The 144179-nt window shown below is 41.3% G+C and overlaps 1 protein-coding gene and 2 long non-coding RNA genes across 7 annotated transcripts; 1 reads left to right on the forward strand and 2 right to left on the reverse strand.

The window, feature by feature from the left end:
* Positions 1-4210: 4210 nt before the first annotated feature.
* Positions 4211-86947, reverse strand: dpp9 (dipeptidyl-peptidase 9). Of its 5 annotated transcripts, none has more exons than XM_052037918.1 (24): positions 86743-86946; positions 68138-68246; positions 66362-66448; positions 65430-65658; positions 57992-58188; positions 56485-56729; positions 55346-55458; positions 48650-48823; positions 46532-46700; positions 44383-44493; positions 42232-42360; positions 39296-39357; positions 36989-37089; positions 36132-36309; positions 34849-35008; positions 32907-32986; positions 29581-29733; positions 26539-26674; positions 20349-20494; positions 15950-16096; positions 13485-13637; positions 10795-10937; positions 8249-8360; positions 4211-5016 (listed from the first exon to the last, which is right to left on the reverse strand). In XM_052037918.1, the coding sequence occupies exons 6-24, from the start codon at positions 56705-56707 to the stop codon at positions 4924-4926; spliced, it is 2583 nt and encodes an 860-aa protein (XP_051893878.1). In that variant the 5' UTR covers positions 56708-56729; positions 57992-58188; positions 65430-65658; positions 66362-66448; positions 68138-68246; positions 86743-86946; the 3' UTR covers positions 4211-4923. The 5 variants fall into 5 exon arrangements, with proteins under 5 accessions (XP_051893878.1, XP_051893877.1, XP_051893876.1 ...); XM_052037917.1 differs by having other exon boundaries at positions 65383-65658; XM_052037916.1 differs by lacking the exon at positions 65430-65658.
* LOC127582562 (uncharacterized) lies at positions 86117-92245 on the forward strand. The gene is made up of 3 exons (XR_007958129.1): positions 86117-86182; positions 90284-90436; positions 91692-92245. It is a non-coding gene; the product is annotated as an uncharacterized LOC127582562 (long non-coding RNA).
* Positions 92246-98929: 6684 nt separating this feature from the next.
* On the reverse strand, positions 98930-108001 carry LOC127582664 (uncharacterized). Its single transcript, XR_007958148.1, has 4 exons — positions 107732-108001; positions 106903-107010; positions 102280-102613; positions 98930-99047 (listed from the first exon to the last, which is right to left on the reverse strand). It is a non-coding gene; the product is annotated as an uncharacterized LOC127582664 (long non-coding RNA).
* Positions 108002-144179: the final 36178 nt, after the last annotated feature.

Genomic DNA, 144179 nt, shown 5'->3' on the forward strand with positions numbered 1-144179 from the left:
AGGCCCTGTTCTTACTTTTCCAGTTCAGCCTAAAATGTTAACTCTGGTTCTGTTTATACAGAGGCTGCCTGACCTTTGTTCCCAGCAATTTCTGTTCCCATTTCAGATTTCTAGCATTTTGATTTTTATTGTTATATTATTTGCTTGTGTCAAGGGACACAATTTTTATATCCAAGGACAGAAGGAAAATATTTTCAGTACCATTGTCATTGCTTCTCTTTCAGTCTCCATGCAATCAGCACCTAATGACTTAACCATCTTGAGTAGCATGTTTTTTCAAAACTTTACTATACAATGCTGCAATAATGATCAAATATCCCCCTCTAGTGATTATCTCCATTTTTACTTTCTTCTTTCCCAATTAGATACTGCTGAGTTGAAATATCCTCTTAATTTGCTTCCACCATCCCCTTTGCGCCCCCCACCCAAATTATCAGACTTGCCCATTGTTACAAAGGTCAGCATTTATTGCTCATTCTAAGTGTGATGACAGATAATCATTCTAGTTAATTTGATGAATAAACTCCTACAGTGCTGTTGAGGAATTCCAGTATGATGAATGAATTTACATAGATTTTAAGCTGGGGGTGATGTTGGACAGCAACTTGTAGATAGCCATCTGCCCATAATTTTCCTCCTTCCTGGTTGTGTAAATCGCAGTTTTCTTAAATAAAATCATGTCCACACTGTCTTTGGGTCACTGTGTTGTTTTGCAACTATTTGTAGAACAAATTTACTAGTAGATGTACCATTCCTTCATTCACCGTTTAAGTGGTATCATCCTTTAATATTTATTGAAAGTATTTACTATATACTGTCTAGTGGCTGCCTTCTCTTGTAATAGAGTTGCTCTTTTCCCCACTTGATAGCCAATTGCTCCAAAGTACCACATTTTCTCCCCTTGTCCCTCTATACTTGGAGGTGCTAAAACTATCAATCTAATAGGACAATTACAGGGTTTTTATCACTTTGCTTCCTCCTCACAGTTCAGGTTTCAGCAGGGACCACCCCGTCTGAGGACCAAAGAACCTAATTCAGAGCTGAAGTCCTGGCGAGAGTGATTGCCTTGATATAAAGATAGCATTTGATTGAGCGAGGCATCAAAAGAAAAACAATCCAGTGGTTAGAGTCTTGCCTCTCACAAGGGGAAGTGGTCATGTTTGCTGGAGATTGATCAACCCAGTCCCAGGCAAAACTGCAGGAATTCCTCAGAGCAGTATCCTGGGCTCACCATCTTTAACAGCTTCATCATTTGATCTTCTTTCCTTCATGAAGTCAAAAGTGGGGGATGTTTACTGATGATTACACAATGTTCAATTACACTTTCAACTACTCAGGAAATGAAGCAGCAGTAATACCTGGACAACATTCAGCTTTGGCTGATAAGTGCCAACTAATATTTGTGCCATCAAAGTCCAGGCAATAATCATCTCCCAACACGAGAGCGTAACCACATACCCTTTATGTTCAATGGCATTACCATTACTTTGCTCCCTCCACCAGTATCCAGGGGCGCAGTAGTGGTAATGCCGTGGTAAAACCATCTTGTTGGAGATGATTTTGATGGGAAATTCAACTGGACCAGTCACATAAATAGTGGCTGCAAGACTAGATCAGGCTGGATATCTTGCAACAAATCACTCACTCCCTGACACACATAAGAATTTTCACCACCTGCCTGGATGATTGTGGTGCCAACAAATCTCAAGAAGTACAATAATATCCACACAGAGCAAACTGCTTTATTGGCACCCCATCAACCACCTTATTCATTGCCTCCACAGCCACACAGTAAAAGCACCTGCCTAATCAATGACCTCTACCATCAAGAAGGGTAAGGGCAGCGGGTGCACGGAAGCTGCAGATTCTCCTCCAAATCGTTATCCATCCTGAGCAGGGGAAATATATTATCTTTTCTTCATTGTTGTTGGGTCCAAATACTGGAATTCCCTACTCAACAGCACTATTGAGCTGAAAAGTGCACAAGGGCTGCCTTGCCATCAATGCCCAGATTCTGAAAATTAACACAAAATTTTCAGTGGAATGTCTATCCCCCGGAAAATTCTGCTCCTCTACCTTTCCGCACTTTTTGCCTGACCCCCACTCCCACTGAAAGTCATAGCATGCATCTGTCTTGTCTGTGTAAGAAAGGTTGAACTTCACATGCATCTACTCTTGGACACTGTACCATGTCAGAATAAAAAAAAGATTAATCTGTCACAAGACCAGTGAGAATCTTCATTAAGTGTCCCGCTCTGATAATTAATTAGTTTCAGCCTAAAATCAGCTGCCTTGCAGATTGAGGTCTTTGCTTTCTTTGCCTAAACTACTTTGAGGCAATCTCATTTCCTACTTATTGTGAAAACACAGTCGGGGTGAACCTGTTGCAAATTAAAAACTGGTGATAAGACTTGAGGCTTTTAAATTTTAACTCAGGCTCACAATCTAAACTGCCTGCGTATATTTTGGAACTTAATGTAGGAAGCAGTTACCCTCCTTTCCATCTTTCCTTCTGCTCTATAACTTGAGACTATAAAGCAAAAGCAATTTATTCTAACCTCTGATCTCTAGCATGTCTGTATTTGAATCTTGGGCATTCTGCTTTAAAAGGGAAATTACATTTTAGTGGCTTCAGGGAAGATTGGGAAAGAAAACTTAAAGTGCAAGTACAGCAAGGGGGCACTTAAATAAAAAAATTAGTCATGATCTTTAATAATTGGTGGAGTAGGTACTAAAGACAGAATTAGGGCTAAATTTCTTTTCAAAAAGACAGATTTAAACAGCTTTTGAAAAGTAAAAGTTTAAAGCTGAAATATCAGAATCTCTAAGGTGATTCATATTATAACACAATAAAATCAACTAACTGTTGAAAAGCTAGCATTTGAATTACACGTGTCACTGCCAACCCAAAATCTGATAGTGACAACACAGACCAATCAGAAATAAATTAAATAGCAAAAAAAGTTGGTGTAAGTATGTATTCTTATCGGATAAGAAATTTAGTTTAAAAATAAATTATGACAATCCTGTCTGTTCAGTGTAAAAATGTTTATCCCAAATGAATTATTAACACTTGAACTAATTTTAATAAAATGCATTGTGGGACTTTAAATATCAAGACTTAGTTGAAACAGGGTTGCTCAATGCTTTTTCATTTTAACTATACACATTTTAATCCAGCTGACTGGGTCTGTTCTGTTTTAGTTAATCTGGTCATAGCCAGGTAATCTCTACTGTCAAACCCTGCAAATGTGTTGTATGTTTCAGTGAAATCATCACTAAATCTTCTAAACTTCAGAGAGTATAGACCCAATCTGTTTTAATCTTTCTTCATCTCATCCCACCTTGATCTCAGGAATCAATCTGGTGAACCCTTATGGCACCTCATATAAAGTGTAGGGAAACTAGACCTCTCCACAATATTTTGGGTGCAGTCTTGCCATTTATTTTTCTATGTGATTTCCCACCCCACCCCCCCAAATTACATCCGTGGTGTTTGCGCAACCTGGAAGTACCAGTAAATTAAACCTGTAATTGGAAACAAGTAAAAGGATTTTATGCAAGCATAACTTGGACCATTCACATTATTTCTTGGGGACTCCCGTTGGTTTCCACTATAAGGAGTTCATAGATGATCAGTGAATGGACTTTCTGGGTTTATGTCTCAAAATTAAAAGTTTCTTTTTAAAGTTGTGCACTTTTTTTAAAACTCACTATGACTGACCTTATGTTTCATGGTTGGTTCAACTTAACACATAAGCCAGGGATTTTCACCAGACTACATCTTCAGTCTCCAGTTACCATACTATAAGACTTCATGCTTAAAATTTCCTTTATCCTTTCCAATCTTGCTCTCTACAGTTCTCTGTGGAACCCACCCAAACCCATCGTCTTGAACACACTTAAGATCATGGTGTAATTTTCCTGTTTGCCTTAGCATCCATTTTCCCCCTGCATGACAATGAAATTGCACATTTTAACATGTTAATCCCATCATTAAAATGAAAGTTACTGCTACTGGATAAGAACAGGATTGAGCATTTGTATGTTGCCTCCTAGCTTCTGCCACATTGAACATTTGGGACACTGAATGTGATTTTTTTAGGAACTACCAATTTTGTGAGGAACCCAAGGAGATCCAGAATGAATGAAACTGGACAAACAGGACTGGTTAAAGCCAGCAAAGAATTTAAAATCAATTCAGATTGAATTAAGCGATACAATTATTTAATGAGTTACAATGCCATACACTCATTATAAAAGAATAAGAATTCATAAAAATATTTTCTTTTAATACACATTTTGAATACTCAGCAAAGTTGTAGTTGGTTCCTGCCCTGAAATACACTCCCTGGGTGGTGCAGCTTGCAGAGGTTAAAACAAGTCTTTCACTGAACGGCAGTGTGAGACCAAGTTCCTATGGGAATGAATTTCAGAAATGTGGCTGCTAACCTGAAGAGCCAAAGTCTTTTTTAAAATGACAAGGTACATCAAATTTCCAATAGAAGGTTTGGACATGTCTTTTGAAGTTGAAAGAATGAGCACTCAGATCCTTTTGCTCATTCCCAATCATCATGAAGTTTAAGGCTTGTAAAAAAAAATGAAATCAATGCCAATATACAGTTTAGGTGAATCAACTCCAACTCCACACTGTATCATTAACATTTATGTAAATTTAACCAAAATAAGTATTTTTAGGCTAGCAAGTTATATCAAATCACAGTTTAAAACCAAATTCAGTGTTTCCCCTTACTCAGAAATGAAGTCATAAAGAGAATGTTAAACTGGTTAGGACTGAAGATTTCTGGTGAGGTGGTGTAGTTGGCAAATATGTTGTTTGACATAAGCAAGTCACCAGGGACTGAATATCAGCAACGGCCTAAAATCATTTCTTGTGTTTCTTAATTGTTGATTTTTGTTCTTTCAGAGGTATTCCTGTAGGAAGTGTAGCAGCATTATCTCATAGTGCTCTCCAGACTCAGGGCAGCGAATACTGTGTCTTTCATTGGGGTAAATCTGTGGCAATAGAGAATATCTGGTTATTCACAAAGCAAAGCCAAAAGCAAAATACTGCAGATGCAAAAAATCTGAAATAAAATGGTGATAAAAATACTCAGCAGGTCAGCTAGTGTCTATGTCAAGGGGAAGGAAGCTAATATTTCTAAGTTAAAGATCTGATGATAGGTATAGACCCCAGCACTGAGATTGCCAACACTTGGAAGGCAAAATTATAGGCTCAGCCAATTAAAATTAGTTCTCTGGTTTTCCAGATGGCCTTATGGTTGCAGTCAAGGCCAAATAAGCAGCACAGCTGCTGCTTCACAGCTCTGGCGACTGAGGTTCAATTCTAGCCTTCAGTGCTATCTCTGGAGTTTGCATGCTTTCCCAGTGACCTAGGGTTTCCTCCCACATGCCTCTACACATAGAGGCTAATTGACCACTAAATTGCCCCGAGTGTGTAGATGAGTGTAGAAGCTAGGGGGGTGGAGTGTTGTTGGGAATGTGAGAAGAATAAAGTAGGTTAGAGTATGATTAGTGTAAAAAAAATGGGCTCCTGATGATTGGTACAGATTTGGTAAGCCAAAGTACGTTTCTGTGCAGTATCTCTATACGACTATCTAAACCCCAGGTCTGGTTCCCAACCTGCCCTTAATCACTGCAGGAACTGGGTTTGTAAGACAAGCTTTTCACTGTACCTCGGTACAAGTGACAATAATAAACCAATATCAATTTCAATGTTCCTTATCCACCACGTGGATTAGGAAGGGAAAAAATAATCATATCATCCAAGAATTACCATTAGAAGATGCAAGTGGACAGCAGATAAAGATGGGATCAGGCTTTTCCCACTCCTTTCCATAAATAAAAACTTCAAATGCAGTTTGCACTGGTACAATCTATAGATGTAACCCCCCACCAAAAATATGCACTGTCAATCCAAACTGTCATTGCTTTTGTTAGACTGGATATAAAGGCTTCTGAAAATAGTGAGATGTTTCGAATCTAGCAACAAGGTGTCCTTTGAAAAATTTACAATTATCTCTATGTAAAAAATGTAAAGGAGAAATCAATAGTGATATTTCACACATCTCTGAAAATACACTGAAAGGAGCTGACATATTTTCCATTTGTCTGTTTACAGAATGTGACATTCTGGGGCTTGCCTTTATTGTCCATTCCTAATTGCCCTTGTAAAAGTGGCAGAGAGTCACTTTCTTGATTTGCAGCAGTTCTTCTGCTAGAAATACTCCCAATGCTTTTAGGTAGGAAATTCCAGGATTTAGATTCAACAACAATGAAGAAATGGTGATATATTTCCAAATTAGGATGGTGCATTAAAGAGTGCGATTTACAGGCACCTTATTCATTTCTCATCTCGGCTGCAGAAGTGTTGTCTGGGTAGCCCAAGGAAATAAGGAGTAAATGGTATCTGGTGCAGTCATGGTGCACCAATGGCAGAGGGAACTGAACTTTGGAGTGGTGACTGGGATGCTATTCAAGCAGGATGCTATTCATGCAGGCTGCTTTGTCATGGATGATATTGGGCTTCTTGTTGAAGGTTACTGCAGCTGCACTTAGCCAGACAAGTTTAGGATATACCTTCACACTTTTTCTTTGTACATAGTGGGTTCATTTTGGATGTCAGGTGATGAGCAATTCACTGCAATATACCCACCCTTTAATCTGCTTCTGCAGCCACAGTTTTTACACTGTTGCAGCAGCTAAATCTGCCGTCAGCATTGAATCCTAAGACATTAATGGCAAGGGACTTGGCAATGGTAACGTAGGGGACAGGTGATTAAATTCTTTGCTGGAGATGGTAATTACCTGACATTGTTTGGTGCAAATATAATTCGCAATTTACCAGCCAATACCTGACTGTGGTTTAGGCCTTGCTGTGTGCAAGCAAGGGCTGCTTCGTTGGCTAAGGAATTGGCACAGAATTGATTATAAAATCAACAAACATACACATTTCTGAAGGAATAAATTTCAGTGATGAAGTACCTGAAAATATGTGGGTCTCAGACACCAACCCTTTACGTCAAACTGGGAAGAAAACCACATTTTGGCTTCTGACAATATTTCATGTGGCTCAAGGAATGAGTCATACCAAGGTTTCAAATTTGAACACACTATGTTAATGAGCTAAGATGAACTTTTCTGCACCACTAGGATTAATACGCTTGTATTTCTAACTAGCAACAGAAAGGTGCACTGCTGAAGGGAGTGGTGGAGGCAGGTATTCCCACAACATGAGAAGTAGCTAGACGAAATGCCAAGGTATTGAAAAGCTGTGGACCAAGTGCTGGTAAATTGGGATTATAGTTGGGTAGTTGATGTTCTGTATGGACACAGTGGGCCAAAGTGCCTATTTCTGTACTGCATGACTGCCAGAAACATCAATAATGCCAGAAAGACCAAGTTATCAAATGGCTGATACTTGTCTGTGGACAACTTTGTGGAAAATTTCCACCACCCATGGAATTATAAAATGGGGAGAAGGCAATGTTTTATGGCAGGTGGGATATTTAAGGGAGGGAGTTGAGGAATAGATATTCCACAGCATAATATCTTATAACTTACTTGGATTAAAATTTTACTTGTGTTTAGCTTTCATTGGAATGAAACATTCTTTGAGCTGCCATGCACAAACAGAGATAAGAACAAACCCAGAATATAATAAACAGCATAGAAAAGCTGGGGCGAGTATTGTATTCTATCTTTTCACTTTTCAGGAATACAGGGCGATGACTTTTGTTCCACCTTAGTTATTAGAGTATTTCAATCGGCATTTTAATATTCACATTCCACAGATTCTGGGCTGAATTCCTTTGATACTTTGAAAACCTTTACTGGAGAAACAAATATTAAAAGTTTGATTATGAAAATGGATTAGTCATTTTTTTTAAGGCATGAAGAAGTTGGAGTGGTGAAAAAAATGAACTGTTAGCATGTTATAATTGAACTGCATGTTTAACTAGACAAATCAATCACAATGTTCATAGAGCCATTGAGAGAGATACTGCGGAAACAGGTCCATTAGCCTGTATAGTCCAATTGACAATTAACCACTCATTTACAGTATTCCTACATTAATACGGTTCCTTTTTAAAATAAAAAATAGAAAATACTTTAAAAACTCATCAGGTCAAGCAGCATCTTGGAAATACAGAGTTAACATTTCAGGTCAAAGATCCTTCATTAGAACTGGGGTAAATAAAAGTATCTGCAGTGAATGTTGTCTTACCTGAAGCTGATATGGCTTTCCAGCTCTGATTAATTGTGAGACTAGGAAATTTGTGTGGAAAAAGTGCACATTTTCATCTAAAAATCCATGCAGAATCAGCAAACGGTTGGGCCTAGATGAATAAAGTACAAATTGTTACAATAAACACAAGGAAAATCAAAAACAAGGTGCCCTCTCCTGGTTCTGGCTCTCCTTCCTTCCTGTGGACACTGTCCACCGAAGTACTTTACAAGGAAAGGTGGCTCAGGCCAAAGGATTTTTCACAACCAATTATTCATACAATTTTGAAGGTGACTAATAGAGCAGGTATAGCATGATTATCTTTTCAACCGCTTCATGAAGACAAATACATGTTCAATGTTAAGCAACCTGAGGCCGAAGCCAAGGTTGGTTACTGACTAACCAATTCTCCCTTAATACATTTTGACTTTAATTAACCACAAAGATTATTCAAAAAGACTTAGTAATAATTATAAATAACAGAACTTTCTCAAATTAAAACAGTCCATACTACACTGCAAGTTGCAAAGATTCACCTACTCTTTACATAATGGAAATATTCTCTGTAGTTGTGATCAAATATACAAATATCATTGTAAATTGCATTAGCCTGGGGGAAAATGAAATTAATTAATGAACTTTCAACTTTTGGGAAGATAACACCAATGATTATATGAATCTTATATAGTTTTATGCACTAGACCAAAGAGTTCCACCACCCACTATCTTTAAATAATGGCTTGAGTTTTGGGGGGAAAACATCAATGACTCTAGTTGAGATCAACTAGTGAGGGCAGGTGACTGATTGCTATCCAGAAACTCCTCTTATCAGCCACCTTATGGTCTAAATGATTTCAAATTTCAGTTATTTTCAGATTTGAAGGAAAACAGTTAAAAGAACACAAACTTGAAACTAAGGTACCCACCCTTGCATTTCATATCAGCTGCTTATTGTGAAAATGTTGTAGCCAGGGTGGAAATAATCAGGTAATCCCCGTGTGTCAAGTTTGATGACCAGTCTGCTTATAAGTGACTGGTTTTTATATGCAATTATCCTTCATCCACTGGATTTTTCTGGAGAAATTACCATTTTCAGTGGGAGAAGTTGCTGCAGTTTCTGTTTTGTTCTAAAATTGAAACTGTTTTCTGAACAAATTGACAAACCTTGCTCTACAACGGACTGTTTGCTGGGATTTAGATACCCCACCCTACCTCCAACTCAATGGCTGACATGCTACTGTCAATAAATGCTGTTACATACAGCCTCATTTCAGAAGATACTCAATCTCCACAAATGAGTTGAGTTCTGCTGGTAGCACTGAAGTACGTGTGCACTGTGGAAAGCTGAGCATGCTGAAGTATTCGTGATCCATCAACTGCCACTCTCCTTCCCCCCAGTGCCCATGCACAAAAAATACATTCCTCAAGAGAAGAATTTATATTCAACTGTTACTTAAACATCTCAAATATATGGAGCAAAAAGCAAACTGCTGAAAGAATATAGCAGGTCAAGCAGAATCTGAGGCGAGAAAGGAAGTGTCTGTTTCGCATCAAGACTCTGCACCAGCATCTCGACCTGAAACGTTGACAATTCCTTTCTCGATCCGCTGAGTTCCTCCAGCAGTTTGTTTTTTGCTCCAGATTACAGCATTTGCAGTCTTGTGTGTCTCTACCTCAAATATATGCATTTGTTGTGACAATGAATCCAATGACCACTGGGCTCTGTGATGCCATGGAGGCATGAAATTGTGGGGATGTCGAGAATCTGAGAATTATCTCAAATTTATTAAATTCAGTACTGCTACTGGCATCAAGAGAACGTAGGCAGTAAGCAGATAATAACTATTTAATTCTACATGTTTCTTCCATGTTGGGGCTATTTTTATTTATCTATAATACAGGCAGTTGCAAAAACCCCTTTTGTAAATGATCCAGTACTTTTTACCTACAGCTCAAAGCTCAGAGTTTAATCTTCTAACAGAAGTATTTGTATGTTTGCTGCACCAGTTTTTTTTCCCATTGTTTTAGCCAAACTCCCAGATTTTGTTTAATCCCACTTACCGAAAGGATTGCCATTCAAACCTCATCTTCTCCAGGTGCTGCCATGCCTCCAACATTTTGCTTTTGTAACACATTTCATAAATTTGCATTTTTCTTTCATCTCATCTAAACCCCTGTACAAATAGATCTTGTTTGAATGTAGAGAAGATGACTTTGGATATTTCAGACCCAAATCCAAATAATTTATTGTAAACTACAAATCAAAATTACCTGAATGATAATATGTATTTATTCTTCATAATAGAAATGATACCTGCCATAAATGTCGAACTGAACGAGTCACTTTGTCATGAAGAACAACTTGTATGCAAGGGGAATTTGGATAAACACAATAGGGGAAAAAATATTTTGCGGATTGAGGAAAACACTGGAATAGACGGAGGGCGAAGAGTGGGGGTAGGAGAAGTCTCACATGAAGTATAAACATTGATAAGGGCTATTGGGATGAAATGTGGCTGTCTGGCTTGAAAAAACAAATTACTTACTCATTTGGTAGTTTATCAACATGTAGCGCTACTGAACCAGCTTCGTAACCCTGTTGATTATTTTCTGGGATATCCATATAACGCTCCGTGTAACCAGTGTCGTAGGCCATCCAGACTGTAACTGGGGCACCAGCTATGGCAACCTAGAAAGTATTAAGATACACTCTGACATTTGGGTAATAGAGTACAGTATCCATGAAGTCAATCACTTCCATTAAAAATCTTCTGCCTTTTTTTGTGCTTCAGGTCACATCTGGTTCTTTTGCTCATTACTTGACATCTTCTTGTTATTGACTTTCAGCTGTTGGAAATCGTTTTTCATTTACTCCCTGAAAAAATTCATGCTTTGATACACCTATCACATCCCTTTCCAATTTTGCTCCAAAGAAGAGTGCTCCACTTTCTTAGTTTGATCTTTATTATGGTAATCTTTCATACCTAGAACTGTTCCAGTAAATCTTGTACAGAATTATTACAAAACCCTCGTGTCCTTCCTAAAGTGAGGTTTGTAGATCTGGATAAAAATCCAGTTATGATAAAACTATTATTTAAAAATTGATTTTTGCTTTAATATTCTGGCTTTTGTACTCTATTTACAAAATCTAGTATCCTGTATGCTTCATCAACTGATTTGTTAATCTTGCCACCTTCCAAGTTAAATGCAAAAGTTATGTCCAGTCTCTTTCCCGTTGCACCACTTTTAAATATGTACCATTCACCATGTGTTACTCGTATATCTCACTACATTGTGCTTTTGTTGAATTCCACCTATCTGTACACCTTTCAGGAAGGGAGTTCTAGATGGTAAGGCTAAAGTAATTGATAGAATGCAGGAAGAAGGGAATGACAAAAACTCAGAAGTAGAGTGCTAAAATGCATAAGTGAACTTGAAGCTAAAGAATTTTCAGGTGTACAGTTGTATTAAGTCTTGAAGTAATTTTAAGATCAAGACAGAAATAAGAAAATTAATACATTTTGGGAATGAGAGCAAGTTAGAGGTAAGCAGGTTTGACCATGATGAGCTTATTTGGCCTCTTGTCATTAGCATAGCCTGACCTACTTAGTATTGCCTGCAATTTTCAGGTTTTGCCTGAACTGTTTTCTATCTGCACCTGCTCTCATCTCACAACATTTTTTTTATTTCAGACTTCTGGCATCTGCAGTTTTTTTGATTTTCATCTGACAGTGATACAAGCTGATGTCTCTATGCTGGACATAAGAAGATCCTTTGGTTCAGGTGGATGAAAAGAATGGTAGGGAATGGAAGGCAACAAAACCATGGACAAAATGTTTGGAGCATGGCCAGGTAGGGATGAAGTGGCAGATGCAGTGTACAACCCACGATCAGAATTAGCAGGACACATAATGGAGACACGAGAGATTCTGCAGATCCTGGAGCATCTGGAACAATACACAATGCTGGAGGAACTCAGCAAACAAACAGTTGATGTTTCGGGTCGAGACCTTTCATCGGGACTCCATGAAGGAGTGTCCTGATGAAGAGTCTCGATCCAAAATGTAGGTTACTTCCCTCCATAGATGCTGCCTGACCTGCTGAGTTCCTCCAGCATTCTGTGCGTGTTGTTGTAACAGGACACATGGCCAGGTTGAATCTGAAAGCAGCCATGGAGGGAGAAGAATCGACTGAAATTAATATCAAACATTGGCTCTGATCTCTCTCTGATATTCCATTGAAGAAAATTTTGACTCCACAATGATGACAAATATTACAAAAGTGGCCATTTTGCAAATTAGGCAGTGCTAGGTATCAGTAGCCTGTAAACAGAAATTAACTTTATGTTACCCAATGCAGTCATCAGATGGTGTTAGGTAGCCAAGGAAGAGAAAAAAGATAGCTACAGGGGACTGAATGGGAAGAGAAACCATTGTTGTTACATGAGACTACAGGAGAGATAATGGAAGGAAGGAAATGAAGCAGCCTGGTACATCAAATGCTACATACATCAAAGATGATAAGGAAGGTTAATATACCATTGCAAGTGTTACAGAAGAGTTTGACAAGAATGAATTTGAATGTTGGTGCAGCCTGGGCATGGAGTGCAGAAAAAACTACTACTCTACAGTGCAGAGCTTGCTGCTTCAATACTGTCACCACCTGCTGGCAGGAAATCATGTCATCAATACATAGTGTTGGTACTTCTCAATGCAGCGATTACATGAATACACTGTTGCTGCCCTTGACATATCGACTTAAATGTGCTTGTTTCATATCTCACAGCCCACAGCAACATCCTGCACTGCAGACAGGAGGTATAATATTTTCCCTGCATTCCAATTTCAACTGCTTTTAGTCTAGCCGATACCATGTTCACATTATCAAATTCATTCTGGCTGAAATCCACAACACTTCCCATTGGCTCAGACCAGTGTAGAAGTGTGGCTTTCTCCTATTTGTACTCTTATTACAGGACAAAAGAGTGTCACAACTTTTCAAACAGTTAAATTACTGAGGGGTTTAAATTAGCATCTACTAATTCATACACGTGCATTTTGAAAAGCGATACAAAAGAATTTCACCTAGAATTCTGTTACATAGATCAGAGACACACATCTGCAAACATAATGCACTTTGCAATTGGTATTGGAGCTGTGATGTTATGCTGTCTTTACATAAAAAGAAACTATACATTTGAATATGAATGACTCAGTTAAACTGGTGCTTTCATTACCTTGAAGACTTTAGGCTTGTGTATCAAACCCATGAGGGAGAGAAAACCTCCATATGACCAGCCATGGATGGCAACTCGGTTTAGATCAATGAAGCCATACTTCTCTGCAACCCATTGTAATCCCTCCACCTGATCTTCAATCTCTACCTGGCCCTATGGAAGAGTAGAGTAAATGGTAATGAAATGGTTGCAAAGTTAGGTGCACAGCAACTAAAAATAAAAGCAAAAACATTATCACTGCTACAGATGACCTTGCTCGTTGGTGAAAATGGATTAGAGGCTAGTGGGGATATTAAGAAGCAGCATATCATTTAAGGTCCAATGGCATGGGAGTACTGAAATGGGTTGTAGTTTGTTTAATTTAACAAGATTCACCTACTCTTCAAATATTTATTTTGCAGATTTATTTCAACTTGTAGTGCAATAGTAGAGGTCACAGGAATTGAAAATACAAGATTCCAGAATTACGTCAGGCATGTGGACTCACAGTAATAAACTATACAAGTGAAAGGTTAATTGAAAGCGGACCTCAATGTCTGGGGAGAAAAATCATTAACTAAGGAATTATTTCCTTTCACAGAGATTACAAAAATAAAGATGAGAGGAAAAGACAAGACTTCTTTTCCCCACCTGAATTGTGATGGGGGTTCACTAACTGAAAGCATGGTAGAGGTAGAAGTCTTCAAAACATTTAAAAGGTATTTGGATGTGTACGTGAAGAACTGTTACTTGCAGAGCTGAAGACCTAATGCTGCAAGGTGGGATAAGACTAGGATCTCTTTTTGAGCAAATGGAGGCCAAATGACTTCCTCTGTGGTAATTTTTTAATGATTTTCTGATAATCATTTTGCCATTATAGGGAAGATTGTGCTAGATAGGCCAGTTGGCCCCCTCAAATATTTTTCTTTGCAATTAGTCAATTTCAAAATGTTCATTGGATTCATTTTGAACTTGATGTTCATTGACTGGTGAGTTTGATTGCAGGATAAAATACCACTGTCTCTTCTAGTATGAGGGACATAAAATGAGTGGTCACTTTCAGAATTAAGTGTCCCATTAGCACAGAATGTTAAACTAAAAGTAATTCATTTTTAGGGTACACTTTTTAATATTTGGCACAGCAAGGCCAGCATACAAATTGCTAGGCAACAAGATTAATTTGTGATGTGGGCAGTTGTCATAATTATGCAAAAGTACTTGCCAGCAGGGGTGGATAGATCTTGATGAATGTTCACAAAGAAGCTGTGGCATCAGAGGAGATCATATCCCCATTAGATTGGGTACACTGATTTATTAAATAAAAAATAAACTGGACACAGTTTAAATCCACTGTAATCTGAGGAGATAAAAATCACCTGAGTCCCGGCTACAAGTTACATGTGCAATGTTAGGATTGTGTCAGCCCAATTCTTGTAGTACTATAAATGTTGATCCAATTGTCAAACACAGTGAATTGTGGGAATGGATCATGTGAAAATGTAAAACTGTCACATTGATGTACAGTCTGAGGCTAAAGCCCCTGCATATTGTAGGGACCAAATAGATGTCGTATTTTGTAATCAGTCATCCTGGATTCACTAAGTGTGTTTGAGCCTGACACCAGCTGCCTCTGCCTGCTATGAAAATATTTCAATTTCCCCAGAGCTGACACCAGCTTCTAAAAGCAGCACATCTGTAAATCAAAACAATGTGGGTGGGAGATGATATGATAAATTTACAGACTGTGCAGCAGAGAACACATTTAGTTCTGTTAAACAAGACTATCATTAATCATTAAAAGGAAATTGGCTTCAAGAACTGTGGATGAACAATCTGATACAAGGCATTGAGCGTGTTCAGATTTCAGCTAAAATATCAAATTGGGAGAGAAATTCATCCCTTGATAAAGAGAAACCCTGATACAAATAATAGCTTAGAAGGTTAACATAGTGGTCAGATTAATGCCACATTTTGGAATAAACATTCATTTCGTGTGGAGGTTTGCTATAGTGGGCCTGTGACTGCTGTTCAATAAAACTTTTATATACCCACTTTTGCAAGTCTATCAAATAAAAGATAAGTGTGTCCTATGGCAACAGGAGCTATAACCAGCAGCTTTGCACTGTTGAGAAACTTTCTGACCAGAAAAATGCAGGTCATATCTTAAAAATTAGCTGAAGGTACCAGAATAAATTTTAAGCAGTGAAGCAGATTATTACACAGTTGAACAAGCAGCAGGGTTCTTTTTAAGGCTGGGATATGTCTGAGCATATTATTTTTAAAGTCAAATTAGTGTCCCATTTTCAGGATAAGGGAGCCTACCAGCAGGAGTAAGAAGTGTCTGGAGAACCTTAACTCCAGTAAAAATATCAGTCTTCCTAAGAGTGACAGCTTTAAAATAAAACGCTCAAGTTATAACAACATGGCAAGTTTAGGCATGCCTAATTAGATGCCACTTTAAAAACCAGTGGTTAAAAGTACAATACCATTTTGTTTTTGAGGGAACCTTCAAACAAAAGACCACGCTGACAAGATCCCCTGCCATCGATCACTACCACTGCATAGCCAAGTGATGCCAGTGTATTCAGCCTCAAGTACTTTATTCCCTTGAATGAGTTGTTCACCAGCTGGACCTATGCAAACAAGGAAAAAAATTCCAAAGTCAATATTTTAAGTTACCAGGTGAGCGAGGATGTTGAAAGAAACTAAAAGATCTCCACTAACAGTTCCATTGTTGAGTGCATAATACACACTAACAATACTGGCTGCTTTATAGAACCCAATTTAGAATAGGTACATGGGGATTAAGGCTGGCTGCGAGTTCCGCTTTTTTTTAAAAAAGCAGCTTCTGCACATGCTCCTTGAAGACCATAAGCAATCCTGCACCTGTGCACAAATTTGATTGAATTACTTCAGAAATGGAAAATGTTGCCTGGATGAGATATTTGATCCTGTAGAACAAATGGCTAGCATAGAAATAATGCAATGCAGAGATGAAAATATTTCACTGGGTGAGATCACACTTTTAGCCAATTTAACAAACTAAATGCAAACATTTTATTGTTGCAACTATGCATCTTTTATGCCAAAAATTATTAAGCTCCCATTGAAATGATTGGATAAACCTCCATTATAAATCTCAGATCTTTCTAAAACCTCAATATGATAAATGCATTTGCCATTTTAGGGAAGGAACGTTGGGGGAAGGGTGTGTAAGAAAATAGGAATGATCACATTGGCCAAGCTATTATAATGGCATTTTTTGCAGTCATGAAGGATTTCATTAGCCCTTTGCACCATTCAACACATTTTGATTAAATTCCTATGTGGATTATTTTAATATTAATAGCAGAAGAAATTAATTTTGTGTGTGCTTTCACCAACAACATCCAAAAGGATGAAAGGTGGACTAGAAATTCGATCTAAAGCATCACTGATTGAAAAAATTCATCCCCCAACAGGTAGCCTCACGCTTGTAAATATAAAACTTTAGCTTCAACACTCAAAGGGCCAGTGAACAGATACTCTGTTTAATTTCGTTTCATACTAAGTTACAACTTCTTAAAGTTATTTGGAATTTTTTAAAAAACTTGCATTTGAGTACAAATTCCACTGCTCCTGATACCAGCCGAATGGCCTACTGTAAAATGCATATTCCCAGATTATGGCTTCTTGCTCATTAGTTTTAATGGACAAAACTGCAGTGATTTTCTTTGTGTTCCAGGACCAGGTTGTTATGCAAATGCACATTAAAGTGTGTGTACACCACAAAGCTGGTGAGATACATGAGCTGTCAAGTTTATGCCACATTCTTTACACCTATGCACTTGACCTCAACCAGGTATTATGTGCAAAGGGTGTGAGGAGGAGGAGGAGGGTTGGGTGGTGAAGCACAGTTAAGGTGGAAAAGACAACAAGAAAACGTCACTGAGATAGGATGGAGGTTGCCCTGGAGCAGTTGGCCAACTTTTCTCAACATCATCCATCTGGCCAGAAAGCTTAATGAACATGAATAATGCAAATACATTAATGTAAGACAGGGGGGGGCTACCTCAAAAGTTGTGGAAATCCCAAAGGCACCATGAGAGCAGTTGATCATTTATGGAAGGATGTGTCACAGCTCAGATCATTGGTCTTTGACATTATATAGTCATAGCCAAACCATCATTGCAGATGAAAAACACTATGAAGTTGGAGGAACTCAGCAGGCCAGGCAGCATCCGTGGAGAAAAAAAGGCGGTCAACGTTTCAGGTCAGGACCCTTCTTCAGGGCTGAAGATAGGAAAAGTTACTTAAAGTGGGAGAATTCAATGTTCATGCCGTTAGGCTTCCAGGTTCCAAGATGGAAAATGAGGTGCTATTCCTCCAGTTCGTGCTTGGAATTCTCCTGGCAGTGGAGGAGGCAGAGGACTGACATATCTGTGATAGTGTGGGAGGGGGAGTTGAAGTGACTGGCAACGTGGAGATGCAGATCGCGGTTACAGACAGAGCACAGGTTACAGACAGTTCTGCGAAACGATCACCTAGTCTGCGTTTGGTCTCAGCAATTTAGAGAAGGCCACACTTGGAGCACCGAATACAGTAGATGATGTTAAGAGAGGTGCAGGTGAATCTCTGTATCACTTGAAAGGGCTATTTGGGTGTCTGGATGAAGGTGGTGTGGGAGCAGGTGTTGCAGCTATGGCAGGAGCAGTGGAAAGTTCCCGGGGTGGGAGCTGGATGGATAGGGGGAGGAGTGAACTAGGGCATCGTGAAGAGAGCAGTCCCTGTGAAGGGCAGAAAGAGGTGGGGAGGGGAAGGTATGCTTGGTAGTGGGGTCTCATTGGAGATGGCAGAAGTGGCGGTGAAGGATGTGTTGGATACGTAGGCTGGTGGGATGAAACGTGAGGACAAGGGGCACCCTATCCCTGTTGGGTCTGGGAGGGGTGGGGATGAGAATGGAGGTGCGGGAAATGACAGAGATCAGGTGCGAGCTCTCTCGACCACAGCCAGGGGGAAGCCCCGGTTAGAAAAGAAGTTGGACATCTCGAACGTCCTGGAGTGGAAAGCCTCATCATGGGAGCAGATGCGGCGGAGGCGGAGAAATTGAGAAAAGGGTATAGCGTCCTTGCAAGAGACAGGGTGGGAGGAGCTGTAATCGAGGTAGCTGTGGGCGTCAGTGGGTTTGTAGAAGATGTCGGTGGATAAGGAATCTCCTGGGATGGAGATGGAAAGATCGAGGAAGGAGAGAGAGGTGTCAGAGATAGTCCAAGTGCATTGGAGAGCAGGGTTAAAATTGGTGGCGAAATTTCTGAAACTGTCGAGTTCTGTACGAGTACAAGAGGTGGCACCAATGCCGTCGTTGATATAGCTGAGAAAGAGTTGAGGAATGGGGCTGGAGTAGGGTTGGAACAAAGACTATTCAACGTGGCCAACGAAGAGGCAGGCATAGCTGGGGCTCTTCAATTCACTTGGACTATTCTCTGACAGCATGAACATTGAATTCTCCCACTTTAAGTAATCCCCCCCACCATGCTTCTTCTCTTCTTCCCATTCCTGGGCTCTCTCTTTTTTTCTACCTTTTTTTCCCCCCCTTTCTCTCCTTACCTTTGACCCATCCCCCAGTGGATCTGCTCCAGCATCTACCTATCACCACCTTGTGCCCACCACACCTCCCCTCTTTTGTCCACCTATCACTGCTTTGCTTTTCCCTCCTATATATTGGGCATCCCCTTTTTCCTATCTTCAGTCCTGAAGAAGGGTCCTGACCCAAAACGTTGAATGCCTGCTTTTCTCCACGGATGCTGCCTGACCTCCTGAGTTCCTCCAGCATCATAGTGTTTTTCATCCAGATTCCAGCATCTGCAGTCCTTTGTTTCTCCATCACTGCAGATGCTGAAATTGACCCCTAGGACCAAAGAGGTCACTTGATGATTGGTCTTGGCTGTGGTATTCCCACAGACAAATAAAAATAATGCCATTAGAACAAGTGAGTTAGAGCGCAAACTTGGCAAGGACTCATTATAGAAAAGTAGAATGCATGATGAGTCCAAACTAATCTAGGGCTGCAAGTAGTACATCACAGGTAAAACCAAACATAAAATCAGAGAATGACACAGCACAGAAGGCCATTCAGCACATTCTTTGAAAAACTTATTAAATTTGTCCTATTCCCTTTTTACCCTTGGTTCAGCAGAGCTAATTCTTAGAATCTCATGTGCACACAGAATTGCTGTTGAGATTACTAGGCTTAATACAAACAGTAGAAAATGCGAGCTACTTGTCCAGAAGATACTGCCATTTCTACTAAAATCATGGGTTGCAGGTGAATGATAATTATTTTGCTGATCCAAACTGGACAATCAACTGCAGTGGCACCCACCGTCCTTGCTTAGTCTATCAGACTAGCTGGTACTTCAGAGGGTTAGCTTGGCAGTGAACTTCTCTGCCTGGTATGATCTTGGAACTGTCTCAATTCTGAGGACATCTACCTGCTTTCATCCCCAAGGAACTTGGTCACTACACCTTAATACATAATAAATGTAAGAAACCATTCCTAATCGGTAGTGATTCAAAAATGAATTCACACATCTATCCAACTTGTTTCATCATCACCTTCAAAATCCTGGAAAATCCTACCTAACAACATGGGAGTACATTCACTGGACAGTCTGACAGATTCAAGAGCATAAGCCAACATCACCTTCAAGAACAATGAGGAATGAATAATAAATACCAACTGTGGCAGCAAAGAGAATTAAAAAAATATTGATTTCAACAAAATCTTTGTTTAATTTTCTTTAAAGTTTTCACTTGCATTTATTTAAAAAAACATTTGAAGTTTTCTAGTTAATTAAAAAAAAAGCTATTTTAATTACAACTAACAAAGTCTAGTAACTGCCTTACCTGTGGCCCTCCGTAAACAAAAAGGACCGTGGGGTGCTTGTGGGCTGGCTGCAGGTTGTGAGGTTTATAGAGCATGCCATATAGCTCAAATCCAGATTTACTATGGAAGCTGAAAATTTCAGGTGGCACATAATCAGGGGGGCAACCTTTACGAAATAAGAGAGAAAAGTTAAAACAAGTAACAGGATTATCAGTTAGTTTATCAAAGTTTTACTCCATTTTAGAGACCAACATCACTGGTATCAGCATTGTTCATTGCTTAATCAAAACTCCTCCAGCCAACCATTAGATTTGCAATCAATGTTGCACTAAGGGACTCCTGGACACCATTCCAAACCTCAGTCTCTGCTGAATCATCAGATCTTAGGTAGGGAAAAATTTGGGCTTCTAATCTGATAAATAACAGCTAGATTTTCTACTTTTAGTCATTAGTCAGTGATCGATCTCAGAAATGCATATTGTGGATGTCACAAAAAAACAAGGTTTTTACATAGATTTAGCTTTGCAGGATCCAGAACTTATTCTGGGGTGGGACGCCACCTAGCATCTGGATAAGTGAAAGAAGGAGCCCACATCACCCCTTAAGCCTCCTTTAACATTCAACAAGATTTTGGCCAAACTTAAATCTCAATTCCACTTTTTGGTCCAATTTCCATTGACTTCTTCAGATTCCAAGTATCTTTCAATTCCAGCTTTAAATATACTCAGTCACTCCATATTGAGAATTCTTTGAAGAAATGCCTCCTAAAACTAGTCCTAGAATAGCCTCAGGGTAATAATATCACCATTGTTTCCCTTGGTAAGAACCATCTCTAAGCATCCACACTGTCAAACACCTTTGTAATATCATGTTTCAATGAGACTACCTCTCATTACTCTGAACTCGAAAATATAGACCCATTCCACTCAATATTCCTTCACGTTCAATTTAGAAATAAGTCACATGAATTTTCACTGCATCACCTCCGAGTAATCCTTCCTGAGATAGAGATCAAAACAATACACAGTACTTGACAACATTCTTATTCCTGTATGACAACCCCCTTACCATATGCACAGTATATCTTCCTAAATGAACACCTGCTTATTAACTTTGATTTATTTATAACACCAAATGTCTCTGAACAACAATATTTAATGGCTGTGCCCAATTTAAAAAACTTAAAAATGCTTCTATTCTTCCAGCCTAGTTGAATAACCTCATAACCTCACCACAAATGTTAAATTTCAACAGAAAAAGAATTTTTTTTGTTATCTGTACTAAATTTGTACAGGGGTAAGCCACAGTGACCAGGTCTCTGGCACTGAGCCTGGTTGTGTGGCGCAGAAGGGAAGGGGGGAGAAGAGGAGAATGGTAGTGATAGGGGATTCAATAGTAAGGGGGGCAGACAGAAGATTCTGTGGACGTGAAAGAGACTACCAGATGGCATGTTGCCTCCAGGGTGCCAGGGTCAGGGATGTCTCTGATTGTGTCAACAGCATTTTGTAGGGGGAGGGTGAACAGCCAGAGGTCGTGGTACCTATTGGTACCAATGATGTAGGGAGGAAAAGAGATGAGGTCTTGAAGAGGGAATAATGGGAGCTAGGTAGGATGTTGAAAAGCAGGACCTCAAGGGTAGTAATCTCTGGATTGCTGCTTGTGCCACACACCAGCGAGGGTAAGAATAGGTTGATTTGGCAGATGAATGCGTGGCTGAGGAGTTGATGAATGGGGCAGGGTTTCAGATTTGTTGATCATTGGGATCTCTTCTAGGGAAGGTACGACCTGTACAAAAGGGACGGGTTACACCTGAACTGAAGGAGGACCTATATTCTTGCGGCCAGGTCTGCTGGAGCTGTTGGGGAGGGTTTGAACTAGTTCAGCAGGAGGATGGCAACCCAATTGATAGGTCAGAAGTTTGTGCATTTATTGTACAAGTAGATGCAGCGTGTAGAAAGACTGAGGAACGATAGGCAGTTGAAAGGGCAAAATTGCAGTCAGTTGGATGGGCTGAAGTGTGTCTAATGTGAGAAGTATCAGGAACAAGGGTGATGAAATTAGAGCATGGGTAAGTACATGTAACTATGACATGGTGGCAATTACAGAGACTTGACTGCCACGAAGGCAGGAATGGCTGCTGGATATTCCGGGGTTTAGGTGTTTCAACAGGGACAGGGATGGAGGTAAAAGAGGTGGGGGAGTGGCTTTGCTGATCAGGGACAGTGTCACAGCTGTAGAAAGAGAGGACGTCCTGGAGGGATCGTCTACAGAGTCAGTGTGGGTGGAAGTCAGAAACAGGAAGGAGGCGATCACTCTATTGGGAGTATTCTACAAACTTCCCAATACAAGTAGAGACACTGAGGAGCAGATCAGGAGGCAGATTTTGGAGAGGTGCAAAAAGACAGGATTGTTGTCATTGGTGATTTCAACTTCCCTAATATTGATTGGCACCTCCTTAGTGTAAAGGCGATAGATGGGGCAGAATTTGTTAGGTGTGTCCAGGAAGGATTCCTGACAGAGTATGTGGACAGGCCGACTAGAGGAGAGGCCATACTGGACCTGGTACTAGCAATGAGCCTGATCAGCTTCAGATCTCTCGGTGGAAGAGCATTTTAGAGACATTGATCATAACTCCTTGACCTTTACCATAGCTTTGGAAAGGGATAGGAGCAGACGAAATGGGAAAGTATTTAATTGGGGAGGGGGAATTATGATGCTATTAGGCAGGAACTTGGGAGCATAAATTGAGAACAGTTGTTCCTGGGGAAGTGCACAACAGAAATGTGAAGGTTCTTTCTGGAGTACTTGCATGGGCTTCTGGATAGGTTTGTCCCATTAAGGCAGGGTAAGGATGGTAGAGTGAAGGAACCATGGTCGACAAGAAATGTAGAATATCTTGTCAAAAAGAAGAAAGAAGCTTACCTGAGGTTTAGAAAGCATGGATCAGACAGGCCTCTGGAGAGTTACAAGGTAGCCAGGAAGGAGCTTAAGAATGGATTTAGGAGAGCCAGAAGGGGGCATGAGAAGTCCTTGGCGAGTAGGATCAAGGAAAACCCCAAGGCGTTCTACACATATGTGAAGAATAAGAGGATGACTAGAGTGAGGGTAGGACTGATCAGGGATAAAAGAGGAAACGTGCTGAGTCAGAAGAGGTAGGGAAGGTCTTTCATGAATACTTTGCTTCAAAATTCACCAGTGAGAGACCTTGACGTTTGTGAGGATGACGTACAACATTCTGATACGCTTGTCAACGTGAGGAAAGAGGATGCGCTGGAACTTTTGAAAAACATTAGGATAGATAAGTCACCGAGGCCAGAAGGGATATATCCAAGGTTATTATGGGAAGCGAGGGAAGAGATTGCTGTGCCTTTGGTGATGACCTTTGCGTCCTCATCGGCCACAGGAGTAGTGCCAGATGATTGGTGGATGGTGAATGTTTTTCTTTTGTTTAAGAAAGGGAGTAGGGATAACCCTGGAAATTACAGAAAAGTGAGTCTTACTTTGGTGGTGCGCAAATTACTGAAGATTCTCAGAGGCAGGATTTATGGCCATTTGGAGAAGCATGGGCTGATTAGGAAAAGTCAGCATGGCTTTGTGAGGGGCAGGTTGTGCCTCACGAGCCTGATTAAATTCTTTGAGGATGTGACAAAGCACATTGATGAAGGTAGAGCAGTGGATGTGGTGCACCTGGATTTTAGTCAGGCGTTTGAGAAGGTTCCTCATGGAAGGCTCATTCAGAAAGTCAGGAGGCATGGAATCCAGGGAAACATGGCTCTGTAAATTCAGAATTGGCTTGCCCATAGAACACAGAGGGTGGTGGTAGATGGAGCCTATTCTGCCTGGAGGTCGGTGACCAGTGGTGGTCTGCAGGGATCTGTTCTTAACCCCTGCTCTTTGTGATTTTTATAAATGACTTGGATGAGGATGTGGAAGGGTGGGTTAGTAAGTTTGCTGATGACACGAAAAGGTGTTGTGGATATTGTAGAAGGTTGCTGTAGGTTACAAAAGGACATTGATAGGATGCAGAGCTGGACTGAGAAGTGGCAGATGGGAGTTCAACCCAGAAAAGTATGAAGTGATACACTTTGGAAGATTGAATTTGAAGGCAGAATACAAGGTTAATGGCAGGACTCTTAGCAGTGTGGAGGAACAAGGATCTTGGGGTCCAGGTCCAGAGAACCCTCAAGGTTGCCGCACAGGTTGATAGGGTTGTTAAGAAGGTGTATTGCGTGTTGGCCTTTGTTAGTAGGGGTAATGAGTTCAAGTAATGTTGCAGCTCTATAGAACGCTGGTTAGACCACACTTGGAGTATCGTGTTCAGTTCTGGTTGTCTCATTATAGGAGGGATGTGGAAACTTTAGAGAGGGTGCTGCCTAGATTGGAGAGCATGTCTTATGAGGATAGGTTGAGTGAACTCAGGCTTTTCTCTTTGAAGAGGAGGAGGATGAGAGGTGACTTGCTAGAGTGTACAAGAATGATAAGAGGCATAGATCGAGTGGACAGTCAGAGACTTTTTCCCAGGGCGAAAATGGCTAACACGAGGGGGCATAATTTTAAGGTGACTGGAGGAAGGTATAGGGGGGATGACAGAGTTAAGTGTTTTTTTTAAACACAGTGGTGGGTGCATGGAACCCACTGCTGGCAGAGGTTGTGGAGGCAGATACTTTCGGGACATTTAAGAGACTCTTGGATAGCCACATGAATGATAGAAAAATACAGGGCTATGTGGGAGGGAAGGGTTAGACAGATCTTAGAGCAGGATAAAATGTTGGCACAAGAGCCAAGAGGCCTGTACTGTTCTATGTTTTATGTCCTTACTGTGGCAAATTTCAGATTATTCAGCTTAAACCGTGAGTGTGTACTTTCATTTAACTTCAAACTGAAATGCACAAATCTAGCAGTAAAAATAGACAAAAATGACCAGGACCTTTAAGGAAGCCAACTCATCCCAGGTATCAAAGTTAAGAAACATTGCCCAATTCTAACTTCAAGCGACACTCACACATCTTAAGTACAAAGAGCAAACTTGTTAATTTGCAAGATATCCTAGTGACTTCCTTCGCTCTGAGAACCCAGGATTGCATTAGCCTCAACTCACTGACTTTTCCAACTGTTCACCAACTGAAATTGTTGAGATTTTGCAGAATCTCAGTCACAGTTTCGAAGATCTGTTGTCACGGCAGCTGTCTATGCACTTTGGATCTGATAATACGCTATGGGAAAAAGTGCTAGTTTTCACATTAACCATTAATCTATGAATTTTTGAAATGATTTGACAGAGATCTAATTGTGCGTTTCCATTTACATCTCTTAGGAAGTTATTCTCTTCACTAGCATCGATCCATTCGACAGAAGACTTCTCAGTGCTCGTATCACAAAATGAAGATGTTACATTATAATTACTACAGGACAACTTGTCTTCACCGTAACCAAGGCTAAATAGTGAAATTAGTGAATAATGTTTTCTTCTCATTAAAGAAGTACCTAATTCAAGGTTTCCCGCCAGTGGCCACATAGTCCGCACTTAAGAACTTTGTTTTGCAGGATAAGCTATTCTGCATAAATAATTATAAACAGCTACACCATTCATTTTTTTACCAATGGAGGAAGAAGGGAAAGATATGTATATAGGTTAGCTGTGTCTTCTTTACATCAGCAAGAACAAGGACCTGGTTTAAAACCTTCTACTTTAACAAATTTTGAAGACTGAAAACATAAAAATAAGCTCCACATAGTACAATAGATTCCAAGAAAATTATGAGGAAAAGTCTCTTTTTTTTAAGTTGTTGATTTCCTGCATTGATTTCTTGCTGGAGTGAAGAAGTGAAGATCCACAGGCAGCAGACCATCTCCAGAACTTCCTTGACATGATAATTCTTCATGTATGATCCTGTGACAGCCACCATGGCCATCCCAGTCCTGTCTTTAATGGGCAGATTCAATGGCCAACAGGAAACCTGAGCTCCTTCCCTCCATCCTCTCCACCGAACTTTACTTAGCCCAGCAGCAAGCAAATAAGTTGGAGCACTCAGCCTGTGACCTTAGTGAAGATTAGGCCTGCATAAACTTTGCAATAAGCCTGGGATTGTACGATCTCTCTTTTTATCAACTACGTCACTGTGTAACTACTAGTTACATAGTGACCAATGGTATTAAAAAGCCGACAATATATACTCTGTGATGCAAAGACATTTCCTTCTGGACACTCACCTGCAGCTTCCATCATACTAGCACAGAATTCTGGCTCTTTGTGCAGGTGGTCTTCTTCTGGACCTGTCAGTTTGTACACGTGGACACAGGGAGGAGTGCTGACATTACTGTAATGGCTGATGAACATGTCAAAGTTCTGAGGAAAATTTAAGAGACATTTTCAGGACCAGGGTGATATTGTTTATAAATCATCAAATTTCCTACTGTTTTAGTGATTAGTTACAGATCCATGATTACAATATTAGAGATGTACTGATACAGGCAGAGAGTTAAACTGCTAAACACAGCAGTTTTGGAAAAGTATACATGTCATCTATTCAGCATAAGAAGCCAGTTTACTGCTTCTGTCCGTCACTGACAGATACCCAGAAGCTTACTGAGGATGAGCCAGTAGCAATCTTTATGGCATTTTTACTTATAGCTTGTAGTAACCCTTAGACTGAATCAAAATCACCTTAATCAATCTTCTAAAATATCTATAGCACAAATAAACCTGGAATATGCATGTCACTGTTACTGATATCCATGGGAAAAATAAAAATAAGTCAAGCAGAGGTAACATTACGTTCAAGTTTAGTCACAGGATGGTGAAAGAAAAATTACAGACAACTCGCAGGAATCCTCTGCTTTCTGCCTCAGAGGAAGTGAGGAAATGATGCATTTTTCATGACTCATGGAACTATCCCTTCCCCTCTTATACCCCTCCCCTTCCCACAACTCTCAATTCAGAAATAATCTTCTGGATTAAAAAACAGTAACTATCACTTCATCACTTAAGGGAACAATGAACAATTATATGCCAAATGGTCTGACATTAATCATGGAGAGGCTATGAGACTCCATCATTAGGAACAGATTAACCAAATAATGGGGTAAGTATAAGCTGGTCGGACAGCCAGCATATACTTGTAAAGGCAAGTCATGTCTAATAAGCATGTTTTGGTTTTGAAGAGGCAGATAAAGTATTACCTCGAAACCTATACAAATAAGGTGGAAGGCATACGGCAAAGTTGCACACAGAAACAACAAAAATAAGCATGTACTGAATTGAAAGCAACTACTGGCCTAGGCATGGAATTAGGAAGCAGGAGACAAAGAATGGAGATAAATGAATAGCAAGTCAAATAGACAGGATGCAACTGGTGTCGTTCCCAGGTTCTCATTTATTTAAATAAAATGTTATTTCAAAGGATTTGGATGAAATTATAGTGCCAATGACCCGGGTTCAATTCCGGCCACTGTCTGTAAGGAGTTTGTACAATCTCCCTATGTCTGCGTGGGTTTCCTCCGGTTTCCTCCCACATTCCAAAGACGTACGAGTTAGGAAGTTGTGGGCGTGCTATGTTGGCACCGGAAGCTTGGCGATACTTGTGGGCTGTCCCCAGAACACTCTACACAATGATGCATTTCACTGTGTGTTTTGATGTACATGTGACTAATAAAGGCATCTTACCTTATATCCAGGCTTTTTTATGACACAAGATACGGGAAGTAGGAAATTATAAATGGGAGATGAAAGCTGCAAAGATACACTGATGAATGACTTAAATGGACAAAACCAAGGCAGTTATGAGAAAGTGAGAAGCCCTTCACTTTTAACCCAGGAAAGGTAGGTGAATGTATCAGAATGATTTTTTAAGTGATGAGAAATTTCTAATTACGGAAAGGCAGAACAAATTAGAGGTACAATTACTGAAATCAATAGAAGTCACTGCAATATTAGGCATTAACGCAAGGAGCAATAATATAAAATAGTGGAAATATTACAATTATACAAAGCTCTGATTAGGCCTTAGCTGCAATACTGGATTCAATTATGGGCTCTGCATCTTATAAAAATTAAAATGGCTCTGATGGGGGTGCAGTGTAAATTCAGCAGAATGATACTGGGATAACAGTCCAACCATAAGGACACATTGCATTGATTATTCTTGAACTCCCTGAAGCAAAGATGAATGTGGAATGATCTAATTCTGGTGTTTATGAAAAAGTGACAGTAACCATTTTTCCACGTGAGGATCCAGTTGGAGATAGGCCACTCAGGGTGATTTTGGAAAGACTTCACACATAACATCAGAAAATGTTCCACCAGAGAACTTTAATGCTGGAGGTTAGTTGGGGTGGGGTGGTTATATTTGAAGTTGTGATAGATTTTTGTTAGGATTACAGGACCAAGGCAAATAGATCAAGTTAACATTAACATCAGCCAACATCCATGATCTGTATTGCAAAAAAATGGCTTGAGGGGATAATCAGCCTACAAAAAAATCATGGGAAACTTCAGAGGAAAAAACTGGAGAGTCCAGTACAAAACTAAAGAAGTTTTCTTCAAACAATTGAATTATGGACATTTTCTTTCAAAATAAAAGGCAGGAATCATTTAAACCACATCTTGTGCAAGTGAACACTGCCAATCTGACCAGAGTTGAGAAGATGCCTATGCCTTCTTATAACAGTACAAATGATCTAAGAAACATAGTAGATTCACTGAAATTTGAACCTAGGCCCTCATCATTCTTTGACACCAGGTTGCTGAACAAAAATATTGCACAGACCAGTAATGGAGGAATGCTAAGTATAAAACAGACCACCAATTGATCTTCTCTACTTGAGAAACCTAGGTGAGGACACACTGCAAAAGGCATCACTAATGCTGAAAAGAGGAGACATCAGAAAATGGTAGATTAATGAAGCTCTAGGAAAGCAATGAATTACAGCAATACAAGCACAAGTTTACAATTACACTGCAATACTTTCATTTGAATGCTTAATGTATTCGTATTAATTTTTTTATATAAGCAAGGTGTTTAAGTTGTTAATGACTGTTAAATGTTAAAAGGCACATTAAGCTTTCAGAGCTAGTGGATAGTATCATTACAAGCCCTAGGGTGTTTCCAAATCAGTAATCCTTTCCTGTTCAGCCCTTGCTTTTTTATGAGTTGAAACTGATCACATTCTCTTTTTGCTATTTGTTAAATAAGAACCTAATTATTTTAAACTTTCTTTACCACTTCCCAAGTATCCAGAGGTGAAAACACGCACCTGGCTCACCGAGCAGCTATGCGAGAAGCCAGCTTTTGTTAGCTGAACTATTTCCCCTGGAGATTCATAATTTACCACATAGAGATGATGTTCTAATGGAGTGTCCTTTGTAGCTTGGAAATAAACCAACTTTGTGGCTTCATTCACCCAAATCTGGAAAATGCAACAGGCACAAGTAGTATCAAGGATTGAAACATTCTAAGGTCGTGAACAGAGTTTTAAACCAGCAGTGTGTTTATCATTGGGAAAAATCCCACAATATTTCTAATGTTGTTTTACTATTTTGTAATTCCTCGTTCAAGACCTTATTTCTTCTTACATAACACATCTGTAATGATTTGTACTTTACCCATCTATTGCACAGCTCAAGGCAATCTCTCTGGACATAACCAACGTTTGGAGAAGGTGGCTATTAAGAGTTTTTAGACAATTCAAGAAAATACCGCGTAAACTTTCTTAGGTCCTTCACTGCGTTCCTATGATCACAAGACTGCTCGTATAAAAGAACCATGAAGCTCGAATGCAACGATTTCTTTGATTTACTTGTCTTTAGCCACTAACTATCAAGGCTCAGACAGGAATAATGCTCAGTTCAGTGAGGGTGAGAAACTACCCTGGGCTTCAATTCTGGGTCACTACCCAGCAATACTTGTTGAGAGCAATGATGTGTGATAGGTTCAAGATCACTCAGGAGGAATGATTCTGTGGAAGAGCACTGCAAACAGTTACCACCGACTCTCACATCATCAAGCTATTTAAGTAAATAACCAATCCTTTCAAATGAGAAGAAAAATCTTGAAAGTTTAAAAAAAAGTAGAAAGCAGGAAGTAAAAAGTATTCATGTACAAGGAGGATGGATATTTTTATGTAAGCAGGCAGTTCTTTAAAGTCCCAGCTTGAGCTTTCAATTGTAATGTATTGTTTGATAAACCTACAAGGAGCAAACACAGATGCGAATGAGGCTGAAAGCAATTTATAAGTCATGCAACCATGAGGATCCCAGTTGATATCCCAGTCTGAAATATGACTGTTTATATGAAGTACTCAGAGAACATTTTAGTGAACTGATCAAGCTCTATACAAAGCTATTTACATTCTCTGTTGGTGGTTTGTGCAGTTAGTTGACCTCAGCTGGGGTGAGAACAAGGTCAGTACAATTACCTTAACTGCATTTCTCCTTAGAATTATATCCTTTCTAGAAATCTGTTGATACATTTACACTGTCCTTTATGTCTCCTATAATGTGGTGCTGAACAGCACAGAGAATAAAATGTAATTCTCAGTTTTTAATGATGTTTTCTACCTGAAAATGGCATTTTCAAAGAATCATCTTTTCAAAGCTCACTGCCTATGTGTAAACCTTCAAAGGGTGGCTTTTCACTGGGATTAGACTCCCAGTCCCTTATTTTTCTCCATTAATGTATTATCTCCTACTTGCATCATAGGTGTACAAGTGGATTGCGTGGAGGTGGGGGGGGGGGGGGGGGGGGGGGGGCAGTTACAGGAAGATATGCATTATTGGCCAATTCCTGTCCTGTACGGTTACAAATGAATACTTTGTGTCAGTCTTCATAACAGGGTGTTTAATACAGGCATTGTAGTTAAAGAGGAAGATTAGAAAATATTGGATATAATAAATAAAGAGGAAATGTTCAGCGGTTTAGCATCTTTAAAAATTGTTTAATCTATCAAGCCTGGATAAAATGCATCCTTGGCTCTGAGAGCTGCTAGCAATACCCCTTTGTTTGAAAAGGGTCAAAGAGATGGAATAAACAAAGGCCAGTCAGCCAAACACAAGACGCTAGATTATTTATTGGAAAAAAGGAGGGGCAGTTTAAAATCATTGTTTAGAGGCACAGATTAATTCGAGGCCAGTCAGTATGGATTTGGTAAGGTAAGTTGACAAGAGGAGCACATTTAATGCAGTCCATGTGGATTTTTAAACAAGGTGTACAACAAGATCCTGTAAAACAGATTAGAAAAGTCCCTGGAATCCAAGGAAAACTGGCAACTTGAATCCAAAACTGGGTCGGCAGTAAACAGCAAAGGATAATGATTAGGTTTTAATGACTGGAAAGCCTTCTTCAGTGGGGTATAACAGTGTTCAGTGCTTGTTGTGGTATACATCAATAATTTGGATATGTAGGAAGGCATGATTAAGAAGCTTTAAATGTATAACAATTGGCTATGTGTTTGATAATGGGGGAGACAGCTGTTGACTGTCGGAAAGCATCACTGGACAAATTAAGTGGGTAGAAGAGTGGGAAATGGAATTCAATCTGCAAGGTGGTATACTTGGGAAATGTATACAGGGCAAGTCTAGAGGAACAAATAGACAGAGTACATGTCCACAGATCCTTGAAGTCTGTAGGGAAGGTAGATTCGGAAGCATATGGAATCTTGCCTTTATTGGCCAAGAGATAATACATGAGACAGCAAAGGTTATGCTTGAACCGAATAAAACAGCAAGTAGCCTTGGCTTGATTATGGATATATTGTTATAGGCAGAAAGATAAGAGGAGCTGTTTATAACCAATTTACTGTTTGCAAAGTTGATGACGAGGCAGAACCTATCATAGTATTTAAGTATCACTGCAAAAGCACTTGATGAGGCATAACCCACAATGCTATAAACCAAGAGTTAGGAATGAGACTAATTTTTTTCCAACTAGGATGGACACGATGGGTGAACGGATTTCATCTGTGTGATATGTTGCTATGATTAAATGAACAATGAACACCTGAAATAATTACCCGATGATCAATCTGTGCCATGCAACATTACTTCAGCAAAGCCAAAAGCTTCAACATGTGTAAAAGGTAACTGGAAATGTAAGGGTTACTGGTGTGCAGCTGTTATTGCTTCAACCATGGCATGACTATAGTTATGACTGCAAGATGTGCAGGTGCTTGTGTGAAACAAAGAAGTGCTTAAGGCATATCTTGTTTTGCTGAAGTTTGCTGTAAGCAACTGCCCAAGTACGTGCAACTCCACACGTAGGCATCTTTAGATTAAGTATAAAAGGAGGGAGACAGACATGTAAATCTTTGAGTGGGGATCAGTACAGAGCTCGGGTTACACTGTTTACTTTCTCTGTATCCCTCGCTCCTGCTAGCATTAAATAATAAAGCACTAATTGTATGCTCCTTGGTTCTGCAGTCATCTATTATAGCGCGGACTGACTTCCACACATGGAGAAAAATATTTCAGGGTTAAAGTCTAATTACAATGCAGTTCAGTTTATAACTATAATTAATTCACTGCCTTGCTATCACTCCCATTAGCAAAGTCACTGGGTTTCACAACACATCCAGTGCAGGCTTACCCTTGAGCCATGTCTTGCGAGCACCTCCCACTCACCACTAGTTAGTGCAACCTCCTCTTTGATTAGGCATTTAAAATCATCTGAAAATAATGAGGGAATAATTAGTTGAAGGCACTGGCACAATAAATAAACTTACACAAAGTAGCCAACAGAGAGAAAAAAATTAAGATGTAACTACAAGTGATCTGCCCAAGAAAGAAATTGAAAAACAAGACACAAAAAGCATAGAAATCTTGGAAAACTACAAAAATCAGATTTTAATTGCCCTCTTTCCAGAAAGCATGAGACTAATACAAAACGGACAATCCACAAGATATTTAAAAATCTCTGAATACATGGAATCTGGTCCTTTACTGACATCCTGTTGCCCTTATAGTAGGATACTCAGACAGAACAAAATTATTTCATTTGCTACATTAGTAATTGACATCTGGTCTAATTCCCAGCCCAGCACTCAAAGGACTTTCTTTTATTAGGAATAAGAATATTTTCCAATTTCTGGTGCCCTACCCTTTCGATTTCTGTTATTCCAATGAGTGTAAACTCACATAGCTCAAACATACTCAAGAGAAACTAATGTAGAAAGTAATGTAGAATGTGGCAAATTTAAGAAGCTGAGCTGGTAGGTTTGAATGATTTTAATGGAGTTACCCAATGTATAATTTATGGGTCTGATATTTAAATTGCATCTGGCTATAAATTTCAGAGACCAATGCCATACTTCCAGGGAGACCTCTGCTCTAGATGCAAGCATGAAAATGGATTTGAAGCACCGAGTGGCTGTCTCCTGCTTCATTTTTATGTTCTGAGACAACAATCCCTTTCTGATCACAGGTCATTTACCTAAACTGTTAACATTTTCTCTCCATAGATATTACCTAAATCAATCTGGCATATTCTGTTTTTAATTTTGGATGTCCAGCATCTAATATGTTGCTTTGTGTAGTATTTTAAGCTCTTCTTAAAAGCCGGAAAAAGTACTACTTATCTTATAGAATCATACAAATGCACAGGGGGGTGGGGGAGAAGGGAAGTGTTGAGAGCAGAGGTATGAGAAATAGATGAGTTACCATTTGAGGGCACTGTTGACTATGGTAAAAAGGAAACCACCATTAAAGGAAAAAGGAAGACATCTCTGAGATACTTGTGTGCAAAATCTCTTCATTAGAGCAAATATAACAGAGACAGGGAATGTGGGAGCAGGAGGTACAGCTGAGATAGCTGCAGGCTTGTAATGGATGTTTGTCACTAATCTATCTCCCAAGATAGACACCGAGATCTAGATTGGGAATAGTCAGAAATGGACCATGTGAAGGTGAGAGCAATGTAAAAATCAGCAGCAAAAGTGATGAAATATTTCAGTTCATCAATGTACTGGAAAAAGAATTGAGGGAATGGACCAGAGTTGGACTGAAATAAGGACCATTCTATGAAAAGCTAGGCATAGTTTTGGTTTGTGTAAATTCCCACAGCTACACCATTGATCTGGAGAATGCAAGTGGAGTTAAGAAGTTGTTCAACGCAAGAGCAATTGAACATTTTTCCTCCTCCTTTGAGACCTACATGAGTTTGAATTAAAAACAAATGAGAATACCACCACACTCTCAGTCAGTTGCTGAGATCTAATGTGAGATATCACTGACCACTTCTAATCAAGTTTCTCATGGTCATAGCCCAACAGTAAAAAACTAATCAGAGATGTTATGAGGATGTTTGCTGAGCAAAGCAGAACAAGCATACTAATGCAGACCAGCATAAGATATACTATTAGAGAACTTTACTCAGTACCTGGCTATCCCACTTTAACCTAAAGACACCAGATACAGAACTAAATATCCCTTATTGTTTCCTTAATGTGCCTGCCTTAATAAGTAGTAACCATATGACTTCATTACGGTCCTCCCACAAGATAAATAGTTAAAAGGAAAGAGCAGCAACTCACCTGCACTTGGATTGAATTGCTTTGCCCACTGGTAGCAGCCTCGTTTTAAAATTGATGTCATTCTATATAAATGGCAAAACCCGGTCTGTGATTCATTTGCCCAGATAAAAGTTACTTCATCATCTCTAGTTTGTACAAAGGGATAAAATATGTCATGGACCTTGGAGAAAGTAGGAAATGACAATTAATTAGCTTAGCAGCCACCTGGTAACAATTAAAAAAAAGAACAAAATCACATAAGATCATTTATCCACACCCAAAGTAAATCACAAAAGATCATTTACCCCACACCCAAAGTAAATGGAATCTCTCACTGCCGATTCCACTTAACTATTCAGTCCACTGAAGATTCTGCATAAATGCTTCCTGATCCTCAAATGTAATCAACTTTCCAAAAGTTTCATCATTCACCCTCACATTGCCACTATTTGATACTAGACTACTGCTTTCAAAAGGGCAACACCTCATTAACTAGACTGCTCTGAAAACTTTAGCCAAATATCTCTTGACGTATCCAGAGTGAGTAAACGTGAACACAGATAATATGTATGCATCTACTTTATAATTACCTTTGTGGCCAAGTGATTCTTAAATGTGATGTCCTTCATTCTGCCTCTCAGGCTGGGTTAAGTATTTACTGCCTCATTATACAGACCAAGGTCACGATCATTCTCAATCTTGCAAGTTCAACTCTTCGAAATCCCTTCTCAAACGTCTATTCCAAATGGCATTAATGGCATGACCAATAAAGAAAGATTGTTTCAAATGGTCAAAAGTTACCTCGAGCTGACTGCTGGTATTTATTGACATTATTGGTAACTGACTAACACTGACTGAAGACTGGAGAAATTTCAGTTATCAAACCCAAACTTTTTTTTTACATCCTCATGAATGAAAACCTTTTCAACATTTGTTTTCCCATTTCTAAAATATATTTAGCAGATTCAGAAATTGCCCATTCCTAGGATTGTTTACTTAATTAGTTCAGGTTTCTCTGTTCTTGTTATTAGCCACACATTGTTCATTTGACAAATTTTGTAACTACACAAATCATTCTTCAAACTATAGCATCCATACATCCAGTAGCTGGGTTCCATATAAAATTAATGTCAGTCTATTTTCCATTCTTAGTTGGCATGGATCAGAAGAAAATATGAATGCTCAATGATTCAGTGCTGGAAGACTTTTTAAAAAAAAGCATCCCATACACCAACACTAATATACCATGTACTGAGAAATGCAATTATATTCTTGCATATTCCTCAGGGACTTTATGGACTTACATTTATCCAAATATCAGTTATTTCTTCATAAATAATGTGTGGATGAACATTTTCTGGCACAGCCTCTACAAATTTAATCCGTTCATTTTCATCCTTGGTTACCGGAATAAATAATAATGTTGGGATCAGTACTAAATGGAGTCTTTGTTGAGGTCGATCTAGTAATACTGCCCAGGCACTGTGACAAAGAGAAGAGAGAAGAGTTATTCACGACTGCAATTTGGGCTGTCTAATGAGTGAGGGTCTCATTGGAATAAACATTAAGTGTCAAGTTAGAGGCAGCAGATTCAAGATAAAAGGGCACTTCTACTCTGTTGAGAGTTACACATTCTGTGTCCTCCAGATGGAAATCTATGTAGGCTCCAAAGGAGACTCCATTGTTTAAGAATGCAAATATTGGACTACATGGGCCTCAGGCCATGTTTGTCTGCCTTCAAGAGGTCTTAATGTGAAAGCAGATTCAAATTCCCTATTTTCAGAAATATACATTGCCATTATTTCTGCCAAGTTAGGTCAATTTATTTTGCAGGGAGAAAGCACAGCTCTGGTAGATAGAATCTATGTTAAATCTCTTTTTAACTGCACTCTTAAAATGAGATGCGTATGTAGTACCAGATGAAGTCAAAACTGGGGGATTTAGATACGAATCAACAGGTCTAAGGCCAGCTGAAGTGATAAAAGCAATTGAGCTGTATGCAAGACAAAATACTACAGCATTTTGAGAGTTCAAATAAATTATACTGATCTCTTCATGTTCTTTACTGCTTGGACAATCTTACTCTTTATTCATTATTATTACTTCATGGCTACATTTTCTTTAAAAGTCAATTTAGTAACCCACAAGGAAGGAAACATACAAACTTCCATCTTTTGTCCATCCAGCCCGTGCTATATACTCAATGCCAGGAAAAAGAATTTCAAATGGCTGAACCAGCTCTTTGTCTTGTGTACTCAGGATCTACCAAAGGAGGAAAACAATGTATTAGGATTAAAGTTGTGCTCTATTGCAAACAGACTACAGTGAATAAAACATACATCAACTGGATTCCTTCCCCAAGTGTCGCTAGACTGAGTGTAATGCACCCAAGTATGCAGATGATACAAAGACAGGTGAGAAAGTAAGTCGTGAAAAGGAACCAAAGATTATGCAAAAGGATACAGACTGACTGGGCATAAATACATGGGAGTGTGAGACTTTTTAACTTTGATAGGAAAAACAGAAAAGCAGAATATTACTTAAGTGGGAGGACCCCTGTCTGGTTGACCCTGCACAAGAAACAAAGTTAGCATGGAAGTAATCAGGAAAAAAAAATAGATTATTGGCCATTTTGCAAGCGGGATGTAGTACTAAAGCAGGAAAGCCATGTTGTAGCTGCAGAGGGATTTGGTGAAACAAAACCTGAAGGCCCCTCATTTAAGGGAGGACATACTTGGCTAGGAGGACGTCAAGCTTCACTAGTTTGATTCCTATGATGAGGGAGACGTTTTAGAAAGAGCAATTGAATGGGATGGCCTTATTCTCTGGAATTTAGTAGAATGCTATGCAGTTTCACCAAAACACACCAGACTGAGGGGCTTAACTGGCTAGAATCAGATGTTGGAAATCTGAAATAAAAACACTCAGTCCTGGAAAAACTCAGCAGGTTAGGCAGCATCTGTGGGAAACGCAACAGAACCAATTCCTTTATCAGAACAGACTGGGTAGGTGTTGTGACAATGTTTCCCCTGGTGAGGGCGTCAAGAACAAGGGGATGGAAAGTTTAAAAATAAGGAATCAGCCACTTAAGACTGAGATGAGAAGAAATTTCTCTCTGGGTTATGAGTCTTTGGAATTCTCCTCCTGCTCCATTTCTTATCTTTATGTCGTCATGACAAAAGGGGGTGAAATCAGCTTGTTCTACAAATAAATAAGGGTGTTGCCATTCTGATTCCCCAGTAAATTAGGATCTAAAATTAGAGCTCACAAATGAGGCTACTCAATCCCTATTCTCTTGCCTGCTTTTAAAAGAATATTAATAGATACGGTATTCTGCTTCTACCAACATCTTTGGAAGGCCATTTGATGCCCTAAAACTGCTGAAAATAAATATTATTATTCATGTTTAATTCATACACTTTAATGAATGATGCTCCCCAGTGGAAAATGCATGTCCCTTCTATTAAATCTCATCAAAACTCCTCAGTTTTTGAATACCACCTCCAGATTTCGTAACCTTTTACATTTTAACAACTATTTCAGTTTCTTTCCTCACGTCTCATATGTAAAACCTCGCTGCCTATCATCTTAGTAAATCTCTTCTATACTCTTTCCAAACCCATCGTAAATTAGTGTATCCAATACTAGACAACTTTGTAATGTGACCAGACCAATGATCAAAATAGGGTTAGCTTACCATTTCTCTTTGCCTGTCATACCATTGCTCAAAAAAAATGAGATTCATATACTTTATTTTTAAAATGTTATGGTTAGATTCAATGCTTCCCATTAAGGTTTATATTTCTGATCCCTAATCTTTCTTTTATACCATTCCCAGTCTTCCTAAAACTTCACAATTTCACGTACGCTACTTCCATATATACAAGTGACCCCAGGATACAGCCGTTTGGGTAACGGAAATTCACCCCTACAGAATTCACAAATCACTACCAAAAATTTGATATACGGAAAAAATTTACTCTTACAGAATTTACGTGAAAAAATGTAAATAAATAAATGCTTCTTTTTCAATCTTGCATCTCTTTACACATGTGCAGATGTGTGTTACGGAAAATCACTATACGAACTGTTTTCTAGGAATGCAACTTCCCCGTAACATGGGGGTCACCTGAAAATGAAATACTGAAGGTGACTGAAGCATAGGAAGCACGGCAATCTGTTTTAAATTAAATCAGGCAAATGGTTTACTGCTTCGAGGAGAAAATGGGGTGGAAATAGTATGCAGGTCAAGCAACATCTGTGGAAGGAGAAAAAAAGTTAACATTTCAGGTCAAAGACTCTGTCAGATGTGCAGCATTTTCTGGTTTTGTTTCAGATTTCCAGCAGGTTTTTGTTATTTTCATTTACAGGGGAAAACAAAATTGTTCCCTGATTAATTATCTGAACTTTCCAATATAAATACATATTTCTTAGCTACCTAATACACCACTTTCAGAGGAATACTCACCGCCCCATGGCTGTCTGTTCTGAACTCAGATAACTTAAGTGTAATCTTGGGATTCTTACTCCCTGTAAGGATGAGATATTCAAAAATCACAATGTTAGTTCTGAATAGAAAAGTCTTAATGAACTTAGAAATCTGCCCACTGCTGTTGATTCTGCAGTATTGTTTACAAGAGTTTCATCTTTTAAAACATTTATCCATTTTCTGTGTTCTGTCTCATCACTGGCAAAGCCAGCATTCATCATCCTTAAGCCAAGCCGCCTTTTGAAATACTACAGTCCTTCTGGTGAAGATACTCACATGATGCAGTAGAATAAAGCATGGCTCAAAAAAAAGTGGTTCATTATACACAAAACAATAGGCAATAAAACAGCAGCTAAAGTTTCTGCTACTTACTATTATTAAACCCTACATATATGATTCAATAGATTGCATCATAATTTGATAAAGTAAAATAGATAATTAATGGAGCACTAGAAAATTAATTTTCATAGTAGTTACATTTTAAAAATCTGCTTTATGGACACAGATGTTGGAAGAAATGAGGTTTCAATGTTTGAATACAATTCTCAGCAAAAACAAGATTTTAATTCTCCTTCTTGATAAAACTGAGCAAAATGTTTAGCTTTATAAATAGAGACACAAGAGATTCTGCAGATGCTGGAACCTGGAGCAATACACAAAAAGTGCTGGAGGAACTCAGCAGGTCAGGCAGCATCCACAGAAGGAAATAAACAGTCGATGTTTCAGGCTGAGACCCTTCATCAGGGCTGGAAGAGGGCAGAAACCAGAATAAGAAGGGGGGTGGTTGGAGTACGTGCAGGCAGGGGACAGGTGAGTTCAGGTGATAGGCGAGTTCAGGTGATAGGCAAGTCCAGGTGAGGGGGGAAAGTGGTGAGGGGGGAAAAGTAGTGGGTGGGGGAGGGGGAGAAGATGTAATAAGCTGAGGTGACAGGTAGAAGAGGCCAAGGGCTGAAGGAGGAATCAGCTGGAGAGAGCAGTGGACCATGGAATAAAAGATGGGGGGAGGGGAGGAGAGGAAATGGGCAGGTCATCAAAGTGGGGGAAGGGAGCCATAGGAATAAGGGCAGACAAAGGAGTGCGGGGGGGGGGGGGGGGGGGGGGGTGGAGAGAAAAAGAAGGGGTGGGGTTACTGGAAGTTGGAGAAATCGATGTTGAGGCCATCAGGTTGGAGACTCCCAAGGTGGAATCTGAGGTGTTGTTCCTCCAACCTGCTGCTGGCCTCAACGTGGCAGTAGAGGCGGCCATAGATAGACATGTCAGTATGGGAGTGGGACAGAGACTTGACGTCCATGGTAAAAATGAGGCAGTCAGGGCCAGGGAACTGGAAGTTGTTGAAGTGATGGAGAGCATGCGAACTGTCACGGACATAGGTAGAAAGGGACTGAACCAAGAGGGACAAAATTTACAGAGACGATGTCCATTGTTAAAATGAGGTGGTCAGGGCCGGGGAACTGGAAGTCGTTGAATTTAGCTTTATTGGCTTTATAAATGCTTGAGAACATTAGATCTAAACAACTTGAGCACATAAAATACCATAAAGCTTTCAATACTGCATCTTTTAAATAAAATATACCCAAATGTTTTTGATATAATCAAGCACTACAATGTAGTATCACTGAGCACCACTGCAATTTCTGTCCTCCACTGCCATATAGACTTGTCTTTTCAGAATCCATTCTCCAGAACAATATGCCTTCATAAGCTTCAGTCACCTGTACCTCAAGTTATAGAGTTGAGGGCTCCAGAAACATATTAGTCAGACTAAACCAATGGCATACTTCAAGTATCATACGAGTATAGAATGGCAAATTCAAAAATGTTAGGCAGTTCTGGATGGATACACTCTGGTACCTCCTTCGCACTGCTGTGCAGAGTACTGACACAAGAGACTGCAGATGCTGCAATCTGGAGCAAAAAACAAACCACTGGAAGAGTTTTACTTGCTGAGTTCTTCCACCAGTTTGTTTTTTGTTCCTGCAGAGTGCTACTTATTGTACAGTAGCCCTCTTTGTCCTAGCATCCACACACTCACAGGTATATACCCTTCAGTACTTAAAAAAATACATCCGCCTGGGCTATGAGCTGCTCGAATCTGGTGTGAAACCTGTCCTCCCTACTGCAGCATCAGGAATCTGGCATGAATTCCTCATCCTCCACTGGCACTGTTGCAGTACCTTCTTCTTATGTTGATAGCCCACCTTGATACCATGGTCTCCCTGTCGGATGTGATGGAAATTGTCGGTGTGATGAAAACTGTTGTCTCCCCTTCTCTTGTTTGGCCTAGAGACTTCTCTATGGGTTGAGTTTGTTGCTACAGAAAAATTTCTGAACTGGGGAGTGCTCGTGAGAGCTCTGTAGCCGAAAAGATAATGCTGCCTCCTGACATCCCATGAAAGGTGATGAGAGATTTGGACACCTGGTTAACACGTCGCCATGTTCCCAGCAGCGGCCCACACTCATCGTGCTGGGCAACATGCAGCCCCGAGTCCCACATCGGTAGCATTGAGCAGACCCACCACTTGCCCCAGCCTGCTCAATGCCAGCCCCCACAGGCAGCTTCCCCACACTGCACTGTGGGAGATTCATTGCTGCAAGATGGTCAGCAAAGAGCTGGGATTTGCACCATTTCTGGCGCAGCAACAGGGAGGACTGGAATTCGCTTCAGGTTTCTGGCACGATGCATCAATAAACATCCAAATATAATGATATAATTACCCTTTCTCACACTGATTCCATTACTGCACACATTCCCAGGAATGTACCCCGATACAAATCCCATTGAATTGCATAAACCTAGTTGCCTAATCTAAGAAACAGCTATTTAAAACTTGTGCACCATATCATTAATACTTTTATATTAATTATTATTCTTTTAGTAAGCCAGTGTATTGTAGATCATGGGTTCTATTTCTAACCTGTTCTTGGGTATCTGTAGGCATCAGCTTTCCTCTCTTCCAGTGCAGGGGAGGGTACATGAATGATCTCCACTTCTGATTCATCTACTTCTTCATACAAGAGATGATAAGTCCTCACACCATCCGAATCTGAGAGGAAAACCAAAAATGCTTTTATACAAGTCAAGGTGAGGCTGAATATTGTATCTGGCCATGGACAGCTGCGGTTTAGTCTTCAGTTTTAAAGAACAAATGAATGAACTTACGTATATAAAGCACAGTGAATGTGGGATATTATAAATGGTTTTTATCTGATGAAATACTTCTAAAACACTCTTCTAATGCAGCAAGCAATATATACATAAGGTTCTACAAACAGCAAAAGATATCAGCCAGGTTATTTGTTTTAGTGATGCTGGTTGAGTGTATAAATTGACCAAGAAACAGTTCCTCTTTCCTACTACTTTTAGTCTTCCTGAGCAGTTGAAGTTTACTTCAGAGTTATTGAAGGATGTCTAATACGGAGCTCCAAGTATCTACCACATGGTCCGAGTTGTAAGGAAATAGAGGTTCAGATTTTGCATGAAAATGTTAACATTTTACTAATAACTTTGAGCAACTTTGGTTCTTTCAAGCAAATGTCAAAATCCTCAATTTGTAGTTAGCTATCTGCAGTTATATTAATTAGACTAATTTAATTCAACCAGCCACAAATATACTCTGGCTACAAGAGCAAGTCAAAGGCAGAGAGTATTCATAAGTGAGTGACTCACTTCCTAATTTTCCAAAGCCTTTCCAACACCTACAAGACATGGCACAAGGCAGGAGCGATGAAATACTCTTCACTTTCGTGTGTGAATGTGCCTCCAATAATACACAAGCCATCAGGGCAGGCAGCTTGATCGACACAATCACCACCTTAAACATCATCCCCTTCTTTACCAGTGCACTGTGGCTGGACTGGGTGCTACTTACAGGAAGCATGGGGCAACCTGCCAAGACCACTTGGACAGCACCTACTGCCTAGAAGTAAAAGAGTGTAGACACATGGGAATATCACCACCTCCAAGCCACACATTAGCCATTCCTCTATTGTCACCAGGCCAGAATCCAAAGCTATCTCCTAATAGCATTTTGGGAGTCCTTTCATCACAATATGTGCAGCAATTCAAAAGGATTATTTACTACCATCTTCCCAAGGGCAATTACATCTAGACAGTAGATGCAAGCTTTGACACAACTTGCAAATGTATTCACGTTAAACTACATTATTAGTTTTCAGACTAACGAGGAAGAAATCAGTGCTGTTTAGTTTTGGAGAATCAAGTCAGACAAGTGGTGTGCATTGCACTAGAACATCTCATTGGTCAAACTGAACTCACAGTCAGATGAATCATAGTCACAGTCAGATAATCAGTGTTAGCCTACTGACTTTGAATTCATATCCAGACTTGCATTATGACAAGTAGCTTCAAAATTGATTGAAGAACTACAGTGTTCAAGAAAATAGTTGAAAGACTGTGTCGTACAGCAAAGAAACAGGGCCTTCGGTCCACCGTGCCCATAGTGACCCATCAAGTATACATCTACACTAATCCCATTTACCAGAACTTGGTCCATAGCCTTTCATGCCTTGGAGATTTGAACGCTTGTTTACATACTTTTTAAAGTTTGTGGCAGTACGTGCCTCCACCACCTTTTAAGGCAGAGCATTCCACACTGCAACCACCCTGTCAATGAAGAAAACTTTCCTCCAATCCCCTGTAACCCTCTTACTCCTCACCTTAAACCTATACCCTCAGGTTTTAGATGTTTCTGTTGTGGGGTGATGTTTTTAAGTATGCACTTTATCTACATCCCTCAATTTTGTACATCTGTCAGGTCCCTCCTCAGTCTCCTCTGATAACAAACCCAGCCTATCCAGTCACTCCTTGGAACTGAAATGATCCATTCCAGGAAACATCCTGGTAAATTTGCTCTGCACCCTTTGTAGTACAATCTTATCCTTTCCAGAATGTAGTGACTAGAACTACACACAAGGCAGTGGCCTAACCGAAGTTTTATAAAGTTGTATCATGACCTCCATGCAATAAAAAAAATGAAAGCTAAGAAAGTAATGATCATATTTAGTCCCTGGCAAAAATTAGGAAATCATTACTGCTAAATTCGTACCTTCAGTTCCTGTAGGACACCACCAGTAACCTGTAAACCTGTCAAATTCTTCCTGTATTACAAAAGTTGCTACTCCCGCAGATTTTGGATCTTCTACTACATTAGGCAAACCTGGAAAACAGGTGATTATCTTGGTCAAAACACATTCTCTGTACATTTCAATATAAAAGAACATTTAGACAAAAACTCGGCATGTCTCTATCACAATTCTATAATCATCTGTTGCATATTTTAACCAAGGGCAGGTAAATTGGACAAATGCCGGATTGAAAGTTGCCCACCACCAGTCACTGCAGTTCACAAAAAACACACTTTAAGGCATTCTGCAAGTTTAAGTGTTTGGAACATTATCTGGGTTCTATGTGGTGCTGTAAATTAGATCTTTACCATAGATTTCTAGGCAGTTTAACCTTATATTGCTTCTGAGCCCACAGACCAGGTTTATTCCATGACTGATACAGATTCCACTTTGCTCAATTAGTAATACTTTGTGTCAGGAGGTAGTAGTTTGTGCCCCATATTATGACTTGAACAATTCCAGAATGACATTCAATCCCACTGAAGGACCGAATTCCTCATGGTCTGAGGTGCGAACCTTTTTGCCTGGCATTTGAAGTGAAAACCATAAGTTCCACAAGTATTTTTGTGAGCCTTAATGGCATACCTGGTGAAAATATTTTGTTTAAATAATGTCACTAACTCATTACTGAACCATAGTTTTTGTCAGAAGGCTTTAGAGAAATTCAATTTGCAGAGCCATACAGGTGCCATACACATGCAGTATGGAACCGAGAGAATGGTTAGAAAGTGGAACTCCAGAGTGAGTAACTGATATTGTCACATGTACTGAGATACAGTGAAACGCTTCGTTTGCGTGCCATCCAGGCAGATCATGCCATACATAAGTACACTGATGTAGTAAAAAGAAAACAATGCAGAATATAGTGTTGCAGCTACACAGAAAGAACAGTGCAGGTAAACAAATAAAGTGCAAGGGCCGCAATGAGGTAGACTGGGAGATCAAGAATTCATCTTTAATGTAAGAGAGGTCTATTCAAGAGTCTGATAACAGTGGGATTAAAAGCTGTCCTCAAGCCTGATGGTACGTACTTCCAAAGCTTTTGTATCTTCTGCCCAGCAGGAGAGGGAAGAAGAAAGAATGACCAGGGTGAGAGGGGTATTTGATTATGTTGGCTGTTTTCTTGAGGCAGCGAGAAGTGTAGACTGAGTCAATGGAGGGGAGGCTGGTTTGCGTGATGGACTGGGCTGTGTTCACAACTCTCTGCAATTTCTTGCAGTCTTTGGGTAGAGCAGTTGCCATAATAAGTAAATTGGATTCAACAAGGGCAAGCTGGATAAGCAGATGAGGGATGAAGCACAAGAATATTCTGATGGACTTTTTTTTTAAAATAAGCAAAACAGCTTTGCAGGAGGCATACTTGGAAAGAAACTATCCACATGAACTACTTGAGTCCAATGGCCTCTTTCCCTGCTGCAATTATGCAATAAAACTTTAGTTGTAACTGCAATAATGATTTTATGGTTGTCCTCCATTCCCAGAATTAGCTCCTTCTCTTGATTATCTTTGGGCACATTTGTCAACATGGATGAGAATAGTAAACTTAGTTCCATCATCGCTTTCCCACAGCCCTCAGTCTTATAGCTCCTAAAATAGACCAGCTAGACTTGTGGAATGACCACAAACATATGTAACATATATAACTATAACTAGCCTTCATCCATAGCACAATTATCACACCTCAAGCAGGAAAGAGGAGAAAACAGGTCAAAAATATCAACAATTATATTCCCCCAACTGAAAATGCTGCAGAGTATTTCCAGCATTTTCAGTTTCTACTTCAGTTTCCAGCATCTGAAACTTTCATTTGCTTTCCTAGATAATCACCGTTCTCAGAGATGGTTTGAAGGGAATTCTAACAGGTGAACATGCTTGGTATGTGAAGCAGCTTCACCAAACAGTCCAGCACTTGGTTTAAAGTAAAACGTGAGACAGAAGCAGCCTTGGAATGTTGTAGGGGTAAATTGGTGGTTCCCGGACAGAGCTGGTATTGTAAAACCAATCCCCTAAGTAGATTTACAACATTCATACAGTACTGCAAACTTACTACACAATGGTAAATTGCCATACCTTTATGGCAAAATGTCAATCGCTTCTCTTCTCCAGTTCCAATGTTTGATATCCACAAATCATTGTTATTTATAAATGAAATGAAAGATGGGTCTCCTGGACATATCTTGGGGTCCATGCGAGGACCTGAACATTGTGTCTTAATCTCTACTGGCTTCATTGGTGATATCTGTAAGAGAGACCTAGCTAGTAAAGAGAGAGTACAGAGGATTTCATGATAGCAAAGCATCATTCTGTTAGCTACAGGTTAGATATAGATAACAAGGAACCAACAAATTTAGCAAAAGACACCAGAACATGAAATACTATTTCAGCTTGTCAGAGAAGTGATCTGCAATAAGATTTCATGCTGCTTTATCACTGTTCTGCTCAGACTTTCTTCTCTCCCAAAAGGTACGAGCCACCTTAATCAAGTGACTTTCCTAATGTTTGACCCTAAACATTGAACAAGAGCTTATTCTGTTGTTCCTCCACCAGCCAAAGACAAAATGTTTAGCAAAGCAGAGCCACTTTTATCTTTACTTAATCCAGGCACCTTAAAATCTTTATAAAAACCCCGCTGATTTAAACAGTTAAGATATAGGACCTTCCTGCTTGCAAGGTTCAACATCAAAACTAAATGCTATTTTCTTCATCCAAAGCAGAAAGGAAGGTATTCATAGTTCTGAAATCATTGCTGCTTTGATAGATTAAGATAGTTAATTTGTTCCCCACAATTCTTGGGAGAATTAGTGTTTAAATGGCCTGACCCTTGTTAAAAATTTTTCATAACCCACCTGAGACATCAAGTGTTGGTGGATTCAAACATGAAGGTCATCTCAACTCTACCCAAACTTATCCTCAAGACAGGTCACCATGAGCCAGGACTCACTTAATAAGATCTAGCAGGAAGTCTTCATTATCATTTACCTTCCATAACGCGGGGTGTAATTGTGGGAATCCTATCACTGGCTTAATGGTTAATGGTACTGCTGGTCTGTGAGATTCCCTTTGATAATATGAAGTACAATTATCCAAGGTATAGAACCATAGAACAATACAGCACAATACAGGCCCTTTGGCCCACAATGTTGTGTCAACCTTTAAACCTCACCTAAGACTATCTAACCCCTTCCTCCCACATATCACCCTATTTTAAATTTCTCCATATGCTTATCTAACAATCCCTTGAACTTGACCAACGTACCTGCCTCCACCACCACCCCAGGCAGCGCATTCCATGCACCAACCACTCTCTGGGTAAAAAACCTCCCCCAGATATCTCCCTTGAACTTCCCACCCATTACTTTAAAGCCATGCCCTCTTGTATTGAGCATTGGTGCCCTGGGAAAGAGGCGCTGGCTGTCTACTCTATCTATCCCTCTTAATATTTTGTATACCTCTATCACGTCTCCCCTCATCCTACTTCTCTCCAAACAGTAAAGAACTAGCTCCCTTAGTCTCTCCTCATAATCCATACTCTCTAAACCAGGCAGCATCCTGGTAAATCTCCTCTGCACCCTTTCCAATGCTTCCACATCCTTCCTATAATAAGGCAACCAGAACTGGACACAATACTCCAAATGTGGTCTAACCAGTATCGTCATGCTTAGCTTTCTTCGTTCTCAGTTAGTGATGCAGTACATAAGACCTGTAGGTGTTCAATGATTCATACAGGAGCAACAAAACAAAGCACTGTTAATTCTACAGTTTACACAATAACTTGAACACTTTTTAAAGACAAGGCACAAAAAATCTTTTCAATTATAAAAACTTAATCAACATGCAGTTAATCATACTACTACTTTAAGTAACAAACACAAAATGCTGGAGGAACTCAGCAGGTCAGGCAGCATCTGTGGTGGGAAATGAACAGTCAACGCTTTGGGCCGAGACCTGATGAAGGGTCTTGACCCAAAACATCGACTGTTCATTTCTCTCCATAAATGCAGCCTGACCTGCTGAGTTCCTCCAGCATTTTGTGTTTGTTGCCTAGATTTCCAGCATCTGCAGTCTCTCTCGTGTCTCCACTACCTTAAATAAGGTACACACTGTGTGCAAATGCAAGAGATCAGGTAATCTGGTCTGACGTGCAACAGCTCCACTATGCAGTAGTTCTAGTTTTAACCTCGTACTTACATTAAATCCATTTTTCCCGCCATCCTTGCAATAAAAAAGACTATTGTTAGCTTGGAAGAGGAAAAGCCCACTATCCCTGTGGTAGTCGTATGAGGTAATGCCAAATGTTCCAAGGCGCTTCCTTTCACGCAGGAGCTCCTCTTCACGTGAGTACATCCCATGGTGTGGAGTAGCCTGTATAACCACAAGAACAAAGCTACTCTGCAACAATTCTCTGAATAACAATCCACAATTATTAGATCTACCAACATTAAATGGTTCTACTCATAACAGCCACCAAGTCTGTCTTGCTTTCCCATGGTGCAAAAAGACATAAATTAAAGCAATGGATTGGGTGAGGGATACAGCGTGTAGGAGGAAGATGATTTGGTCATTTGAAAGCCCATCTGCATTTTAATATGAATCAAGATACAGCTACTTCTAAATTCAGGTAATGGCCTGACAATCCGAGGCCACAAGTACAAATCAACCTTGGGAGACTGAATTAAATGATTCTGCCGGGCTGAAGTCAGATGAGCATCAAATCCAAAGACAAGTAGCCTCACAGAATTACTAGATGACCCCACACTCTAGGGAAACCAAATAGGTGCAATGATTATTGTTCCACCAAAGAAAAAAAACAGACTGAAAACAGACATTATTAATTCTGTGCTAACCTTTGTGTAAAAGCATACTGATAACCAGAAATCTAGTGGAAAAAGATTAATTTTCTCATCTGGCTGCTGGTATAAAAAAGGATGCAAGGTAATCAAACCAGCATTGCCTCAAGTGATTAATTGAGGGGCATGGGCAGACAACAGGTTCCCAATCATCTTAACCATAAAATACTGAGCAACACAATGATCCCAAGGTGAGAGAACTATGGCAATTAGTGCAACATGGAAACTGAAATCCACAGAAAGCTTCAAAAATGTTGTGAATCAACACCGGAAGTGATCATAAAATTGTCCTTTTACACAGTAACCTAAAGTGCTTTGTGGAATGAATTAGAAAAATGTTCTTAGCAATTTATGAACATTTATAAATGTCAAAAACATTATTCTTCATTGCTTTATCTCATTTATTTTTGCAACCCTAATCAAACACCTGACAGCTCAGAGTTTCACTTGCAGAAAACATCAAGTCATAGAGCAAAAGCAGCTTTCAACCAAAGCTTCACTTCATTTGATTACTTATGTAATTTTTTTCAACCAGCTGTAATTAATGAAAGATATTTCCCTGGAATAACATTTTAACATTGTAATGAAAGAAACATTTTCCTCCACACTTGCCTAAGCAGCATTGCAAATCAATTACTTGGAATTCTAACCATCACAGTACCTGCTGTTCTACATTATTAAATTAACTATTGGATTAATTTATGGAATCTGAACTAATATTTTAATGCAGCCCCAACATCAACACTTCAGTAATCTATGCACTAACATTTAAGTTTAGAGAATAACAGATTTATGTTTTGCTAATGAGGCATTTGTAATTTTCATTACTAAACAAGTGATATCTACTGCAGTTAGATTGTAAAGTTTAACTATCTGTGAGAAATAGAATATGTGAAGGTTATAATATTGTCGGCTATTTTTGAACATAGTTTTAAATAATTGAACATGGTTTGACAAATGTTCCTAATATGGCTACAAATGCAAATTTGCTCTACATTTTCACAATTTCTATACAACCAATCCTCACAGCAGCTATGTCCAGGAGTGAGGTATTTTTATAGTGAACCATAAAAAAAAGAAATACTTGAAATGCACCAATCCCTCTGATGACTGGGAAAGAAATTAGGCTGTGGGTTTGAGAGCAGATCCTTTGTCAGCACTTTCTTCAGGTGCTGGAGTGGTTTGTGGAGCCTGCTGGGTATTTCAGATGCTCAATGTGCTTGGACATTTATAAGCTAGTGTAATTAAAAGGCAACAAATGCAAATCAAAACATTAATTTCACACCCATGGCTAGAATATTACTACTCTACACATTTACTCTTTTTATCACTGATGAACTGTGACTGCAAAATGCGTCATCTGCAAAATGCACAGCAGTTATTTGGCAAGGTTACTCTGACAGCAGCTCCTGAACCAGCAACTTCTATCACCAAGGGAGGAAAAGGCCAACAGGTACATTGGGAAACATCATCACCTGCAATTTTCCTTCCAAGTCACAGTCTATCCTTACTCACAAATGATTGGCACCCCTTGACTATTTCTGGATCTAAATCCTGAAACTCCCTACCCAGCGGCACTTGGGGAGCAGTTTCATTAGAAAGTCTGAGGAAGTTTAAGTCAGCAGTTCACCGCCATCTCTCAAGTACAATTAAGGCAATTAATTTAATTAAGGCAATTAATTTAATTAAGGCAATTAATGCTGGCTTTCCCAGTGATACTCACATCCCATAATTTAATAAAATAATGGGTTTTATTTGAATAAAATTAAGATAAACAAGCATTTTTATTGCCTTCAGGTGTCAGAAGGTCATTAATATATCACGTTACCGCAGACCCGTCAGGAATACATTGCCAAAATAAGGATTAGATATTGTGTCCATGGTGAAATTATTTTAATTATGATTAATAATTTAAAATTAAAAAAGACAGAAAAGTTCGAAGTCTAGATAATTTAGATAAGTGGCTAGGACTTATCATGGTTTAACTGCTGCCTTGCCCCATCTCTTTCAGCCAAATTTTAAGTACATCGTGTGAAATTTCCAGATATTGTATGTACAAACACGAGGGAATCAAAGCTTGACAGCTGAGAGTGATTTGGTTCAGAAGCTGAATAAAAGATTTTAAACATCTAACACAAGAAACAAAATAAAACACAGGTCGTTTTCTTTTAGTAAATGGTGATCAATATCAGTATTACTCAAAACCTTGCTCCCAGCAGTAATCTGCTCATCCGACAGGAGAATGAAAGATGTAATCAAAGCATTGTCTAGAAATCGCTGCAAGCAATTTTTTTCTCCAAAGAATGCATTGTTTAACTGTTCGTTTTTAAAAATGTTCTTTTGAAATCTCTCCATTGGTGGTTTTCATTGCTGTTCATTTGCTGCCTAATTGCAATTTCCTACCTATTCAGTTGTGAATTTAAAATTAGGGCGAATTATTGAAATAATTAAAATTGATCCACAAATGAAGTTTCAAAGGTATCTAATAAAGTATCACATAATGGACCTGTCCTGAATATTTGTGTTTAAAAAGGAACAATGGCGACTAGATGCAAAATTGATAAAGGAGTTGTGGGGAATGTTTGGTTTACAGACTGGAGCACCGTGCAGCAGTGCTCCCAGGAGTGAGTGTTGCAAACAATGCCCTATGGCACATTAATGACCAAGATGGCAATAATAAGCTCAACCTTCAAATCTGCAGAACTCAGAACAAACTGGTGAAATTGAAAGATTGACGGCAGACAGAATTTAACTAAAGTATGAAATTTGGGAAGAGGCAAATCAAACTAAATGTGAATTTTAACTATAATTCAGTAAACAGATAGGATGAGATTACTACATGGGGTGCTAATTCTTTGAACTGTTAGAAAGGTAATTGGGAAGTGTGGGTTTATCAGAGAATATCATCAGCATTCCCTTGGAGTCGAGGAAGATTTTTCACAGATTTTTACTTAAATGGATCATCAAGTGGCTGAGCAGTTCCTTGAGCCGCAGATACCCTGAGAGACTTTACAAGTGCTATTAGACTCATAGGTAGTTGTCTGTCCTGGTCTTTACCTGCAACAGAGTGAGAGCTTCCTCAAATTGGTCATTACCTCTCTGAGATAACCTTACTCTGGGCCACTGCCTCCCAGTAGTGCCTGATGTTGGTGCTGCATCTCTTGACATTTGGTCTTGAACATGACTCGAATGCTTTTCTTTTCATCTCCCCATTGCTGAGTAGGGGGCTCTGCAATCATTTTGAAAAGTAGACATCAGGCAAGTGCACAGAAAATCCACTCCACTTCAAGTGAAGGATAATCAGGGTCTCACCACCGAAGATTCTGGCTTCTACAAAGTCACTAATGGCAGTGGAGGCATCTTTCCAATTTTTTTTTAAGGGTCTTCCAGTGGAAGTGCTGGTGCTGGCATTTCAGTCTTCTCTGTAAGTCACCCAAGCCTCATAACTGTTGAGGAGTGCTGGGACAACCAACTTGTAAATAAACCTCTGGTATCTATTTTGCTGATGTGATTATCAAACAACTTAGGAGACAGTCAGCCAAAGGCAAGGTTAGTAGAATAGATTCTATGTTGAATTGTAACATCAAAGTTTGCCCTCTGGGAGGGATATCTGCCAAGGCAGTCAAACTGTTCTACGCTTTCCAGATAGTTATCAACGCAAGTCATCTTTGCCAAGTCTGATGATTGGCCAGGAGCAGGCTGGTGGAGAAAGGTTACTTTGCCAATTTCAAAGGTTAATTCTAGGCTGCTGCTAGCTTCAAAATGTTCAAAAGCTGTTCACTGGTTCCCTTTTGAGAATGCAACCACAGCACAATCATCTGTATCCTGGAGTTCAAGATGAGAGAAGCTGAAGCAGTTATGCCTGGCCTTAGATTAAAATTTTCTTTTAAAGTTGCTTTAGAAATGGAGATGGATGCAAGCACACAGCCCTGTTTTACTGCACAGCAAAGGACTCAAAAGTATATCCACAAAGCATAATGGAGGCAGCCATCTAATTGTGGAGCAGTTTTACAGCAGTAATAAATATGTTTGGGCTGCCAAATGTTGATATAATTTACCACAGACCCTTGTTTTCATAATATTAAAGGCTTTCATCAGACTGCTGAAGGACATATGCAGTTCCAGGTGTTGTTAATACTTTGTTGTAGGGCTTCTCCCTTGGTTGTCGCATTGTGGGGAAGATGGAGTATGCAAACCCTACGAATTATACCTTCAAGAATCCTGCATTCCTAGTAGGGTTGCCCAAGGGGTTAAGGTCACAGGCAAAACAGATAAAGTACAGCCTAAGACAAAGACTTCAGTCGCAGAGCAGGAGCTGAATGGTTGCAATGGTGGATGTTGTTGCAACAAAGGGGGAACTGCTGGATAGGGAAAGCAGTAAACCAAGGAAGTTTGGCAGTGCTTCTTTAAGAGTCCTCCAGCTGGGGTCTGACTAATCTCCAGTTCTGGAAGGGATGTCATTGAGCATACAAAACTAATTTATTAGAATGGTACGAGAGATGAAAAATGTCATGGAGAGACTAAAAGGAAAAGTGATTATTCTCCTCAGAACAGAGAAAAAAGATAGAAATGATAGAGTAAATAAGAAAAAAAATTCTAGTGGTTGTAAGGTTCATAACCAGAAGAAACAGATTTAAAATAATCAGAAAAAGAACCAGAGGCAACATGTGCAAAAAAAAATTATGTACTGATTTATGATTTGGAATGAACAGCTAAAAACAGATTCAACAATAACTTCGAAAAAGAAATTCAATGAAATTGAAAAAATTTGTATTGCTGAGGAAAGACCAAGAGGATGTGGATGACTGGATACTTCTTTCAAAGAGCCAGCACAGGTACAATGGCCTCCTTCCTAAACAGTCATTCTATAATTCTAGAAAAATAATTATGGTGTGGTATTATCTCAAACATGCACACTACTCAGCGCTTGTGGAGTGATGCAATTTTGCACTGTTGCTAAAAACCATCTGGATAATATCCTCATTAAAATAAAAATCACTGACTAATTCAGTTTGCTCAAATTTTAGTGGAGACAGATTTTAGTGGAGACTCATCTCAGATACAATGCTGCTCTATTTTGAATGACTATGCCAAGTTTAAACCATTTCAACGTTTTCCTCCCATCATGATTCTACTGAAAAATGCTGACAGAATGATTATATACCAGGACAAACCTATCCACTACAATGTAGTTAAGTCACACACAGAATGCAAGGGTCTTTATAAATACAGTATTACTTGTTTTGCTTGAACATGGAAGTGGTGTAGCTAGGTTAAAGTTAATGAATATAGGAGTGGATAGTATTTAAGATGTTACAGAGAAAGAGTCAAGTGCAAGGTAAAAAGGAAAGATACAATATCTGTCTCAACTTGGGATCTGTTTAACAGAACACAAGGAGAATATCAAAACAAATTTTTGATCCCTAAAAAATGACTGCCCATTACACAATGTCCCAGATATCATGCAACACCATGGTCTTGTGTCCAGTTCCATTTCATAATGAACAGTGAAAGCGAGGAAGATCACTAAGCAGCCATTGTTTCCTCACACGATCTGGCCTCCTACTGCCATAGACTATCAACATGACACCGGAAGAATCAGTGATAAATTGTTACCCTTGCACTCTATGGCACTCCACATTAATGGTTTAAAATGTTCATGGTGATAAAATCATTCAGTAATGACACTGGCCCTTTACTCCACCAAATAAATTTGGACTATCAACCGTCCCTTCACATTAATTTCATTTTATTCTCCCCACACTCTGATGAATTCCCCCAGATTCTATCCCTCACCTACAAACTAGGGGCAATTAACCAACCAACCTGCACATCTCTGAGACATAGTTGAAAATTGGAGCACCTGGAAAAAACCCATGCTGTAACAGGGAGAATGTGCAAACTCCAACACTCAGCACCTGAGGTCAGGATTGAACCCAGATCACTGGAACAGTGAGGCAGCAGACCTACTAGCTGTGTCACTGTGCCACATCACATCATCATGCCAAGTAAAGCTTTCACAGAATAAAAATCTCACCTGAAAATGATCAAGCATTTGTTTCCAAGACAGCAGCAAAAGAGCATCCTTCCGGACTTTTTTTGGGATTTCAGAATACAAAAGAGAGTTCTCTCTACTCCCATAAGGCATCCCTATAGAAAAGACAGTTTGCATCGTTAATGGACAAAAATAGTACCATCAAGTTGGGCCAATTGACGACTCAAACAAATGCTTGTACTGAAACTTTTGGCAGGATCTGTGTAGTGTCCTGTTAATGCCAGCTATTGTTTTGCAAGCACGTTGGGACAGTACCAAAAAAAATACAGGAAGTCAAAAAGAAATTAGATAATTTTAATTTTGACCAACACAACTGAATGTCACCTTAGCCTTCTCTGGTCCAAGAACAATCCCTAATTCCACATTCAGGTCTCTTATTCTGGTGCTATAATAAGTGACACGAAACCACCACACACCCATGTGAAGTCTACTTGCTCTTTCATTTGCTTTTAACATATTTTCTGCACACAAAGTTGGTATCAACTGGTTCTTGGCAGAAGATTGGTCACCACAGCACAGACACTCTGACTTAATGAACGCTCAAATTGTGAATTTTCACTATAATGCCACTGACTCTGTGGTATGTCTTTGACTTATGAAACCATTTTTCATTACACTCTGCCAACTAGAACATACTGTAAAAAAATACTATTTTGCATTTCGTCCAGACTTTGCAATTCATGACATTTCAGTTAAAACATTTTCCAGCTACGCAACCCTCTCATATATCAAGGAATGGCTATAGATATATGTACAATATTATTGGAGCAGTAATTCTCTCTGAAAGTTTCAATATGCTAGAAACACACATTCTACTACCTTGTGTGCACATGTAGCTCAGTGTGAACACAGTTCAGTCAGCCAACTGGCTCCTAATAAACACTAACTTGTTTCAAATTACGGGCAACTTTTTCAAATTTATCCCAGGAAAATTAAGCCATGGGATTCTACAATGAAACAACAAGTTCTTCATCTTATAATCAGAATGAGACTTGCATTCCATCATTTTACCCATGGAAAGGTCAACACTAGTAACGTTAATCTGGTTGCATCATGATTTCTTGCAGCTTGAGCTCTTTCTTGCTGTGTAGTTTAGCATTCTGATATTATCTAATACTTACCCAAGTAATAGACACGGTGGGAATGGTGCCCAGATTTATCATTTTTTGGAATGAACTGGAAATCATGAGGTGCTTTGTTAATGACAATGCCAGGGTACTTCCTGCTGCTGTGGATAATCTCTCTGAGTCCATCCCACGAGTGCTTCTCAACATAGAATGGTGAGGATGCATCTTCCATATCTTCTCCTACTGTGTTTTCCGACAGTGCTTCTACTGTTGCCATCTCCTCAACCCTTGCTACACAGCTGGATCAAAAGTAAATGACTTCTTCAATTTCATGAAAGTCAAACAAAAAATCTATAATTGCACAACGTAAAGAATATACAGTTGGTATGTAGATACTTACACTCTATTTGAAACATTAGCAGCAAATGTTTATTACACATTTATTTTGCACAGAATGAGAAGAGTAGACATAAAAATTAAATGTTCACATTGAATAATTTAAGTTGAACTGACATCCTTGAACTACAGAGATACTCCCATTCAGGTTCTGCAAGTGCTGTAAATGCAGAACACTCCATTCGGAAATAAACTCTTTTATGGATCGAGCTCCTTCTTGTAAGTCCCATTGTGAGAGAGAACTATATCCCAGACTATCATCGTGATAAAACAGAGATCAAGGAGCATTGAGGGGATTCAGATCATTGTTCATGAGCTGGAAACATTTGTGATTTATTAAAAATCACACATTTATTAAGATCTGCAATAAAACTAACAATGGGCCTACAAATCTTACACTTATCAAACTAGGGATAAGCTAAAGATTAAAAAAAATCAGTGAAACAATGAATGAAAGAATTTGCAAGTGCTTTTTACAACCTCAGGACATCCTGAAGTGCTTGACAGCCAAGTACTTTTGTTGTGTAGTCACTGATGTAATGTAGAAAATGTGGCACAAATGGGTCACAGGAGCCAAATTTTTTTTTTAAAATGGCACTGTCAAGGGATAAATATTGGCTAGGACACCAAGAAAATTTTCTATTATATGAATAGTGCCATAGGATCTCAAACATTTATCTCAAAGACCAGACCTCGGTTAAATCTGGCACCTGACAATACAGTAATGCCACAATATTCCATTCGGAGTCAGTAGCTCAAAACCTTGGAATGGGACTTGGACAGACAACCTTCAGACTCAGGCTGACACCAAGGTTGCACCCTATTTCCAAAAGGCAAAAACAAAAATGCACACTCATGCAAGGTCATTCTACACCTGAATTTTATATGGAATTTAGCTACATCTCTGTTCTAGCAAATGTCACAGGAGTGAAATATTTCTGTTGTATATATATACTATATTAAGACAGCTAATAATATCTTTAAAAATCAGTAAGGTAATTAAATTGTAAATATAAATTTAAACTGACCTTTTCATATAAATTTACAGAGCATTTTGAGCAAAACATAAATCTTGGATCATTAATAATTACAGAGAAAACAAAGTCTAAGTAATGAGCAATTTCTCTTATCTCCTTATTGTTAGCCTTTTATAAAAAATATTTACCATATAAAATTATTGTTCTTAGTGCCAGGACCAAGTTCCTCACTGTGTTGCCATCTAGCAAATAAGGCGAGTGTGCAACTTTCGTTTGATGTACTGAAACCACGTTGACAATCAGCTGTTCGATGTTTCTTTCAGTTTCTCAGCAGATGATTGTCGGGGAGATTTTAAGTACAGGAAATCTTCACACAAGCACTTCCCTATAAAGTCAGCAATTTAAATAAATAGTTACAGCCAAGGAACCTCCAGCCCTCAACACTTAAAAAAAATCTGAACTACTGTACTTAAATACTACAAAACAAACACTACATGGAAACCACCACATGCTTCTTACTCATTTTACAACCCAAACACCATCAATCTTCATCTGAAATGCAGAATCTCTTCCTCCTTCCCAATTCTCTTCCTATTTCTGAAGCCGCTGGCTTGTACTACCTTAATGTTTCCATAAGTACTGGAAGCCATCAGATACCTTATCCAAATGGACACCAGCTCAAAAACCTGGAGAGTGAATAGCAGCTCACCTTTTGTGGCCTTGCTCACAGCTACTTTAGGATCTAGCACCAGGGTGGTGATGTTTCAGTTGTTAACTTGGTCTATCTATTTAAGAATAATTCTTCTTAATCTGAGTTTATATTGGTGTTGCATAGGTACTACCTATGGGAATCCAAGTTACATTAGTTTTATATTCATGAATGCAATAATAGATCAACACTTCTATAATGAAAAATGTCACATACATTGGAATACACTGAATACCTCCCAGAACTAAAACAGTTCAAAATGCAAAAATATGAACAACAATTGCTACTCTGGCCCATACACTTCAGCAAGAATCACTGAACAATAACAGGAGTAAGAACAGGTTAACCCTGGATTGTTGATGCTATCGGTTGTGGTCCTACTGCTAAACCTACCGAACTCAACTAACTCAACACAGACCAACGATCAATCAATCCCAAGATGTTCAATGCATGGCTCAGGGCCACACTTTATGATGTAATTAGCCACTTGAACACACACTATACAAAATAGAATATTTTCTTGAGGAAAAATAAAGTTTCATGATCACGATCAGAATACTCACATCCCATAACTGCTAGGAACAAAATATGTAATCAAAGCAAGTCCAAATGATTTGAAGGTAGGAAGCTGTGCTTAATTTTATTGTTGATATTGGCACCAAGGAAAAGTAGAATCACGCTACTCTCCAGTATGATGTTAGGCCAGGCCACACTCCAAGGTTTGGGTTGGGTTTATATTGTAATTTCAGTGAAAGGTGAAACCACACCCTAGTCACACAGTCTAAATGTGAATGCACCTTGCACAAGTCCAAATGTTGGTCACATACAGTTAAAATAATGGTTAAAGAGCATCAGCAATAAGGAAATGACAGCAGCAAAATAAAAATCCTAGAATAGATCACACTTCAGCAAGATATTGGCCCACATGTCAGGGGTAATGTCTTGATGAAATTAGCAATGCATGAACCTCCCAAGTGAAGAAACTTTGATTACTGGTAAATAGTTTCCAAAACATTACAACAGTGGCTACACTTCATTGGCTGCATAACAATTTAGGATATCTGGTCAGAAAAGGCACTAATGAAATGCAAATCTGAATTCCTCTTTTGCTTTTAGCAAAATCTGTACTAAAATGACAAATGAATGCTAAAATAGTTTGAAACAAGTGACTTTGAATTAAAAGTAAACTGCATTCCTTCCAAAATAACATAAGCAATAATAGTAGGCGAGTCAGTCCCTTGTCCCTGCTCCACCATACAAGATCATGACTGACCGTTCACCTCACCCTTTCCTGATCCTTGACTGTCTTAATAGTCAAAAATTTATTCAAGTCAGTCCTAAGACTGAACAGAGTCGGTGACTGAACCTCCATTGCCCTCTTCAGTAAACAACTTATAAAGATTCACAAGATGGATGAAGAAATTTTCACTCATCTCAGTCCCAAGGGCAAATTCCTTATTTTGAAGCTACAGTCCAGTCAGAGGAAACATCTGCACCACATTTATCCTGTCAAGTCCCATTTTAAAAAAAAGTTGTTTCATTAAGATTACCTCTCATTCTCCTAAATTGAAGAAAATATGGGCCCAGTTTATTTAATCTTTCCTCTGAAGACCACCACCCCCTCCCCACCACCGACCCCATCCCCCCAACCTCTGGAACCAATCTGGTGAATTTTTGTTGCAGTCTGGGTGGGAGACCAGAACCGTACACAATATCCCAGGCACTGTATGACCATTCTCCTATATAATTCCACTCCATATAGTTTTACCTGTGTACTCAAATCCTCTTTTGAATAAACACCAACACACTAAATGCCTTTCTAATTTCTTACTATACTTGTAAATTAACTTTCATTGATCTGTGTACAATGAAAACTAGGTTTCTCTGAACTCCAACACCTTTTAATCTCTCACCATTAATAAAAATACTGTCCGTTTTTCCCCAACTACCGGGACTGACCTTATTTTCCCACATTTCATCTTCAACATCCTCAACCTTTTTCTCGGCATATCCATTTCACCAGTCAAGCCTCTGTGCAACCTTCTTACAAGCCACACTGCCATCCAGTTTTGCATCTTCAACTGCACCTGAATATATTATACTTGATCCCCTCATACAAATCATTGATAAAGATTGTGAACAGCTCAGGCCCCAGCACTAATCGGTGTGGTAACCACAACCTCCCAATCAAAGCCTCGCGATCCCAAAAACCTATTTATTCCTATTCTCTATTTTTCGACCGTTTATCAATACAACTGTAATACATTACCTCCAATGCCACATGCTCTAAATTTTGTTTAATCTCATAGCCCTTTGTCAAAAGCCTTTGCATTACCAAGTGAAAGAAGAATAATAAATTACTCTAGTATTTAATTTCCCTTAACAATTTCTTAGCGCTCCTTTGCTGAATTCTGAAATGTTTCCAAATACACTACATCTACTGGCCCCTCCTTTTCTAACCCAACAGTTACAACCTCAAAAAAAGATTGCCAAACACTATTTGCCATTCATTGATTATCTCCTCCTCACTGACAATCAACACAGGCACACCTCAAAGATGTGTACTTAGCCCACTGCTCTACTCTCTCTACACTTATGACTGTGGGGCCAAACACAGCTCAAATGACATCTATAAATTCACCGACGACACTACTGTTATTGGTAGAATCTCAGATGGTGACAAGGTGACGTACAAGAGTGAGGTAGATCAGCTGATTGAGTGTGGTCGCAACAACCACCTCGCACTCAACGTCAGCAAGACCAAGGAATTGATTGTGGACTTCAGGGAGCAGAAGTCAGGAGAATACACACCAGTCCTCATTGAAAGCTCAGTGGTGGAAAGGTGAGCAGCTTCAAATTCCTAGGCATCAACACCTCTATCCTGGGCAAGATACATTGATGCAATCACAAAGAAGACATACCAGAGGATCTACTTTGTTAGGAGTGTGAGATTTCGTATGTCAAAGAGTCTTGTAAATTTCTATATATGTACAGTGGAGAACATTCTGATTGGTTGCATCACAGTCTGGTATGGAGCCTCCAATCACAGGGTTATAGATTCAGCCAGCTCCATCACAGGCACAGCTCTCCCCACCATCGAAGACATCTTCAAGAGGCGGTGCCTCAAGAAGGTGGCATCCATCATTAAGGACCCTCACCATCTGGGACATGCCCTCTTCTCGATACTACCATCAAGGAGGTGGTACAGGAGACTGAAGACCCATACTCAGCGATTTGGGAACAGCTTCTTCCCCTCTGCCATCAGATTTCTGAATGGTCCATGAACCCTGCCTTGTTATTTCTTTTCTTTGCACTATTTATTTTGTAATTTATAGTAATTTTATGTCTTTGCACTGTACTGCTGCCGCAAAGCAATAAATTTCACGACATGTAAGTCAGTGATAATAAACCTGATTCTGATCCAGTTTGACTTTTAATAATCCTGCTACTGGTCTGTAGTTCCCCAATTTCTTTTTCCTGTCTTTGTTAAACAGTGGGGTTACATTTACTACATTCCATTTTCTGAGAAGATAGAAAATCTATGAAGTTAATGGAATTTTGCAGTACAATCTGAAATTTGGAAATGATTAAAAAATGCATCCACCATCTCCATGGCCATCTCTTTCAAAACCTTGGGATGCAGATCATCAAGCTCTGTGGTTTATAGGCTTTCAGTCCCATTAATTTCTCCAATTTTTTTTTGCCAATGCTGATTTCTTTCTGTTCTTCATTCACCCTAAACATGTTCTATGCTGTTTCCAGGTTTGTCTGCTCCCACCTAGACAGAAACAAAGTATTTGTATAATTTCTCCACCATTTCCTTTTTCCCCCAATATGGTCTCAGACAGTAAGGGATTCACATTAATTTTCATTGATTTTTTTTGTTTTCACATCTACTGAAGCTTTTCAGCTTTTTTATATAAATGTGTTTTGCTGGATTACTCCAGTATTTTACTTTTCCCAAATACATTTCTTGGTCCTCGTTTGCCAAATTCTAAAATTTTCCCTATACACAGTTTTACTGCTCCTTTTGGCAACATTTCTGGCAGCTTTGTATATACATAGACAATGCCTTAGGATTTTCCATAATCCTACTTGCCAAGATACTTCATTGCCCTCATCAGCCCTCCTAATTCCTTGCTTAAGTTCTTTCCTGCTTCCTTTATATTCCTTAAGGGTTTTGATTGATTTTAGCTTCTTAAACCTTTACATATGCTTCCTTTCCCTTTTTAACCAAACTTACAATATCTCTTGTCATCTGAGGTTCGCAAACCTTGCCTTCCTCATCTTTCATCCTCACAGGAAAATAATGGTCCTGAACTCTAACCAGCTGGCCTTTAAAGGACTCCCACACGTCAGATGTGGATTTACCCCTTAAGCAGCCACTCCCAATCTACTCTCCCCATTTAATATCCACTTTTTATTCTTCCTACATTCTCGTAACTCCTCTCAGATGCCATCACTTACCAGCAACGAGGGGCAATTTACAGTGGCCATTTAAATTTCCCTACAATTTAAACCTGCTTTCTTACCCTCCCGGTTCCTGATGTTGGGTCTTCAACCTGAAACATCAACTATGTTTTTCTTTCTATAGATACTGCCTGTTCTGCTGACTGTTTCCAGTGTTTCCATTTCTATTACCTTAAACTAGCGTAGCGGTTAGCGTAAAGCTATTACAGCACCAGCGACCTGGGTTCAATGCTGGCCGCTGTCTGTAAAGAGTTTGTACGTTCTCCCCATGTTTGCATGGGTTTCCTCCGGGTGCTCCGGTTTCCTCCCACGTTCCAAAGACGTATGGGTTAGGAAGTTGTGGGCATGCTACATTGGCGCAGGAAGTGTGGCGACACTTGCGGGCTGCCCCCAGAACACACTACGCAAAAATATGCATTTCTTTGTGTGTTTCGATGCACATGTGACTAATAAAGATATCTTATCTCCTTCTATATTTCAGATTTCCAGCATATGTAGTTTTTTGCCAATTTCTATACTCTGAACTCCCGATAAAACCCACCCCAAATGTACATTATCCAACATTGACAGCCAAGCCAACCAGAACCCAATTACTAGCTGATTGAAATCAATTACTTCACAATGGAGTAGGAAATAAACCCAGGACTATTAATATGTTAATTGCCACTTGGTAACTAATGCACACTATAAATTATTTTGCAACCACACCAAAACGGCAATACTATTGCAAATTAACCAAATATGCTTGCATTATGTTTTTAAAAGCTACTTCCTCACGCCTCCTTTCAAACATTGAAGTCAAATCCAGAGTTGATGTTTCAGGTTGAAGATCCTACATCAGGAACCAGGAGAGTAAGAAAGCAGGTTTAAATTGTAGGGAAGTTTAACTGGCCGCGGTAAATGAAGAACATCTTTACTTTGATATTTGCTACCACTGCTGGATCATTGTCTAATGTAGTAAGTTGCCAACAATGAAAGAGGAATCCATCACAGCCACTGAGAGTGAAGATGGTAAGAACTTGTACTAGGGGTGAGGAGATGAGGAAATCTCAACAGCAAGACCACCAGCTTTTCTTTTACCATCTTTCCAAGTCATGGGAAGGATCTCTCTGCCATAGATCCACAATCTAAACAGATTGATTTTTGGATACCAAGTCAATCAGGGAAATATGAGATACTATAGGAAGTTGGAGCTCACATAAAGGATCACCCAAAATTATGATAACTTGCAGGACAGGTTTGAAGGCCTGAAGAAATTACATTTGCTGTTTGCTCTGAAATCACCTTTTTATGCTTGTCACTTCATTTTGCCTCACACAATTACATTCTTTGTTTTAAGTTACACTTGCCTTATCACAGCCTTTGTTCCCTTTTTGCCTGCCTCTTTCCTTGTGTTTGCTTCATAGATTTTCACATTTCAAATGTTCTGGTTTTGAGGGAAGATGATCATTCAAACATAATGATTGTCTGTGTGTAAATGAAGTGTGACCTGACCAACTGAATGATTTCCAGTTTTTGTTGATTTCAGTTTTCCACTATCTTCAGCTTCTCTATTATTGTAACAGAAATTCCCCAATAATAACCCAAACAGCTTGTTACAGGATCTATTTTTTAAGAATTTAACAAGAATCGCATCCTTCATGCTATCTCTAAGATTTGAAATCAGATTTTAAAAGGCCTCAAAAATGGAAAAAGTGTCTCAACAACCATGGAATTACAATATACATAGAGAAATTTCTCTTCAACTCTGGGGAATGTGATGATGAGGCAAATATTTTTCTCCTTAAATAAAACTCTGAATGAAGGAATAGATTCAAAAATCTTTTTGTAGTGCCCCATTCATTTGGTTAGAATATCCAGTGTTTTCACCCAGCTCCTTGAGCATTCCAGGGCTATTGTAGCATGAAAGGAAAACCACACATTCAAAGCTGAAATGCATTGTTTGTGCCAGTAATTTGTTGCTTTAATTTTGTCCCATCCTGTGACAACCAATACTTTAGAAATTTTTAACAAAAATTTCCATGTTAGCTCATTCACATCACTGATGCTGCACTGAGACTGGGCAGGTCATCTGCATTCTAATCTAGGAATTTGACCCTGCCCTGTCAGCAGTTGGGTGCATACTGTGAATATCAAGGTCCCCTGCACATATGCATATGCTCCACCTTCACTCCACTATTCAAAATAAAATCAGATAATTATAGAGGGAATAATCCATGCCCAAAATTCACAAATGCACCCATAGTACACACACATAAATAATACAAAAGACTAGTGGAGCTTAACCCAGTTTGCCATTCTGCATATTTTTGCTTCATCAAAGGGATTAAAGGATGTGCACTTAACTCTCATTCTATAGTTCAGTAAAAGGAATAAACAAGCTTAAAAACCTTTGCTTACATAATAGCGTTGACTATTTTCACAGTTTTAAGGTTATGCCACTTAACTACATGATCCTCGTGCACCTCCTGCAACTTTGCGTGTGTGTCCTGAATACATGTGACAGCCTAACTTCTGACGTTGCTGCTGAAGGGTCTGCCTATCCTTTTCGGACTCATGGCTAGCCAGCTCCAACCCTCCGAACTTTTGCCCTCGCTTATCAGGCCATGCCAATCGATCCACGTGTGCATTCAGCACATGCACGTTATATGCAACATCTTGCTTTACTGCTCCGCTCTGGAAGAAAATGCAAGAACTGGGTTCTTAATTACTACACTCTCCACATACTTTTCCTAACATTAACTTAAACAAAATAGCTGCCTTCTTGTCATAGCAGTGACGATTCTTGCCCCAGGGAAAAATAAATGCATTAAACTGGAAGTGATAAATACTGGAAAAGAAAATCAGCAAGCAACTGTGGGTTATCAAAGTTCCAGCAACTGTCTTAACTAAAATTCCTCATAATAGATCTCATGCAGGTGCATCGACAATGTAGAATGCCAGCCAAAGATAATGGCTCCCACATCAGAAGCCCACTGTACAGAGAATGCATAGGTTTGATCGGAATTTCCTGGGTTTCAGGTAAAGGTTATAAACCACGGTTTATTATGGTTTCTTGCATTTTCTGAACTACTTCACTTCCCACCCCACCAACCACCACCAGATCACTCTACCTTGTAAGTGCAATCAGTGCATCAATAATACTTACAGCATGGATAACTCCCAGTGGTTTACAAACTTAAGAAGACTTCACTTTGAAATTTTCTTGATAAGCCCTGGATGCCACCAGCAATCCAGCAGATACATAATCTCAGACAGGCTCATTACTGCTTAACATCTCAGATAAATACTGTTACCCTGGTAGAATCTCATCAACTTCAAAAGTCAAGAGGTTAATACATAAGTAAACAGAGGTGGGGCAACCATTGAGGTCACTTACCTTTTACAACTTTCTGTGGTATCTTCAAGTTTAACTTTCTTTACTCTATGCATTAACAGGCTAAGAAGCCTCCACCAAATCAGTGTTCTACAAAAACAAATCAAGTGTTTTAATATCTCAATATTGACAGGATCACAGCCATCCTATTCAACAATTCCCATATCATTATTTGTAGTTTTAGTATTCTCCCCAGCTGTTCATTTAGGCTTAATTTCTGATCCAATAATTGCATCCTATATTCTAATCATCAGTGGAGTGACACAGAATCTACTTATTTTGGTGATCTTGAATTGAACACATTCCCTTAGTTTAGTCAACAGAACACTCAGTTTTCACATTCAAGACCTTGGCCAAGACTTGATCGTTTAGGGGCAAATCATGCTGGCTAGGTGTCCTGGACTTGCGCAAAGGTCACTTCCTCTGTCACTGGACTCAACGAGGATTCCCATCAGCAGAGCTCCTCCATCCTGCTGAGATTCCTCAGCATAATGTTGTGAAATCTGCCAGTCAGATCTGGTGTCGTTCACTTGAAAGGGTTCCTTTCTAGGAGAAAGATGTCTTTTCACCCATTTATTTTGTTTTAATTTAGTTATTTCCTGCTCAGTTCATTTAATATTTCAAGCTTTAAGTATTTTGGAATTGTGAAAAGCTCCCCAGCTTTGACAGAAGATGAAGCTCTGTCTCAGCTTCATTTCTGTCAAAGATTATCAGGGTACTCAGGAGAGAGAGTCTCAGGATGCCAATGCCTCAAGACCTACCCACGTCACTGGACCTACAGCTTGATTGACCCTCTGCACCTGGTCAAAGTCAATGTGGGCCACAGGGTTGGTGGCTGGCAAACTGAATTTGGCTAGATTCAACCCATTTGCTGGTTTGTTATTTCGGTACACTACTGAGGGAACACATGAGGTGTTTTCTTTCACATAAGATGATAAAGCAAGTTCTGTGGCACTATGGGCAAAAAAAAGCATAGTATTTGCTGAAATGGGATAAAAAAATTACCTCCTCTGTTCTACTGCATATTCCTCATCCATTTTGCTCTCTAATCTCAAGATCCCTTTGCCTTCCTGATTCCCTTCCACCTTTAACTACTTCTTGGTCCCACATAAACTCTAACTTTGAACCTATTCACCTTCCTACTTCTTCCCCACAAAACCATGCTGAACAAACTGCTCCTTTAGCTGGCCATCTATTTTTGTGTCCCCCTAATGTGGGTTATTGAGAAAAGTGGCATCACAAATCCCTGAACATAAGCTCAGCATTCTCAGGTGCGCAAGGTAATTTCTATCCAAGTGAAAGCTTAAACAAGCCCAAGTCTACTTGTCCTGAAAGCCAAAGACAGATCCTGAGTACTTCTGAAGAAATGTTGCAGTCAATATGACCAGAAGATCAGTGGATTCTTCACAGTACCAAGAGTTCATTCTGAATAAAATAACTACCATGTTTACCCTTTATACTTACTTTACGTAGACCACTTTGGGTTGCGAGAGATGACAAAAGCTCAAATATAATTGTTTGTCTATGATTAATTGCAAGGAAGTCACAGTTTTGATCTTTGTGGATTATATGGTTGAAACACAATGTGAATGCTAGATGCAACACTTAAATTCTCTGTCAACCAAATGTATCAAAGGATACCGGAATTAAAACCCTGACCTGACATCGACTGTGACACTGATGACATACCACACTGTCAGAGAACACAAGAGGTTAGTACTTCAACCAAAATATAGAAATGGTACATTTGTTAACATTTTTAAAATATAGTACACTTACCAATGACTACTATCAACCATGAAATGACTGAGCCGAAACAATGCCTTTTACGTCATATTCAAAAACAACTGAATGTTGCAACCCATAGTATTATCTTCTCAGATAGAATCTGCATCAAAAGAAATGGGAAATGATAAGATGCCTCATCATACTTTACTTGTTCAGCTTACATAACAGAGTATTGGCTACAGGAGTTGGTAGAGTGACCCAACCTGCTCAGTTCCCCTTAGGTTTAAGGAGGCAATGCAAAGCTACATTTTATTCACTAGTGCCAAGAGACATGTACCCTGGCAACATATTCAGCATAAATGCAGAGCCTGCACTTAATTTAAATGTTAAGGGTGCTGCCAACAATAACAAGAAGCATGTTTCCTTTAGGATGACCAGAAGCACCTTTGTTTCTCCCCGTGACAATCAGAATAATTATTCCATTACTCTGCTCAAATCTGTTCAGCAATCAGAGGATTCAATGGAGACTAAAACTGATGAATGGTTGACAAATGCAGATATCAAGGAAAAGAATATCTGCTTTATACCCACCATAACAGCACATTTACCTAACTTTTTTGAACATTTTCGTTATTTCCCACCCTCCAGAATTTTCAAATAAAACTGAAAGTAGGGATAAAGGAAGCACAGTGGTCAGATGTCCAGACTATTAACTCAGAGGACATAATCACAAATCCAATCATCTGGAAAAGTTCAACTGGTTTAATGATGGGAAGTTTAGCTATCTGTACTGCCTATGTGGAGTTTGCAAGTTCTCCCTGTGAACCTCCAGCAGCTCTAGTTTTCTCCAAAAATGTGTGTTCTATAGGTTAATTAGCCACTGTAAATTGCCTCTAGTTTTTAGATGAGTGGTAGAATTGAGGGGAATTGATGGGGGGGGGGGGGGAATAAAAAACAGGATTAATGTACGACTGGTGTAAATTGGTGGCTGATGGTCGGCCAGGACGACGGGCCAAAGGACTGTTTCCGTGTCTCTATGACTGTTTGCTAACTGACTCCAGTAAGATTGTCAAGTTAACTGCCTTGTTGAAACACTTGGCTGTATCAAGAGTCTTTGCAGGACAATTAGGAATAGGCAAAACAAAATACCAGCCATGGCAGTGAATTCCAAATCCTCAGGAAGAATTAAAATGAATTTTCATAGATCAGAAATCCCTTGATTGAATGCATAATCTGAGTTTCATTAGTTAATGTTATCCATGGGATGGACTGAAGATTGGCTGGATGTTAGAGGGCAGTGAAATATCAGCTTAAGAAATCAGGAGAGGATGCACAGGAATTACTGAAACCTAGAGTGTGCTGCCAGCACTTTCTATTTTTATATGCTTTTGTCAGCATTTGCATTTTCTTTCCAGCATTAGTTTGCATGAGCAGCTACAACAGCTGCAACCTCGAAGCTAAAGAATCTTTTTGACAAGGACAACCTGCTGCAGGAAGTTAATAAATTCAGATTTTTTTTTAAATAACATAATCTAAGGACTATCTGGGGGAACTGTAGAGATAATTGTTGGTGAAGCAAGTTAGGAAAGGGGCAAACAAATGTTGCTCCATGAACTATATTTGCATGCATAGCAACTTTTCAAACATCAATCAAACATTAACACCGCAGATTTTTTGCAAAAACTGAATAAAAGCCTGACTAAAATGGTGAACATTTGTTATTCTACCCAAAACTACTTTTCAGACAGGGTCAGTGTAGCAGCAACAATTTAAACAGATAGCAAGGCCATTTGACTAGAACGCGTGCAACTGCAAGGTAGTTCTCAAATATCACTACTGAAAGGTCAGAATGAAAAAAGGGAAGATAAATTAAACATTTTAAAAACTACATCCTGCACAATTTTCATTTTAAATCTGTGAACAAAACAAATACAACCAACACCTACTCTAATGGAACTACTTGCTTTGGAAAATTCTGGTTTTGGCACAAATCCTGACATGGTTTAATCTGATACGGCAATTAAGTCTGCATCTTCAGTTAAATGCTTAAAGAACCAGACCCTTTAATCAAAATATTACAAATGTCAAAAATATGAAAAAGCATTGCTTGAATAACAGAGCATCTGTAGAGAGAAGTAGTTAACATTTCAGGTCAATGAGTTTTACCAGAATCCAAGACTTTTTTTTGAAAAGATAAATCATGCTATTTGGCTTATAACATGCACCAAAGCTAAGCTTCCCAACTATTGCCATGGAAGTCAGCAAACAGTCCCACATGGAAAATAAGGACTCTATTGATCACTGCGTTCCTCTACTTAGTTTTCTAATTCAATATGTTGAGAGATTCTGCCACATATATTCCAGTTTTATAGCAAGTATCTGCCAGAGGTTTTTGGAAATGATTTGCCACATGTCACAAGATGATCCAGCTGCAAGTATGCTGCAATGAAAAGAATGAAAGTGGAGGGTTACTGTAATAGGTGATATGGAAATTCCAGATGTACTTTCTTCTCAGAACACTCTTGTTAATTTGACTGGATATTGACCAATGATCCACCAATTCAGTTTCTGAATGTCAAATATTTGGACTTTGACCTATTCTGGGGCAGCTTTGGTCTCCTTACCCAAGAAAAGATGTACTTGCCACAGAGGGGATTGCAGCAAGGATTAACTAGACGGGATTCAGGGGTGGCAGGTTTGCTGAGAAGACACTGGGTGGATCAGTATTCCTTAGAGTTTAGAAGATGTGACATCAAAACATCAAAAGATCACATCAAAACTTACAACATTCTTAGAGGGCTTTATAGGTCAGATGTATGGAGAGTGTTTCTTAATCCAGGATTAGGAAGAACAGTTTGAGACTAAGGGATAGGTATTTTGGAGAAATGTCTTTACTCAGGGTGTAGCAGTCTTTAGAACACTCTACCCTGGCTGGCTGTGGAAGCGCATCCATTATTTTCATTGAAAGCAGATCAATAAATTTCTGGATATTAAGGGAGTCAAAGGATATGGCAATAGTGCTGGGAAATAGCAATGTCAAAGATCAGCCACATTCTTGATGAATGGTGGAGCAGGCTCTAAGAGCCGTATGACCTGCTCCTGTTCCTATTTCTTATGTTCTTATATTCTTAATCCATTGCATTGCTTATACTCAAAGGTGCTGTGATCCAGTCCACCAACTGGGGGAAGGAGTGGGGATGGGGGTCTTGAGGAAATATGCAGATATCCACACCAAAGCTAATTGACAATACAAGTAGAATTCTGCTTTTCAGATTTTAAATTAATATCCATTGAATAACCATGACTTATAAGGAAAGATTGGATCGGCTGAGACTGTTTCCCTGGAGCATAGGAGTGACCTTCTAGAGGTTTATAAAATCATGAGGGACATAAACAAGATGTATCGTCACAGTCTTTTTCCCAGGGGAGGAGAGTCTAAAGGTAGAGGGCATAAGTTTAAGGTGAGAGGGGAAAGATTTAAGGAGCACCTGAGGGGCAAGTTTTTCAACAGAAGGTGGTGGGTATATGAAATGAGATGCCAGAAGCAGTGGTAGAGGCAGTTAAAAAATTAAAAGACATTTAAAAGACAATGATTAAAAGACATTTGGAGTGGTACATAGATAGGAAAGGTTTAGAGGGATTTGGGCAGTATGCCGGCATATAGGTCTAACTAGGTAAACAATTTGGTTGGCATGGACAAGTTGGGCAGAGGGGCCTGTTTTCATGCTGTATAACTCTATGACATTTAATATGGTGTAGAACTATGCCATTAGCATCTATTAAGATGTGCAGATTAACTCTCACTCCGGGCTAATTTAGCATAGCTTAACTAGTATGACAGTCATTATGTCAGTTTATGACACAGGTGAATGTAGAGAAGCGAGCAAAGTGCACAGACATGCACTAAAGTTTGTGCTAGCCAGACAAAAAAAAGACAGGACAGGTGAGGACAGACGGGGGTCTCAGAGAGAGGGGATGGGCTCAAGCAAAAGAGTGAATGAACACTACCTATCACATTAAGTATCATGATGTGCTTATGGGCTTTACAACCTCACAAACACTTTCTGAATCAAGAATGCACAAAATCAAGACTCAATGGCTTTCGCTCATCGAGTCTCAGGATTCCAAAGCTCATTCAAACTTTGAAAATCCAAGACTAGGTAATACTTATTTGGTATTTTTCAATCTTCATGGTGCCCTGAACAATTGGTCTTTCATCTAGATTTCACAAAACAGACCAAGAAAGCCTGAACCAACCTCTGATCTGTTGACCAGAACATCAATGAGAGTAATCCAACTAGCAACCCTGCTGAAAGTAGAAAGGAAGAAAAAACATCAAGGTGCCTGGAGTCATAATACACTTACTTCTACCAACTTGTGCAGGGCCACAGAGGTCTTGCATTTGTAATGCCTGTGTGATCACATACAACAGGCCACATATCCAATTAACCAATTGACAAGATGAAGTATTGCAGGGCTAGCAGCACCAGCGGAAGCATTTCCAAGCAATAGGAAGAGGAAAGAGAAACAGCGGGCAGAAAATGTTACCTAGATTGTTGGCTGCAGCAATCCATTAATAGCATTCCTGTGCAGACCAAAGGATATGATCAGTTTCCTTTCCTTCCTATTTGTTCTCTTCTGTACATGAGGAACATATGTGACCCTCGCTGAATGAGTGAATTATTGAGGAAGAGCTATTCTTGAAATAATTCCTGACTCTTGTTTTTGATCCTTCATCTTGATTATTCCTACACATAGCACTCATCTTACAAACTGCATTTGTAGTGGCCCTCATTTCGTTTTTCCTCTTAGTTGTCCTTTAACACTATTGATCACTTTAATCACCTCAGACATTGCTGCTCTATAGGCAACATAGTAAATTGTGCTGCAATGGATTCTAATAGCTTCAACTCCTCTGTCTAGACCAGGAAGTTCTTCCTTTGATCTATTTCCATTACTGACGTACTACTTTTTTTTTGGGAAGAATAAGCACACCAGCATCAATGTTCTCTCCCTGGCCGTCCACAGCTTTGAAGCCAGAGTTACTCGCAGTCAGCTGTGTTGGGTTGACCACATTGTTCAATTATCTAACACCATACTCCTGAAACAGACACTTTATTCCAAGTTCTGTTGTGGAAGGAGATTACCAGGTAGATGGAGAGAAAGATTAGAAGAGCATGTCCAAATCTTTCTTGAAGAAGTCTAACATCACTGACTTCTGCCAACACCTGGCCCATGACCACTCAAAGGGAAGAAAGAGAATGAGTAGAAGTTTGAGAAGATGTATAGAGCCTATCCTGGGCCCTACATCCATTAAAAACATAATACAAATATTTATACATGCTGGACCATAATTTCTTGACAATGGAATTGAGGATTACCCAAAAATCACAGCACTGCAACTACAATTAGAGGACAGTAGAGACCGAGCTAGAATTCCAGCCTTTATCTCCCATTAGAAATAGGGTTTTGCCAAAATAAAACAGGCCTAATTTTAATCAAGGAAGCCTGGTAAGTATAAAACTGCTACTATGTGACCATTCTACCCGCACACTAACAGAGCAATTGTGACAGCTGATTAGAAAGCTCGATTTTTAAGTATTTAATAAATACAAACACTGACCTGATATATTACATTCATTGCTAATTTTTGTTAAAAGAAATCAGAGTTTCATTTTAATTTCCTAAATTTGCTGAGAGTAATAGCAATTTGGGCATTCATATTTGGAAACTTGCATGCAGAATTTTCTTTTGTTCTTTGGTGTCCCCACATTTACTGCCCATCCAAACGCCACTGATGATAGAATCAATGATTTGGTAGGTCAACTAGTATTATAGTAACATTCTGATAAGCATTATGCTAGTACTTCAATATCCTGATGTTTATCTGGGTGATGTTTATGACGCTCGCTCCCTTTAGACTCACCAGCATCGAGTTTCCCACATTCCTACAAGCTCACTGGGGCTCCACTTCTTGTGCTCGTTTTAAATTTACCAGGCTTACATGAAAGTATATTGTACTCCTCTGAAACATCTTAAAACATTTAGATTAGATTAGATTTCCTTTTATTAGTCACATGTATATCGAAACACACAGTGAAATGCATTTTTGCGCAGAGTGTTCTGGGGGCAGCCTGCAAGTGTCGCCATGCTTCCGGCGCCAACATAGCATGCCCACAACTTCCTAACCTGTGTGTCTTTGGAATGTGGGAGGAAACAGAGCACCCAGAGCAAACCCATGCAGACACGGGGAAGAACGTACAAACTCCTTACAGACAGCGGCAGGAATTGAACCCAGGTCACTGGCACTGTAATAGCATTACACTAACCGCTACATTTGTTGGGGTATTATTAGGAATAGCATCTTATTATCCAGCAAATCTGCCAGTCTGGCACCACCAAGGTCTCAAGTGTGCCAGATTACTGAAGTTTAATTTTAGTGGTGAACCATGAAGTGGAGGATTATAGTTACATACAGGCCAGACCAAGCAAGTGCCACAGATTCACTTTCTAGGAAGGTGCCAGTGATAGTTTACATGGTGTCAGTCTGCAAGCTTCCAGATTCACTGAATATAATTTGCAATACAATTTTAACCTAATCTCTGGACCACAACTATGCCAGAGGAGATCATTAGGTAAAAGGGAGTTGAGGAAAAATATTTTCTCTTAAGTGGTGTAAAGCTGAACCACACTGCCTGAAGCAGTTGTGGTGGCAGAAACTCTCACCCCATTAAACTGCACCTGGATGACCACATGAACAGGAATACTGACAAGGCTATGGACCAAGAGCTGGGGAATGGGATTAACCTGGACTGTTTTTGGCTGCTGTGGATATAATGGACTGAATGCCCTCTTTCTTTGCCATAAATTTCTATAATTTTCTGACAATGTTATCTGCACAAGGTTATCACAAATCAATTATGTCACTGTATGGTAGAACAAGCTTGTGTTACTAAATGGCACACTCCTATTCCTAAACTCAGATATATATGATGATTAGGTACTGACAATAGAATTGGGGGATTATCATACAGGAGATGGGGGACTAAACGGAAGCAAAGCTCGTGTGAGACGATGGTTAGGAACGATACTGGAGCCACAACAGGACACAACTACATAAAGATCAACAAAGTAGATACTAGATAGATGTCAAGGGCAGACACCAACATAATTTTCACAATACGAAAGGCTTTGAGAGCAACAGTAAGACTGTTCCCACAGGTTAGTTGTTTTCATATTTTGTACCCTCTCTGCTTCAACAGCCTCTCAGGATGACTTGATTCAGCTGCAATTTTGTAGGTCCCAAATGGCTAATGAGGACAATGTGGGAACTGACTGAAAAGTTTGTGAGATATTGCACTCCTTCTGGGGCATGCAGTGCTTCAGTGTGGTCCCAACATATTGCCCCAAGGTTCTCAAGACCATCCTGAATGTTCCTTCCCCTCTTTAAGTGGTCATGGGCCAGAGGTTCCCAGGAATCTTTACAGAAGCTTTGAGCAAATCCTTGAATCTTTTTCTCTGTCCACTTGATTGAGGAAGTGAAGGGTTAAGAATTGCAACCATACCTATAACTGGTAAACAAAAAATATATATATGCATTTATATTTCTCTAGCAAGGACTAGCAGCTGCTGACCTACTAGTTAAATTGGAATGTTAAGTATGTTAACTGCCTTTGTTTCCGGTAATGGACCATTCCGTTATGTCAGACTGTGGCAATACTGGGTGTAATTAACATCGAGGTGGAGGCTTGGTCTAAACAATGAAGGGTGATACCTGCCTTTGAATGCCTTGATTATAACTCAATTATACTAAGACAAGAGGTGCGATAGCTGTTTCGGGATCTCTAATAGCTTGACCGAAACTCACGGCGCCGTATGCATGGGATGTGTGTGACAATTCCTGTATAAATGTCTGTCTGCCCTTTGTGCGGGGAGAACTCGGGAAGCGACTCTTAGTGAGTGCTGAAGAGAATTCTCCTAGCGGTGCACTGCTAATAAAGGTATTTGTTCGAATCAACCTTGTGGCACTGTGTTACATACAGCGGACAGAAGGGGAAAATTAATTTTGGGACGACATGATAATCTCCCTGAATGGCAGAATTCAGAGTTCCAGTATTCCAGTTCCAGTATTTTGGTGTTGGGCATGTGAATAATGTGGCCAGCTCAACATAGCCGTTTCAGAGTAACTGAATGCTGGGGATATGAGCCTGGGAGAGGACAAAGATGTTGGTTCCATTATTATTCTACTGAATTTGGAAGGTTTTGTGAAGATATTTTTTTCCCAAAGTCTTGAGATGCCTGCTGTAGGCAGTTTAGATCTCTGAAGCATATACAAGGGCAGAAATCATTGCTGTCTGGTAGACCATGTCTAAGGTGCCAAGTCTTGATTTCCCTTTCCCTCAATCGACCAAGGCAATGTTTGCATATTGAAGGCAGTGCAGAGTTTCATCACTGATGTCTGCCAATACCAAGAGGTGGCTCTGGAGGTACATGCATCTTACAGGGGCATGTCGTGAACCTTTATTTTCAGGGCAGTGTGATGTAGAGAGTGCAGGTTGTAGAGGACGTTGGTCTTGTTGATGTTAAGACTCACCCTCTCGTATGCTTCAGTGAACCAGTTGACAATGTCATATGGTTTGGCCTCCAAGCATGCATAAATGTAAGCATTGCCTACTTGCCACAGCTCGACAACTGAGATTTGGGTGACCATAGTTCTGTAGTGCAATTCCTGTAAACTGAACAATTTCCTATCAGTTCTGAAGATCAGTTTCACTTCCATGGGAAATCTGTTGGAGCAACACTGCAACGAGAAAGATTGAGGAAGTCTTCACTGAGATTGGTTCTATTGTAGACTTAGTTAGTAACATGGCTTGCACACCACTGTGAAGCAAATGCAAGATGGAGATGAATTTCTCTAGGCAGCCTAATTTGAGGAAGGTGTTCCACAATCCCCCCTTACTTTCAGTCAAAGGGTTTAATGAAGTTGAAAACAGCCATGAATAGTGGCTAGTGTGATGCCTGCATTTTTGCTATGCAGTGAAAATCATGTCCACTCTGTCTCTGGATGGATGGAATCTACAATGTGATTTGGGGAGCTATTTCCTTTAACAATAGGGTGAAGTAGAAAGATTTCCAGGTTGCTTTAAGGCTGGCATCCTGCAACACAGGTGCTCTATAAGCAAAGTGATACTTCATAACCGTGATTAGTTCTATATGGCAGAAAGCTTTAATGGGTTCCCACAACCCTAAGTGCAAGGTGGAACAACATATCCATCAGATACAATTATTCCTCTGAAAGTAAACTCAGAATTCACAGCTGAAGCTCCAGTCTCCACTTGTTAGTACTGCCCATGACAAGATTCAAACTCTCTGCCACCCAACTCAATGGCAAGATTGTCACCTCCAAGACAAAGGCTTTCTCCCTTTGCTTATCAAACTTTTTGCCATGGTGACTTATTGAAACATGGAACCACTTACTAAATTAGACCATAAGACATATGAACAGAATTAGGTCATTTGGCCCATTGAGTCTGCTCTGCCATTCAATCATGGCTGATTTTTCCCTCTCAACCCCATTCTCCTGCCTTCTCTCCATAACCTTTGACACCCTTACTAATCAAGAACCTATCAACCTCCGCTTTAAATATACCCAATGACTTGGACTCCACAGCTGTCTGTGGGAATGAATTCCATGGATTCACCATCCTCTGTTCTAAAGGGACATCCTTCTACTTTGAGGCTGTGCCCTCTGGTCCAAGACTCTCCCACGGATGGAAACATCCTCTCCACGTCCACTCTATCCAGGCCTTTCAATATTCGGTAGGTTTCAATGAGATCCCCCCTCATCTTTCTGAACTCCAGCGAGTACAGCCCCAAAGCCATCAAACACTCCTCATATGTTAACCCTTTCATTTCCGTGGTCATTATTGTAAACCTCCTCTCGATCCTCTCCAACAAAAGCACATCCTTCCTTAGATATGGGGCCCAAAACTGCTCACAATACTCTAAATGTGGTCTGACCAATGCCTTATAAAGCCTCAGCATTACATCCTTGCCTTTATATTCTAGTCTTCTCAAAACGAATGCTAACATCACATCTGCCTTCCTTACTACTGACTTAACCTGCAAGTTAACCTTTAGGGAATCCTGCACCAGGACCCCCAAGTCCCTTTGCACCTCCGATTTCTGAATTTGCTCCCCATTTAGAAAATAGTCCACGCCTTTATTCCTTCTCCCAAAGTGCATGACCGTACACTTCCCCACACCATATTCAATCTGTCACCTCTTTGCCCACTCTCCCAACCTGTCCAAGTCCTTCTGCAGACTCCCTGCTTCCTCAACACTACCTGCCCCTCCACCTATCTTTGTATCATCTGCAAACTTGGACACAAAGTCATCAATTCCGTCATCCAGATCATTAACATATAACATGAAAAGTAACAGACCCAACACCGACCCCTGCAGAACACCACTGGTCACCAGCAGCCAACCAGAAAAGGCCCCCTTTATTCCCACTCTGCCTTCTGCCAGTCAGCCAATCTTCTATCCATGCTAGTACCTTTCCTGTAATACCATGGGCTCCTATCTTTTTTAGCAGCCTCATGTGCGGCACCTTGTCAAAAGCCTTCTGAAAATCCAAGTAAACAATATCCACTGACTCTCCTTTGTCTATCCTGCCTGTTACTTCCTCAAAGAATTCCAACAGATTTGTCAGGCAAGATTTCCCCTTAAGGAAACCATGCTGACTTCGGCCTATTTTGTCACGTGCTTCCAAGTACACCGAAACCTCATCTTTGATAATGGACTCTAACATCTTATCAACCACTGAAATCAAGCTAACTGGCCTATAAGGGCAGGCACGGTAGTGTAGCAGTTAGCGCGATGTTATTACAGCGCCAGCGACCCGGGTTCAATTCTGGCCGCTGTCTGTAAGGAGTTTGTATGTTCTCCCCGTGTCTGCATGGATTTCCTCCGGGTGCTCCGGTTTCCTCCCACATTCCAAAGATGTACGGGTTAGGAAACTGTGGGCATGCTACGTTGGTGCCGGAAATGTGGCGACACTTGAGGGCTGCCCCCAGAACACTATGCAAAAGATGCATTTCACTGTGTGTATCTTTTCTTATAATTTCCTGTCATTTGCCTCCCTCCCTTCTTAAAGAGCGGAGTGATATTTACGATTTTCCAGTCCTCGAGAACAATTCCTGAATCTAATGATTATTGGAAGATCACTAGTGCCTCCACAGTCTCTTCAACTACCTCTTTCAGAACCCTGGGGTGTAGTCCATCCAGTCCAGGTGACTTATCTGCTTTCAGACCTTTCAGTTTCCCAAGCACCTTCTCCTTAGTAATAGCGACTACACTCACTTCTGCCCCGACTCTCTTGAATTTCTGGAATGTTGCTGGTGTCCTCCACAGTGAAGACTGACACAAAATACTTATTCAGTTTGTCCACCATGTCTTTGTTCCCCATTGCTACCTCTCCAGTGCCAATTTCCAGCAGTCCTCTCTTTTACCCTTTATATATCTGAAAAAAACTTTCGGTATCCTCTTTTATGTTATTGGCTAGTTTACCTTCATATTTCGTCTTTTCTCCACTTATTGCTTTTTTAGTTGCCTTCTGTTGGTTTTTAAAAGCTTTCCGATCCTCCAGCTTCCCATTAATTTTTGCAATATTGTATGCCCTCTCTTTGGAGTTTATGCTGTCTTTGACTTCCCTTGTCAGCCAAAGTTGCCTCATCATTAGAATGCTTCTTCTTCTTTGGGATGAACTGATCCTGCATCTTCCGAATTACTCCAGAAACTCCTGCCATTGCTGCTCTACCATCATCCCTGCCAGGGTCCCTTCCAATCAACTCTGGCCAGCTCCTCTCCCATGCCTCTGTCATTACCTCTACTCAACTGTAAACCCGATACATCTGATTTGAGCTTCTCCCTCTCAAACTACAGGGTGAAATTTATCATATTATGATCACTGCCTCCTAAAGGTTCCTTTACCTTAAGCTCCCTAATCAAACCTGGTTCACTACACAACACCAAATCCAGAATTGCCTTTTCCCTAGTGGGCTCGACCACAGGATGCTCTAAAAAGCCATCTTGTAGGCATTCTGCAAATTCCTTCCCTTGGGATCCAGTATCAACCTGATTTTCCCAATCTACCTGTATATCAAAATCCCCCATGACCACTGTAACATTGCCCTTTTTACATGCCTTTTCTATCTCCTGTTGTAATTTGTACCTCACATCCTGGCTACTACTCAGAGGCCTGTATAACTCCCATCAGGCTCTTTTCACCCTTGCAGTTTCTTAACTCTACCCACAAGGATTCTATATCTTCTGATCCTATGTCACTTCTTGCTAAGGATTTGATTTCATTCTTTTACCAACAGAGCCACGCCACCCCACCCCCTCTGCCCACCTGCCTGTCTTTGAGAGGATGTGTATCCTTGGATGTTTAGCTCCCAGCTGTGATCTTCTTTCAAACACCACTCTGTGATGCCCACAATGTCATTCCTGCCAAATTCTAACTGCACTATAAGCTCATCTACCTTGTTTCATATACTGCGTGCATTCAAATATAAAACCTTCCGTCTTGTATTCACCACCCTTCTTCTCAAATATGTCTCCATGTTGCCTGAAGTTAAATTCTTATCCCTTTCTAAACTCTCTGTCTTTATTCTGGAGATTTCAGTAACCTCTCCTGCAATCTCCTTCCTTTTTACTTTATCCATACTTTTCCAATCTGTTGAACCCCCCCCCCCCCCCCCCCCCACTATTTAGTTTAAAGCTCTATCCATTGCCCTAGTTATGTTATTCCCCAGGACCCTGGTCCCAGCATGGTTCAGGTGGAGCCCACCTCATTGGAACAGCTCCCTCCTTCCCCAATACTGGGTTTATATAACACTTAACAGAAAAATATGCCAAGATGCTTCATAAAGGCACAGTGAGACAGGAAGTGGAATGTTAACTCAAAACTGCAAAATGGAAGGCCAAAAGTTTGGGTCATAGAGTTAATGTTCTTGAGAATGTTAATGTTTTTATTTTCAGAAGAACATTTGGCAATTAAGCATCGGGACATGAAGATATTTATACAGCACCTCAAGATATCTCATTATACTTGACAGTAAATGAAGTCCATTTTGTATTGTCAATGCCACAGCATGGGAAATGCAGTAGCTAGCACAGTAACGTTCCAATGTAATAATGACCAGAAAATTTATTTTAAAGTAATGTTCGCTGAGGGATACTTTCACAGCTCTTCTTTGAAATGGTGCCATGGAATCTTTTATATTCACCCAAGAAGCCAGAGTTTCTGCCAGAGAAACAGCATTACCAAATGTGTAGCATTCCCTCACTAGGAGTGAGGGTCTGGATGTGTGCTCATTTCTCTAGAGGACCCAAGTCCATATTTGTGAGAGTCATGCTGTGAATGTTGCCACTGAGCCAACAAAGAGTTTTTAATCCCTCGGAAGTATGAGTTTGGGTATTTCTTAAATCATTTCTGCAGGAGAGAAATAATAAGAAATAATCTGATGCTGGTGGCAGATCATTCATACCTCCACTATTTCCTCCCCACAGTTTCAGGTGCCATGACCCCACTGAAGTGGTTATTTGACAGCCACTGTAGCAAGCACTGGGCAGCTGTCACAAACATAAAATTCCCCAGATGTGATTAAATAACTTAAATTTATACAGCACATTTTAATACAAAAAAAATTCAAAGGTGCATCAAAAAGCAAAGGGGAAGGAGTTTGGATTTAACAAAGGTCTTATACGAAGAGAAGTGTATAACCAGACACATTTAAGAAATAAATTCCATCTCACAACATAGATAGAATCTGAAAGGATGACATAGTTAGAAAATACAAACAATGTGGAAAATATAAAAATAGAATTCCGAGTAGATATAAAAAATTAAAAGATACCAGTTGCTGGAAACCTGACAAAAATAGAAAATTCTGGAAACACTCAGGACAAGCTCTATCTGTAGAAAAGGAAATATTCCACTTTCCACAGATGCTGCCTGGTCTGCTGAGTATTTTCTGTTTAGGAGTAGATAGCTTGTTGATGAGCTGGGAGAAGCACAATGGGCCACACAGCTGCCTCTGGAGCCTAACAGTCTATTTTCAATGATTTACTAAATGGCATGAACTGTGAAATCCTGACACACAAGTCAATCTCTTGCCTATATACTCAACAAAATTAAAACAGCAATGTGCTAATGATTCCTACAAGCAAATGCCAACAAGCAATTTACACACATTGCCTTAAAAATGGCAACTGGCATTGAGCAAAAAGGAGCAATGTTGCAAAGTAAACTCTGAAAATTTCCTGTAATCTTTCAAAATTGTGAAGTTTCAGCAGAAAATGGACGAGCTCCATCTGACAGCACTAATACAAAAAAACTAAAATATGCAGTAAATGCAACTGTCACTTGTGGCTGATTTACCCAGAGACAAGCTCGGTCTGTCCAGTTGATCGGTATTACCATATGGCCACTGACCCATATTCTCTGCATAAGAGGCTCTGATCCAAGAACAGAGCAGTGCAGATCCAGTAAAACAAAAAAATGCCTTATTCTATTTGCTTATTTATTGTGTGCTTATTTACTGACCCTATCAAATTCAGTGGTTGTACAAACAAAATTATAGAGTTAATGGACAAGGTATGAACCTCAAAAGCAGATTCCTACAAGTTATCAGAGGCAATTTATTTCACTTTTGGCACAAAAACTACTGCATGTCAGCTGCTCCCATCATCTGAACATTTGCCAAATGGCACTACTTACTGCAGCTGCCTTCCCTTACAATGATTGGAAAATAATCAGTGAAGATTGACTACACAGACAAGACATTTGTACAACCCTCTCGACCATGTAAGATTGAGGATGACCCAACATATGTGAATCACGTGGACGGGCAGACTTGTGTGCATCTAAATACTGTGAAGGGAAAGACTTTATTTGTTACTTCAGATCACCAATAGATGTGAAGTTTGGACCCTATTTACTCACCCCGATTTCAGTCATCACCGAATAACGTTTCCACAAAGAGCCAATTCAGGAGTAAATTCCATTTGCGTGACACACAAAATGTACGTGTAATTTCATACAATGGGCATGAAGAATCATCACAAGACCCCTGACAAAAAGTCCCCCCGAATGGGTTACCAGGTCTGAATGGAATGCATTGTAGATTGCTAAGGGAGAGAAATTAAAAGGTACTGTCGACAATCTTACAATCCTCCTTGGATACAGAGTTGGTGCCAAAGGAAAGGACAATTGAAAAAGTTGCATCCTTTTTGTTTTGAATAAGTGCAAGTACAAACCCAGTAACTGCAAGCCAGCCTATGTAACCCAAGTGACGAGGAAGATGTTAGAGGTAGAATTTCAGAATAAAATTTGCAGTCGGACATGTGGAATAATAAAGGAAAGCCAGAAGGGATCTATCAAAGGAAAGCTAATGATTGAGGTTTTTAAATGAGGTAATGGAGGACTCCTGAGGGCAATGCAGTTGGCATTTCTACATGGACATTCAGAAGGCATTTGATAAACTACACAAGCAAAATATTGAGGATGCTACAAAATTGAAATAAAAAGATGCTAAAAAACACTTGGCAGATGAAGCGACGCTGAATAGACTTTAGTAAAATTGAAACACATGGAAACCAGAGAAAAGGAACAGTGGAACCAGGGATTCAAAACTGAACCAACCATTGAAACAGTAGAGGTGAACATTCTTTAAATCTGATTGGAAGTTTAGTGCTGGGCTCACAACTTTTCCTGACATAGTCCTGAAGTAATGACATGGACTTAAATGTGCAGGATATCATTTCAAAACTTGCCAATGGCAAAACCTGGAAGCATATAAACATCAATAACAGTGACAGAATTCAAGTGGACACTGATAATGTTGGTGGGATAGGCAAGCACATGGTACAGTCACCCGATTATAGCCAATCCAGCTGACTGCCGTTCCACCTTACCCTTAATCAAAATGGTGGATGGTATCCTGACAGTGTTGTCAAATAGCAATTACCAGGAAACTGTTCAATGTTCCTGAGTTTGTTTTTTGCCTGGTCCACTTAGCTCCAAACATGGACAAGAAAGCTGAATTCCAGTGGTAAGGTGAGAGTCCTTATCAAGGCAGCTTTTGACCAAGAGTGGCATCAAGTAACCCAGTAAAACTTAGAAAATGGGGACAAAGGAAAACCATTCCCTAACTGGTCATACTTTATGCAAACTTAGTCTTAGCCCAAAACATTGACTGTTGATTTCCCTCAACAGATGCTGCCTGACCTGCTGATTTCCTCAACCACTTTCTCTTTTTATACTTTATGCAGGGATGGTTATCATCATTGGAAATGATTCATATCAGCAGGAGCTCCTCAGAGCAGGATTGCAAGCCCAACATCTTTAGGTGTTTCATTGAAAGGTCAGAAAAAGGGATGTTTGATAAGTGCACAGTGTCCATTTCTATTCACAACTATTCATTAAATGAGACAGTTCATGCCTGCATACAGCAAGACTCAGACAACATACAAGCATGGACTGATAAATGGCCAGTAACCTTTGTGCCACTGGGAAACAATATTACATCAAGTCCCTCACATTCAGCAACCTGGTAGGGTCACCATCGACTTAATTGGATCAGCCACTTAAATATCATGACAACAAGAGGATAGCAGCTGCGATGCAGTAGCTATTGATTCACCTACTGACACCCCAAAGCATTTCCACCATATTCAAGGCACAGATCAAGAATGTGATGGAATAACTCTCCATTTGCCTGGATGAGTGCAGCTCTAGCAACACTCAAGAAGCTTTTTACTATCCAGGCCAATGCAGCCATCCACCATTAGAAGCTTTCCCTTCATCCATCACCATTCACAATGGCTGCAGTGTGCCCCATCGACAAAGTACCTTACAATTACTCACCATGGCTATCCCAACAAGTGTTTTCAAACATACAAACGCTACACCAAGAGGGACCAGGGCAGGATGAGAATGGTACCAACAGATGCCCCATCAAGTCGCACACCACCTGAAATACACTGCCATTCATTCAGTGCCACTGGGCACCTTCACACTGAGTGCAAGATTCAAGAAAGCAGCTCACCATCCATTTTCTTAAGAGGAAATAAGGGGTATAAAATGCTGCCCTCACTGACACCACCCACATCATGTAGTAAAATTCAAATTTTAGTATTGAGAAGCACAATATGTTGATGAAAATAACGAGACACAATAAAAGGAATACAGAAACAGACACTGCTGTATATACGTGCACAAATCTTTTGAAGTGGCAAGGTAGGTTGAGAAATCAGTTACAAAGGCACATACGATGAACAACCAGAGTATTAATTCTGGACTCATGCAATTTAGGATGTGAATGCCTTGGAAAACATCCATAACAGATTTACCAGAATGACCCCAAGTATAAGGGGCTGGAAAAGCAGAGACTGTTTTCTTTAGAAGAGGAAGTTGAGTAGTGACAGATCTTTACAAAATCACACAGGGTATAGACAAAGTAAATAAAGAGAAACCATTTGCACTGGCAAGAGGATGAAGAGCCAGAGGGCACAGATGTATGATTGATTACCAAGAGATCCAGTGATGGCAGATGGAAAGTAGAGTCACAGAATCATAGTGTGGAAACAGGCCCTTCAGCCACCATGTCTGTGCTAACCACCAAGCACCCATTTAACAAACTTGGCATTATTTTTATTCATTTTATCCTATACTATTTTATTCTCCCCACATTCCACAACTCCCCCCAGACTCTACCTCCCACTTGCACAATTGGGGCAATTTAAGACAATTAACCTCTCAACCAGCAATGTCTTTGACAGAGCAGAGCATCCAGGAAACCCATGCAATCATAGAAGGGACGTGCAAACTCCACACAGAAAAAAGTCCCAGAGGTCAGGATTCTGTGCGGTGAGGCAGCAGCTCTACTTGCTAAACCACTGTGCCATCCCAAATCGTTTTCACACCATCTGGACGCTTTCTGACCTTTGTCCTATGCATTGCACAGTGCCACACCATTTGCACCTGACATCATCAGGGAAAGGCATAGAACACATGCATTCCTGCTCACGGTAGGTTACAAGATTGCTAAATTATGCAGCTTTATTAAAGGGGTAAAAAGAACAAATCCAAGGGTTCCAAACAACACCAGCCCGAGAAAAATTACTCGAATGAAAACTCCAGTCAGCTGTTGACAGGTGTGAGGTGCAGCCAAAGACCAGGCCCTCCCCTCCACTGATCCTTCAGGCTTTAAAAGGGAGAAACAGCCGAAGCCGAGATCTGACTCAGATCGCAGGGATCGCCTGAATCCAAGGGTCCCCTGGGGACCCGGCCGACACCTTTCTCCAGGGCACCGGTAACGGGGCGGGTGGGGTGGGCTGGGCCGGCTCCGTGGCAGCAACCGGCGGCTGGGGCCGGGCTTCCACCACCACAAACCCCTTGTGCTCCCAGGGCCGGGTCAGTCGGCGGCTCCCCAGGCCGACACGGGCCGCTGCGGCCGCCGAGGGCCCGCAGCCTGACCCACGGGCCGAGCCGCAGGACGGTTCCGAGGCGCAGCTTCCGGGGCCGCGGGCTCGGCCCGACTCCTTCCCTCGGGAGCGCCGGCACCGAGCGTCGGCCGCCGCCCACTCACCTTCCACGCAGCCCCTACAATAACGCCGACTCCTTCCCCAACTTCATTCACACTCACGGCGGGACTCAGCGCCGGGAACCCGCACCGCCGCAACCTCGGCCGTTCATCCCGCGACAAGGCAGCCACGGCCGCAGGATCATCCCGAACCCGCAGAGAAGCGGCGCCTCCAGCGGCTCGGAGTACCTACAGCGCCCGCTGCGGCTCGGAGTCGCCTGCAGCGCCACCCGCGGACCGGAGTACCTACAGCGCCCGCTGCGGCTCGGAGTCGCCTGCAGCGCCACCCGCGGACCGGAGTACCTACAGCGCCCGCTGCGGCTCGGAGTCGCCTGCAGCGCCACCCGCGGACCGGAGTACCTACAGCGCCCGCTGCGGCTCGGAGTCGCCTGCAGCGCCACCCGCGGACCGGAGTACCTACAGCGCCCGCGGCGGCTCGGCGTCGCCTGCAGCGCCTCCAGCGGACCGGAGTACCTACAGCGCCCGCGGCGGCTCGGCGTCGCCTGCAGCGCCCCCCCCGCGGCGGCTCGGCGTCGCCTGCAGCGCCCCCCCCGCGGCGGCTCGGCGTCGCCTGCAGCGCCCCCCCCGCGGCGGCTCGGCGTCGCCTGCAGCGCCCCCCCCGCGGCGGCTCGGCGTCGCCTGCAGCGCCCCCCCCGCGGCGGCTCGGCGTCGCCTGCAGCGCCCCCCCCGCGGCGGCTCGGCGTCGCCTGCAGCGCCCCCCCCGCGGCGGCTCGGCGTCGCCTGCAGCGCCCCCCCCGCGGCGGCTCGGCGTCGCCTGCAGCGCCCCCCCCGCGGCGGCTCGGCGTCGCCTGCAGCGCCCCCCCCGCGGCGGCTCGGCGTCGCCTGCAGCGCCCCCCCCGCGGCGGCTCGGCGTCGCCTGCAGCGCCCCCCCCGCGGCGGCTCGGCGTCGCCTGCAGCGCCCCCCCCCCGCGGCGGCTCGGCGTCGCCTGCAGCGCCCCCCCCCGCGGCGGCTCGGCGTCGCCTGCAGCGCCCCCCCCCGCGGCGGCTCGGCGTCGCCTGCAGCGCCCCCCCCCGCGGCGGCTCGGCGTCGCCTGCAGCGCCCCCCCCGCGGCGGCTCGGCGTCGCCTGCAGCGCCCCCCCCGCGGCGGCTCGGCGTCGCCTGCAGCGCCCCCCCCGCGGCGGCTCGGCGTCGCCTGCAGCGCCCCCCCCGCGGCGGCTCGGCGTCGCCTGCAGCGCCCCCCCCGCGGCGGCTCGGCGTCGCCTGCAGCGCCCCCCCCGCGGCGGCTCGGCGTCGCCTGCAGCGCCCCCCCCGCGGCGGCTCGGCGTCGCCTGCAGCGCCCCCCCCGCGGCGGCTCGGCGTCGCCTGCAGCGCCCCCCCCGCGGCGGCTCGGCGTCGCCTGCAGCGCCCCCCCGCGGCGGCTCGGCGTCGCCTGCAGCGCCCCCCCGCGGCGGCTCGGCGTCGCCTGCAGCTCAGTGATTTGGTTACAAGTAGCTCAGTGCCTCATTTTAAAGCCTGTAAATGTTTGTGTTCCCACTGTTGGATTCGGCTCAGGAAAACATTGTGTTTAACCCGTCAAATGCTGCAGGGAGATCTAGGAAATTAAGGAGGGAGATACACCACATTGCTGGCACATATAAGACTTGTGACTTTGGTTAGGGACATTCAGATGTTCTGGCAGAGGAGAAAACATATCGAAGAACTTGAGATAAAAGGAAGTTTAGTTTACAAAGGCAGAGGAATCAACAATGGTGAAAGTAAAAGAAAAATCGTAGATGCTGGAAATCTGAAATAAAAATATAAAATTTTGGAAATAGTCAGCAGGTCAGGCAGCATCTACAACTCATCCTACGTGGTTGTCAACTTAAATTCCACTTTCACAGTTCAGACCCACCCATATCACGGGTATGTTCAAACTATCTGGCATTTGGTTTGGCTTGGTTTATTATTGTCACTTGTACCAAGGTACGGTGAAAAACTTGTCTTGCATACCGATCGTACAGGTCAATTCATTACACAGTGCAGTTACATTGAGTTAGTACAGAGTGCATTGATGTAGTACAGGTAAAAACAGTAACAGTACAGAGTAAAGTGTCACAGCTACAGAGAAAGTGCAGTGCAATAAGGTGCAAGGTCACAACAAGGTAGATCGTGAGGTCAGAGTCCATCTCATCGTATAAGGGAACCATTCAATAGTCTTATCACAGTGGGGTAGAAGCTGTCCTTGAGTCTGGTGGTACGTGCCCTCAGGCTCCTGTATCTTCTACCCGATGGAAGAAGAGAGAATATCCCGGGTGGGTGGGGTCTTTGATTATGCTGGCTGCTACACCAAGACAACGAGAGGTAAAGACAGAGTCCGCGGAGGGGAGGCTGGTGTCTGTGATGCACTGGGCTGTGTCCACAACTCTCTGCAGTTTCTTGCAGTCCTGGGCAGAGCAGTTGCCGTACCAAGCTGAGATACATCCAGATAGGATGCTTTTTATGGTGCATCTGTAAAAGTTGGTGAGAGTCAAAGGGGACAAACCAAATTTCTTTAGCCTCCTGAGGAAGTAGAGGCGCTGGTGAGCTTTCTTGGCCATGGCATCTACGTGATTTGACCAGGACAAGCTGTTGGTGATGTTCACTCCCAGGAACATGAAGCTCTCAACCCTCTCGACCTCAGCACCATTGATGTAGACAGGTGCATGTACACCGCCCCCTTTCCTGAAGTCAATGACCAGCTCTTTTGTTTTGTTGACATTGAGGGAAAGGTTGTTGTCATGACATCATTCCACTAAGCTCTCTATCTCCTTCCTGTACTCCGACTCATCGCTGTTTGAGATACGGCCTACAACGGTGGTATCATCTGCAAACTTGTAGATGGAGTTAGAGCAGAATCTGGCCACACAGTCATGAGTGCATAGGGAGTAGAGCAGAGGACTGAGGACGCAGCCTTGTGGGCACCAGTGTTTAGAATAATCGTGCCGGAGGTATTGCTGCCTATCCTCACTGATTGCGGTCTGTTTGTTAGAAGGTCAAGGATCCAGTTACAGAGGGAGGTGTTGAGTCCTAGGTCTCGGAGTTTGGTGTTTGGCTATTCAACCCTATTTATGCCCCTCATGATTTTATAAACCTCCATAACGTCATCCCTCAGCCTCCCACACTCCAGGGAAAAAGTCCCAGCCTATCCAGACTCTCCTTATAACTCAACCCTTCCAGTGCCGGTAACGTCTGATCAATCTTGGTGCTTTTTAAGTGGGGTGGGGTGATCTTGACAGTTTGAAAGGGGTAGGACAGTGCCTGAAGGAAGAGAACCATTTCCAAACTTTTATGGCAGAAGAACGGAAGGAAAGTTAATTGGTAGCAGTTTAGTGTGAAAAGAGTCTGTGAATGCAGCACCTGGGAATGATGTGCTCTGAGTGAGCATTAACTGAGAGAAATACCGTTGCTATTTCATAAAGCTGGCATCATATGAATTACTTCCTCCCGCATTGTAAAATTCCTCAAATTAGTAATATTATTGGCCAAATTATAGTTTCGGTAGAAGGCTTGTCTGGTGGAAGCTGACACAGATGTTATCATTCAGTGTTCCTTTGTCTCCTCTCACAGGACGGCAAGAGAATAACAGCGTGAAATCCCACGCTATGGATGGTAGCTTTGAAACACATGGAGCAGATCTGTAAAAGGTGACCGAGGTGAAAGGGTGGACCTCATCGACGTATCAGAGCAAGGTGGGAGCAGGGTGTGAAAATGCGATTAAAGGTACCAGTGGACAGTTTTGATTTACACACAAACAGAAAGGAACATTGCAGCAGGGGATGGTCATGCAGTCCTGTAGCCTGATCTGCCATTAAGTCAGATCATGGCTGATCTGTTACCTCAGCTCCACTTATCTCCTCCACCCCACTTTGTCATAAGTCACACAGCAAGAAAACAGGCCCTTTGCCCCGAGTCCGTGCCAACCATCAAGCACCCCTGGACACTCCCGATTTATTCTTCCCACATTCCCATCAATTCTTCCCCCCACCACTCCCCCCCCCTTACCCCTCAGATCCTGCCATTCACCCTCACACTAGGGGCAATTTACAGCAGCCGATTAACCTACCAATCTGCACGTCTTTGGGTTGTGGGAGGAAACCAGAACACCTATGGTGACAGAGAGAACATGCAAACTGCACACAGAGAGAACGCGAGGTTAGGATTGAACCTGCCTCACCAGATGCTGAAGCAACAACTCCTCCAGCATGTCACCCTGACTTTCATCCATATCACCCTTGATACATCAACCTATTAACATCCAAGACCTGAACATTGCAGTTGACAAATTCACCACCTTTTCACAGAGAGAGTTATAGATTTCTTTTGACTGAAAAAATACTCCTTAACTAAATGGTTCCAGCACATTTGAAATAAACGCCTGTTTTCAGTGAATCAAGTACAATGGTCTGCACCGAAGCAGAGCAGCTGTTTCCTCCGGCTGGAGAGTCTGGAACTGATGAGAACTAATTTCAAGGGATTGGCCATTTAGGACTGAGATGAAGAGAAATTCTTCAGTAGTTTGAGTTGAGAATATTTGTAATTTCCTACTCCAAAGGGCTGTGAGTGCTCAATTGATCAATATTCAAGACTTTGGAGTGACAGATTTTAATGGGGGATATAGGAATCGGGGGAGACCAGAGCTGAGCCAGCAATGTTTTTATTCAGTGATAGGGCAGGCTTGAGAAACCACATGGCCTACACATGCAGTGTACTCAGTGCACTGGCAATGCCCCTGAGCCACACTTTATAGTTGGGTTCTGGCTGACACCTCAGGTATAACTGAACTAAAGCAAAGCCCATTACAACTGGGCAAAAATGAAGCTGGCTGAAAGAACCTCCTACCTTGGTCTTTGGGCCTTAACTACAATCATTACTAACCGACAAAATAATTACAAGCCTTGTTGACTTTCTTGCTCTGACTGACTTAATTGCAGTAAGTGAATTCCTTTGTGTCTGAACTTGTTGCATTCTTTCACAGAAAGATTAAATTTACCCAACAATCGTGACAGTAAGGAGCACAGACAGAGCAGGCTGCAAAGCTTGTGTCACCTCCTGGTCACTTTCAAATGAGACATGCACCCTTGAGCGGCTTCAGCCCTTCATCTCCACTGCTGACCTACAACTGAAGTGATGACAGCACTGGAACTTCAGCTCGCGATCTACCCTCTGTCTCTAAAGACCAACTACGACCACACAGAAGTTCTAAGTTCACCATTGAGTTTACACCATTGGACTTGGTTTCTCTGGTAGTGCCACACTAGAGCTGGTTCCCTGATGATTCAACCTTTGGCTTTCCTTCCTGTGAGAACCAGCTGAAAATTCTGAACAAGGACAGATTTGCAAAGACCTGCTGTCACAAAGCTCGCCCTGTCAGTTCAACCCAGAGTTTACAAGCAGCCCGTGCTTCCATTAAAAATAATTCTTGTCCAGTGTTGCTGTCACCTCTTCTGAAAGAAGTGAATGTGCTGGGTTAGACTTCCATGGACAAGCCAGTGGCATCTCATTTCAAATAGTAGCTTTCTCCTGTGTCTTTAAAAATAAGGCTGTATTTTCTTCCTGGTGCTGGAGGAGAGCCAGGGTGGGGTTTCGACTCACCAATCTGACCCCAATGTAATCCTGGACCCACCTCCTGAGGTCGGAATTCATTTCTCAATCTGGGTCCCTGGACAGAATCCCTGGTAGTAAACAGGAGCCTCTGCTTCTGCTGGGAGGTAAATACTGGACGGGGGTCTGCAGCAGCAAGAGTGAGGCCAGAAAGGAGGGGTAAATTGCCACTGACGTCATCGAGAAGATGTGGAACGTTCTGAGGGGGGTAGGGAGGGGTGGGGGGGTTGCAGGAGGGAGCCAGAAGTTGTGGATGAGGGCAGAGGTCCTACAGTCAGAGTTTCAGGAGATAGAGGAGAAGTCAAAATGAAGGGCTTCGAAGGTAGTAATCTCTGGATGACCCACAGTGTCACGTACACTGAAAATATCAGGCAAATTAATGATTGGCTCAAGACGTGGAGCAGGAGGGAGGGCTGCAGGTTTTCAGGGCATTGGGACCAGTTCTGGAACAGGGGAGATCTGTTTAAAATGGACAGGTTGCATCTCAACAGGATTGGGACCAAAAAGCCCTAGCGGTGAAGTTCACTAGCGTGGTTGTTTAGGGTTTAAACTAATTTGACAGGGAGATGAGCACCATCATGTAGTAGTAACACTGAGGAATATGCTGCTCAAAGGTGCAGGAGTGTTGGTTGGTGATAGAGCAGAACATGGCACAGTGTTGGGTGGGAGGTAGAGTGGTGCACGGCTAGTGGTTACATTAAATCTGTCATTGCGCATGCCACAACTGAAGTATTGTCTCCAATTCTGGTCACCTGGTTTCAGGAAAGATATAAAAACATTAGAGAGGATGCACAGAAGTTTTCCTAAGAATATCTCCAGGGAGGAGGGAAGAGATGGTTTCGGACTGGGGAAGATAGAGTCATTCTCGTTGGAGCAGAGGAGAGTGAGAGGAAATGTGATAGAGTGCACAACATCATGATTGGTTCAGACAAAAGGAAGCTGTTTCCATTAGCGGATAGCTCAAGAACCAGGGCCATAAATTAACATTTTGGGGGAAAGCATATAAGGGAGATGTGAGAATAAAAGCTTCTTATGCAGAGACTAATTATGAGATTTGAACTCGCAACTTGCAAAGTCAACCAGGGATATCAGAAGGGATTTGGATGGGCACATGAGGAAAAATAGTTGGAAGGGGTAAGAGGAAAGGACAAGTTAATGGGACAAATGGAATTACTCTACTAGGAGCCAACACAGACTTGATGGGCCAAATAGACGCCTTCTTTGCTGTTATACTTTTATGTCTCTGGAATGCTGAAGCCTAAAAAACCTAACAATTTTGAAATCTGAGGAGATGGTGCCCTGGGCATGATTAAACTTTTCCCTGGTGTCTTCCAAGGCCAACAACACCAGTGTCAAAAGAAGGAAACAACTTTAATGATTGATATAACTTACATTTATGTAGCACCTTTAACAAAGAAAAATACATCAAGGTCCTTCATGGGCACATCATAAAACACCTTGAGTCACATAAGAAATGGTGAATGTGAACAAAAGCTTGTCATAGAAGTAGATTCTAAAGGGAGTCTGTGCTTCAGGCCTCAGTGGTTGAATGCATAGTCACCAACAATGAAACAATTCAAGGCAGTGTTGCTCAATAGGACCAAATTGGATGAATAGACATTACTGTGGATTGTGAGGCTGAAGGAGGTTACGAATACTGGGAAGAGGGAGCCTGTGGAGAAGCACAAGGATATGAGACGATAGTAACAGGAGTAGGCCAGTCAGCCCCTCAAACCTTCCTTGCCATTCAATACGATCATGGCTGATCTGCCCCAGGCCTCATCCCCTCCTCTGTGCCAGTCCCCCACAGCCCTCAACTCCATGATATTTCAAAAACGTGTCTACTTCCTCTTTAAGTAGCCCCCATGATCCACCCTCCACAGCCCGTCACGGTAGAGAATTCCAGAGACCACCCCTCTGTGAGAAGTTGTTCCTATGCATCTCAGTTTTAAGTGACTGCCCCCAATCTTGCAACTATCTCCCCCAAATTCGAAATTTTCCCATCCTTCCATCTACTCTGCCCATGTCTCCTGACCAGCTTATATGTTTCAATAAGATCACTCCTCATTCTTTTAAATTCCAAGTAATAGTTCTAATTTCTCCAGCTGTTTTTGACAGGACAATTCTCTCATTCCTGAGAATTAGCCCAGTGAATTCTCTTTTGGACTGCCTTCACTGCCAGTATATCCTTTATTGAATAATGGGACCAAACTGCACAATGCTCCGGGTATGGCGATTTCAACACCGAGATTTTGGTGACTTGGGACCTAATGAAGATCAGCAAGTAAAGGGGTCATGGGGGATTACATCTTGGGCTTAGAAGTTTGTGGAGGATAGAATCAGGTCAGGGATATGTTGTGTTATCAGAAACCTGCATCAAGAAATGTAGTTAATTCCTGGAGCACTAACATTTATCATCATTTTATCCCAGCATGTCATGACGGACCAAGGGATGTTTTAAAATAGGCTGTAAACTGAAAAATCTCTTGGAAAGGTTTCTTAAGAAACAAGGTTAACCCATGGACATGATTTGCATTAGCTGCCTCTGCAGTATGACTGTCTGTGGAATTTACTAGAGTGGGAACTTTTCAAGGTGTGAAGAAGCTAAGAACATTTGCTCATTGGAACAACCTTTCTGAGAGGACTGAGACAAAGCCTAATTAAATCAAGCTTGGACTTATAAGGAATAAAATGGGCACAAAAGGGACAATCAAAAAGAGAAAGGTCTACATCAATCGTCATGGGCACGACTCTTTAACAGATTTATGAATCTATAAGCGAGGGGTTTGGGGTGAACCAAGGAAACTGTGTCCTGGTCTGCACAATTTGTACAGAAGGGGGCATATTCTTCTAAATGTTATCTGGGTTAAGTCGCATTCAGAACCACAGTTAGAGTTGATTACATGGAAGTTGAAGTTACGATTACTGTTAACAGCTAAAAGCTGTGTATACACAATAAGTGCTGGAGGAACTCAGCAGGTCAGGCAGCATCCATGGAGGGAAATAAACAGTCAATGTTTCAGCTGGGACCCTTCGTCAGGACTGGAAAGGGAGAGGGCAGAAAGGAAGAGCTCCGTAAAAGCTGTGCTTGATTGTTAGAGTACAAAAGCTGCATCAGTATTTTACAGCATGTAATCCTTTGTTATTTCTTGTAATATTTTATAAAATATAAAACACTGCCAATAATATTAGTTGTAGGGTTACTTAGTTTAAATAAACCTTCAATAAGAGTTCTGGGTTGTTCTGCTCTGATCCATGGCTAGTTTTAACCTACCCAGACAGGTTCAAGCTGAATATAAGATTTCTTTATCAGTCACATGTACATCAAAACACACAGTGAAATACACCTTTTGCGTAGAGTGTTCTGGGGGCAGCCCGCAAGTGTCGCCACGCTTCCGGAGCCAACATAGCATGCCCACAACTTCCTAACCCATACATCTTTGGAATGTGGGAGGAAACCCCCTCAGACACAGGGAGAACGTACAAACTCCTTACAGACAGTGGCCGGAAATGAACCCAGGTTGCTGGCGCTGTAAAGCGTAACGCTAACCACTATAGTACCGTTCCTGCCCATATAAATAAAAGGTATAAGGGATAACTACCTACAGTTGGAATAATGAAACCTAGAGATAAGTGGTTTGGACAAATGTTTCAGGATGTAAGGTGGACAGTAAGCAATATTACTGAGATGTCTCATCCACACAGTTAAAAGAACCAAAGGTAAATTCAAGTAAAATTCAACACAAAAGTTGTGAACGTCTGTTTGGATTGGAGCTAAAGTCTAGGAAGAAGTTTGTAATTGGGGTCAATTGCTTTGGCCTTTACAATATTTAGCAGTAGGATTAATTAAAATTGTGGAGGCAAAAGAGGTGGTGAATTAGTGGAGCTGGATGCTGTCCTTGTCGATAATGTTACAGAGGGGCGCCACATAATAAAAAGTGGGAAGGAACCAAGGAGAGATCCTCGGCGAACATCAGAGGTAATGTTCCAGGTACAAAACAGAAGCCATCTGGTTATGACTAGATTATAGAATAGAATTAGGCAAGTGGAGTTTATCCAAAAACTTGGAAATGCAGGAGTAAATGAACAACACGTTCCCACAATGGCGCCGTGACAATAATCAGATTATCTGTTTTTGTAACGTTGATTAGGGAGAACTATTGTTCTGAACACTGTGGAGAACCTACACCCCCTAGTCTCCCCCCATTCTTAACCTATTTAACCTTGTAGGATTATTTACGTCTACCTGAGAGAACAGATGGGGTCTCAGTTTAGTATTTCATCTTAAAAACAGCACCGACAGTATTCCCTCTGTACTGCACTGAAGCATCAACCCAAATTCAGTGCTCAGCTGTAGGAGTTGAGCATGTACCCTTGATTTTTCAATTTAGAGGAGAAAAATAGCAGGGATACAAGCCAACTCTTACCCCAACCCTCCCAAACCACTTCTGATGAAAGGCTACTAACCAGAAATACTAACTTTATCTTTCTCTTTATAGATACTGTTGAGCTGATTGAGTATTTCTGTATTCAATCTCTTTTATTTAAAATATCCACACAATCTACACTGGTTAACAAATAGGATAGAGAGACATGATTGATTGTCATTTTTAAAAGCCGACTTGATTATTTACCTGAGCAGTTACAAGGCACTGAATAAGTAATTTCCCTGGATTACATCAGGCAGCCCAGTCAATGTTAGCAGGCCATGAATTTTTGATTGTGATATAACAAATGGACTTCAACATACATTGCACAGTTAATCCCAACTGTAAAACTCCATAATGTGGAAGTCAGAGCTAATCCATCATTCACAGTTCAGGTTGCTCAGACGATGGTCTGCCCTGTGCTGTATGGCAGACTATGACTTGTTGTTAAACTAACAGACAAGAAACAACAAAATCACTAGTCTTCCAAACAGAAGTGAGCCACAGATCTTGATCCAACTGGTCCAAGTATATAAACTCAATTGCTGCGAGAGAAGGTCATCTACAAAACAGATGGTCACAGACGAAGAGTTTCCTGGCTGATCATTAACTGAGCACATCTTCTGTTTAAAATACTTCTTTCAAGATTCCACTTTATCACCACATTCAGGTTTTGAAGGGTGATGAGATGTGGTGCTGTCAGCTGGGACTGAGCCCAGTCGTGTAACTCAATATACTGGTGGTACAATGTGAGTGTTTCTTTTCCTTGTAGCCCACAGCTTTATCCTTGAACTCGCAATGTGATTGCTGTGTGGTTTATCCATTGCTCCTTCTATAGCATCAACAGCATTTTTTTTATTACATTGATTAATACTTCATACTTCTCAAAACAGCTGTCATCCAATTTTGTTGAGGCAAAGTTATTATGAAAAGTCTCTTCTCCTGAGATTTATCTTTTTATTCTTACCTCCAGATAAAGCCAACTGGAAATGGGCAGAGGGCCAAGTCGCTGACTACAAGCCTGCAGCTTGTTTGAATCTATCAGGCTTGGTTCTGCTGGTAGGCACTTTCCTCGTTGACAATGATCAACGTCCATGTTTGTAGGGGGGTGACCAGATAGAGGGAAAAACCATGAAATGTACCTGAAGATTCAAATTTGTTTGTAGTTGAGAAGTTTTGAAAAGATCAATTTTATTTTCTTCCCTTGACCTTTTATTTTAGTGTCAATCAAGAAGATGAGAGACCACTGTGTGTACATACAACAGCCCATGCTCGTTCCCAAGACATTGTGCCCATCTAATTATGTATATATGCATACCTGCTGGGGTATTCCCGTGTTCATGTGCTTGTATATACATAAGTGATTGTTTGCTCTTCTGTCCCTTTCCATATTTGTAGTTAAGTGTGTTTGTTGACCTATACTATATTTGCCCTAAAGTGTGTACTCAGGAACAGAGCAATGTGTGCATATGCTTCTATATTCGCATTCAGAGCCGTTCCTACTTGCATACACCTTACATTAGTGTGCTCTTGTTTGTCTATACATACAAGTGATGTAAAACAAATACGTAGAAAGCGAACAAAATCCAGAGCAGTCAGAATGTTATTTGGGGAGGGGGGGGGGGGAGAAGATGGGTATAAAATGGGGTCTATTAGTGTAAGTCTGCCTTTCCCTGGAGGGGGTGGGCCTAGTAACCTCTTATTCCTATTTATCTTTCATAAATATATTAAGGAAAACTTTGATTTTATCAGTACCCTTAGAAATAAGTGACAAATCTTTGATCAATTTTTTTTTATATAGACTGAAGCAGTATAGCTGGACTACAATGAAGCTATGCTTGTGAAAATGCACAAGGGTGAAAGCAGTGAACGACCACAAATGGCTACAATCAAACATCACCATGGAATTATTGACAAATGAGCAAATTATTTCTGCAGTTGAGAATCAGAATACCATGAAACAAGTTATTTCTGTGGAGATCAGATGTCAAGAATTAATATGTCAGTCTATTCATTATGAAAATCCAATGCAAACTTGCATAATTAACAACTTCAAACATGCCCTAAAACTCAATTATGCTTTCTCTTGCAAAAAAAAGTCATCACATGCATATCTGAGAGCAAACATGTTGGATACATGCACAACTGATCAAACATGCACTGATGCATTAATGCATCTGTGTTCATTAACAGGATCAAGCTTGGTGTGATACCTTCAAAGTTCAATAGTCTGCCAACACTGCATGTCTAAGGCTCCATGTGAAGAAAAGTCATTAGGGTTGGGTGTTGGAACATCTGTGTATCTGTGGACCAAAGGAGGAAAAAAAGAAGCTTTTGACTTTGAATTTGTTTTGGGAGTGTCCCTCTTATAATCTAAATAAGAGCCTGGACAATTTGCTTTAAGATAAACATCTCAGAGCTTTAAACAACCACAAGTAGTTCCAAAAGCCATAAGTAGCTCTGCTAAAATTATAATTTGTGAGTACACCTATTGACGAAAAATTGCAATGTGCCCATTTTTCCAGACAACAACTATTTCTGCAATTCCACCATTACTAAAATCAAATTGATGTAATTGCCTAAAAAATAATTGTGGGGACCTTGTCTTTGAACTGTCTTCTCTGTCTACAGCAGCATTGACTGAAGACATATCTGGATCATTATAATTACTGAAACCTTTTTGTTCCATAAATTCCATAGGTGTCCAGTGGAATTGTGTTATTATAACTACATAAGAACACAAAGAACTACAGTTCCCAGTATCAGACAATGGTCCACAATTTGAGTTGTGAATTTGAATCCTTTGCCAATATTTGGGGGGTTTTGACATATAACTTCAAGCCCACATCACCCAAAATCTAATGGCCTAGCAGAGAGTTCAGTTAAGGTGGTGAAGGGTCTCATGAAGAAAGCGCAAGATGGACGAGAGGATTTCCACAGAAGTCTAATGAGTTACAGAAGTGCACCACTGCAGAACGGCCTTTCTCCAGTCCAAGTGCTGATGGGTCGACGCATACTCACTAATCTTCCAATACATGAAAACCTGTTGACACTTGAAGGAGCACACAAGGTCAAACAGGCTAAAGAGGAAGGGAAAAAAAAACAGAAACAGAATCACGACAAGACGGCGAAAAGCCTACCAGTCCTGAAGGCTGGGGATCAAGTGCGAATCAGAGATCATGATTCTGGCACATGGTCCATGCAAGGAGTTGTGCAAGAGGAAATAAATCCACAATCATACCAGATCCAGACAGAGTGAGGCACACCTCTGAGGAGGAACCGCGTGGATCTACGACCACAAGCTCCAACCCAAAGCTGTGACCCGTCCCGTCAGTACACCAAAGGGGCCAGCATATGGAGGAAATGTACACGTGGACCAGAGTTCCCAGGAAAACACCAATGGTAATGCAGCAAATGAAATCAACACACCGGCGGAAACAAGTACCAGACCAAAAAGGACCATTAAACCACCTTAGAGACTGATTGAAAGCTGCTGAGTAGACAAGGATTCTTGGCAGGTTTATAAGGACTGTGTTTGTTTTTCTTTAAAAGGGGGAAGATGTGTTATTGTGTAGTTATAATAAAGAACTACAGTTCCCAATAGGCAATGCAAGTGGTCACATGGGGGAAACAGGAAGTGGCTGTAAAAAGAGAGGGAAAGCAAGCCACTCATGTTGGTTAATAAAAATGTTCAGAAGTTTGTCTCTTGATGAAGAACAAACATAACAGGAATCACACATCTCAGTGTGACTGGAAGTGGGATTAGGAGGAAAGACTGAACAGGAACTTGTGCTCCACACCACCGTACCAACGCTCTCACATCCATCTGCTGAAATGCTGTCACTCAGTTATTAGGGATCCTCTGGCAGACTGGACCATGGACCAAAGGATATTTAATGGTAAACCACCTGCACTTGGCATATAACAGCTCTATCACATTCAAAATTGGTTCAGAGTCTTTTTGAAAACTGAAAATTCACATGTTCTTTACACTCTGAACTATGATTTCACAACAAATAATAAAAAGGAACAAACCCTATAGATATTCTGCACTTTAAAAGCTGCTGAAACAGGGTAGTGGAGGAAGAGGAGGTGGGGGTCAAATGCCAGTTTAGCTTGAAACCATGGGGGTAATTTTCTAGTGTATATGATTCCTACTGCATTGGCAATCTTTCTCTGAATATTCCAGCATCTTCAAAACAGAACTGCTGATTCAATTAGAGGGGGTAATAAGGGGCAGGCTTGCCTTTGTGTAGTGTGTGGAAGATGAGAGGAGGCACATTACAACTCCCATTAGTTGTGGAATATCGTGTATGTGACAAAAGTTCTGAGGACCCGTGAGGATTCGAGACCTCACTTCATTTGTGGCGAAGACCTCCTCTAGCATTTGAGGCACACACTATATTGTAACTCAGTACACATGCTCCAACATTGTAGCAGTGATATCAATAGTGCACTGCATACTCATTGACATCTCTGCTGTGAGGCCTGTGGCCTCCATGTACAAGTTTGTCATTGACACAATGGACTGCAATGCGATTTACTAGTGCATGCTATACACGCACAGAGGTTCCCATTACTTTTAGTGATCAATTTTTAATCAAAAGCAATTGCATGTCATAAAAATTATGCACTACAAAATCTAATTTCTGGTCCAAATTCCATCCCCCGCCCCCAAATCTCCATGTTGAATGGATCATATCCAAGTGAGGCTTTGGGGAGATTTCGATATAAATTTTATAATTAGCTATATGGCAATAATCACTACCATTAAAGATAACTCACTACATGAAACACTTAAAGACTAGGAAGTCACCAGACAATCTTACTATTTAGAGACACAAGGAACTTCAGTTGCTGGTATTTGGAGCAACAAACAATCTGCTGGAGGAACTCAGCAGATTGAGCAGGATCTGTGGCGGGGGGGGAGGGGGGCGAGGTTTGTGGGAAGAAACTGCGGCATTTTGGGTCAAAACCCTGTATCAAGAAATCAGGTCTCGACCCAAAATGTCGACAATTCCTCTCCCCCCTCAGCACAGATGCTGCTTGACCTCCTGAGTTCCTCCAGCAGATTGTTTGTTCAACCTTACTATTTAGCTCAGCAATCTCTTATTGATTGACACACACTGGAAGGGTCAAACGTTGTTTAAGCAATGACTATTGGCCCCAACACCCTGGGCAGGAAGTTCACCATGGGGCATCGTGCAAGGAATTGTGCAAGGGCATGATCTGTTTGATGATATATCCTCCTTGGCAGAATATCATAGTGACACCTGGAGACAAATCCACATGGCAAGCTTGGGCAATTTGTGATTAGGGCCTCAGCTGGATCTGTGGAAAAATTAATGCTGTTACTTGGGGGTTGTGAAAGAAGAACTTCCTTCAATAAAATGTGGTAGGTGCATTTTTGACAGACTCGTATCTACATTGGTCTTAAGACATATCCACATTATGATTTTCACTTTTACAGAAACAAAGCAAATGGAGAAAACAAGACATTCTACAGTTAACTAATCTTGAACATTTACAACTTACAGGTCCTATTTTGCCTCGAACAGCAGGTGCTGGTAATGGAGGATGAGGGGATTACAGCCATTGGAAGTGAAGGGCATGTGGCTGTTGCTTGGAGCAAGGAGCCCTGCACATACTGTACATGGGTGAGATGACCGCATCCTTGCAGTCAACTTGTCTCCTGCCATTTTCCAAGGACACAAAAGCCTTCTTTTGTCAGACTTCATCACTCCCAACTCCTTTGCTGTTCCACTGTAACCAATTACACCTCTTCTTGCTCCCTCTTGTGCTTCATTTGTTTCAGTGTCTCTTTTTGCCTGGCATCATCATCTTGTTTGCCAGTGTGTATCCATGGAAACTGGAGACAAAACAAATTGGATTATAGAAATCTGAAACAAAATTAGAAAAAGTGCTGTTAAATCTGCAGCTGAAAAAAAGGTTCAGACATTGGATAGTTGGCTGTTGATAAGCACAAGGACCAGAAACTGTGTACTTGTATGTATAGTGGCACAGCAAACAGCTGGGAATGTATAGTATAAGTCTAGAGGATGTACCATGTGTAATTGGGTATGTGCTGTATGTAACATTTATGTCTTTGGCCTGAACTTGGTTCCCTGCTGGAGTGTAGGATCAGAGGAAACCTTATATTCTGTAAAATGACTAATCTGATTCACCAATTCAAAACTGGGTGATCCACATTGCTGAAGAGTCCTTTAATACTCTTGTATGAAATTGTTCTGCAAGCTAATTTAACAAAGTCTTTGATCCTTCTAAAATGCATGCATCTCTGCCTTCATTGCTACATGGTATAAATTATTCTCACTTGATGTCAACTCAAACAAACATTTCTCCTGGAGTTGCTGGATATTGATTAAGAGCAAAACCTGATTTTTTTAATAAAAAATCCAGGTCAGAGTGACAGGTTGGTCATTGCAATTGGGCCTAATGTCCTTTGTCAGTGAAGTAAGGGGATGTCCTAAGAAACTTCCCAAGTAACTTGTCAAACAAAATGTGATAATCAAATCGTAGAAGTATACAGATGCATGACGAAAAGCTTTGCTGTAAGGATGTGCTTTAATGGGGGCGTAGTGTGGTGGGAGATGTGGAGGACGAACCAGAGAAAAAGTGGAGAGCAAGAGAGAGGCATTTAAGGAAGGTATTCCAGGCTAAGAGCTTATGCAGCTGAAGGTGAAAGTGGTGAACAAAAAACTGGGGATGCATAAAAGATTATAAGTGGCCAGCTGTAGGGCTCAAGGAACTGGGAGGAGCAAACTTGGAAACAAGGATTAAAATCTCTGCCAGTTTGGGAACAGGGAAGATGAATGAGCAGAACTTGACGTGAATTTGCATTCTGACAGAGTTTTGAAATGAGTTCATGTTTACAACTGTCCAGAAGAGCATCAGAATAGGAACATCTTGAAGTGACACAGCTATGCCTGAGGATTTCAACAGCGAGAGGCAGAGATAGAACAGACAATGTAACATCTCCAGACCTCTATCGTACAACATCCCTTCCAATCAGGTATAACCATATTCCGGCTTGTACACTTGTTTTTTTGTCTACGTGTATATGTGTGCACGTACCCTTGCTATTTGGTGTGTGGATGGGCAAATTAATCTAACAACAATTTCTCAGTGCCTATTCAGTAAATCTTACTCTTCACATATTGACTGCTTTAATGTAGGGTTACTATGACATTAGTTACTTAGCAACAGAGAATGACAACATCAAGAGTTTGGCCTTCTAGCTTGCAAGCTTTAGTCTGTCTGCACTCTCTGGATCGAGAGGCAACACAGCTCAGTGATGGAACTTGAGATCCTAAACCCATAATCGTATTGAGAGTGGATTTTGTTTCCTGGGCTGTGCAATGGAATTGGAATCCTTGTTTGTCTCACTCCTCCAGGCTTACTCCGCTGTACCCAGGTGAAATTCTTTGCCAAGTGGCTGGATTAACAGTTGCATCTTATCTCTCCTTCCTTTGCCAATTCCTCAGCCAGAATGTGCCTGTGCCTTCGTACATTCTTCCTAATCACCATGTCATGGTCCTGAACCCATTTCTCCAATTGTACTTTGTCAACTCCTGCCCTAATCATTTCATCCCATTAATCCCCTTGACTGACCTTTGTATGTGCCCTAGGTTATACATCTAGGTGACAGGTGATTGCACCCTGGTTTCACAAGGCTACAACACGTGCTGGGAGTGAAGTGTGAACTGTTTGAGGATGAGCCCCTGTAGGCCCCCAGCTGTGCGCTGACAGTATGCATTGTTGCTGCCCTCCCTCAGCCACGCCTCCCACCCAATCCTGTCCCATACCAGTGGATCTAGAAAGGGCAGCAAACAGCAGGAAGCTGAACACATGCCCTATTGATCTCTGCTCTTGAATTGCCTCCCACATCAGACAGTTAATCAAACACTGTTACCTGCTGTTGTCATGTTCATCCACACTGCCATGACAACAGTGCTGTGATTCACACCCAGAATTACCTACTCTTTTAACCATCTTAACTCCGTACTGGCAATGAAAAAGTATTAGAAGACCATTAAATTACAGAAATGAGAGTTCAGAGTTGTGGGGATGATAACTATTCTTGATGAAGTGATAGCTTTTGAAAAGCTTAAAGTTCATTATCCAAGTTATTAAAAAAATACTTCAGACCCCGTTCTCTTTGCTCCCTCAAAGTGTTGTCCTAGACACTAAACGTTCCTAAAGTTTTGATTCACAGGAGCTATCCCCAATACAGCTCCTCACTTGAAGCAGTTCTTAATAACTGTCTGACTTAAATAAAACATCAAAGTTTGCACAAGCATAAATGGACAATTTGCTTTTAATTGCTCTAGAGACATGAGCAGTCTCCTGCTTCTCTGCATCAGAATCAGAATTATTATCACTGACTTAGATGACGTGAAACTTGTTGTTTGATAAATAATCACAATATCCAAATCATTCTTCATAGACAGTGACCACTGGGACACACTGGCGAGAGCCTGTTGCTGAATTTAAACAGGACAGAAGGAGATTTCAGCATAAAATAATTCCATTTTCTTACATGTTCCTCTTATTCTATGCTTTTCCAATTAAAAAGCTGCAACAGCTTCTAGCTCAACTGTTTGACGAGGCAGACCATTTCACACTAAAAATTCTCATATCTTCCCTCTTCAATCCTATTTTTTTAAAAATTGGTGACATACAAACCAGAAGAAAACATTCTGTTCACTGTTTAATCCCTTTTTCATTTTCAAAATCTCAATTAAATCTTAGGTAGCTTAATGGTTATATTACTGATCCTGTAATCTAGTAGGTGGGAGTTCAAATTGAATTCAATAAATCTGGTAATTATTCTTTGAAAATGAAGTTACTAGTTTGCAGGGGGGGAAGCAGTTCTTAATAATTCTGACTTAAATAAAACATTAAAGTTTGCACAAGCATAAATGGACAATTTGCTTTTAATTGCTCTAGAGACATGAGCAGTGTCCTGCTTCTCTGCCTCAGAATTATCACCGACTTAGATGACGTGAAACTTGTTTGAAAAATAATCACAATAACCAAATCATTCTTCATAGACAGTGACCACTGGGATACATTGTGGCAATTTTAATTCTCTCCTCTTTGTTTACTACGGTGGGAATTTTGTATCACAATCCACTCGAGTAGGAAGACAGAGCCTTGTTTTAAAGAGGCATTTAAACGACAGCACTTCCTCAGCACTGAAGTTTCAGCTCAGATGGTAAGCTATAGTGGAGTGAAATCTGAACCCGCACTCAGTAACCCAAAGGCAAGCGTATTACCAATGACTCCATTCTTGCCCATAGAATAACTTGGGAATTCTGTACAATCTATTGCTTGCAAAGGCTCGGTGTCTGTGCTCAAGCCTTTGTAGCACCGCAGGTCCTAGTGTGGTGTGTGGACTGGAAGCATAACTTATGTTGTATATTTTACAAATGCAAAGGCGTCTGGCATTCTTTCTGGCAGGTTTCCTACCTTCCCCATGTGATCTTTAACCAGTAGCTAAAGGTCAAACTCTTACAGTATTGAAAGAAGACAGGAGACATCAAAAAGAGGAACATGGGGTCAGTGACAGTCGACAGTACCCATCAATCAACTTCAAATGTCTCTTTCAAAAACTGTTAGGATGACATCAGGTCTGAATAGTGAAAGCAAATGTATTGAACAAATCACTTGCAGAAACTGGCAACCTGTCTGCTGCCCACACTGAGAAATTAGCCAAAACAAAAGATCTCTTGCCCTTGCCAATCACTCACCCACTCTCACAAGCTAATTGCCAACCAGTTCAGCACCTGTAAGACCGGGAATTGACTTGCATTGCAGTTCTGAGTCACCACACTACATTTGAGTAGGGCATTCATTAAAGGGTGTAGAAATCTTGCAAATGCAAACAAAATATTTTAGTTTGTGATAGATTAGCTTAATGAGATCTCCCAACGTTTCTTACTGGTTGTGGTATTTTATTGCAAGTGTTTTAAGGTTCTTTGCCAAAATCCTGAAGACTACATTCCTCAGTTAGTGCTCCCCAAACTAATTTCAAAGCCTAACTTTAAATAGAAACAGCATTCAAGACCCTTTTTAAACGGAAGCAGCTCCCAGCCTTATAACCCCAGCATCTCCAACCGATATTCATCGCCCTACCTTCCTCCGACCGGCGTACTGTGCCCAAAGTTCCCTCCCGTGCTGTCAGTTGCTGTGGGGACCGGCATCCTTCATGGAGATAAACGTTCTTCGCGAATTGTTCCATCTCTGCAGACAGAGAAAGGGAAAAGGAGAGATAAAAATTAGGGCGGAGAGAAGGAGGGGACGAAAGGGATTGAGAGCAAAAAGAGAAGTAAACAGCAGAGAGAAAGAAAAGGCAGGGGAACAAGACCAACAATGGAGAAATGAGACAGAGGGGTACAGATGTAGCGACAGTGAAAGGGAAGACGAATGCCCGCGCCTTGTCACGGAGCACTCCGAGCCACTTAGTGTCGAGGTTGGGTCAGCAGGTGCGCTGCCTACACTGAGACACTGACAGGGTTATGACCAAGCAATGATTCAAAAAGACATCTCAGCCAGTGCAAACCATACCCACGAAACATCAAATAAATGTCATCTGTGCAGCAACGAGACAGAGACTGGATTGATTTTTAACTCCTAAGGAGCTGGGCTGCGAAAAACCTGCAATTCAACCGAAATGTGGCAGGTTTAAAGAACAGCGCGGAAGCGCCCAAGTTTAACTCGAAGTCTCGTGCTGCTGTGGGGTAGCTCGGCTGGAACTTGTCGGAAGCAGGTGAGCAAGGAAGCGGGAGAGGCAATAGAATGGGGCCCCAACCCCACACACCCCGGATTTGAAATGTTGTGTCCCGATTCGGTTCGCTTCGCTTCCATATCGGCGGGAGGTGGTTCTGGAAATGGTCAGGGGAGGGTCTCTAGACCGACACCAAGTGAAACTCGTGGTTCCCGTCAGAAATGAGTTCTAACTTACCTTCACCGAGCCCTTATTCACAGTTTTAGACGTCCACAATCCCATTGCGGCCACATGGGGAGCTTTGAGCGCAAACGCTGCTGTGTTACGGGAACGACGGCAGTCGAGCTGTACACAGCAAGATCTCACAAACGGAGGCTTTCACGACAGCCTCCAAGTTGTTCTGGGCTCTGCTGCTGTCCATAGTGCAGAACCTCCAGCACACTCACCGTGTCCCGGGCGGTGAGCAGGGGACGGCTCCAGGGCATCGTGTGCTGTGCAAGGAAACGATCAGCGTTTCCCTCCGACAATATCCTTCCGCAGGAATCCCCGTAGCAAGCCGAGCGCGCCGGAGAGCGTACAACATCCAAGGCAACCTTAAGCCAGCTAAACCTGCTTACGACAGCCCGACCCCAGCGAACAGACACGATCGGAATACTAAGCGCGTATTTGTTCGATACATAATCACTTCACAACCAACAAATTACCAGGCGCGATGCCAATTGTACAAGTTATTTCAGGACAGGATTCAGCAAAAATACCAAAAAAAATGAATCTGGTCACAGAATGATCTGGATGTTGGAAGCACACCCTACCCCTTGACAAATAGACCAGAAGACCTTTAATATTCATTCTAACCATTATTGGTGGAAAGGATACAACTTTTGATGGTATTCCCTTGGGTTGAGAGTTTTTGCAAGATGTCAATCCAAACCTCAAACATGAAGTGCTTCCAGGAGCTGGTCACGGCACACATCAACTCCAGCCTCCCAGCTAACCTCGACCCACTGCAATTCGCCTACTGCTGAAACAGGTCCACAGCTGATGCCATCTCCCTGGCCCTACACTCATCCCTGGAGCATCCAGAAAACAAAGACACTGACATCAAACTCCTAGTTATTAACTATAGTTCCAATATCATAATTCCAAACAAACTTGTCTCGAAATTCCTAGACCCAGGACTCAGCGCCTGCCTCTGCAACTGGATCCTTGACTTCCTGACCAACAAACCAGAATCAGTAAGAATAGGCAGCAACACCTCTGCTACGCTTATCCTCAACACTGGTGCCCTGCAAAACCACATCCTCAGCCCCCTATTTTACTCCATAGACACTCAGGACTGCGGCCAGGTTCTGCTCTAACTCCATCTACAAGTCTGCAGATGACATCACTGCAAATGGGCTGGATCTCAAACAATGATGAGATGGAGTACAGGAAAGAGGTAGATCAAGGACCTACTGGCAGGGTGTCAAAACAACAACTTTTCCCTCAGTGTCAGCAAAACAAAAGAGTTGGTCATTGATTTCAGGAAGCAAGATGGAGTACATGCTCCTGTATGCATCAAAAATGCTGAGATGGACTTTGTTGAGAGCTTCAAGTTCCTAGGTGTAATATCACCAATAGCTTGACCTAGTCCAACCACATAGATAGTCTGATGAAGAAAGCCCACCACTTCTTCAACAGGCTAAGGAAATTCAGCATGTCCCTGTTGACCCTCACCAATCTTTATAGATGCACCATAGAAAGCAACCTATCTGGATGCATCACGGCTTGGTATGGCAGCTGCTCTGCCCGGGACCGCAAGACATTGCAGACAGTTGTGGACACAGTTCAGTCCATCATGGAAACCAGCCTCCCCTCCATTGACTGTCGACACTTCCCATTACCCTAGGAAAGCAGCCAGCATAATGAAAGACCCCCCCCCCCCCAATCCTGGGCATTCTCTTTTTCTCCCTTCCATCGGGCAGAAGATACAAAAAGCTTGAAAATTTGCTTCACCAGGCTCAAGAACAGCTTTTTATCCTATACAAGACTCTTGAGTGGACCTCTCTTACAATAAAGATGAACTCGATCTCTCAAATCAACCTCGTCATTGCCCTTGCACCTTATTTGTCTACTTAAACTGCACCTTCTCTATAATGGTAACTGTAACTCTATATTCGGCATTCTGTTATTTGCCTTTCCCTTTCTACTACCTCGATGTATTTATGTTTTGGAATGACCTGTATGGATAGCATGCAAAACAAAGTTTTTCCACTGTATCTCAGTACATGTGACAAAAGTAAACCAATTACAATTGCAAGTTACCATGACTGTGGCCAGTGGGTGCCACAAGGATCAGTGCTTAAGGCCCAAGTGTTCACAATCTGTATCAACAAAGTAGCACTTCCAAGTTTGCAGAAGTGAAAATGTGAGTAGGGAGAAGGATGCAAAGAGGCCTCAAGGGGACTTGGACAAGAAGGGAGCAATTTGGCGGAAGTATCATTGTGGAAAATCTGAGGTTATCTACCTCGTACAACAAAGAAAAAATGTTGAGTTTTGTTTTAAACAGTGAGAGATTTAGAAATGATGTTTAATGTGAGCTGGGGATGTTTGTACATTGAAGGCAGAGGTGCCGGTTCAGCAGGCAGGGAGATGGTACCTTGGCCTTCATTGCAAGACGATTTGAGTTTGGGAGTAAAGCTGTCTTATTGCAATTGTAAAAGACTTTGGCAAGAAAACTCCAGGAATATTTTGCATAATTTTGGTCCCCTTAACTGAAAAAAACATTTACTTGCTGGACGTGTTCCTGGGTGACAGATCTCCTATGAGGAGAGATTGAGTAGAAGAGGCCTCTATTTCCCCAGAGTTTAAAGGAATGAGAGGGGACTTCATTGAGATAGAGGGTTTGACAGGATGGATGCAGGGAGGACGGTGTCTCTGGATGAGGAGTCCAGAACCAAAAGGTCCCAGTATCAAAATAAGGGACAGGCCATTTAGGACTAAAATGAGGAGAAATCTTCACTTGAAGGGTGGTGAATCTTTGGAAATCTCTACCCCCACGGGCCTGTGGATCACTGATTGTATTCAAAACAGATGATAGACTTCTGGACAGTTAAGGAATCAAGGGAGATGGGGATAGGACACACAAAAAGGCACTGCTTGAGGTTGAAGGTCATCTATAATTTGTTGAATCGTGGAGCAGGATTGAGGTTCTGAATGGCTTACTCCTGCTCCTATTATCTTATTAGAGAAAATGAGAAAATCTGGAACAGGACATGACCCCAGAAACAGGCACAGATTGAGGATGACATCCAAAGAACCACAACTGCCCCCTGAAGTCACTCCCCTCGTTCACTTTGGCAAGACTTTCCAGGTGAAGTTCCTCCAGAGTTTCTCACTTCCCCAACATTGCACACCTGGAGTGGGAGAAGTTCTGCAGGTAACTCACTTGGGTTGACGTTAGGACAAATTATGACTAATACTTTTTTTAAGGACCGCTTAAACATTTTTTCCAATGCAGAATTCCCACAGGGAACAGCAATGGGGCAAGAAGTGGGAAAGTGGGTAGACTGGATAATGTGGCAGGCCAGATCGATCTTGCATTGGCCGTGACTACCTGCTGATAGGGAGGGTTTAAACAGGTTCTCACAACTAAATAAAGTGGGATCCACTAGCCCACTACAGATTCAAGTTCAGAATTTGAGCTTCTCTCCACTACTGACACAGTTTGCCAAGAGATTTGAACCTTTCAGCTCCTAACACAGAAGAAAGGATGCTCCACCAAGGCTCTGTCCTCACTGATAAAGAATGCATCAAATAATGTGTGATCATCTTAAATCATTCCTGACAACTGTCCATGGTGCTTTTGCTTGCTATACATTGAGATGTAAAATAATGAATTCACACAACAAGCCTCTGTTTCAACTACTAATGCAACATCCTTTATGCTAAACAGCAATAATTAATCTTAGCATTAGCAACCAAATCTGGCCTGATTTAACAGAATTAGGTGTAAAATTCAGTTGTGCAACCTTATCTCCTATGGCTTTACTAACAGTGAACCACGAGTGCAAACTGTACTGATGAAATTATAGTTAAAACCTCCAAAATAGCAAAAGAACTGCATATGGATTCACTAACATTTTATAAAATATTTTTTCTTGGGATGAGGCAACACCAATGACTTAGTTTATTGCCCAACCCGAGATGCACTGATAGCATTAGGACCCACCCTGTGTGAATTGAAGTTGCTGGATCAGGCCAGGTAGTCATCCCTTCCTCTCAAATCACAATAGTTCAGTATTTATAACAATTTGGAAAGTTATTTTTTATTCTACAATCCACCAATTACAGATTTCAAAGTTAATTTGGACTCACCTCTGGGTTAGTTGTGACATAGCCACTGCGTTATAAGTACTAATAACAGCCCAATTCTAACCCAAACCTCTCTAATTGGTCAATTATGGATAAACAATAAATTTATGGAAAAATCTGATCATTTACCAGTTTACCTAACCTAATTTTTTTTTAGCAAGGTCAGGGCATGATACAAAAAAAAATCCCTGTATATAATCCTCTCCAATAAGTGGAATGGGTTTTTACACAGGCTGGGTCTTTAGACAACATTCATACCCTTTTAAGGATGTTTTTCCATCTCTGTTGAATTGAATTACATAGAGGCACACCTTTGTTTTTTTTAAACAAATATTTGTGGTGCTCCTTAATGCATCCACTCTTCCTGTGAAATTCATTGCTGATCATTACCATGGTGTCGATGCTACTGGCTGTAAAGGTGCTGAATTATCACTCAGTATCTCAGTTCTTGATGGGGTAAGCTATTATCAGTGTAGCTTTCTTCAATGCCTGTCCAATTGTTTCCTGTCATACAAACTGGAGTAACCCTTTGATGGCTGGGATTGGCATCTTGCCATTTTTAAGATGCAGTTTGAATAGCAATAACCACAGAGCAAGCCACCTCTCATCTCAGCTGCTTCCTGTTCTGTCTGAAATCTGATTTCAGTCCCTTGCCCCCACCCCCACCCTTCCAAGTGGGACACAAAGACATTTCTACCTCACCTTTTGAGCCTCTGGAACAAAAAGTCTAAGATTTAAGGGAACAGCCCTTAAGCTTTGGAACTGTCACCCGACCCAAAGGAAATTATTTTCCTCAACCAGGCACAGCCAGGACAAAGAAAGCAAGCCAGATTAGCAAGAGTAGGGATGAGAGATGATAGTAAAGTGCCGGAGATGTTGAGCAAAGTCGGCCAGTAGTAGAGGAGAGAGAAAAACAGATGAGCTTTCAAAGGAAGATGGTTTTTATCACTGTCATTGACCCACAATGTTAACTTTCTCTCTGCACAGATGCTGCCTGACCTGCTGAGTATTTCCAGCAACTGCAGTTTTTTTGCTTTGAGCAGGGATGAATGAATTGTGACTAGTTCAATGACGACTGTGGAAGAAAAACATTTATATCCTAATATCTTAAAATGTCTTACAGATTAATGGAACCTTGAAGCACACAGTGTTATGGAAGTAATTGTGCATTCATCAGTAGCATGGAAAAATCTCAGACTACAGCAAACTGATTGGTCAATTAGTTGGTCTGAGGATGTGAGAGACCAGACAACTTATTAATCTGCTTCGAGAGGCACATGATTTCTGACATTTACTGAAAGGGGAAGACAGGCTTTGATTTCACATTTACACACACCTACCAGCAAGATGCATAATTAAATTGTACATCCAGTAATTTGCAGAATAGTTCTGTAAAAAACAACCATAAGCTTTCAGACTAATATAGAACATAGAACAGTACAGCACAGCACAGGAACAGGACCTTCAGCCCATGATGCCTGTGCGGAGCATGATGCCTATTTAAACTAACCCCTTCTGCCTGCACATGACCCATATCCCTCCATATTCACATGTCTATCTCAAGGCCTCTTGACTGCCACTATCGAATCTGTTTCCACACTACCCAGCAGCACGTTCCAGGTACCTATCACTCTAAAAAAAACTTTCCCCGCAGATTACCTTTAAACTTTCCCCCTCTTACCTTAAAGCTACGCCCTCTAGGATACACCCAACTGATGTCCATCACTTGAGAGACTTGCACCCTTGCCTAATCTCATTTACATGTAGTACTCCTGAGTACACAGCATCGGGCTAAAATTACTACTGAATGAAGTAGCTTAAACATTGAAGGGGGTATATTTATCAAAGACAATAAATCAGAACTTCGAGATCCTGCTCAGCAGTTTCAGCCAACACGATGAGCAGTATTAATCAAATACAAATAATGGGGAAGGTCAAGAGACAATGTTCAGCCTTGGTGTTTCATTTGACCCCGAGCTAAAACCCACATCCTCTCAAATCACCAAGGCCAGCAAATTCCTCCTGCAAAACATTAACCAACTCCTCCACTGCCATCCATGCCTCTAACCCATGTCCATATTTTTGCTGTTTCCATATGTGACAACTGGAGTGCTTGTATGTCTGGTTTATGTTTCATTCTCTGTAAACTCAAATACAATGAAACTTTTCTGCCCTTATGTAAATCCACAGTGCGTTCCATTCACCCAGCATCCCTGGGCTTGCTGACCTACAATGGCTCCCAGCACCAACGACTGGACCTTAAACTACTCTTTGGCCTCAGCCCCCTCATTTCTGTAACCTCTTCCTGGCCAAAAGTGTTGTTCCTCTGGCTCTAACCTCTGTGCAACTCCCATTCCATTCATTGTACCATTGCCAATCCTACCTTTGGCTTTCAAGTTCCAAAGGTCTGGAATTCCTTCCTTAACCTCTCTACAACTTCCATCACCTTTACCCTGCTCCTTAAAACCTACCTCTGGCCAAGCTCAGTCTCTGTCTTGGTATCAAGTATGTTCAACAGACGCCAATCCCCACTATCATTGGGCTGATCAAGTATAATCTTTAGATGAAGTGGTATTAGAGAGTGGAGGTAATTGGGTCAGGACAGGCAGATGTAATTCAGTCACCAGTTCAAACAATTACATTCTGTTCTTATTCTCACATTTCATTACAAATTCCTGCCCAAATTCTCCTCTCAACCACAGTTCCTCTTAGGGCTGATTTGGCATGTGAACAAATAAACTGTATCTGTAAAAGCAATCAGTACAGACCAGGCATTAAGAAACATACAAATGAGGAGCAGCAGCAGACCCCTCTGCTCCTCCAGCCTGCTCCACCAATTAATATCCTGGCCGATCTGATTGTAACGTCACACCTGTATGCCTGCCTACCACTGGTAACATTTCACCCCTTTATCAAGTAATCTATCTACGCCTTAAAAGTCAATCTTCTTTCCAAAAAAAAAGTCACCCAAAAGATCCAGCAGAAGACCACATTGACATGCTGAAGTGGTTGCCAAAGGCATTCAGCTAATTCTTCCATCCTACTCATTAGTGTCTCAAATAATTGAGATCATAACAGCAACAGTAAGCAATGCAGCAACTTACACCAGGATAGATGTGGTTGTTTTACATGATGCTCAAAAAGAAACTTGCACCTCTGTTACTCCTTTCATGGTTTCATCAATTCATCTCCAAGTGCTTTACCGTTAATGTAGATTGCTTAATTGCTGTAAGGTGGGAAATATTTGTTCAAAGCAAGCTTACACTATGTGTTGACCAGAATGGTTTATTTTAAGGAAGACCAGCGTTCTGGGGGAACAGTCCAACAGGACTTTTACACTCAAACTGAGACAGAGAGGCTCTCCTTTAACAAGTCAGGTGAAAGAGTGCAACATGCTCTCAGTACTGTACTGTTGGCTTAGGCTATCGAGCTCAAGTCTCTGGAGTGAAACTCCTTACTCGGAGATGAAAGTGCATCGCAGTGACAGAAGCATAGCTGGTTTTTCAGTCTATGTAGTGATGAGGGGATTTTAAGATGCAGCTGCAAATTTTATCCGTCTCTGCTTAAAGTACTGATTTGTATGGTAATAGTGTTGGAAAAGCCTGGAGATCGTTCAGTTGGATTTTGTCAGGCAAATCCATGAGCTCCTCTAGTTCTCAGAAGGTTCAGAATGTCTTTGTCACCCTGGATGATTTGAAACTAAATATGTTTTGACTGCAGAGAGGAAGAAGTTCTGGGCTAGAAATTCTTAGGTGGAGACTGAGTGTTTTGTACACCACACTGCTAAATTCCATCCAAGGCCTAATTTTAAAAAAAAGAGGTCAGGTCCTTTAAGCATAGGCAGTGCCTGTCTGTAAATTTGATCTTGCTTCTCCCTGCATGTGCTCAGCCTTTGCCACAGAGGCTACTGCCATGGGCTGCAAGGCACATCCCGACCATGCACAAAATTTGTCAATGCCTTGGAGGCTCAGTCCAGTGAGCACTGCAGATCATTTACACCAAAGCAAGCCTCAAATGGAGCAATGATTCATGATTTGGCTTTAAAAGGGACCTGTTCCTCTGCCTTGAGCCATAGGTGTCTAATGACTTTCACTCCAAGGCCCTCCATATCTCACATTGTCTTTCGCTGATCTGGACCAAGGCTGCCACCCCGGACCCCACTGTTTGACCTCCTCTTCCCTCACTTAGGTGCTCCATTGCCTGATGCTCTCCAACCCTCTCGCCCACATGCCTCTTCTGCTGTGTCAGCTGATTTATTCAGTCGCACTGTGACTCAAGACACAAGTTAGAGGTTTCACAATTAATTCCAGGGCATGGGCACAATCTGGCCTGCCATGCCAGTAAATAATAAAAGTTAAACCAAGGCCCCACTTACAGGACCTTGTGTTCAAAATGGCTGCCAGATTATTTTACAATCCAGGCTAATTGCAGTTAATGGGGCTCAAAGCCTGTTGGTTAAAGGCAGACTTGGTGTCATACAGATTCAAACCCATCCCTTCCCCAATGAATGTGTTCAATGTTTTGTTGGATAATATTATATTTTGATAAATGACAATGAATGAAATGCTGGGGCAGAATGATTTGTTTTAGGCCGAGTGACAGCTTTCAACTGTAGCTGTACAAACAAGATCACTTCAGTAGAGCCTTGCTGCACCTCAGGCTTTCTTGCTGCAAAACAGATTTAAGTACAGTTTGGGCAAGAAATGCAGTTAACCACTTGGCGCTCATTTTTCTCCCCCACAGTTTCCAAATAGAGAGGGCACAGGGTCCTGACGTGTGCATGGTTTGCAAGTGCCTGTACTCGGCTTTGATTCATGCTGAGAGTTCCAAATCCAGCTGACAACATCCTCAGCAACTTCTGCCAATCAGTGACATTTGCAGCATTGTAGCCTGGCAATAATTTTAGAGACAAGGATGCCAGCATTGCACATTTCCAGGAATTGGTACTGCCGAATGACTGCCCCAATAAACACAACCTTTCCACTACTGGCACAGAAGGTGGCAAAATGTACACTGCTCAATGTGATAGCAAGTGTAAATGTCACATAGCCTTTCAGTTTTGGAGACCTAGAACTAAAGAGTGGGTATCACAAAACAAACAGTACAACCTGAGGAGAACAGCCTTCCATCAAGTGGATATGCAAACTACTTTATCCTAGCAACCTCAGCCCTGCATAAAATGGCTGTAAAAATGACCCAGCACATAAACCTGGTACCTGGGGTGCCAGCGGAAACTTCACATGTAATTGGTCATTACTACAGAGAGTCAGAGTGAGGACTCAATTGAGATGCATCTTATGTAGCCATAACTGTAGCTTCCTTGGTAAACCTTCAACCTAGTCAAATGATACAGAATTTTAAATTTGATTGCTGAAGTGGAACTTCAAACAGGTTTATATTATACACAGTCTTAAATGGGTGAAGAGAGTTTTTGGGAGAGGGGTGTCTAACCTACCTTTACTTACACTTGTCCCCAAATTGAATTCCAGCTCTACCTTTCGAAGTATCTACTGGTGTGTATAAAAACAGAAAGGGCCAGAAACCCTCAACAGGCCAGACAGCATCGGTGGAAAGAGAAAGAGTTAATGGTTCTGGTCTGAGACTCTTCAGATTTCCAGCAGAGAGAAAAGTAGTTAGATTTAAGTTGGAGAGTGTGATGGGGGGATGGATAGGACAAAAGGAGAGGTATCCAGAGATATTCTCTTTATCCCATTCAAATCTTCCCCACTCTTTGTAACTTACAACCCGTTTTCAGTCTTTCCCAGTTCTGACAAAGTCTTCAACCTGAAACGCTGACCGTTTCCCTTTCTGTAGATGCTGCCTGACCTGCTGAATGACACCAACATTTTCAATATTTAAGATCTCCAGCGTCTGCAGTTTTTTTTGATTTCGATATTGTGTTTGAACCGTCATTAGTGCACTGGAGAATGAGCCTAGATAACATGGTCACCTCCTGCGTTTTTTTTGTGGATGGGACACTGAAAACAATATTGGCAGTAAGCCATAGGGAGCTAAATGCCCGATGTTCAACAGAGCTCCTTAGAGGAGGATTGCTGGTATCCCTGCTCAGCTACAACTGGATCCAGTACTCGCAGCCCAGGGAAAGGAAGATAAGCAAGCTTGCCCTCATTGTGATTTTATGAGCCTTACGAATGGAAGTAGCACTATGGTGAGAAACTCGAGGCTCACAAAATCACAATGAAGACGTTTTTTTTTTGTCAACCAATTGAATACAAGTGGGAAATTGACGGCCGAATGTCATTGGCGCTTCCAGCATGATAGCAAGCAATGCAAAATGGCATCACTGAGCTTCCTGCTCACATGGGTCTACACACTTGAAGTCACTGGGCACCTCACAATGACATTAATTATCATTCGTCATGAATTTGATGTTGCTGGAGCTTCAGAAGCAGCATGGTCCTCAGCAGGAAAGCAGGATGAAGGGGGCCTTGAGTGCAGGTTACTCTTACCTGACGGTTTGGGAGTGTGCTGTTGAAGAAAACCATGGAACCATCTGATGCACTGAAGGCTGCAGGTCAGGCCTGTGTGGACATGAGTTGGAGGAGGAGATCCAACTGCAGTCCATCTCTGCTGCTATTATGTAGGTCTGTAGATGTGCTTGCATCTGTGTTGTCACTCCAAGTGTTAGGCCATCCCAGCTGGCCCCAGTTACAGGAGGAATCATTCCCCTAGATGGCTGCTGTTTTAGGCAATCCTGCCAGGGCAAGGGATCCCAGAGCAACTCCTGAAATTGTGCTGCTGATGTGTGTACCTGTGCTGAAGGTCTGAGACAAAAAACAAAGTGCTGGCTATACTCTGCAGATCAGGCAGCACCTGTGGGGACAGAAACAGAGTTAATGTTTCAGGACAAAGAACCTTCATCAGGACTAGGAAATGTTAGAAATCAAAAATGTTCGAAGGAGGTCTGCGTGCCACTTCATTCTTTACTGCAGTGGTTTGATAAACTGATGGCTTGTTGGGACATTTCACATGTCAGTGACCATCAACTTTGTCTGCAGGTTCAGAACCATTAAGGCAGAGTTGGCAAGCTCTGCAGATTTCCTTCCCTAGCGATCCAGGTACGTCCTCTGATGAGCCAGTCATTTCTCGATCACCATGTCAATAGAGACATTTAAGAATTGACTGAATTTAAAGCCCACACCTGCTGTGATCCCATTTACACAAGTGTGCAGAGCAGCTGCCCAGGACTCTGGATAATTAGTGTGACACCACAGCATCGTTCACGTGGCAGAACTGGAAAATGGGGGCAAATAGATTTCACCAAGATCCATTTGTAGAAATCAAAATAAATTCTGACAATTTTTCTATCCTAAACAAGTTATTTAATGCACATGCTGCTGGATAATGTGCAAGATGTCGTGTTGCATTGTGACTCGCTACAAGGAGCCTCTACCTGATGCCTATTGTTTCATCCATTTCCAAATACACAGGACAGCTGCTCTCACAGCACAAAAGCCACGCAGCCTTTCAATATCACAGCTGAAAGGTGAAAACAGCATAACAGCATTCACTTCAACAGCATCAGCCTGAAGACAGGGAAAGATTAACACTTCAAGTGCTGGCTCAGTTGAAATAGGATCCATGCAAGGAAACAGGCAAAATAGAGAGTATAACTGGCTGATGCTCATAGCTCCACTTCCCAAACAAGCATTAACCAGGGGACCGTCCAGTACCTGAAACTACCATTCTATTGGCTTATCCAGTTAACCCACCTTGGTTCCAAAATCTCAGTGCATTTAATCTTTCAAATGCAGCCCGTACAGCTCTAATTGCACCTCTACCTACAGCCCCGATTCAGAGATAACCAGATTTCTACTTTGTCCAGAAAAAAACACCAGTTCTAATTTGTTACATAAATGGTGCAGCAATAATTTTAACAGTTGCATTTATATGCACCTTAATTTTTGTAAAAACAAATTGCTCCATAGGTATATTATAAAATTTGATGCAGACACACAAGGAGAGGAAGGTTAACTGGAAATTTGGTCTAAGATGCTTAAAGAAGAACCTTGAAAAGGACTTGTTAGGGCAACTACTGTAAAGATATTTTTTGCCTAGTTTGGGGGGGGCAGGGGCGGGGGCAGAATCAAGATCAGAATGTGGTATTTAAGGCTGAGATGAGGAGGAATGTCAGAGGATAGTAATTCTTTAGAATTCTGTTCCAGAGAGCTGTGGATGGAGTTGTTGAACATAACTCATGTCAAGGTTACTTCTGCTATGGTCCAAAGACCTGAGGTTATGTGGATCAAGCAGACAGAGGGGGCTGAGCCGTAAAGTCAGATTAGCTGATATTGTTGCCTGGTAGCTCGAAGGGCTGTTCGGTCTACTCGTCATTTATTTTTGAGCCACAATGGAAAATGGAGCCAAGAGGAAAATACTTGGCCCGATAGGTATTGAACGCCCTTGAGCACCAGCTGCATACAACTGCTTCACACGGTATTCCTAACCCCTCCCCAAAATGTCATCTGAAGGCCTTAAGACAGACCAGAACGAGACATCAGTTCAGCAGGGAACAACATAACATGAACACCAATTTGACCAGAGTTCCATTTTGAGTAAACCTCCTTTTACCTTAAGTTTGGGGACATAATGCAAATACCATTCAACCTTGTATTCATGATAAGAACATGAGAACAGAAGAGAAAACCACATTGGTGGAAATCTGGAATGACTCAGAAGATACAGGAAGAAAACAACCAACTAAAAGTGAAAAGCAGCCTTAAACGTCTTCAGACATTAAATTCTTCTCTTTACTAGGCCCTAAATTGAAGGGATTGTGAACAGTGTGTTCCATGCAATTTCCCTGGGGATTTGAATACAGATAAGACACGAATGAACTCTCCCAATTCTAGCTTCTTAGCTCCATCTGGTAGGAGGCTGCGTAAGGGCAAAGAAAGAATGAACCTATAATTATAAAGCACCATCACAATATTTAGCTCTTAAAAAAGTACTTTACAACTAAGGAATTACAATGTGAGACTTGGTAACACACAGCAAGGTGCTTTAAATACTGGTGAAATACATGTTTCAGGTGCTGATCGAGGACACAATTTTCTTGCTTCTTTGAAGAGTGGCACAGATTTTTAGGTCCACATGACATGGGTTTTACATTTTATCTGAAAGATGGCATGCTTGAATTATGCTCAAACCTATGGAGCACAGCTTATCCAAAACAGCCATAGATATTAAAAATCAGCCAGGTCTCTTCCTGCCAAGATTGGGCAATAAACTGATGCAGAACCATACCAGAAACCCATGGCAATTCAACCAGTGTTCAGAATAATTGGAGGTCCTCTGGACTGAGAGTAAATTGTTCCAGCTCACATCTCAGTATATGCAGTAGTGCTGTTACCATAAGCAACAGTGTTAAATAATCAACTACACCAATGTGCCAAGGCTTGGTGAACAGAATCTGCAAACCCATGGCCTCCCCTTCTGAATAGTGGAAGGGCATTTGGTGCAAGGGAACAGAATCACGAAGACACACTATACTCTGGCTTGGTCTATACCTTCAGTATTGCTGAGTCAAAGCCCTCACCTCCCCACCCAATAGCTTTCAACTGGACTGGTTCAAGATGTCGTCTTTTGGGGGGGGGGGGGGGGGGGGGAGGGGGAGTTGAAAAACAGGCACAGACTTGGCCAGTAACACTAAAATGCAAAGAATGAATAAGAAACATTTCATTTTGTTGAAGAGAATAAAATCAGAAAATCTTGTTTGGTGCCTAACGCGTTGACATTTAACAGATTCAACCTGCTGAAAGGCAGTGGTTTTGAAGAAGCAATGATTCAAAAAAAAAAGCAGTAGCCTCAGGTCAAATATCAATGTTTGTCTGAAGAGCACAGCGTGCAGCATTGATTGACCATGTGCCGATCCTCTGGGGAAGCTGAGGTGGGTGCAGTGTTAGATCTTTTAATGCAAGATAATCCTATCACAGCCATGAATTTAATCAACAGGTCAGAGTGCAGAAGGCAAGCTGTTAAATATTGGGTGGTTTAACCCTTTTGGTGCTAAATATTCCCAGCTCAATAAAATAACGGCCTCACTTCAAGGCAGTGTTCCTAACCATCCAATATATATTTCTCTTCCTCCCACTCCATACATTTCTGCAAGGAAGTAAAGAGTATGAAAGTACTATTTGAGAAAAAGAAGCACAAACGTTTCTTGCAGTGGAATTTCTAGATTGATGTTTTTCAGCAAGTTCCTGAAGTTTCCTTCAAAAGCAAGTGTTTTATTGTCACATCAGAAACAGAGGACTCAAAGTTACATTTGCTTTCAAGTTTTAGTCTTTCTCCACCACTATCTCCATATCCTACTGTGTCGTCTTTCACCTCCAGATTTAGATACCCCTTCAGGACAGAGTCGACTTATCCTTTGATAGCCCACAAGTGGGTACTCTTCATCTGTAGCTCAGACACATAGTGTCGACGGCCCATTCAATCATGAACAGCATGACAATTATTCCTGATCCAATCGGCATCCAATGGACAAATGTACATTTTCTAGTGGGAGTCATTAGACAAAGCATGAACAGGAGTACTGGAGCAACTTCCTCTGACCTGCACCAACTGCAGAAACCAACTCTTACCTGGCTGTGATCAGTTGACCCAACAGTCTGGGATTGTAACAAAGATCCATCACAGACTTTAGTGAACCCCTGGGTCTGATCTCCCTCTGCAGGGAACTGAGTGCTTCCCCAGAATGCTAGACAGTGAGTAGATATGGAGATTACTTGAAAGGACAACAGTCAGAATGTGTTCTGCAGTGTTGATACATAATTGCCCAGAATTCTAGCATTCTGCAAGTGTTAACTATTTCTGCAATACAGTTTCTATTGGTGATTACCCTTCAGTAACTGCAGAAGTGACTGTTCTTCATGTGAGTCCTGTGTGTTAGACCATCCCATTCAGGAGGATAGTTCGGCTGAGGCCGACACCACATGCAATGCCTGTACACAACCTCCCAGCAGGAGCTACAAGATAGTGGTGAGCACAAAGTTAAGCTTTCAGTTCCCTAACCCAGAAACATTTTGATGTTGCACCCCAATCACGTGGCCTGAAATCCTCTTAACTCTGCACCGAGTTGGGATGATTCACTTATTATATATAAACTGAGCCAACATGTGAGCCAAGGGGGTTGTAAATAACCCGAGCCATTAGCACCATTTATAATCCATCTCAAAAATCCATTAGTTCTCTCCTGCTAGGGAGTAATCCCACTCTAGTACTGAGATGTCTTGAAATGTCTGAGAGGTGTTCACTTTAAGCTTTTAAGATGATCTTAGACAGTTCTCTGGCCAACAAATTACACTGTAATGTACTCAAATTGGTATGTTTTAAAACCACTTTGCCACATGACTTTTACTGTGCTGGCCGATTTGGATGGGTGGGATGTTTCTGGGTGGCCAGATTTAAACTACTAAAATTACACAGGAGCATGTTAATCAGAAGATACATATTTAGAGAGAGCAGCTTGTTTTAAGGTATTCATTTATGCACAAAATATGAAGGACGGTGCAAGGAGGCAAAGATTTGCTCTGAAAGAATTTAAACCCCATGTTGTGTTTGCAGCATTTTTAAGCATGAGCTTTTGACTATTCTTTAAAGCATCTCTATTTTTTGGGCATGATATATAGGGGTTAATTTGTTTCATTCACAAAACATGGACATTACTGTCAAGGCCAGCACTTACTGCCCATCACCAGTGATCCAGGAAGGTGATGGTGAGCTGCCTTCCTGGACCACAGCTATTCATGCAGTACAAGTACTTGTACATTGCTATTGATTGAGGCATAATCCCAGAACACCCAACAATAATGAAGGAAACAAAATACATTTCCAAGACAAGATCATGGGAGACTTGAAGGAAGCTTGGAGATGATGACACTCCCATGGCCTTCCAAGTTGTAGAGGTCAGGGATTGGGTTGGATATGGTGGAAGGAGGAATATTTCAAAATAGCCTGTTTCTGCATTTTGCACCCAACTTGACTGCTACCTTTAAATCTCTCTCTCTGATCAAAATATCTTATCTGGATTTCATCTAAGCTTAAAAGGTCTGCACAGACTCACAGACTAATGATATGGAATCACAAGTTCAAATCCCATCAATTTAAATGCAGGTTAAGTTTAAAAGCTAATTATGTATTTTTAATCATGAAACTACTGGATTGATGTAAAAGCCCACGTCACTAACATCCATTCTCAGGAAGGAATCTGCAGTCCTTACCTAGTCTAGCTACACAAGTTCAGATTCACACCAACGTCCTGGAAATTGTCAATGGAAACTTTTATGGCAAACTGCTAGAAAAAAAAGTGGATGGACTACCCAGCACTTATAAAAGCACCATATCAAAGCTTCATCAGCTCCTCACAACCCTAATGGGGACGTGTGAAAATTGAGGAGGAAACAGCACAATGTAGTCAAACTTACAGAATCCTACCTTGCTTGTAATGTTCCAAACTGCAGTATCGCTAGGTCCACGTCCCACTGTTGGGACACTGGACATTGTGGCAGTCAAATAAAGCCAAAAGGCTGTGGCTGTGGGACTTGACTCCAGTTCCATAAAATCTCATGGCATCAGATTAAATAAGGTTCAAATTACTATTCACCATCAGCTGATGAATCACTACCTCTGGCATGGAAGAAACACTGAATACAGTACAGAGTTCAGAATGTATTTTGGGTAGGTGCCTTCATTGACTGTTGCCAGGAGTTGCTTTGTTACAAAACCATTGACAGATCCCTGAAGGACGCAGCTATCAGACTGAATGCTATAGGCAATGAAAGAAATTTTTATTCTAACCTACTTGTTGCAATTGCATCTGATTACCTCAACACTGATGAATGGCGGCTGTACAGGTCATTTTGGAGACAAAGCCCCATGACCACACTTCTGACACCCTCTAACTTGTGCAAGCTGGAATCTGGAGATGTTGAAGCCTTTAGTGGAGAAAAATGCAATTCAAATGTTCCTGATGGTCTGACAGATCACACTCCTCACCCTACAACTGTAATCAAACTAGTGATCCATTCTGCTTCCAATGAGTATAGAAGAGCAAGTTACGAGCAGCATTAGGGATAACTAAGTGAGGTGCCAACCTGGTGAAGCTGAAGCTAAAGCACAGGACAACCCATATGCTGAAAGAGCAGAAACAGGAGGGGTAAGCAATCCCACAGCCAAAGATTAGCTCACATTTCTTGCTACATCTGGTAGTGAAGGGTGATGGACATTTAAACAACAACAGGGAGGAGAGAGCTCCGTGAACATCTGGATGATGTGCAAAAGGGCTTAAGTGCCTGCAACCATCTTTGGCCAGAAAGGCAAACGGGTTGATTTGTTTTTCTTTTACATTTCTGGTCACAGGATGCAACTGTTTCTGGCTAGTTCAACATGTCTCGTCCTTCCTAATTGAATGGCTTTCTGGGCCAGTTTATTCATCAGTTTTTCAGAATGCAGGCATTGCTGCTGCTAAGGCCAGCATTCATTGACCATTCTTACCTGCCCTGAAGGTGGTGAACCTTTGGAGTCCTTCTGTTCACACCATCTCAGTCTACTAGTAAATAACTGGTAAGGTGGTGGAAAATATTGTTGAGAGTATCATCAAGCAGTACTGCTGACCTACCCTGTTCCTCCAGCAGTTTGTTTGTTGCTTACTCACCAGCGATTTGTTCACAGATGGCGTTTGTGCCAGAACTACGCTGGTCTAGACCTCCTTTCTCGGTCTTTAGATGGACAAAGGAGTTGAGTTATCAAATGTGGCATCAAGGGGCCCTGGCAAAATTGGAAGTCAATACAAATCAGGGGGAAAACTCAGTACAGTTAATCTGTCAGGATGTTTTGGTCTTTGGCAATACCTTGTTTACATGAAAAGGTGCCCAATGCAGATCCAGTCACCGATCACTACCAGAGGAAGAGCAAAGGCGAGATAAAAATGAAAGGGAGGGATAAAGAAAATGTTTAAGAGTTCACTCAATGGGAACATGGATCTCTAAATAAGATCTATATTAAAAGAGTTCAGCCTGCAACCAGTGTTCCTGAATGGTGAGATTCGATACCAGGAGCACAGCAGCAACCACAATCCCTATCAGTGTTTTATGAGATGTCCCATGCATGGTAATCCAGCAGTTGATTCAATGCCTCTCCTCAGAATCTCAAGCCCCACATCTCTACGATGCTCTTCAGATTGAAAGAACAGTTTGAGATTATGTAGCAGTTGAGGATATGGAGTTTTGTTCTGTTGATGATCTCCTCAATCAGATTAACTATCACAAATAAAAAAAAATCCAATAAAACTTCTATTCAATCCCTTTACTTTGATGGAAGCACATTTTTCTACTTGTACCTGTTTGTATATTAAGTTACATCTCTAATTTTGTACAGCTGCCTTGAATGGCAAGTTGAACATTAAACTAAATTCAATTCCAATCTCTCCGGCTATTGAGTTTATCTTCCAAACTAGGTCTTGACAAATTAAACAAAAGATTCTTTGTCATGGTTACAGCAGCTTCAGGGGAATTTAGTCAGAAAGGACACCCATTACAGTCTGCGCACCAGTGATGTGACAACTTCTTATCAGGCCCCTTCAAAGAATCCCAAGTGTGTAATATCCAACGAATTATTTGAAGTATGGTTACTGATTACAGCAGCCAGTGTGCGGCATGATCCTATGGACAAAGATAAATGAGCAATAGGCATTTTTAATGCAAGAGGCAAACCCTTTTGATCTGGTGGTGGAGAGTACTATCTAGTTTGATGTGAAACTCTATGAAAGGGGAAGATCCCTGTTCAATCATAAGAATACAGATCTAAGCTTTAGTTGGTCTTTTGACCCTTCCTGCCTGCTCTGCATTCTTTCTTCCTTAGAATGGCATAGAAAAGAATGGCAGAACAGGAAGGAGGGACTGTTCATCCCTTTGGGTTCATGCCAGCTCCCAGCAGGGGAGTCCCATCAGTCCCATTACCCCCTCATTTCTCTATACCCTTACACCTTCCTCACATGATCTTTCGGTTACTTTGCTACATATCTACATTACGGGGTCATTTACAGTAGCCAGTTAACATACCAGCACGTCTTTGGGATGTGGGAGGAAGCCGCAGCATCCAGGGCAAATCCACACCATCACAGGCAGAAGTGCAAACTCCGCACAGACAGCACAGGTATCAGGATTGAACCCCAGACCCTGGCACTGTGAGGCAGCAGCACTAACTGCTGCACCATCGTGTTGTCCTCAAGACCAAGCTAGATATTTACCTTAACACTTTTCTGCACTAACCCCTTATCCCTTGATTCCCTGAATGTCAAACACTCCATTGATCCATTCTGAATATACTCAATGACCGAATGTCCACAGCCCCTTGGGTGGTGAATTCCAAAGGTTCACCACCCTCTCAAAATCTGCCCTCAATGGCCAACTCAGGAAAAAAAACCCAGCCAGAGGAAACATCATCGCATCTACTCTGCCAAAACCAGTTTAAAAAGCATTGAGAGAGCATAGACCCAGGCCGGTTAATTTCTCCTTATGACAAACTCGCCATCTCAAGAATCATTTGATGGATTGTCCTCAACTGATCACTGCCCAGGTAAAATATACACTGGTAGATAAAGTTAATGCCTGTTTTCCAGGGACTTGAATAATTTATGTTTTTGCTGTAATCATAAACTAACAACAACTAGCACTACAATCTTGGAAGGTCAATTGTCGTCAAAGGGAGAGCAAGTGAGAGATGGTCACACACCAAACCACATTACCCCATGAGCATCAGATCCCCAGAAGTTGCTCACTTGAAAATACTAATCTGCACAGGCATTAACTGATATAACAAACCTTGGGGGAGGTGGAGATCCTCAGCACGTTAATGCTTGGTTCTTAACTTATGAAATCAGCTACTAAAAGCTTGGACTCAATGGTTTGGGTTTTATTGATAAATGCCAGCAATTCTGCATGGAACAGATTGAACCTTTTGTTTCTTGCAATCACCAGTGAGACTCTTGAACTTCATCCCAACCTATCAATTCAAGAGTTACTCTTAGCCAGAAGAAATCTGATGGAAGAACTCAGCCAGTCAAGCAGCATCTGTGGAAGGAGAAACCAGTCAACATTTTGGGTCAGGGTCTCTTTCTCAGAACTTGAGGGAAAGTCCATGGTTTATAGTTTTCAAAGCAGAGCTGAGAAAGAGGAGATACAAGACAAAATATGATATGGAGTTAGGTTAAGACAGATCAGGCAATAAAGAGCATTCAGGGAAGCAGTGACACCAAATCTCTGACAGGGGAGCAGAGGCCAGGTGAAACTGTTGTAAGGAATGCAGATTCCCTCCCTCACCTGACCAAGCACCTCCTGCCCAACCAGTGTTAGAGGCTGCAGATGGTGCATGATCATCAGCCAACTCAGAACCCACAGAAACTTGACTCAGAGGAAGAGGAAGAAAGGTGAAAATAGAGAGAAGGAATGAAGAAAAAGATGGATCAATGAAAGGTATCTGCAGTTAAGAAGCTGGTCACCTGTGGCCAGGCATCACTGCTGAGTCCTACATTAAACTATGGTCAGCTGCTTCATCAATTATCTTCCCTTCATCAGAAGGTGAGAATGGAGGAAGTTTGCTGATGACTATGGTGTCCAGTTCTATTTGCAACTCCTCACACACTTAACAGCTGGACCACCCCCTGGTATGGACTGAATAGTGACACACAAAATCTGTGGCACAAGTGTCAGCAAACATCTAACAAGAGAAACCTAGAGCTACAATGACACTACCATTGCCAACTCCTCCCACCAGCAACATCCTGAGGGGAGGGTCACCATCACCTGGAAATGTAACTGGTTTGGGCATAAATTCATGGTTTTAAGAGCAGATCATAGGCCATGTATTTGCAGAGGGGGACTCAAAGCCTTTCCATTATTCAAAAAACATGCAATAGTGGTGAAATATTTCCCATTTGCCTGTACATGCAGACCCAGTGCTTAGAATATCGGCACAAAGCAGTCCAGTTGACCAACAGCCCACCTGACATCATCGACATTCACTCTACTAGTGCAACACAGCTGCAATACACCATTGAAAAGATGCACTGCACCAGTTGGCTGTGACTTCTTTAACTATACTCCTACGTTGAAGGACTATAATGTAGGGGAGCAACTGCAGCTGGTGTGTGGGAACTGCATAACCTCCAAGTCACTCAGCACACTGACTTGGTACAGATGGCAGTAGTGGTTAGAACACTGAGAACAACCCTACTCCATAAAATGGAGTTCCTTCATTCAAAATCTAAACTTAAAATGCTCAATTATTTCAGCCTAATGAGCAGTACTCAATACAAATTCACTATTGTTAAATGGACTGCATAACAGTTATGCATATGTATCATCCATATCATTGCAAATGAACTTTTGGATTAAACTCATTCATATATGTCTGTATTAAGTAATTTAAAATGCAAATAGGTGGCATCAATGGTCTCTTAAAGCACATCAATGAGACAAAGAATTACTATTCAATTTCTGACAAAATGCATTTATTTGCATTTCATTTAATAAAAGATAAAAATGTGCTTCAAAGTACCAAATGTTGGCAATGAGGCATACAAGACTAGGAAAAGCAATGAAAAGCTGTGTCAAAGATTAGCTTAAAGGTGATCTTAAAGGATGAGAGACAAGGGTTTAGAGAATCAAGATCTCAGGTGGTGGTGAAATTATAATCAGTGATTAAAGAGGTAGAATTTTCAGAGGGTTGGAAGTGGTTCTAGAGATAGTTCCAAGGTGATCATGTCCCTCCGATGAGATATTAAGGAGTTGCCAGACCAGAGGCCAAATTAATTTAGTAAGCACAAAGTGATCAGTGAACAAAATTGAGAGTTGGGTAACAGGCAGTGTGGCAATACCTGCAGGGATATCAGACACATCCAGAGGTCAGATTGTGCTAATAGAGAGAAAATCTAAGCCGTAACCACGAGTGGATGATTTACAGCAGAATGCCAGTTCTGATACAGACAAAGAACCTTGATAGAAACTCTGGATGGCTACAAAATGCCAAATGCAAGATTAAGTGGCTTCCCCTTTACCATAGTTGACAGAGCTTTTGACTGCAGCCCACCCACATCCTGCACCTCTACTCTCACCCCCCTCCTCCTGAACAGAGCAAGAGTGGAATTCCCCTGGTCCTCACCCTCCACCCCACCGGCCTTTGCATTCAATGGTTCACCCTTCACAATTTCTGCCAGATCCAACAAGATTTCACCAACAGACATATTCCCCCTTCTGTACTGTCAAGGGACTGTTGTCTTTGTGGCTCCCTGGTCTGCTCTCCTATCCCCACCAAGCACTCCCCTTATGGCAGATCACCCATGCAACCACAGGAGATACAGCACCTGCCCTTTCACCCCACCACACAGGGAAGGAAAGAAACCTTCACGCAAAGCAGCAATTACCCAGCACTTTGCCGATGTAGAGGAGACCACATTACAAACACCAAATGCAGTACACTGGAAGAAACCAGCTGCACATCAGGTGACCATTTTGCAGAACACCTGCTCTTAGTCTGCAGGAGTGACCCTGACCTTCCTGTTGTCTGCTATTTTAATTTCCCATCCCACTCGCACCCTAACCTGTAGCCTCCTGCATAGCTACGAGGCCCAATATAAAAGGTGCAGGAAATAAATGACATGCAGTCAAGCGCTTTATCATTCATGGAAGAGGGGTGGGTACTTTATCTGTGGCAGGTTGGAGCTTCCGGGCTCAATATTGCCTTCTGTCTCTGTCAGAACTGGCCTTTCTGCTATAAATCATCCATCTGTGAAGTTGGCTCAGTTTTCCCTCTCTCCATTAGCATGGCCTGTCATGCAGGGCATGATTGACAGTCCAGCATTACTGCTGCCAGTAACACATTGACTGCCACTCACCCCTCAGCAACCCTAGCCTTACCCTACCACAGATATTCCCTTTGTCTTATCCCTCCCTCTCCCGACCTTCACTGCAACTTGCTTTTCCTCTACATGAAAAGTATCGACAGGAGGTGCTGCCTCAAGAAGACAACATCTATTATCAAAGTTCCTCACCATCCGGGCCATGCCATTTTCTCGCAGCTACCATCAGGTAGGACATACAGAAGCCTGAAGTCCCACACCACCAGCTTCAAAAAAGCTACTTTCCTTCAACCATTCAGTTCCTGGACCAACCTGCACAACCCTAATCACTACCTCAGTATATCAACACCACGACCACTTTGCACTAGTGGACTTTTGTTTTAAGTGTGGTTTTTTTAATATAATTTATGTTTTTCTTGTGAAGGTTGTGTCACTAATGCTATGTGACAGTGATGCTGCTGCAAGTAAGTTTTTCCCGTTGCACCAGGGCATACAATAAACTCAACTTTGATTTTTTTCTTCCCCAGTTATACTGAGGATCTTTAACATGAAACATTAGCTCTGTTTCACTTTCCACAGATACTGCCTAACCTACAGAGTGTTTTCAGATTTTGGTTTTTTAAATTTTCCACATCTCCAGTTTTGATTTCCAGAAGTGGGGATTTTCACTGACGATTGAACAATGTTCAAGTCCATTTGCAGACCTTCAGCGAATGAAACAACCCATAATTGTGCTGATAAGTGGCAAGTAACGTCTATGTTGTAAATACCTGGCAATGACCATCTCCAGTAAGAGTTGGACCACCTACCCTTGATGTTACCATTGCCGAGCCTCCCCACCATCAACCTCCTGGGGGTTACAATTGATCAGAAAATCAATTAGGTGAGCCACAACATTGTGGTTAGAGAACAGATCAGGGATTGGTTATCCTGTGCTGAGTGACTCACCTGACAGCCAAAGGCCTTTCCACCATCTACAAGGTGGGTGTGCGATGGAACACTCTCCACTTGTTTAGGTGTGTAGAGCCAATAACTCAAGAAGCTCAATACAATAAAACAAATTTAAAGCAACCCACATTATTGGCACCCATCAACTACCCTAAACATTCATTTGTTCATCACCAGTATGGTCGCTGCAGTGTGTACCACCTTGCAATTGCATGGCAGTTACTCGTCCAGGCTACTCCAGCAGTATCTCCCAAACCTGCAATCTCTACGACCAAGGACAGCAATCACATGGGAACACAACCATCTACAAGATCCCATATCATAGACCATCCTGATTTGGAAATATATCAAGGACAGGTGGCTCCAAACCCTAGAACTCCCTACCAACAGGACTAAAGTGGTTCAAAATCAGGGTTCACCACCACTTTCTCTAGAGCAGTTAGAGATGGATAATAAGTGTTGGCCTTGCTGGCAATGCCCAGATCTCCAAAATGACTAGTAAACAAATATTCAGTTTGAGAACATCACTGCAATGTTCCCATGCAGTGTCATGTACTGAACAGTAAACTAGGAAACATTAGGAATTTCAGAGAATATCTGCTAATAGAATGTCTAATTATTAAAGTAATCAAATAAACCAACATGCATCAGAAATTGTCAAAATTCAATGGAATTTAGGCAGATTTTAAAGCAGGAAAACCAAAGTTAAACTAGGGTTAAGAATGCTGTCACAAAAGCCATAACACACCCAAGTACCTCTGAAACAAGTGACACAATAAAGGCTTCACCAATTTAAGAACACTACAATCAACATGGGTGAAAAAAATACTCAAAACTATTTAACCACAGTGGTCTTACAGTGAGAGACACCGTAGACTGCAGATGCTGGAATCTGGAGCAAAAAGAAAATCCAAATGCTGGAGAGACTCAGCAGGCCAGGAGGCATCTGTGGAGGGAAATGGAGAGTTGACATTTTAGGTTGAGACCCTTCATCTGGACTTAGTGAGACTGGTTTCGGCACAGAACAGTACTAATGTTAATGGAAATTGAATTTCTTACCATCTGTATCAAACATTATATTTTTATCCAGTTCTCTGAATTTGTGTGAATGAATCCTGGAAAAACTAAGTACTACTGGGTGTGAATACCTTTTTGAGATAGAAGGCAGGTTGAATGATTTCCTCCATGCTGTAAAATTCAAAGCCTTGCCATCCTCCTGACAAATGGGTCAGGCAACATCTGCAGAGGCAAAGCGAGAGTTGACATTTTGTGTTGAGACGCTGCAATGGAACTGAGAGTGTAAACGGGAGATAGTCTGTATAGAGATGTGAGGCAGGAGTTAGCAACCGATAGATGGATCCAGGTGAGGAGGAGTTGATGGGCAGATGAAGCCAGGTGGGGAGAGGGAAGCGTGGAGATAGTGACAGAGGCTGGGAGGTGATCGTAGAAACAACCAGGGATTGCAAATTATGGAATCTAATAAGAAAGGAAGGTAGTGAATGGAACAATCAATTAATTCAGTCTCCCAAGGTTGATTTGTACTTGTGGCCTCGGATTGTCAGGCCATTACCTGAATTTAGAAGTAGCTGTATCTTGATTCATATTAAAATGCATATGGGCTTTCAAATGACCAAATCATCTTCCTCCTACACGCTGTATCCCTCATCCAATCCATTGCTTTAATTTATGTCTTTTTGCACCATGGGAAAGCAAGACAGACTTGGTGGCTGTTATGAGTAGAACCATTTAATGTTGGTAGATCTAATAATTGTGGATTGTTATTCAGAGAATTGTTGCAGAGTAGCTTTGTTCTTGTGGTTATACAGGCTACTCCACACCATGGGATGTACTCACGTGAAGAGGAGCTCCTGCGTGAAAGGAAGCACCTTGGAACATTTGGCATTACCTCATACGACTACCACAGGGATAGTGGGCCTTTCCTCTTCCAAACTAACAATAGTCTTTTTTATTGCAAGGATGGCAGGAAAAATGGATTTAATGTAAGTACGAGGTTAAAACTAGAACTACTGCATAGTGGAGCTATTGCACGTCAGACCAGATTACCTGATCTCTTGCATTTGCACACAGTGTGTACCTTATTTAAGGTAGTGGAGACACGAGAGAGACTGCAGATGCTGGAAATCTAGGCAACAAACACAAAATGCTGGAGGCACTCAGCAGGTCAGGCTGCATTTATGGAGAGAAATGAACAGTCGATGTTTTGGGTCAAGACCCTTCATCAGGTCTCGGCCCAAAGCGTTGACTGCTCATTTCCCTCCACAGATGCTGCCTGACCTGCTGAGTTCCTCCAGCATTTTGTGTTTGTTACTTAAAGTAGTAGTATGATTAACTGCATGTTGATTAAGTTTTTATAATTGAAAAGATTTTTTGTGCCTTGTATTTAAAAAGTGTTCAAGTTATTGTGTAAACTGTAGAATTAACAGTGCTTTGTTTTGTTGCTCCTGTATGAATCATTGAACACGTACAGGTCTTATGTACTACATCACTGAGAACGAAGAAAGCTAAGCATGACGATACTGGTTAGACCACATTTGGAGTATTGTGTCCAGTTCTGCTTGCCTTATTATAGGAAGGATGTGGAAGCATTGGAAAGGGTGCAGAGGAGATTTACCAGGATGCTGCCTGGTTTAGAGAGTATGGATTATGAGGAGAGACTAAGGAAGCTAGGGCTTTACTGTTTGGAGAGAAGTAGGATGAGGGGAGACATGATAGAGGTATACAAAATATTAAGAGGAATAGATAGAGTAGACAGCCAGTGCCTCTTTCCCAGGGCACCAATGCTCAATACAAGAGGGCATGGCTTTAAAATAATGGGTGGGAAGTTCAAGGGAGATATCAAGGGGATGTTTTTTTTAACCCAGAGAGTGGTTGGGGCATGGAATGCGCTGCCTGGGGTGGTGGTGGAGGCAGGTACGTAGGTCAAGTTCAAGCGATTGTTAGATAAGCATATGGAGAAATTTAAAGTAGGGGGATATGTGGGAGGAAGGGGTTAGATAGTCTTAGGCGAAGTTTAAAGGTCGACACAACATTGTGGGCCGAAGGGCACGATATTGTGCTGTATTGTTCTATGGGATGCTGGGCAAAAAAGGAACAATAGGAGGGGGGAGGGGATGGGGGACTGAGTGGGTAGAGTGTGTGAGTGATAGACTGATGGAACCAGGTAGGGCAGGGGAAAGAAACTGGGAAACGCGGCTGGAGGAAGTGGTGGTGGTGGGGGGGGGGGGGGGAAGGTTGGAAAGAAGGGGGTGACGGGGTGCGCAAGGGGACCTGGGTGAATCAGGAGAAAGGAATAGATTGGTTGTCTCTTGTAACCTTATCCATCTTTCCTTTGACTTCAGTGAAGAGAAAATTAGACGGGATATATAATGAGAGGTCGAATTGTTATCTGCAGCTTGAATTAATGCAATGCTGTTATATAGCGTCCTGTTAAAATTCTCACCAGGCAGTAACTCACAAGTCTGGCTTATTCTACTTCCGGTTTCTTTGTATTGTGGACTGCATAAAATAGTTTAAAAATTGTAAATAAAAGTATCTTTTCATTTAAACCTGTTCGACCTATGGTTTACATCAGAAGCAAAAGTCCAACCAGAAATCAAATTCAATAACTCAGGGGGTCGATTGCTCATCCTGTAAGTGGGAACGCGAGTTGGTTTAGACTGCTGAGGGGCAGACTAGTTTACCCTATTGATTTATATACTGTTGCACTAATCCTGCAGGCTCAGACTAATGTTGTCTATTTGCTGCTTCAAAAGCAGCCGTTTGTCAGGAGGATGGCAAGGCTTTGAATTTTACAGCATGGAAGAAGTCATTCAACCTGCCTTCTATCTCAAAAAGGTATCCACTCAAACTGACTTCCCCAACCTTTATCCATCAATTACTCATTTTTAGTTATCAACACAACCACCAGAGTTTTCTTTTGATAAGCAGCATCAAAATATCTTTGTTCTGAGCACTCTGGTTTGTTCAAATGAAAATTGCTCCTGTGTCTCTAACCTCACCAGATAAGCCTAAACTTTACCCTTAATTTGTGGCTTTGATTGCATGGCTTTTCTTCTTAAAGCAAAGCACCCAAGTTAGATGCACTGCTAACAGAACCTGACCCATGAGGGATATAGACTTAACTCTTTCACTATAACTCAAGTTCTTGTGTCATTTCTAACTTAATTCTCATGAAACCCATTGATCTGACACATTAATTCTTACTCTCTCCACAGATGCTGCCTGACCTGTTGAGTATTCCCAGCATTTTGCTTTATTATGTAGAATACACACTGAATGCTCAGGTACCATGCCTTCAAGACCACACCATACCAGAGAGAAGATGACACCTACCAGCAAAGTGAATATGCAATAAAAAAACCCCAAAAGAAATCGATTAGGAGTAAGTAGGTTGAAGTGGGTAAGTTGAGCCAGTACAAGTCAAGTAGTTTCATCTGCAGAGTAAAATTACATCAGGCAACATAGTTTGGAAAGCTGAAAAAATCTAATAAATCACCAGCCTTCTTTTAATTACTAGATTTCAACTTCTTAATTCCCAGCAAATTGTTCAGGTCATTTCTCAAATAAGTATCTGATGTCAAAGATGATTTGTACGGGAAGAAGACAAGTGCCCAGCAAGTAGAACTTAAACGAGGAAGCTTCAGCATAAAGACAGCCAGAAGTCTTAACTCGACAAGATTATGGCATTTGTGGTGATGTACGAGATGATCAGACTATCCCGAACATGGGCTGATGCCACACGAAGGAGTCTACTGCAGGATCTTACTCGGAATGTTGATTTATTTTCCCTGCAGACTGACTGGCTTGCTAAGTATTTCCTATCTTTATTCCAGAATTCTATAATACCCGTTCTTTTTGTTATCGTTGCCAATAATAAGCTTTTTCCTAGAATTAAGATTTTTCCGAAATACGCAGGCTGACTTGAATGGTCAAATCTGCCGCACGCTCGTCCTGTCAGGACAGCGGTCGTTCGCTACAACTCTTCAGTTCCACCCACCCGGCACAACAGCGCCAGAAATATGCGCTTGCTTACCGCGACTTGCACGAAGCTGGGGTTTAAAGAAAACACACTCTCCTTAAACGAGTTGACCATTTAGCTTGCAAATCTAAAACAGCAGGAAATTAATCGTGGGAGTGGGGGGTGCAATGTGGTCAAACTGCGTCAGATTTAATAATTACTGCCCAAATCTTCCTTCCACCCACCGCCGGACACGAAGGGATCTACAAAATTGTTAACGAGACGCCGGCTTTGAATATAATGCCGGAATTATAAACTAAACAGGAAGGCTGCACGGTCAGATTGTAAGTCACGTCACCGGTTGCTCTTTATGCTATGTGAAAATTAACAGCTTTCTTTTTTTTTGCGGTTATAAATTCTGCAATAAACTGCAAGCAGCTTTAAAAACACAGCTGAGCAGAGTGCAGTTGCCTCTCTAAACACCTGCTCCTACAGCCTCTCAGATCATTTCTGCTTTTCATTTGCCACCCTTTACCCCAAAACCGTTGTTTAACATTTATCTGCAATAAATTACGCCAAAGTTTAAACATTCGCGAACAACAAACCATGTGGGACAAGAAACTTAAACATTCAAAGTTTCGTTTAATATATAAAAGGCACCTGTATTGAATAATATTCTCAGCTATTAAGCAAATAATTAAACAAGTTATGTGGGACAATAATCTGATTTAAATGTTTACATTTTCGTTTAACATTTATAATTTAAGTTGTGTTACATTCTATTCATCAAATGTCAATACAAGTCTATTAAATGGGAATCAGATTTTAGTGACTTTTTCCCCAGTCCGCGGATAACAATGGGTTCTCTTCCAATTTCGCCAATTCAAGGTTGTGTTTATAAACTACCCCAAATTGGGGTCACGGCATTTCAAGTCTATTCTCCCAAAATTTTGCTACGGTTATTGTCCTGGTGTGTGAACGTTGCATGGGGAAAGATCAGCAAAAATCAGTTGAAAATCTGAGCAAGAAATAAAGCGCGGGAATTAAACAGCCGCCGAACCGCCGCTGAAAGATAAAGGACCAACGAGCCGGTTGGAGATCACTGGACGTTGATGAATCTGCCCTGCATATACAGAATTTTAAACTCGGTTTCAATACAATTTGAATGTAATGCACTGTATATACACAATGTGTGTTATTTAGAACAAGTCATTTGATCGTCGGGTGCATCAACTTTCTATTTTGATACGTGACCATGTATATTGAAAATATTATTTCCACAATTAAACGGATTCCAGCTTTAAAAGTAAACCCCAAACTTAGCGACAACTACGACACGGAAGCGGATCATTCGGTCCGTCGAGAATCTACCAGTTTAGTGTTGCCTCAGTGTCCATAGCCCCATTTTCAGAAAGTTATCCAACTCCCTTTAAACGCTGCATTTGAATCTGCTAATCTTGGCTGCGCACTGTGAGCCTCATAACTTTCTGGGCAAATATCAAATCCCCTCATGTCACTGCTGCCAATTACTTCGGTTCTATGTCCCATACTTTTGAACGCTCCGCCAGTGGGAGAGTCCCTGTCGACTCGGTCTACACCCTTCATTAACTACCTCTGATCTTCTCGTAGCCATCTGTTCTAAGAGGAACAATCCCAGCTTCCTCAGACTCTCATCCTTGGGAACATTTTGGCAAATCACTACCTTCTCCAAATGCGGTACCAGGAACTGGACACAGTACTCCATTTGTGGCCGCACCAGTGTTTAATAAATGTTCATGACTTCCTCACCGGTATACTCTGTTTACGAAGCCTAGCATCTCACATTTTAAACAATCTCAATTTGCCCTCCTAATCTCAACAAACTATGCACATATACCCACAGACCTTTTCTTGTCCCCTTTACAGAGTTCCGCATTCTATTCTATATTGCCTCTGATTCTTCTCCCCAAAGTGCATCACTTCACATTTCTCGGTATTAAGTTTCCTCTCCCCACTCCATCTGCCTGTCCATATCGTCTTCGGTCACCGGGCCTCACGTTTTTTTTTGACCGAGTTGTAAAGGTATAGGGAGCGGGGTCAGAGATACATTTTATCCTACTTACACCCGCACTTTTACGGGCCGAAGGCTTCCGCAGAGAGCGCGAACTGAATCTATCGGATGCCAGGTTGTTGGAAAACATTTGAATGCAGATTTCACAGAGTTAAAATAAGAATTAAAAACCTCAAAGTATAACTTTTTCTCTGTAGAATCTAATTGCTACGTCTATAAGGAAACTATTTATCTAAAACATTGCATTTCTAAACGCTTGGAACTCGTGCTGTGCTCGTGTCTGAAGTTACTTAGAATTCTACCAACCCCCGGTATCCAGCCTCTTGCTCTCGGAATTCCCGTCCGCCTCGCCGCTGTGTTCAGTAAAAACGGGTTCACTGGTCATGGCTAAGGAGACAGGTTCATGCGCTTACCCGCCGAGAGCTTTCAGAACAAAATAAACAAAAGATACTTATACAGAGTTGTCCATTTCACGAATGCAATTTGTACCACTAAAACAAGTGAAACTCAGCGAATAAATTAACGGATGTCTTATTGTTAAAAGCAAGCAACCTGCTTTGATTAGTCAAAGCTATCGGGTCAACTTGTCACAGAACCCAACAATAAAAGCACAGGCTGTCCTGCAGAGCGGAGTGTGATGCCCAGCAAACGTTATGAGGTTGGCATAAGAATAGCCAATAAAATTGTCTCTTGAAAAGATGTCCTGGGGCCCTCAGGAGAAAAGGAAAGTGTTAAGAATGGACGGAGAACAACAATTTATGCCCGAAGGTCAAAATTTCTATAGCGAGATCAAAGATAAGCCCACTCGTGGTTTAATTGGTCGGCAGGCAACTCATGAGACCCTTATAGTGAAACAATCTGAGACATTTCACGTCAGATTTGTGTAACTGTTTCAAATCGATTGAGTTGCCTCATTACGGGTGGGATTTTTTCCATTAATTAATTGAACACCCTATCCTTCACCACCCCGCAGACCCCACTCGTGGCGCCAACAAACGCGCACACAACCAACGGCCGCGGCGTAAACAGTAAGCGGAGGTCTTCCTTCGCCCGTGAGGGCAACGATGGTTTTTAACCATTTGTCTATAGAGTAATATCAAGGCTTATTAATGGAAAGATTAACAAACAGTGAATTTCAAATTTGACATGCAGTTGTAATTCCGCTAGTGGAATATATTGCAGAATTAGTTTGTTTATCACCACTGAATGTAATTTTTTTTTCCGATTAGAAGTTATATTTCTCGGAAATTGAATTCAGAAACAAAACCTCGCGCCATTTGTCAGGCCAGTCCTCGATGTTACATGCTGTATAATTTAATACCGTTTTTAATGACAGAGTTTCGGATTAAATCACCAGGCTGCTGGCCGCCGGCTGTGTTATTCAAACCTGGGGTTAGGGTTTGACATTTTGCCCCTTAGGTTCTCTCCTAAAATCTAAGACTAGCATAGACGACGTCTTCAGTTGGGATCTGTCAAAACTGTGCATCTCAAGGTCTCGGCCTTCCTCTGGGACCTTGTTCACAGCATATTTCTCAGTTTATTTATTTTAATCCGAGGAATTTCCAATGACATTCTGCAATCAACAATAATTAGGGGGTCTTCATGAGTAAACCCCATATCCTATTTTCCCTCCCAATAGGAATGCGAATTCATAAACGCAAACACAAATACGGGACATGTTCTTTAAAAGGCCACCCTACTGCTTACTATAGTTATGGTTGGACGATTTAATCACAGATTACTTCTCGATTATCAGTTTCCTGGCCACTTATTTGCACGTCCCCTCTCTCCTCGTTTACAGCCTTTGTTGACCATCACATTTTTATGAATTTCATAATTTGCAGTACAAATTAAAATACAAATGTACCTTTAACATACACTAGAGTTAACAAAATGTGAATTAAGACTGCAATCTTTCAAAGAGAACTATTTTGATGCTTCCTGAAAATTTATTCATCCATCAAAGTGTTAAAAAGTTAAAGTGTTAAAAGAGGAAGCAGATTAATGTTTGGCCGAGTGCTTGAGATACATACCGACCTCAAACATTATCTGGTTCCCTCTCCACAGAGGCTGCCTGACCTGCAGAATCTTCCTCCCATCGTTATTTTATTGCACTAGCTTTCTAGTCTGTTGAAAATCCTCTCTCATTTTAATTTTACAGAACATCCTGCAATTATCAGAGCCAATTTAAAAAAAGTCAAATGATTCACTGAAAGAACAGCTATCAATATCCGTAAAGGAAACATTAAGTTTAATACAGGGCTTTCCGGACAGATTGTATATACAATTTTCGTTAGCAATCAAATTTTACCATGGAAAATTAATTTGAAAAATGCAATCTTACCTGAAGCAATCCTCGAGTTAAAAAAAACTTAAATAATGAGGAACACTGCAACGCTGTTTGCACGTCAACCTAACTAAGAGGGCGTGAACAGGTCGGGGCGGACGAACATGCACTGCCGTTAGGGTAGGATGTGTGACGGCTTTATATATAAAAAAAATCAAACAAAAACCTATTCTAATTGGAACAAAAGATTGCTGAAAATACCTCGAGAGCATGGTTTCTTTTGTGAAGAACTCTCTGCTGGAAGAGCTGGTTGTAGCCACGGCCTCATTTCCTTCATGGTGATGTGACAGAGAGCAGTCTTTCTCCAAGCTTTTTATAGCTGTAGGTTTAAGTAAAGGGAGGAGCAATTGGAAGAGCCAACCTTATCCCTGTCACTTATCCGTTTTAGAGTTACATCAGGAACAACCGCATCTGTTTCAAAAACAAACAGGATTAGAATCACCTTTCGTCTCACCTTCGACGTATTTTTGTAATGCCTTTTGCTTACTGTTTTTTTTTAAAAAAGGGGGAGCAACTTTTACAATTCTCACAAAGAACCAAAAAACCTTGACATTTAAGTAACCGTTCGTATAGGGCCCCTTGGATAGAAATGATGTGTCAGAAGGCGAGGAGAACTTTGAACAGACTAGCGGAGGATTGAGTCATCATACGGAAACATTGAAGAGGGGTTGAAGGGAGGGACTGAGCCCAGGAGTTGTTTTGATTTTCCAGGCAAGGTACGGGGATAGGAAAGGTCGAGGGTTAATTTATCCGGTACAGTGGTTTTGTTCTCGAGGCAGAACAGTTTGAATATTTTGTCTGTGAAGACGGAGCAGGTTGGAAGAGAACTGAAGACTTGCAAAATCTTCTTGTAGAAATTGACGTTTTCTTTAATAAAAACATTCAAAAACCTCAGTACTGATTTTACATTTATTCCTTCTGTACAATTTAAATTTATATCCTTTGTAATTTATTACAATGATCTAAGTGACATCCATTCCTTTGTATTCACAGTCTATGTATAGCTGAAGAGTATTTTATGTTGTTCATTTATCCTGTAAATGTATTTAAGGTGTTTACTTTTCTTAACTGGAAGTGTTTTGTGTCTGGGTTGGATACTTATCAGTTTGGACCCCACTCTGAGGCTTAAGCTCTTATATTTTGATCAGGCTCATAATACTAAGAAAGTACTGCATTAACATCAAGGACAACAATCTGGATTTATATGACACCTTTAATACAATGATATTTCCCAAGGAAGATTGTCAAGCTAACACGAAATGAAACAAATGCAGATACTCGAATTCTAAAGTAGAAACAGAAAATGTTGAAAACACTAAGTCAGGCAGGCACCTGTGGAAAGAGAAGCAGAGTTGGCATTTCGAGTCAGAGACCCAAAAAAGGATGCTAAGCAACACAAGGAGAAATCAGGCCTAAGGGTCAATAGCTTTGTCAAAGAGGTAGTTTTGTGGAGTGGTTTAAAGCAGTAGCCAGGGAGGTGGAGTAGCTCCAGAATCTAGGGTCAGACATGGCCATCAGTGACAGGGCAATCAATTCAAACTGAAGAGGCAGAAAAGACCAGACATGGAGGAGCACCGAGATCCCAGAGGGTTGTAATGTTGGAGGTTATAGAGAAAGGGCTTGACCAAGAGACTACATGCCTCTTCAGCATCACACAATACTATTCTGAAGATAGGCAGGGACCAGTCCTGATGGGAAGGGTCTTCGACCAAATCCTGCTCCTGTCCGAGCTACTGAGTGTTTCCAGCATTTTCTGTTTTTGTTTCAATGCTCCTACTGTCCTGACCAATGTTGTTTCAAAAGAGCGACACAGAAAGACACCATCCAGTCACTTAACTCAATGCTATTGCAGGAACCTTGCTGGATGGGTAAATGTGAAATAAAACACAGAAAGTGCTGCAGATATACTCCGCAGGCCAGGCATCCCACTGTTGGGCTGAAATGTTCGTTCTGTTTCTCTCCACAGTTGCAGCCTAACCCATTTTTGCTTTAGATTGAATGGTTGCCTTTTTGCATTGGAATGGAGTGTGTGGCATTTGAAGTAATTGTTTGTGACATCCTCTGGGATGTTTTGTTGCATTATTACAGAAGTATGGCTCTGCCCCCCCACCCCCAAGATTTTTTAGGTGGCAGTCACCTTTTCTTTTGATAATACATACAGGATGTAGCTGAATGACTTGCTATTTCTTTGTCTGAATCCTTGAAATATTTTAAGATGGACTGTCACCCTTTCCTATGATAGTAGATACAGCTGAATCCTCTTTTCCACTCTTTCCCTGGATGTGGTATGTTTTCATAGATAGTAATCACTATTTCTTATTCAGTTGGCGGCTATTTATTTGTGAACTTTGATATTTTATACTGGTGTGCTAGTTGACTGTAGGGGGCATCACAGCCAACCCTATCTGATCTTTGTTCTCAGGAATACTTGCACATTTTGGTAATCATTCTGAATGAAAACAGATTTTTTTTAAACACTTCATTTTCATTCTACAAGTGAAAATTTTGACTTCAAGTCCCTTGCTACTGATCTACCAATCTTATGTTATTCATCCTCTTAGAGATTCATAACGTTGAAATTTGAATTACAGCCTATTTAATCAGTTTTGCTCCAATGCAAAAAGGTCAGTATTGTGAACATTTGGTCATGTATACAACCTCTCAATCCCAAAATGGTATGAGTGAATCCATTTTGTAGCCTTTCTATAGATCTAATATCCTTCATAACAGAACACAATGCAATCCAGTCTTCCAGCTGTGACCCAAAAATGATTTATACAAATGCAACATCATATCCTTGTTATTGCATTCAATGCCATTATACAAATACTGCAACCCCACTTACCTTTGAATGACAGCAAGTTCCTACACTCGCACTTTTACATCCTGTGATCTGTTCCTTCAGTCTTAAAACATGTGTTTACAACAATTCACTATCCATTTACGCTTTCTTTGCCTGATGGCCTCCAGCCTTCTTTCAATCCAAATGCCTGCATTCACTTTAATACTATGGAAATGATTGTCAATGGCTCGCCACCTTTCTCATCTGAAAGAAGGGGAAATGTGCATCTGGTGAGTGCTGGAGACCCAAGAACAACCTGATTCAGTTTCAGTGAAGCCATTATAGGG

The sequence above is a fragment of the Pristis pectinata genome, chromosome 24, assembly GCF_009764475.1.
Source record: "Pristis pectinata isolate sPriPec2 chromosome 24, sPriPec2.1.pri, whole genome shotgun sequence".
In the NCBI taxonomy this organism is placed as follows: Eukaryota; Metazoa; Chordata; class Chondrichthyes; order Rhinopristiformes; family Pristidae; genus Pristis; species Pristis pectinata.

Bases quoted from the DNA above. Each gene is read 5' to 3' on its own strand.
- dpp9 (XM_052037915.1), bottom strand. From the start codon at position 66,414: ATGCATAGAGTAAAGAAAGTTAAACTTGAAGATACCACAGAAAGTTGT. The intron at 48,824-55,345 runs GTGAGATTTTTA...GTGGTTATACAG, and splicing joins AAATGCTTGATCATTTTCAG to GCTACTCCACACCATGGGAT. The intron at 42,361-44,382 runs GTACGAATTTAG...TTTTCCTCTCAG, and splicing joins GTGTCCTACAGGAACTGAAG to ATTCGGATGGTGTGAGGACT.